General features: G+C 44.1%; 2 protein-coding genes across 2 annotated transcripts; one reads left to right on the top strand and one right to left on the bottom strand.

Moving 5' to 3' along the window:
- The first annotated feature begins 2178 nt into the window (after positions 1-2178).
- Positions 2179-5712, top strand: NOL7 (nucleolar protein 7). The gene is made up of 8 exons (XM_056132398.1): positions 2179-2480; positions 2558-2618; positions 3532-3593; positions 4246-4277; positions 4511-4592; positions 5133-5254; positions 5331-5408; positions 5540-5712. Exons 1-8 carry the CDS (start codon positions 2233-2235, stop codon positions 5614-5616), a joined length of 762 nt encoding a protein of 253 aa, XP_055988373.1. The 5' UTR covers positions 2179-2232; the 3' UTR covers positions 5617-5712.
- Positions 5713-6645: 933 nt separating this feature from the next.
- Positions 6646-94976, bottom strand: RANBP9 (RAN binding protein 9). The gene is made up of 14 exons (XM_056132422.1): positions 94182-94976; positions 77994-78105; positions 44907-44959; positions 43536-43703; positions 38587-38609; positions 29839-30023; positions 27553-27665; positions 26052-26160; positions 24340-24530; positions 23443-23587; positions 19237-19358; positions 17363-17514; positions 11951-12062; positions 6646-7514 (listed from the first exon to the last, which is right to left on the bottom strand). The coding sequence occupies exons 1-14, from the start codon at positions 94921-94923 to the stop codon at positions 7384-7386; spliced, it is 2358 nt and encodes a 785-aa protein (XP_055988397.1). The 5' UTR covers positions 94924-94976; the 3' UTR covers positions 6646-7383.
- Positions 94977-144179: the final 49203 nt, after the last annotated feature.

The following is a 144179-nucleotide window of genomic DNA, read 5'->3' on the forward strand; positions in this document are numbered from 1 at the left end:
CAGCGTACTATCTGAGTCTGATTTTATTTTGATTTTGTAATTTCTCTCTGACCAAGGTCCAGATAGCTCTGGCTGTTCTGGGCAGTTCCTCCCATCCGTACCTTTGGTTCCAGTAGCATTTTTAGGTTTTGTGTTTCATCATCTCGTTATTTCATTGTCCATAAATTAGCAGTGGATTGTAAGTCAGAGAAGATAGGAAGGAGAATCAGAAATACAAAATACGAGGTGAGACCGAGTGTAGCTTTGTGGAAGAGCAAGTGCAGGGCATGTGTAGAGCCCCAGGCCGGATCCCTGGAACCCAAGACATCAAAATGCGTGGGAGGGAGCACTACTCAGTGTGGTATTTACTGACCACAACTGAGACACAAGAAAATAATAATAACTGCACGATATAAAATGATGACTACAACTTGGGTCTTTCCCTGGAGACTGCAGCACGGTTTAGCCATCAATTGTGGTGCAGAATATGAGGAATAGAAGGTGTGAGTTCAACGTGTGGGTGTCTTCAGTTCCCCTGGCCAGTCAACAGCGATGGACAAATGAAGGAACCGGGCCACAGGCTGATTGGGTTTATTCAAGTCTTACAGTGTTAGTTATATAGAAATAATGAAGAGTGGGGGTACACATAGGTGGGGCTGAACATTGTCATAACAATAAACAGATGTAAAAGTCCCTCCTTCAGGGGAAGTTCTTCTAGGAGATTAACTCAAGGACAAAAATCTCATCTGCGGGGTCAGCACTCCAGGTTACTAGGAGATCCGCTCAAGGGTGGAATTCCATCTAAGGACTATTGCTTTCACCTTTTCTTAGCTAGTAATCCTTTTAAATGATCATATTAAATTTACTTCTAATATTTCTAGTCATTCTGTATGAACACAGTAAGAGAGATATTAAGCTTAAAGGGTAGCTTTTCCTATGGGCATCTCTCTATATAGTCTTTCTTAACCCTAGCAGGGTCCTTATTCAATTATTCCTTTTTGGGTCACGATAGAGTTTGTTCCATGACCGTGCTCTTAACTTATACTTCTTATGTGCTTAGCCCATCCCTTTTTGATGCCAGGGTAGCTTACAGCTTGCCCGGGTTCCATCCCAGTCCCTTGCTGGGACCCTCCTTTTGGGGGTGTTAGGAAGTAAGAGCAACTGAAGCTTAACTCAAGTAAATATGACGGATACCCAGGAGTAAACATTATTCCGAGTCAATTGACTCCCAAGTTACAAAAGCATAGCAGTAACTGTCTTTCTGTGTTTATACAAAAAAGGACATTGCTAAACCATGCAAAGGACATAAAAGATAGAGAAAAGCAATATAGGATTAGGAGTGCCTGATGGAATTGGGTGTGCCTCGGGAGCACTGTTGATGGGTGCAGCTCAATAAATCTAAGTTCCCTGCGGGAAGAGCAAGGCCAAACAAATGTTATCAAACAGAAGAGGAGCCTACAGCAAGGGAAGGTGAGGAAAGGGGGCGTAAGAAGGGCGAGTTGTGCTCAGCAGGAAGACACCTGCAGGAGTGGAGGCAGCAGCGGGAATGGCGAGTGGGGTGGGTTTGAGATCCACACAAATCTAAACAACACCCGGGGTGCATTTCATAAGAAAGAGGTGCTTCCTCATAGCTCCCACACACTCAGCATCTGCAAACTGCAGCGGCCCTCCCGTGCCATTTGCATGGCAGAGACAAAGGAGCAGCAGCAGTGGGAGATGTGCCTAGGGTGGGGACTCCACTGGGGAGATGGAGCTGGTCAGAATGCAGACTGTGGAGGTCCCCACCGGCAAGCTGGACCCTGGATACTAGTCGGGCTAGGATCTCCTCGGTGACAGCTAAACTGAAAGTCACCAAAGTTCAGTCTCCGGTGCGCATGTCCTCCACTCGACAAACACTGGCGAACTGGCGTCACTCCAGATGATTCTGTTGCATAAACGGACGGGATTCGCCAGCGAGAGGGAAACTCGCTCACTCCCCGCCCACTTTCCCCCTTCGGCCACGCCCATTTTCCTTCTGGCCACGCCCTTTCCTGAAACGCGCTGCCTCCCTCACCGGCCGTGGGCTCCCTCGGGGCCCGTCCCCCTTCCCCCCCCCCCCCCCCCCCCCGCCACCACCCCGCAGTTCATTGCGCCTCCAGGCCTGCAGGGGGCGATGAAGGCCCCGGCGCTTGCTCTCCGCGCGTCGCCGCCCTCCTTGGCGGGCGAGCCGCTTCCGAGTCAGAGGTCACGCGGGGCTGCCGCTGCGCGGGGGCCATGGTGCAGCTCCGGCCGCGCGCGTCCCGCGCCCGGGCGTCGGCGATGGTGGACGAGGACCAGCCCGCGTCGGAGGAGGAGGCGGAGCACGGCGTGCTGCTCGGGCAGTCGAGCAGCGGCGCGGCCGCCGAGCCGCCGGAGGGGGACGAGGACGACGCGGACGACGAGGCCCCCGAGGAGCTGACGTTCGCCAGCGCGCAGCTGGAGGCGCGGGCCGAGGAGCGGCGGGTGCGGGAGACGGTGCGCAGGTGCGGAGCCCGGGGGCCGGCCGGGGGGTCGCCCGCCCGCCCCCCGCGCCCACCTCTCACTGCGTCTTTCCTCCCAGGGACAAGACCCTCCTCAAGGAGAAGCGGAAGCGCCGGGAGGAGCTCTTCATCGAGCAGAAGGTGATGAGGGCGGGGGCGGGTTCTGGAAAAAAAAAATCCCCACTTAGGACGGGCCGATGGAACTGTGTCCACCTGCACCTCTCCAGTGGCCTGTCCACCCCGGACACACCTCCCGCTGCTGCTGCTCCTTGGCCTCCGCCATCCGAACGGCACGCCAGGACTGCTGCCGTGCCCCCTTTTGCAGATGCTCAGTGGGGGAGCCACGAGGAAGCACCCCTTTTTTAGGGAATGCACCCCCCCACACCGGTGGTGTTTAGAATTGTGCGTGCTGGTGGATCTCATCCCCGGCCATTCCCGCGGCTCCCTCCAGGGCCCCCGTACCCGCAGGGGTCCTCCTGCTGGTCCCTCCCATTTCACACCCCCTTTCTTCATTCATCTCCCCTGCTCCCTTTCTGTTGGGTAACTTTTGGTTTGCCCTTGCTCCTCCCCCAGGGAGCTAAAATTTACTGAGTTGCACCCATCACACCCAAATTGGCAGGACACCCCCCCCCCCGTTTTGGGGAGGGGGCCTGAAATTGCGCCCGTGCCAAGGGAAAGGTGCAGGGGTTCGCCCTGGACCAGACAGCCCCGCCGGGATGAGACGGGATGAGACGTTGGCGGGCCTGGCATGACCCTCCAGGCGACAAAGGCTGAGCTGCACGAGCTGTAGGGTGGCTCTGCTGCCCGACGCGCTGGCCTCTGGGCTGCAGGAATTGGTCCCCAGAGCAGCCGGGATGTAGGGCTGGCCTTAAAATCAGAACTGGGGTTGGGGGCGGTGTTTTGATCATCCCGTGATGCTCGGGTATCCTTCCTGGCCTACCCGGTGTAAGGCACGCACCTTACCTGTTGGGACTGTCGCTCCAGCCCCTAAAAGCAGAGATTTGACAGTAAGGTTGTCATGAATGTCTTTTTTTTTTTTTTGATGCCCTAACAGAAAAGGAAACTCCTTCCAGACGCCATCCTAGAGAAGTTAATCGCTGCCCCGCAGACCACCAGGTAAGTGATGCCTTGACTGGTACCGACTTGGATGCAAATCCACAGAGCCGAGAACATGGCACAACATGGCACTTGGTAAATGAGCAGCAGCAGCGGGAGGTGTGTCCGGGGTGGACAGGTGGCGTAGATTAGGTGGGGAAGGAGAAAGAAATGATCCGTTTGTCTGTCTTTGGCTCCTGTTCTGTGGATTCCCGGCTGCTTTCTGCGTTCCTTCAGTGAACTGCTGTGCAGCTGTTAACACCAGGGCAGATGGCTGGGAATTAAAGGGCTTTGAAAGGTGGCCTGCAGTGGACTGTAGCAGACACTAATCCACAGGTGCCTTCCACCGTTCCTGGTTCCTATTTCATGGAAACGTCTAGATTCTCCTGGCCTCTTAATTGCTTTTTTAGTTTAGCGTGGTATCTTTTATCTAGGCTCACAAAATTTCAGTGAAAGAGCTTTTCCAAGTACGTTATTGAGGTAACCAGAGTATGTTTAGTGGTACATTTCCTTTTTATCTTTCCAAACTAAGCTCAGGTATCAGAGCAAGCTTTGAGGATGTGGGGTATGGGGGCGTGGGAGATAGGACACCTGTTATTTGTAAAATGAGATGAAATTGTTGAGTGATTTACTGCCATTCCAGACCATTTTTTTTTCTATTGTTCTTTGTTAGCTTAAAGAAGTCACCAGGAAAGTTGAAAGAAGGTATGCGCTATTTTAATTTTTAAATTAAACTTCTCGTGTGTCAAGGACATTTGCAGATTTTTGCAGTTCTCTGAAAAAGCATGCGAGTAGGCATGCTAAGTTTAGCTTGAACGTTTTCCCTTTATTACAAATAAAGGTTGCGGTTGGTGCATAGGGGATATTTAAAGGGAGCCTCAGTAGATGTTTGGCTTTTTTTTTGGTGCATAAATGCTAATTAGAAATATTTTTTCTAGTTGATTTGCAGAAGAAAAGTGAAGAATGTGAGAAAGGAAGTGGATCCAAGAAAGCAAAAGTGCAGAAAGTACAGGCTGTTGGGTAAGAAGTTCTTTTCTTAATGAAATTAAAAGTGACTTTTTTGAGGTAAATTTACTGGTTACCTGGGAAAATAGCTAGTAGTAATTTCACACTGAATCATCCTTAAAACTTAATTCATCCTAGTAGTTATAAATAAAACATTAGTCGGTTTTTTATATTGCAGCCCTGTAATTTGTTTTATTCATTATCTGTGCATATACAAAATTAGAATCTTCTTTTCACTATTTTAGACAACTGACAAATATTTTATTTGGAAAATAAGCATGTTAGGGAGCCGGGGAAATAGTACAGGGAGGGGTCAGGGAGTGCAAGGCATGCGTAACCCAGGCTGAATCCCCAGCATCACCACACGTAGCCCTGGAGACCCCGAGCACTGGCTGAGCAGTGCTCTCTGGGGGCGCTAGCCCTGAACTGTGGGCCTGGTTGGCAAAGTATCACCCTGAGTATCGTGGAAGCCCCTAAGCCCAACTCCCCACCCCCCCAAAGAGAATAAGCATGTTGCTAACTTCACTCCTTCTGACCTTTTGTATTGTTCACCAGCCATAATAAAAGCTACGTGGCTGTAAGGCTCAAAGACCAAGAGCTGAGAGATTCAAGGCAACAGGCCGCCCAGGCCTTCATACAGAACTCACTGTATGGCCCAGGAACCAACAGGACCACCGGTAATTTCCTGCCAACTTTTTTTTATTTCACCGTTTCCTACATATAAGACCAACGATTAATAATTGTCTTTTCTAGTAAATAAGTTCCTGTCTCTTGAGAACAAGAGGTTACCTGTGAAAAAAGCTGCAGCGCATTTTCTGAATAACACTTGGGGTAAGGTCTCCTGCGTCTTAATCTCTTGGCTTCGATATTTTAAGTAGAGAATCTTTTAGCTTTGTTTAAAAAAACTGCTTTCTTGGGAATTTTGTATCTGATACTCATACTACACGAAACTTTTATTCTAGGAACCCAGAAAAAACAAAATGCCAAGAGGTTTAAAAGACGGTGGATGGTCAGAAGGATGAAAACTTCTAAGAAGTAAAGTTAAAAAGAGTACCGAGTACTTTGTATTTTAGGACTTATTCATTTAGAGGGTAATTTTTTTTGGTACAAATTTAATAAACCATTTACAAATCACCTCAAAGAGTTATTTTAACTGTATTTGAAGCTATTTTCATCTTTAATGATGCCTTGGGGAGTTCTGGAATAGCTTGCACCACTAACCACAGTCCTGTTACGTGGCAAGAATAAAAGAATCTAGGAAGCGTTTTCAGCTGCAGCCCTCAAAGATGGTTGTTAGAACTTGTAAGGAAGCGCACGGCCGGCAGAGATGCTGTTCTTTTAAAGAAGGTTCGTGCCTCAGTGCATTAACATTGTCAACTGCCTCACTACATGTCAAAGAACAGTTCCTTGACTACTGGGCTGCGCCCACCCCTGTTCAGGGCCACATGCAGTGCCAGGATTGAAACCACGGTCGCAGCTGCGTGCTAGGCAAGGCACCTTAGCCCCATTACTGTCTCTCCAGCCCCACAACTTCGTACTTTTAACCAGTTGGGAGGTTTGCTTTACTACACCATGCTGGACAAATCAGGAAAACAAGGATATTATATTTTTCCTATGTCACCCTATCAAGCACAGCGGTAGGGCGTTTGCCTTATACGCGGCCAACATGGCCGACCCGAGTTCGATTCCTCCGCCCCTCTCGGAGAGCCCGGCAAGCTACCGAGAGTATTCGATATGCCAGACACAGTAACAACAAAGTCTCCAATGGAGACGTTACTGGGCCCGCTCGAGCAAATCGACGATCAACGGGAGGGCCTTTACCTTTACCTTTACCACCCTATCAAGTTCAACTCTAAGGAGGCCAATAATACGAATGGCAGCCTTGAGCTAAATATATTTATGCAGTGAGGTTAACCTGATATATAAACTCAATTGACACTCTAGTTATCTGTAGAAGTAAATTTTTAATGGCTGGTTAATTATATCACTACATTTTTATTGCAATATAGTACTCATTTAAGCACTTAAAAATGGAAGGTGTACAAAGATTAAATTAAGACACGGTAAATTGACTAAATATTTGGTTTTATATAAATAAAGGTCATAACCACACTGTTGACATGTAATACTGTTATAATACAACAGTTAAACTTGTGAGTCTAGAACAGAAATCGTCTGTAGTGAAACAGGAAACAAGGTTGAAAAAGACCATGTTAAAACAGAACTACTGGGACTAACAGGTCGGGATTGTAAGTAGCAACAAACATATTCACTCAGCTCCTGAGTATTTCAAGTTTTACAGTACACATTAAAAATGATTTCTTCCATCAACACTATAAATTCAAACTGTCGGATGTTTATGCATTTTGCAAGTTACACTGATTGAATGCTTGTATGGGAGCGGGGGTCGGAACATCTCCCAATTAGAAGTTTTTACATCACCCACATGCTAACACAAACACAACTTGTTCCATTTCCTTCCCCTCTCCCCCCCAACAAAGAAGGCAGGATTTTTTGGTTTCTTTTAGGTAATTGTTTAAAGGATTTGTGATGATCAATTTGAACGTCTGAAGTTCAGTAATATTTTAACTCTTAGACAACTAAGAGGTTAAAGATGGAAAACAATTTCTCCTAACCCTAAGTTAGAAAATCATTTGCATCATGCTGTAAACTAGGAAGCAATGTAAAGCGACAAAAACCTGTCCCCAGTACATAATTAAAAAATCTAAGTTTCAAATCAGCAGAGCTGGTCTACTTCCATGTTGACTCTATGCCACAATATAAGTGTGAGCTCCATAATGCATAGCTAATGTAGGTAGTCTTCCACTGTGGCAAAGGCGCAAGATCCAATTCCTGATCGAGCCATCAGTCCCAGACATTGTGTGGCCTGTCCCATTGCGAGGGCAAGTGGAGGTTGCTTTGGCAGATTGTGGGTTTCTGAGGAAAAAGGGTTTAAAATGGAAAGAGCAATTAGCAAGGCACTTAGGAGAAAGGACAACAAAACTCAAACTCATTACTTAGAAAATTACTTAACACTTTCTAAGCAAATGGGTAACACTCTAGAAAATGTTATGACAGGATAATATGAGTACTAGGTATTCTTGCAGGATTTGAAAAATCTTAAAGAGACTCTGGCTAGAAAGGCAGTACAGTAGAGAAAAAAAACTTGCTTTGCATACGGCTGACTCGGTGGTCACTCCCCAACACCCCATAGGATCCCTCAAGTTCCACCAGGAGTGATCCTTGAACACCGCTGGGTGTGGCCCCAAATCAAAATCCCACCCATGGGCCGGAGCAATAGTACAGCGGCAGGGCTTTTGCCTTGCATGCAGCCGACCCGGGTTTGATCCCTGGCATCCCATATGGTGCCCAGCACTACCAGGAGTCATTCCTGAGTGCAGAGCCAGGACTAACCCCTGAGCATCGTTGGGTGTGACCCAAAACGCAAAAAAAAAATAAATAAAAATACACCAAAATCCCACCCAAACAAAATGTTAGATACACATAACCTCTATACAACAGGGAATATTTATATTCTTGTATTATAGTGGGAAGCAAGGAGTATCAGCATTTTTCTTCGGTGTGTTCAAGGCCAACTGATATCAATGAAGGAAAATTCCAGATTTTCATTAAAAGTTTCACTGATGAACACTACCAATCTGGAGAGAGGACCCAAATGAGGCTAATCGTGCCAAAGCACTTGGGAATATTTATTTGGGCTGATTGAGTTTAGTAGGTAAGGTAAAGGTAAAGGCCCTCCCGTTGTTCCTCGGTTTGCTCGAGCAGGCCCAGTAACGTCTCCCTCCATTGGAGACTTTGTTGTTACTGTGTTTGGCATATCGAATACATCATGGGGAGCTTGCCAGGCTCTGCTGTGCGGGCGAGATACTCTCAGTAGCTTGCTGGGCTCTCCGAGAGGGGCGGAGGAATCGAACTCGGGTCGGCCATGTTGGCTGCGTGCAAGGCAAACGCCCTACCTGCTGTGCTATCACTCCAGCCCTCTTCTGTTAATAATAATTATTATTATAAAACAAAAGAAATAAGGGAGAAGTGTTTTATTTATTTATTTTTAGTATATGATCACTTGCTCGAGCGGGCCCAGTCACGTCTCCATTGGAGACTTTGTTGTTACTGTGTTTGGCATATCGGATACGTCATGGGGAGCTTGCCAGGCTCTGCCGTGAGGGCGAGATACTCTCGGTAGCTTGCCGGGCTCTCCGAGAGGGGCGGAGGAATCGAACTTGGGTCGGCCATGTTGGCTGCGTGCAAGGCAAACGCCAGAATTGGAGGGTAATTTGTAACTGATAAATAACTTTCAGGACCATACATACCAGAAACCTGGCAGGCTTTTGTAGTAGTACAATACAAATGTTAAGTATCAACAAGAAAACAATGGTAAAGGAGATCAAGAGGAGTGGAGCTGGCAACTTCTCCTTGTGTGACAAATCCCTACTTTAACTTGCAAAGACACGTCTTGGTCAGCACAGTGACAAAGGGCAGCTGTGATACACCACTGGGTTCAGCAACCCACATGGCTAAAAAGTTGTGTGATTCCAAGCTTCCCTTTCGCTCGCAGGAGTCCCAGGAGGGAGGACTCAAAAATAAGAGGGTAGAAAGTTTAGGAACTGAAGAAGGTACAAGAGAACATAAAAAAGGGGCTAAAAATAGTTAAGATTGCAAGAAAAATAAGTGAGAGAATATGGCTTGAAAAGTGTCCTTTGGATTAAAATTAAGCAAAGGCTGTTCTTTGGCAAGAAACAATTCAGCTAAATTTTGGTGTTTCGGTACATTTAACTGACTTAAGCTTACTCTGCCTCATGTAGTTCTATCACGAGCATTTAAATTTTTATAAAAAAATCAACTTACCAGGCAATAACATTTGAACATTTGAAAAGGAAACTTTTTTTTTTGCTTTTTGGGTCACACCCAGCAATTCTGCACTCAGGAATTACCCCTGGCAGTGCTCAGGGGATCATATGGGATGCTGGGAATCAAACCCAGGTCGGCTGCGTGCAAGGCAAACGTCCTACCCACTATGCTACTGCTCCAGCCCCCCACAATTTTACAAATGTCTCATCAAGGTTCTTGCTCCCAGGCTTATGGTGCTTTGATTAAAAACTGGTTCTGAGCATCTTTATGTTTTTGTAGTAAACTCACAGGAATTACAAATATATAGTAACTGCTACTTATATATGACTAATTCGGCACGATTTCCAAATATGCGCAGTATACACTCATTGCAATTTAGGGATCTGATTTGTCAATTTTTAGTGTAATAAATACAAGCATACTCAGGGTTAGGGAAATGAGATCCATTTATTACTGGATTTGGCATATCAATTTGGTCTATTTGGCATAGACCACGGATAGCTTGCCAGGCTCTGCCGTGCGGGTTGGATATTTAAGATATTTAATTGGATAATTAAGCATTGAGAATGCTATTCGGGTATCTCAAAGAGGAATCGAAAGAACTATGCTTGGAATATCACGATTCACTCAAATGAGAGATAGAATCCGGAGTTCTGATCTTCGTCAACGCTCAAGAACCAGGGACGCTGTCTCATTTGCCAAGACATCAAAAATCAGATGGGCTGGACATGTAATGAGGTTTACAGACAACCGCTGGACTAGAGCAATTACTGATTGGATTCCACGGGACATCAAAAGATCACGTGGACGCCCACCTACAAGATGGTCAGACTTCTTCGTCAAGACCCTAAATGATCGGTTTGAGGCTCTGCATGTTCCTAAAACGAACATACCATTGGGCTACGCTAGCACGCAACCGGGATGAATGGAGACGTTACTGGCACCCGCTCAAATAAATCGATGAATAACGGGGATTAAGTGAAATACAAGCACTATAGCACTACATGTAAGAATATATGTATCTTGTATTTAATGAACCCAAGATTAAAATGCCAATTTTCAAGTCATTACTTAAATACAAAATTTAAGTAAATTAGTTTCATGATTACCTATGATGGAATTAAGTTAGATTCATGATTATGTATGATGGAATTTCCAAAATACAATTATAATAAATGACCTACCCTACAATTCCAACAATACCACCAAGTTCTATTTTTACCAACAGAAGTAACTAAATTTTTCAACACTTCAGCTTTAGGCCTCAAAATAAGATGGATTAACATTTTTAAAAGGACAAAGAAACTAAAGTTCAAATATGACTCAGTACATTGCTTTACACTGCAGCCACATGAACCCGGACCCACATTATGGGTCTCCCTGTCTAATGCTGTGTAACTTGGCCCCTCGCTGCACTGCCCTAATCTGCCTAAAATCATACAAAACATGTAAAGGAATCAAACCTTTCAGATAGGAATCCTGTTTATCCCAAAAAATACCTTCGAAAGTCGGATAAAAAAAAAATCACCTTTTCAAAAATTTGCCCATGAGTTTTAAGTAAACTCAACCCTATAGTGTGTGTGTGTGTGTGTGTGTGTGTGTGTGTGTGTAAATAAACACACTGAGCAAATAGTTATTTGTTCAGCAATTCAATTTCATAATCGCACTCTCGTGAAAGCTGCCCCTAGGAGCAGCGAGCAGTCAGGGCAACCAGCAAATTCCGGTTTCCATGCAGAGCAGGAGTATGCCCTGAGCACTGCTGAGTGTGGGCCAAAGAAAGAGAAACAAAAAATAAACTGCTTTATTCCTCCTCGTCCATTCTTGTTGTTCGGAGAAGGCATGTGCTGATAACAATGGTATGCCTAACTTTATGCAGACAGAATCTGACCCTAAGAGGCCAGAGAGCTAGGAGTGTGGCCAGGGCACTGGCCTTGCACACACTAACCCAGGTTTGATCCTTAGCATCACATGTGGTCCCCTGAGGCTGCCGGGAGCGATCCCTGAGCACTGCTAGGTGTGGCCCGAAAATCAAGAGAGAAAACACAAGACCTAAAGAATTGGTCAGGGGCCAGAGCCCAGGTCACCTGGGGGCTCCGTGGGGCAAGACGATGACAGGACTAGAGCAGCCATCAGGTCAGACCTGCTCCGGGCACAAGCACAGCAGCTCTCCAAACAGCCTCTGATGCACCCTAAGGTGCTGCTGCTCTAATTCCATTCAGGGGCAATGCAGAATTCCATTTGGTCTACATTTAAATAAGGAGGGAGCTTCCTGTGTATTAAACGTTAAAGTATCAAAAGGCAGAAACCAGGCCGGGCAGAGAGCTGAGGGCGAGCACATATGCTTTGGTGCCAAGTCAGGGACCCGATCCCTGCCTCTGGGAGGAGTCCCATCACCAGAGGGTGTGGGCCCCAACCAACCAACTAACCAAAAAAGAGACACGTCATCTTTAAGCTTTTACCAAATACCCAATCAAGTTACCAGTCGCATTTCTGGCCTTACTCACCTAATATTGCACTGTTCAGAGCTGAGCACACAGGTTCTCTCTGAATCGGGTCAAGCTGATTTCCAACTGGGCTGTTCCAAGGATCCGAATAAGCTAGTAAACTGAATGCATCCTGTCGAAACAGCAATTTTATTGTTTAACTAAAGTCTTCTATGATCATCGTGGTTACAAGTAGGGGAGTTAGATATGGCACTACACTAATATTTAAACCCTTTTATCCCCCACGACTTTGACTATATGTCACACAAACTAGCTTTTGTGTCAGTCAGTTTTCATTTTTCTTGTAACAGGCCCTCAAACCGACAACATATATAGAATAATCTCCCTACCCCCCAAAAAAAGGTTAAAAATTAAAAAAAAAATTCTTGTGGGATGGGAAGACCCATCACTAGATGCTTTCTTTTACAATTTAATATCACTATCTGAACTGACCCAGCCAGCATACTTGTTTTTGCTTCTTCTTCTTCTTTTTTTTTTTTTAAACAGACAGGGGAATTGTATAAACTCATTCGATGTCATCTCAAACTGCACAAAATGTTGAACAGGCTGCCTTTAGGAGTCTAAAAATGCCATCAGGGCTAGAGAGATAGTACAGCAGGTAAGGCACTTGCCTTGTTTCGTGACCAACCAAGGTTCAATCCCCAGCACCCCAGAGCCCCAAGCACTGCTAGGAGTGATTCGTGAGTGCAGAGCCAGAAGTAACCCCTGAGCATCACCGGCTGTGACCCCAAAACAAAACAAAAAGGTCATCAAGATACCCACGCACGTTCATAATGTAACATTCACAGTCCTCGCAAACTTCTAACATGTTGTTGGTATGTTGCACATACCACAATCAACCTGCCACCAGCAGCGAGGAAATGGCTTTGGCAAATCCTACCCTCTCAAAGGGCCTGTTCGTATGTAGGTATTATAAGGGAGCGGGGTAGGACTGACCTACATGAAATGCAGCTGACTCTCTCAGTAACTGATCTTTTCTAGTCTGCCAGAAGTCAGTTCTCTAACCTAGAGTTAAAGATCCAGAGATATAGGCTACCCTGCCACCTTGGCGGGCACCCACAGAGAGGTACTGAGGAAATGGCAATCGGCATCTTCTGTTAAGAATGCTACCAAAATGCTGATTACTAAGCTGTGGAACAGTGAAACTCCTCAACAGTATTTCTTAGGTCTAGCTGCTCATTATCCAGCTCCCTCGTGCTCTGAGAGTGGAAACGGGGCTTCCTGGCCACCACGACTGCTCCCCACCTTTCCCACCCAGAGGGGGCCTCTCCCTGGTGAGGGGGACAGCACCCGGGAGGCTGAGCTGTGCAGTCATTCTTAAGGGGAACACTGGGTGTTCGTCTGTCTGCCTCTGACATAAACAGTCCTGCCGCCTTGCGTGGCTATGCCAGACATCCAGACAGCCCCTCACTGTAGCACGGTCCTCCCGATGTTCATCGATTTGCTCGAGCGGGCACCAGTAACGTCCGTCTCCATTGTGAGATTTGTTGTTACTGTTTTTGGCATATCGAATACACCACGGGGAGCTTGCCAGGCTCTGCCATGTGGGCGGGATACTGTCAAATAGCCTGCCGGGTTCTCCAAGAGGGATGAAGGAATCAAACCCGGGTCGGTTGCGTACAAGGCAAATGCCGTACCCGCTGTGCTTTCGCTCCAGCCCAGACATCCCCTCAGTGGGACCAATTCTGCTTCCACTCTGTAGCGGAGAGCTCATGTTGAGGTGCTTGTACATCCTCCTGCAAGTGCGAGGGAGCGGATCTGAGCCGTAGTGTGCCCTGCGTCCCCACCTCTTCCCTGCCAGGACTCCCAGGTGTGGCACTGAGAACCCTACTCTCTCCCCTGCAAGACAAATGTGGATCCGTGCTCAAGTGCTTACTTGGTTCGAGGACTAGATGAGATGGTCTTTGCGGGCCGAGGCTACTCATCTGCACCTGACTCTCCACAGAGCTGACTGCAGTGCCTGGTCACAAAGGCGGGATCTGACCAGTAAGTGGCTGCTCACCAAGTGAAGCAGTTCAGGTAGCTCTCTGGGGAGCCAATGGCAGACAAGCCTTGAACTCCCACCAAAACGGGGGGTGGGGGTGGGGGGGGTAGGTAGAGGGGGGGAAACAGTAAAAGAAATAAAAGACAAAGACCAGGGGGGAAAAAGAAAGCCCCAGAGGATGAGCATGAGACCTGAAGTGAAGGAAAAGGGATACATTCTAAATGATGGCACCGTTTTTTCCTACGTCGCCCTCAAAAATTCTCTAGCATTATTCTTCAAGCACACTAAAGTAAGTTCAGTTTCTCATTTTACCTGTCTGGGCCAAGATGCACTTAGGGAACGGTAAGGTGAACTCAATGTTCAAGTCTCAAAGTAGCTGGTATCTGGTTAGAGGTCAGAGGGGCAAAAGTCACAGCCATTTACATTCTTTAGATGAAGAAGATGAGCTTCTCCTTCACATTACTCAACATATAACCAAGAACCATCCAGAGGCAGGCCTGGAATGTCACTTTCTGAGCTTCAAACAAATGGGAATCCATGCGCAGTAAGAAAGAGTAAAATCTTTAATTTTCAAAGGCATAGGAGCCAGGGATGTGCTTAAGGGGTAGAAAAGCCTTTTTTTTTTTTAAAAGGCACCACATGTGGCATATATAAATAATCCATCATGCTTACTTTGTATCAAGTTTAACAAGAAAACAGATGTTTGGGTGTCAAAATTATGAATTTTAAAAAAGCATTTTGCATTCACAAACACCTAAACAATAGTTCTCAGAGTACAGGGACATCCTGTCCAAGACCTTTCGAAGGTGGCTCTTGTGAACTTAACCCTATTTTCATGCCAAGAAAAAGATGCTCTAGGCTCTGGTCTCTCTCCCTGCTTCTCCCACTGACGTAGGTGAGTTTTCCAGAGACCACAGGACGTGGGGCAGCAACAGAGCAAATGAAAGGTAGGTTTCATAAAACAGCTCACCTCCTTTTTCAACCGAGCATTAAAGAAATTGTGAAAAGTAAAAATATCTGGGTATTTAAAAAAAATGCTTACTAAGCTGAACTTTCATTTTCAAAGCAAAACTATACAATCACTTCATGATTCCATTCTCTTACGCATCGAAAGGTACCGACATCTCTCACCCACTTCTAAAGGTATATCCCACTTCTCCTTTTGGATAAATACTTTTCTTTGGTTTTTGTTGTGAGGCTCTGCAGGGCTCAGTACTCACTCCCGACTCAGGGGACCATCCGGGGTGTTGGGGGCCAAATCTAGGTCAGTCCTATGCAAGTCCCATGCCCTACCTCTTGTACTCCCTCCAGCCTCTATTCTAGATATACACTGAATCAAAAGGGGCTTTGAGGAGCTGGAGAGTTGGTACGGTGGGCAGGGAGCTTTCCGTGTAATGCCCGCCCCAGACTGATCCCTTGTACCCCATATGGTTCCCCTGAGCATCGCCAGGAGTGCGCAAACCCAAGAGTAAGTCCTGAGCATCAGCTTTGTGCTTTTATGGCGGGTGCGGTTGTGGGGCCACACCCAGTGCTAACTGAGGCCTATTTCCATGGTGCTTGAACCCAAGCTTTTAGCCTTCTGAGCTATCTCCCTGGCCCCCAGAAGAGTATTATGAAGAAGTTATTTTCTGTAATTTTCAAAAAAGTCAACGATTATTTTTGAGTGAATTAATTTTGGTTGCATAAAAGGGGAGAAAAATCAATAAAAACCCTCAGGGAACTCGGTTGTTATTAGGGGAAAATGACAGCCATTTTCTGAATAAATGATATTCTGATTTAACTTTTAAACAGTTGCTAGGGTCCAAGGAGGAAGCCCAGCAATCGGGGTCCTGAGTCTGAATGCCACGTCCTCCTCCCCAAACACTGCCCCCAGCCGGAGCGATGTACCACAGTGAACCATAAACTGGGCTGGCCAGTGGCTCCTGGGCCTCCCTCCGGAGCAACGCCAAGTGTAATTATTGAATTTATTCATTTCTCTCCATCACTATTTAACAGTCTGGAGACTTGGGGTGACTGCTATAATCGAGCTGTGCTTCCAGGAAAACACGGCATCACAAGTCGGGTGGAGGCAGCACCTGAGGACAAACCCGCCTGGCCCCACAGAGCCACACGGAACACCCTGGCGAGGGGGCAGTGTGACAGCAGGTGCCGTGCCCGCGTGCCAGCTCCCTACACCACCAAGGATGCCGCTCGGTGCCCTCTCTTTTTGGGACAGGAAGGGACAGCAGGCTGCTGCTCCCCGCCCCCCCTCCCCCCGCACCCCCAGATGCCATTATCAGACTCAGGAGCACTAAATATACCTCTCTTTTAAACAACGTTCAGGGGAAGTGCGAAATCAACTTGGAGCTCATCCTATGCTGGTTGTTTTGTTTTATTTCTTTAATGTTAATGTTTCCTAGGTTCACAGGACTGGTGGGACTTGATTGAATATGCAAAATCACTTTCAAAGGGGCCTAACATCTCCACACTTGACTATAATGCTTTCCTTTAGGTGTTTGGTTTTTGTTTGCATGCCAGGGACCACTCGCACATGTGAGCAAATTGGCCACTGTGGCAACTCTAACTGGCCCGTCTGGCTTCAGCGGCGGCCCCTCTGGTGGCTAGCAGCTTACAGAATGGCGGAAAGCCACCCCCAAACATTGTATAACCTTAGATGTTCACTCCTCACCATCATATAAGTGACATGTGCATTACAGCCAGCTTACTGCGAATCTGAACAAGGTGTACCAAAGTAAAAAATAGCTCAAATTCATAGTTTATGGGCGGAAGTGTTTGCCTTACACGAAGTCTTCCAGGGTTTGATTCCCGGCACGCATATGGTTCCACCTGGAGTGAACTCTGAGAACAAAGCCAGGAGTAAGCCCTGGGCACAGCCAGGTATCGCCCAAAAACCAAGAGAAAAAAAAAGAATTTAAACACACTCATTTCTTCTAATAAATCTTCTGCCAAATTTGCAGCTCAGAAAATAAGACTAAGAAAGTAAGATAAGTAAAATAAGACTAAGACTCCCTGGATAGATAGCACAGTGGGCAGGACATTTGCCTTGTACGTGGCCTACCCAGGTTGGATCCCCAGCATCCTATATGGTCCCCTGAGCACCGCCAGGAGTCATTCCTGAGTGTAGAGGCAGGAGTAACCCCTGAGCATTGCTGGGTGTGACCCCCAAAAGCAAAAAAAGCAAAAAAAAAAAAAAAGTCAACTGATAATATCTTCTGGCTGATGAAGACTCGGAAGGCAAAGTCATCCAGCCCACAACCTGCTAAGTCATCCAGGAGCACAGAACTCCCCAGCCCACCAAGGATCTGCCTTCTCCCACGTGAGTCAGTGTCCAACTGCCCAACAAGGATGGCCAGCACTGCTCTGTATTTCAATCAACATTTTAGCTACAGTGACATTATTTCTAGTTCTTCAAGGGGAAGCAAACTTACTTTCAACATTTTTTTATTTGCTGTGTTTTTGCCACATTCTCTCCTCAGCTGTTCACTCATCGCTTGCAGTTCTCTTCCAAAGTGGATCATTCTTTCAATGGCAGCCTGACTTCCTCCACACAACTGGCGTCTTAACTGACTGGAATCCACTTCTGTAAGCAAAAACAAGTATCTTACTACCTGACTGAAGAGCGCACAGCGGGGAGACAGAGACACCTTTCTTAGACATTCTGTACCTCACATTTCATAAGCACTAGTACTTTATCTTAACAGATTTATTTTATTAAATATAGAATTTTACAAATTAAAGATACACTTATTAGGTCTCAAAAGTACCTCTTAGGTTGGAGTTATAAGTCAGGGGAAAATAAAAGTTAAGCTCAAATCTCTAATATTACACAAAGCAACATAAAAAAAAAAGAGAAAAAAACTGTCTCAAGACTACACTGACCCAGAACAGAGACAAAGTAATTCCTCGAAGTTAAATGATTACAATAAATCATAGAAATGCCATATTAAGTGAATCACAAGTTATTTAGCTTTCAGATAAAAGACTACTTCAAAAACAATTTTTAACAGTATATAGAGATTCTCATCACAGTGGGTTCCTGGAAACTGTGAGGCTAAGTAAAACATCCTAGAACAAAATCAGGTCCTCTCGTATTGTCATTCCATTCACTATCAGTAGGTATCCCTCCTTCCCCTCCACACTGTTATAAAGAGAACGTTGAACAAAATGTTCGTCAAGGATCTACTCTGTATCTCGATTAGCCATAAACACTGGTTTGTAATGTAACTATATGAATTAATATTTATTAGGTACTTTGTGCTAATAGTTTTTCAGATTAGCTCATTTATCTTGAGGATGACACAGTTGGCTATGATTATACCCATTTTACAGATGAAGAAACTGAGGCACAGAGTTTGTAAGTAACTTGTCCTTAAGTAAAAGCTAGTAAGTGGCAGTTGCAGAATTCAAATCCAGGTTATCTAGCTTTGGAACTTATACTCTTAGAGCAAAGCTTTAATTATACTGGAAATGTTTAGTGTGCTGATATCAGATAAAATAAAGAATAGGCTGCCTTACAATTCATACTCCTTGATTAAAAAAAGCGAAATCACACCAAACTGTAGCACATAATCCTTAATAACAAGATAATTTGTATGAGAAAAGTAACTGAATAGTTTCCAATATGTAATCTAACAAAGTTAATAATACCTTTGAACTTCAAATACTAAAAAAATTTAACATTGTGGAATTCTACAAATAAAAACTTATATGCTTCAATAATCTTAATTCCAATTGATGGGCAAGTTTGTGAATGGTTTGTTTTTTTTATAATACAGTTTACTACACAAACTGCCAATAAAGTAAAATCAGACATGTGGATGTCTTTTTCAGTCACATAACCTGCGAGGGTCGGAGAAGGGTCATACATAAAGAGGCTCTGAACTAAAAAGTCAAATATATTCACGTTAAATAGAGTCTGAACAGAATTTATAAAATCATCTCTTCTCATTTGAGCTTCAAAGGCTATGGTGTGGAATGCGAACTCTCCCTCTCCCTATCCTCAATTTTACACAGCCTCTGGGGCATGTCGCACTAAGAGTCCTGTTGCACTTTATCACAGTGCCGAAGTCGAGCCAAAAAACAAAAAAGAAAAAATCCAGCACCAAACAGTTCTAACACTTAACTCCAGAAGGTTCTCTCTAGCAACCAGCTCTTACAAGAAAGTTAAGAGAATGTCATGTCAAATCCAATGGCACAGACAACTTTAGATTTCTGCTCATCAGCTGTGAATCAGTACAAGTGAAAACATAACCTTGGAGCCATCATTTTTTAATTAAAAAATGTAAGAAATATCACTGCAGACCCATTTCGGTGTCACAATCTTCCATTTCGTGGTCATGTTTAGAGCTACCATTTAGGAAACCATTGGATGACGTTTCTCCAACTCCATTGGAGTAGTGATCTGTTTCCATGTCTACATCATTACTGAAAATGAAAAAACAAACCTAATTTTAGAAATATCACACTTGCAGCTCAGTTTAAAATAAATTACTACTCAACTAGGTAGCCTACTTATAAACTGACTTCATAAGGCAACAGAATCTGCAAGAAAGGTATTTAGTTAAATCTGGAATGTTGTATTCAAAGCCAAATATATAGCTAATTTCAAAGCAAAACTCCTGGAGATAAAAGGAGAAAAGCACATTCGGGGTTTATGAATTTGTATAAACTGAAAAATCATATATCAAGACATACTTCGTCCCGTGTCAGTTTCTGCCCCAAAACTGCTCATTCCCATCTCATCCTTCATTTTCAGTATGGAGGGGAATGACCTGACCCTCAAAACAAGCTAATGCTAGAAATACCACTGCAGACCCATTTCGGTGTCACAATCTTTCATTTCTGCCCTTATATTAAACTTGTTTCTATACTGTATTTTTTTTTAAATCTTGGCATTTGTCCTCATTTAAAAATATACACTTTTCAAAAGGCAAGTAACTTTTAAAGCTGCTCAGTCTCATCCTCTCCTACCTTGCCCCAACAATACCAAATATACAGACTTGCCATCGGCTAATAATTCTTATCAGCTAAAAATTCTAAAGCATTTTGTTGATTCTTAATTTTTCAACTGTTGTCTGGATGCTTAGGCTGTTTCCAGATTTTACTCATTCCATGTAGATGAAATGAACAACTGTTTGTCAATAAGCAAAGCTGTCAAATACGCCCTTCCCTTCAGATCCACAGACTCTACTTATTATTATTATTAGTAGTAATAGTAGTAGTAGTAGTATTTTGCTTTTTGGGGTCACACCTGGAGATGCCCAGGGGTTACCTCAGGCTATGCATTTGGGAATTACTCCTGGTAGTGCTTGGGGATAATATGGGATGCTGGGGACTAAACCCAGGTCAGCTGCGTGCGAGGCAAACGCCCTCCCCACTGGACTATTGCTCCAGCCCTATATTATTTAATTTTTAGTGTCTCCAAGGTTTGAGCTCAAACTCTGCAAGGAGGAGGACCAGGGAACAACTGCCTAGCAAAGGGACAGAAGTAGCCCCCCCCAACCAACACTGTGTTGTAGCACACTATGCCACTGCCCCACCCCCAATTAAAATACAGAAAGTAAATAAAGGTCTCCTCTGAGGAGCTAGGCAATGATTCAGTCCAGAAGCAAATACTTCATAAAAATACAGGACCTATTTAAGTAAAAATCCTTTCTCATTACAAAAGCATTTTTAAATAAACGTAAAAAAAAAACCACCCTAGTATCATTATTTCAACAATGAGAAAAGGTCAACTTTTAGAATTTAATTTATTTAAATTAAAAATGTCAATTTAAAAAATAAATGTAACTTCAGTAGAAGTGCGAAAAACCCCCCCAAAGCCCCACTAAGTACATATTAGCAAAGCACTCTCTGCATAACACTATCAAAAGTAACCACATCTTGGAGTGCGTGACTTGAAGTGTGTGTATGTGTGTAAGGGCATGTGGAAGTGCACTTCGGTGAATGAAACTGATCAAGTGACAAGACACAGAAACATAGAGAAAAGCTTGGGGAGGTGCGATGGGCCTGGGGTTCTGTGTCATTCACAAAAGCTTGCGAATAACCTTGATAAGCTTAGAGAATTGACCAAAAAAAAAATCGAAGTTTAAAAAGTAATGTTTCATTTTACGGAAACCACACATTCACAGCTTTCAGTGCTCCGGATACAATAAACTGCTTTGACAATTCAGTATATTTCAGAGGACTCTGCCCTTCAACACATACGAAGAGCCTCTGAGCCATATTCCGTGTTAAATGCTAAATATAGTAAAATAGCTTCTGCTCTCCAGTAGTGAGTACCATAAAAAGCTCAGTCGTTGTATTACAGAGAATCCACCTCTGAGGAAAGTGAAATCACAAGGAGTGACACACATTTGCTAAGACTGATCTCAGAAAACACCCTGGGAGAGGTAACATCTGGACTTGAATTTTACAACTTTGAACAGGAATCAGAAAGAAGAAGAAGGAGGAGGAGGAGGAGGAGGAGGAGGAGGAGGAGGAGGAGGAGGAGGAGGAGAAGGAGGAGGAGGAGGAGGAGGGGGAGGGGGAGGGGGAGGGGGGAGGAGGAGGAAGAGGAGGGGGAGGGGGAGGGGGGAGGAGGGGGAGGGGGAGGGGGGAGGAGGGGGGAGAGGAGGAGGGGGAGGAGGGGGAGGAGTGGGGAGGAGGAAGAGGATTAGAGGGAAGAACACTGCAGTGAGGGGCAACAGACCGAAGGACACCAGTTTGGAAGTGCAAACTCCTGGGAAGTAGTCTCAGCTCTGCAACTTACTAGCTACAAATTATTGTTCCTTTAAAAAAAATCTTTTACTTTTCCGATAGTCAGCTTTACATCTGTAAAATGGTTGTAACAGTTAATACCTACCGTGTTTGCCTACAATACCCTTGAAGGGAAAGCCATTACCATATACAAAATAACTGCTGCCACTGAACAATTTCAGGCTGTTTCAGGTTCCTTCCTTCTCCTCCAGCCTGCACTCTGAGCAGGATGCGGTGTCATCACCCCTGCCCTTCAGCTTGCTTCCCTGAACTCAGTCAGGTAGGAGAAAAGTCTTTAGCAATTTCCTGGCCTGAGAAGAGTATTTAAAGAGAAAACCCACAACTGCAGTCCTACCCTCGAGCAATGGCAGAACCCTTTTCAACAGTGAAGTACTCCTGTAATACACTGCATCAAGTTCGAAAAGCTTGTCTAAACTGTTGGAAACAGCAGCTTGTACAATCTGCTACCCTGCTTCTCTAGGGCATCATCACTACTTCGACCTCCACAGCAGGAGATACATCTACTGTCCATATCTCACAACACTTGTGCAGGCCTTTTAATCACCTGTACCGTGTAATGCCATTCAGAAAACTTGCTGACTTGTGAAAGATAACCTGAACATTCCGATTATCTCCAAATTTGTGAATATAGATTTGTATGTAAGACTCCTTGCTTCAGAATTTCATTTCCACTAGATTACATCTGACAAGATTAAGATTCTCTCTCCTCGAGTAAGAAACTGCTGCACCAACGATACCCTCAAAACGCAGTGTGACCTACCAAATCATGTTTTATGACCAATCCAACATCAAACAGATTTAAAATTTATCCACAACTATTTTTTTTTCTTTTTAGGTCACATTAGGTGATGCTCAGGGGTTCTTCCTGGCTCTGCACTCAGGAGTTCCTCCTGGTGGTGCTCTAGGGGACCAGAATAGAATGCTGGGGATTGAAACTGGGTTGGCAGCGTGCAAGGCAAACGCCCTACCTGCTGGACTACTTCTCGGTCCCTATTCACAACTTCTATGGAAAGAAAAGAGGCTATGATTTCACTGGTTATGAACCAAACTGAGATTTAGATGCTATAAAACTGGGACTAGTTGAATTCCTAAGAAATTCACTATCCTCCGCTGGTATCAATTCAAACGATTTGCATTTCATGAGTATTATTCCTGGGTACTTCAAGAATCACCATCCTCTGGTATAGCTATCTTTTCCCAGAGCTCACCAGAGATGATGCACTGTTTGACAAGGTCCTCGATACTACTTGCATGCTACATACATGTTCACCAAATGACAAACTATTTGTTAGGAGCAAGTTACTTAGAGATGGAGACTCACTCTAAACTTAAGTGTTTGGAACTGAAAAGGCAACTTTTGTACATTACACCTAAAAGTTACATCCTTTCCAAGAGAAACTGGGTGTATACATATTAACCAGCATTTAAATGCTCTTGTCACTTAGCTTGGAAACATAATAAATGATATTTGTCACTATCTGTAGAAATCTACTGCAGGAAGATAAGCAAGCTGAGTCTTGGTTTGGACCTCAAAACCCCGGTAAATAGGGCGCACAGAGGAAGAAGCAACAAGAAGCTGACATATGCCTCAGAAAATGGAAACGCTCGGAAGAACTTCACCCCCACCTATTCTTATTATCTAGGGGTATAGGAACAAAATGGTAAGTCACATTTTTCAAAATTACACAAATTGTGACAGACTTATAATTAGGTTGCTTACAGTAACGCAAAAGCTAGGGAAAGCACTTACCTGGTGAAGTTATTAATCTGCTGTGATCTTGACATATTTATACTGTTCAGTTCTGGTACATTCAAATTAGATGACTGGTGTTTACTGTGACAATATGATTGATGTGCTTTGTTTGATATTACACCATTACTACAACTTTCAAAACCTGTGTGTGGGGGGGAGGGAGAGGGAGAAGATGAATAAGAAGCGTGTGAAGTTATTATTAGGTCATCGATAAGGTACTCGCTCTGATTTTGTATTACACAACCTGGGGCCGAGAACACATACGGTCACAGCACCACCCGGCCAGCGGGCAGGAGGCCCCAGGCTAAACCTCCAGCAGCACAAGGCTCCCAAAGATGACCCAAGTGGCCCTGTGGCCCCAGCATCATGAGCGCGCAGGGACCCCCTCGCCTCGGCTACGGAATCCCACCCACTCCTATATGAATGAAATGGGGACCACTGGAGGGTCAACGGGCCACTTAAACTGTACACACGTGGATCCCTTCTTTGGAAGGACATAAAGATACGCATGAACCTTAATTATCACCCCTCGTAACATTTGATTTACTATGGCCTTTGCTCACTCCTCACGAGCTATCATCACCTCCCAGGGACCCAAGGCCCGCCCCCCACCCCGTCCTGCCACAGGGTCTGGCCATGCTGGCCTTTTCTTTTTAAGATTTGCCTTCTTCCTGGAATTGCAACAATGATTTCTGATTATTATTTTACATTTGGGGTATCCCGATTTAATTATGACTTTTGTCTGAAAATAAACACATGCTTGGAAACGAAAACATCTTGAGATCAAGTATACAGATGTGTCCAACAACTACCAAAAAAAAAAAAGTCTAGAATTTTAGAAATTTAGCTGTTGTTAAAGAAGGAAAGATAAGATAATGTAATACTGAATCTCACCGGAAAAATGTGCAGTATTTCCTTTGCCTGATGCTAAATTATGGATATTCATTCCATGGCTGGGGCTCATACTTGGACTACTAAAAGGTCGAGGACTAACAGGATAACTGTCTTGAGATTTTGGACTTCGGCCTCCCAAACATCGTACTTCACTATCTGTACCATTCACCATTTCTATAAACTGACGTACTCTAAAAAAGAACAGAAAAATGTAAGCTTTAAGTGGCTGTTACCTTACACAGTAATTGCAAATATCTGAAAATATTTTGACAACTTGTATTTATCAATAAATTTTATATTAAGCATGCTAAAGATATTAAATATGGGGCCAGAGAGAGAGTAGAGTGGATAGGGCGCTTGCCTTGCACACGGCCACAACCTGGGTTCAGTCTCCAGCATCCCATATGGTTCCCCCAGCACCACCAGGAATGATTCCTTCCTGACTACAGAGCCAGGAGTAACCCCTGAGCATTGCAGGCTATGACCTCCCCCCACTCCCACTCCCCTAAAAAACAACTTAAAAAAAAAAGAAAATTAAATGTGGCCTTGTATACTGTTCCTAGAATAAAATTCTAAATTTTCAGAAAAATCAGAGTACAATGCAGAAGACCTATCACCACGAAAATCTAACTGTAGCTGTAACAGAAATGGACTTCAATTGTTCAAGCTAAATTTTAATCCAAACAATATCTGCAATCGATTAAAAAAAATCAAACAGTACATAAGATCATGATGTGCGTGTGTGCTTGTGCACTCTGTGTGTGGTGTGTGTGTGTGTGTGTGTGTGTGTGTGTGTGTGTGTGTGTGTGTAATATGCAAAGGAAGAACGTTGCTCCCCATCCTTTCTCCATCCTCAATTCCACTTGCAACTTCATGACCCACCTGGGTCACATTTAAACTTTGACTCTAAAGTAAAAACAATTCCAATGTTCTGGTTTACTAAAAGTTTCTGGTGTTTATTACGAAACTGAAATCTTAAGCCAGGATGAAACAGAAATTTGAGTCAGGATTCAAACAGCCACATTCATTTCAACATTATTCTCAACAAATCAAAGTGGAAGCAACTCAAATGTCCACAGACAGATGATCAACAAAACGTGACTGAATACTAGTCAATCTTGGAAAGGAAGAAAAGGGTGGCATGGGCCATGAGAGGACGCTATGCTGAGTCAAGAAAGTTAAACAAAACGTACTTTATGACTTCATTAATAGGAGTGACCTAGAATCAAAAATGGAGGTTTTCAGGAGCAAGAAAATGGGAGGAATAGAAAGTGTTTAATGGGTACAGTTTCGGTTTTGGGTAATGAAAAACACCTACAGAAGAAGGGTTGGTATGGCTGCAGAACAAAGTGAATATACTTAATACTACAGAACTGCACATGTACAAATATACATGTAGCTCTCACATTATGTACGTTTTACAGAAATTTTAAGAAGTCTGAAAGACTTACTATGAGGTAATTTGCAGAGGAAAACGGATACTCATCTAAGATTTTCCCATTTTGAACATATAGTCAGACTGACTCAGGAGCAAACACATAACTTCTAATTATAGGATTCAATACAAGTGTTAATAGTTGTTACTTTTATGTATTTGAATAAGCCAAATAGTTGAAATAAGTCACGTCAAAAGTAAAACTAGTAAAACAGAAACTATTTTGGCTATATATAACATAAATCTATAATAAATGTACCTTATTATACAAACTCACTTTAATGTGAAAAGGAGATTAGGATTTCTTTCAAGTAAACTTGGATATAACTGTTGTGTTGTTTCAATGGCTTCTCCCATTCTTCCTGCTAGAACCAACTTTTGAATTCCTAAAAAAAAGCAAAGGATTAATTTTTAAAGAGCAGAACATAAAATTAGTGGATGCTCCAAAGTGTTAACAAAATATCTTTAATTATAATTATCCCTTCTAAAAATAGTTTTTTTGGGCAATTAAGCAAAGTTGCAAATTAAAAATATAAAAACTATTCCATAAAACATTATTTTTTAAAAAAATCACAAAATAACATATGCATAATTTAGAAAAGACATCTGTTAGGCAACAATGGAGTATTTAAAATGCTAACAATAAAAACAGGGATTTGTTTATGGCAGACTGTGATAACAATTTCACAGACACTTATCTCCAAACCTATCATGTTTGTAGAGGTAGCTATTAGATTACACTAAAATGTCAACCAAATCTTAATAAACTGGTTTAAAATAAGACTATAAATATCACAAATAATATTCAAACTATCTTGCCAAACATGATCATTTTTTGGTTCACTGTTAAGAGAATACTAGGCTTTAAAAGTATGATATAGATTCAAGAGACACCAAGTTTTCTGATCCTGATGTCAGATATTTATTAAATGAGGGTACCAAATAAGTGATCACTTTTTTCTCACTGGTGCTTATAATGTAGTGACTAACACAAAGCATAAAATCAGTTCCAACACAACAGCATATTACCGGACTGTGGCATATAAAAAAAAAAAATCATTCTCGGGGCTGAAGTGTTAGCACAGCGGGTAGGGCGTTTGCCTTGCACGCGGCTGACCCGGGTTCAATTTCCAGCATCCCATATGGTCCCCTGAACACTGCCAGGAGTAATTCCTGAGTGCAAAGCCAGGAGTAACCTCTGAGCATTGCCGGGTGTGACCCCCAAAAAATCATTCTCATCCATCATGGTTTGTATTTTTTTTCTCTCTTGATTCTCATCAAAGTTTTACCTTTCCTGATGGATGAGGTTAACTCTGGGACAATTATAATGCTGATTTGCTCTTGTCTGCACAGATTTTATGAACTAAATGCTCGCTATAAGCAATAAATATTTAAGATCAAAAACTATTTTAAACTCAGCTATAATTTAACAAAAATATTTAAATTTTGCATATTCTCTCCATTAATTCATTCATGAAACTACTATTTAAAAAAAAACAAACAACCACATTGTACTGCATCCTAATTTCCTGAAAGTTCAGGACATTTTTAAGAAAAAAAGAAAAAAAGCATTATTACGTGAGAAAATTTTTCTCAAAATTTTGTCATCTACATCCAGTACTAACACAGTCCTATGCTTATTTTTAAAAAGGTGATCTTAAATGTCATTAAAGATTTCAGAGATACGAACTTGAAATAAATGCTTTTTTTATTATTAAAAAAAATATTCCTAAAATCTATCATCTGAAAACAAGCATGAGCATGCACAAGATCCTTACTTTGTCTATTCTTAATGGAAGCTAATTCTTCTAGAACAGTCTGGTCTGTAGATCTGGCAAAGGCCTCTGCTGTGGCACAGTACCCGTGATGGACTAAGTAAGATGAAACCATTCTTAAAGGAAAAGGAGAGAGCACAACTTTTAGTCGTGGGAACACAAAGTTCATACTAGAATCGACATAAACAAAGTCTACGTGTACTAACCAGAAAACAACTTGTTCCCTTGAAATAATTAGGACTCAACTTTGATCTTTACATGTTGTATTTCCAAAGCGGTAATGGCAAATGCTATCCTGAGACTACTGTTTTATAAAGTGTACCATACAGATGAAAAATAAAACCTTACGGAAAACAATTAAAAGAGACCAGAAAGAATACTGAGAAGGAATGGAAATACACCTGTTGAAGTAGTTTCTTCTATAAATAACGACTAGTAGAGAAGCAAGGATAAAAAAATGTTTCGGGGCCGCAGAATAGCAGGTAGAGCGTTTGCCTTGCATGCGGCCGACCCCAGTTCGATCCCTGGCATCCCATACAGTCCCTCGAGCACCACCAGGAGTAATTCCTGACTGCAGAGCCAGGAGTACCCCCTGAGCATCGCCAGGTGTGATCCGAAAAGAAAAAAGAAAAAAAAGAAAAAAAAACCCCTTAATTTCTTCCTAGTATCCAAATACCTGTCAGTCCTTTGCTATTATTTTTTCTTATATGCAATCCTACTAACCACAAAACGTTTCATCTTTATTATGTGACTTGTCCCACTAAAGTACTGGTCTTCTGTAAAATCAAACAACTTAAAAATAACAGATTCAAGGGCCAGAGAGACAATACAGCAGATAGGGCGCTTGCCTTGCACCATAAATGACTCCTGAGCACAGAGCCAGGAGTGAATCCTGAGCCCTGCTGGGTATGGCCCCCAAACAAAAAATCAATTTAAAAAATTACAGATTCACCCTATGTATACAACCCCCACCCCCTTTTTTTCCAGTCATATGAGATGATATCACAAAGCTGTAAACACAATCCTGAGGTGAACCCAAAGAGAAAAATCTTCTGGAGTAAAGTTTATGAGGATGATTCATCAGTCTTTAAATAAAATCAATCAGCATTCTTTATTATTTAAAAAACAAGGATGTTTCTTTGAAAAGCCACCAAGTGGTCAATACACATATTCCCATCTACCCACAGAACATAGAATTACTGCTGGAACATTAGCCCAAATATTCAGTATTAAGGGCCTGTTAGGAGATGGTGGGAGGCTGCGGGGCAGAAAAGGGGTTGAGAAGGATTTTTAGACGGCATCCTGGCGGGAAATGCTGCCTTCCCTGCTATTAGCCACCCACGATGCTCACAAGAAACCATTTCAGAGCATTAAAGGAATGTGGCCCCTGAACATCAACCTAGTTTAGATCTCTGTAAAACCAGGTAACAACAACGGGAAGGGAAAAATATGTTTTCAGAATCATCCTATCACTGACTCATTATTGTTCCTAAAATATATGTGAGTTTTATTAAATTTGTAGTTCAGTAAACTTATATCACTGAAATCTATCTTATATTTAAATATAAATTACACAGAAATTGCCTACTATGTAAAATTATATTCTTATAAAGTTAGAAGTTTAAGCTATTTGCTATATTGATGTCTCTGTATTTTTGCTATTTTCTTGCATTACAGCTAGAGAGGGCCGGAGACAGCACCGGGGTCCAGGCGCTTACTTAACATGCTGCCATCCCTGCTGGTCTGATCCCTGGCACCACATATGGTCCCTTGAGCACTGCCAGGAGTGATTCTTGAGCACAGAACCCAGAGTAGTCCTGACCAATGCTGGATGGTACTGCGCTACCCCACTACCAAAAAGAGAAATTAACATAGGCTGCGCAATCTAGGATCAATGTATTTCTCCACTAGATATAAATGCCTGGCTATAAAACTAAAAGACAGTTCTATATGTGTGTCACCAATTACACATTACTTTTAACTGTTTAAATAAAGTACATTACATTTCTAGAGACTGAAATTTAACAGGCAATACATTAAAATTATTAGGATATAAATGAGATAAAAAGTCTGCAGCAAAGTTTTGACTAAAACTTTTATAAGAAAAGAACTTTTGTAGGGAGCAGGGAAGTCCGAGTGCTTGCCCTGTCTCCCACACGCTGCACTGGATTCAATCCCCCACACACCACACACATACACATACACACACACAGACACGTGTGCACGCGCGCACGCACAAATTTTTAAAATATAGTTTTGAATAAGGTCAATTCCCAGTTCTTCACTCACTTCTGTATCATGGTTTGCCATTCTCCTTCTCGATCTCCGATAGGGAAACGGTCTATCTGTGCCTGGATTTTGGTTCTCCACTCTCGCATGTAGTCCTCTATATCAAACACGAAAGGATGCTGCCCAAAATTGGCATCCACCACTTCTCCTGGTGTCTGAAGCCCCACAGTGGGATATAGATTGGGCTGTAAGAGAACACAATCACAACACATGGACCCTTGTATGCTCAAGACTGATTGATCCTTTTAGATGCCACCTGTAACAACCACAAGTTTGCTCCACGACTACGTTAAGATCTCAACCAAAAACTTGGGAGAGGAAGACACAGCGAATGACCCAAAATACAGTCGTGAAAACCAGCACTTCGTGTGAACATCATCACCATGAAGCATTTTGAGTTTCAATAAAATTCCTTACATTTTCCTCAGAGATCCTGGGACAGCAAAATTCTAACACAACTCCTGCTGTTAAGAAAATGTCATATAGGGGCTGGAGCGATAGCACAGCGGGTAGGGCGTTTGCCTTGCACGCGGCTGACCCGGGTTCGATTCCCAGCATCCCATATGGTCGCCCAAGCACTGCCAGGAGTAATTCCTGAGTGCATGAGCCAGGAAGAACCCCTGTGCATCGCTGGCTGTGACCCAAAAAGCAACAACAACAAAGTCATGTAATAGTTACAGTGATTCAGTATAAATTCTTAACTTGCTTTACCCTTGTGGGATTATTGCACCCGACATCTCTAGAAACTGCATGCACAAAGGAGGTTACTATGGACATACATTCCCAACTGGTCTATTTAAGTTTTAAAACTCTACTTCACATTTGCGGGTGCCTTTTTAAAGGGATGGTTTATAAACATTGGGGGGGGGGGGGGTAAGCCGCAGATATTATACCGGGTGGTTCTAAGGAACCGCCTGAGCTGCTGGAGACCAGGCCCACGTTGGTTTGCTTTAACCCAAGTGCCCTACTGGCTTTAGTGCCCTACTGGCTTTCTCTCTCCCTGGCTTTGGAGGCTGGGAAGGGAGCATAGTGATGCTCAGGGAGCACTTCCGGCGATGGTTGGGGACCACTCCCGCTGGTGCTCGGAAATCACTCTGGGGTGCTTGTGGTCACTCCGGGGAAGGGAGGGGGGGCTCGGGGGTCACTCCCAGGGAGGGGTGCTTGGGGGTCGCTCCCAGGGTAGCTCGGGGATCACTCCCGGGGGGGGGGTCGCTCCCAGGGGAACTCGAGAGTCGCTCCAGGGGAGGGGTGCTCGGGGATCACTCCCGGGGGGGGGGGGTGCTCGGGGACCACTCCCGGGGAGAAGTGCTCGGGGATCACTCCCGGGGAGAGGTGCTCGGGGGTCGCTCCCGGGGATGGGGGCTCGGGAATCACACCAGGGGAGGGGTGGTCGGGGATCGCTCCCAGGGTAGCTCGGGGATCACTCCCGGGGAGGGGTACTCGGGGGTCGCTCCCAGGGGAACTCGGGGGTCGCTCTGGGGAAGGGGTGCTCAGGGGTCGCTCCCGGGGGAGCTCGGGGGTCGCTCCCGGGTCGCTCCCAGTGCTGGGGGGGGGGGGGCCCTATGGGATGCCACCGCTCAGACCCCGGCCGGTCGCGTGCACGGCCAGCGCCCTCCCCGGGACCCGCGGGCCCGGTCCTGGGCAGACCTGTGGTGGTGGGCGTCGGGACCCTCCTGCCGGGCCTCGGTGGGGGGGGGGGGGGTCCCGCGCAGCTGGGTCCCGCCCTGGCTGTTAGCGCGGCCGCCCCGGGAAGGGTTCGATCCCCGGCACCACACAGGCCCCCAGGACGCACCCCGCGCCGCGCCCCGCTCTGCCTCCCCCCACCGACCCCCCACCGCCCCCCGCACAAACGGGACCCTCCGAATCGAAACCCGAACGAGAAGGGCCGCGGTCCAGCGCCGCCGGGCCGGGAGCTGCGCCGTACCATGGTCCCCGCACACCGCCGACGCCGCCAAATGGCCGCGGCCGGCCACGCCCACCGCAGCGCCCTCTGCCGGCCGCGGGGGGCGGCGCAGCCTCGCCCGCGCAGGCCTGGCCCGCCGGGGGCCTCGCCAAGCCCTCCCCACCCCCCCCCTCCCGCCTCCACCAGGGCTGGAAACATCTCCGTCTCCAGGACGGTCCAAGCAAGCGGCCACAGCTGGACGCTTCGATGGTCCCCCTGAGCCTCACCGAGCAGATGCCCGGGCACGGAGCCGGGAGCAAGCCCTGAGCACTGCCAGGCATTCCCCGCCCCCCCCCCACCCCCTAACCCAAAGAAAAGCCAAACAGACCCCCCCACCCAAAAAAAAAAGCTCTCCATGAAATATGTATGATTACGAGTGGGAAAATGGGACACTATTTGTGTTTTCATTTTTTATTTTTGCTTTTTTTGGGTCACACCCGGCGATGCACAGGGGTTACTCCTGGCTCTGCAACTCAGGAATTACCCCTGGAGGTGCTCGGGGGACCATATGGGATGCTGGGGAATCGAACCCGGGTTGTCCCCGTGCAAGGCAAACGCCGCCCTACCCGCTGTGCTATTGCTCCAACCCCTCTGGTGTGTTTTTAATACACCGAGGGAACATAAATTAATCTAAGTCAAACTACATGGATGCCGGCGGAAGCAACAGTACAGCAGGTAAGGGCCCTTACATGTGGCCCCTCCCAGGTTCCATACACCAGGAGTGATCCCTGAGCACAGAGCTAGGCTAGGAGTAAACCCTCCGCATCATCCGGTGTCGACCAAAAACAAACCACAACAAAACATCTGTGAGCAAGTTTCTGCTGATCATCTTGTTCTAGAAAAAAATTTTCCTAGAAATTACCAGCACTGGGATAACTAAAAAGTAGAACTTAAGGAGTAAGGGTAAATGAATCCGCTAACCCTCCTGGACAGGTGTTAGCTAAACCAGATCTATTTTTAATTTTTCTTCCTCTGACACCAAATCCTAGTTCATCTTCATCCACGGTTTATGTCTATACTTTAAGGGTGTTCACAAGTATTTTCAGTACCAAATCAGATAAAGATTATTTGTATGTATAAATAAAAGGCCCTCCCATTGATCATCGATTTGCTCGAGCGGGCCCAGTAACGTCTCCATTGGAGACTTTGTTGTTACTGTGTCTGGCATATCGAATACGTCACGGGGAGCTTGCCAGATTGTCACAGGAAAACCCGAGTGACTGTATTCAAAACCAACTCCTGAATCAACCAAAAATCATAAAGAAACAAGTGCCGTGACTAAATACCAAGAAATATTGTCATGTTTGAGTAAGGAAATACACAGTAATACCAAACACCCAAAGGTACTGTTTTCTACATTTATTGAAATTTATTGATTTCCCCATAATGTACAAATTTGGGGTGCGTCACTTCACAGCGCAGCGTGCCCACCCCCAAAGTGTCCAGCCACCCCATGACCAGAATGACCCTGACTGCTGCTCAGGCCCCACTTGTCATCTGCTAGCAAACACTGCATTTTCCAATCTCGGTTACTTTTGCTATAGTTTATTTGCTTTGATTATTCATATCTCATGGGAGGTAGTGATTCTTAGTAATCAACAATAGGAATATATTCCTAAAAGTTAAACATTTCTCACTTCACCGATGATAAAACTGAGGCCTACAAAGTCCGAGTCAGAGAAAATCACCCATTAAAAGATATAACTCACATCTTTATTTTTAGCACAGAATTCCCGTCACTTACACTCCTTACAGCATTAAGATATTAGAAAAGTCAGACTTTATTAAATATCAAGATAGTGATAAAGAAAAAGGCAATCCTGTTCATTAAGCAGTCTATAAGTCTGATATTTAGCCTTCTCCAAACTGAGATGTTTTTGAAATTGTCTTCTAACCTAAACTTTAGTTACAATTCAGAAAAATAAATCAACGTACATCATAAAAGTACTAAGATAAAGCTGTGCCCTGTGACGAAACATGTCATAAATGTTAAATAAGTAACAGAAAAAAGCTCACACATAAGCAAAAAAAAAAAAAAAAAAAAAGCAAATTTGAGGCTGAAAGTACAGCAATATAGGGCCTTGCCTTGCACCCGGCCAGCCCGGGTTTGATACATGGCAGTACGTTGTGGTCCCCAAGCACCATAAGGAGTAATTCTTTAGTGCACAACCTGAAGCATCACCAGATATGGTCACTCACTCACACACACACACACACACACACACACACACACACATGCAAATTAAAGCAAAACTTTTGTACATCAAATCTAGATTTCAAAGACTGAGATTATTAAATGTGTCTAAAGGCTGAGGAAAGAAGTCCTCTTATCCACTGTATACAGAAATGTAAACTAATGAAGACTTGTAAGAAATGAGCAATGGGGCCAGAGAGAATATAATCCAGCAGGTAAGGTGCTTTCCTTGCGTATAGCTGATCTGGGTTCAATCCCCGGCATCCCATATGGTCGCTCAAGAACTGCTAGGAGTAATTCCTGAGTGGAGAGCCAGGAGTAACCCCTGAGCACCGCCGGGAGTGGAACCCCCCCCACCAAAAAAAATAAATAAGTGACTTTTTAAAAAAATGGACAAAAGCTATTAAAACTGACAAAGCAATCAATATCACTTTTCAGAATTGAACCAGATCCAATATATACAGAAAACAAAAATGCTGAGGTATGTCCTACCACATGATTGATAATGACACATTAAAAAAGAATGTCCTAAATGATATTATACACCACACTAATCAAAGCACAGACTACAATAATTAATACAACTACAATTAAAAAAAGCAAAAAGGAAATTTTGTTTATAGATAGATGTAGACAGATGTTTAATATATATTTTCCAAGTTGATTAGCTGCTTCTTGAGATGTGTTCTTGTTTTTTGAGAACACAACTCTTGATTTTCCTCCCATTTAAGCGATGTCTTAAATTTTCTTTTTAGATTCTTCTTCTCTTCCTGCAAACATGATAAGCCTCAAAGTTGAGAAGATGAGTTCAGTCCTCGGTTCCATTTCTCTTTCTCTTTTGTGTTGAATTCACCAGTCTTCCAACTTGAAACACCAAAATGCCAGTAACTCCCACATTTTAATCTCCAGCCCTGATCACCATTGTGAACTGAAGGTCTGTAGAGCTAACTTCATGCTTGAGAAGGCTGTTAAACCTATCCAGGACTAAACTTCTTTCTCTTAGTGCCATGTCACCCACGAAACATGCCTTTCCTTACGAGAAAATGGCATCTTAATTCTTTCGATTCCTAAGATCCTTGATGTCAGATCCACTTTCTCACACGTTCATACTAAATCCATTAAAAAGTTCTTGTGGTGTTCAAGTTGATTTTTTTTTAAACTCTTGTTTTTTCTTCACTGAGCTTTTATAGTGCATCTGTAAAATTACTTTTGTATTTTATATAACATAAAATTCTAAGAACATATATGTATCTTATAAGGAGACACACTTCCTCTGCCCCTCTCGGAGAGCCTGGCAAGCTACCGAGAGTATCTCGCCCGCACGGCAGAGCCTGGCAAGCTACCTGTGATGTGACGTATTCGATATGCCAAACACAGTAACAACAAAGTCTCATGATGGAGATGTTACTGGGCCCGCTCGAGCAAATCGATGAACAACGGGAGAACAGTGACAGTGACAAGGAGACACACAAACTTCCCATCACTGATTATTACATAATGCTTTTTTAGTGAGCGATTTTGATGTGCCGGCTCAAAACTTCCTTGGCTTAGCAAAGTTGTTTTTTAAGAAAACATTTTTATTTTAACTTTGATTTCTTCTGTATACTTTCCAGGATTTTCTGTAGGAATGGTAACAATCTGTAGATTTTGAGTGATTATTCTCTGCCATAAAGCATCCCATTAGCTTTCTCAAAACATAATCTGAGAATGAAATGCATCCTACAACCATGCATCTCACATCTTGCCAGGCACCTGTCACAATGCAGAGTCTCTGTCTAAACAGGTAGAAAAATTCACGAAAGAATAAACTCACTCAAAATTTGGAGGGTTTGTTTTTTCTGTGGTATCCGCTGAATAACTGAAACCCCTGAGACAACCATGAAGCCAATAAACTACTTCTAAACGATTGAGAAAGGGGCATCAAACTTGGATTATTCGCCAAAACCTCTGTTGAGTACCTTCTGGTGATATTAAGATGACAGCGCTTGGCGCGGCAGTAAACTGGGCAGGCACTTGTTCTGTACGGGGCTGATATGGGTTTGACCCCCGCCCCCAGCACCATGTATGACCCCCCCAACATGGAGCCTTGCGGGAAGTCATCCCTGAGCACCCCTGGGTGTGGCCCCAGCAAAACCCAAAATCGTAAAAAAGTGGAAGTACCAAAATTCATGCCATAGGATCAGAAACTCCTAAGAAACTGTCAGAGAAACAATGAAGAATTCTTGGGAAAAGTTCTTGGGGCTTACAAATGGCCTAAATGGTGGGAGCACCTGCCTGGTGAGAGTCTCAATACCACAAGACCTTCCTGGACTGTGGGGGAATGGTTCCTAGGAAAAACCTGTTTCGATCATGTGTAAAACTATATATATGTATCAAGCCTTTAAAAACTGGCTTAAGTGGAGGGATGGTATTTGATCATTATATAACTGAAACCCAAGCACAAAAATGCATAAGTCTGCAACTGTACCTCATGATGTCTCACTATTAAAAAAAAATTTTTAATAAATAAATAAATAAATAAAAACTAGCTTAAAGAGACCAGAGTGATAATTCAAATGGCTGGAGCACATGCCTTGCATGTGCTAGGAACTGATTCATTCCCTGGCACCGCCGAGCCCACCCTACCCCCCACCAGGGCCCTGGTGCACCCAAAGTAGTGCTGGCGTAACCCTGTGGGTCCCTGGCACCAGCAGGCTCAGCCCCATGTTTCCCACCACCAGCAGATTCAGCAACACTTCAGTCAACATCAAGCCGTCAGGCCCTCAAGGTCAGACCGAGTCCCCCAGTGGTCGCTCTGGACCTGATTCTAAGCCTCCCCTCCAACCACCCCCCCGGCCCCTCCTTCAATGTTGTACGAAAGCCTGGACTCTGAAGATGCAGCTTAGGCAATACATGAACCAACAGATACTGCCCACCTCATTTTCAGATACGAAACAAGTGACAGTGACTTAAGAAATCCGCTGGCATAATCTACGAGAGATCCTGCAGCAAGTGTAAACACCAATTCTAAGTGACGGAGCCAGGGAGACAGCTCCAAGGGGTGAAGCATGTGTTTCATGAGTAGGAGCCTGGGATACGATCCCTACTTCCACAGGTTCCCGTGGACACTGCCAGGAAAGTCCCACCCTCAAATCTAAAGGATAACAGACGTGTGGGCTGGAGCGACAGCACAGCGGGTGGGGCATTTGCCTTGCACTTGGCGGACCCAGGTTCGATTCCTCCACCCCTCTCGGAGAGCCCGGCAAGCTACTGAGAGTATCTCGCCCACACGGCAGAGCCTGGCGAGCTCTCTGTGGTGTATTCGATAGGTCAAACACAGTAACAAGTGTCACAATGGAGATGTTACTGGGCCCGCTCGAGCAAATCGATGAACAACGGGAGGACAGTGACAGTGATCACAGACATGTGGGTTACTCCCCGTTACTGATGCATACGATGCTGATTACACGTGGCAGTTTTAGATTCATCAGGAAGGCATCCAGACTCAAATCAGTTCTCTCTGCCTTCTCCAGACAGGTGGGTCCCCGTCACCACACAACTAAACTCCTGCAGCAGCCTCATCACAGGTTCAACCCAGCCACAGCGATCCTTTAAAAACAAAATAGCGGGCTGGAGCGATAGCACAGCGGGTAGGGCATTTGCCTTGCATGCAGCCGACCCGGGTTCAATTCTCAGGATCCCATATGGTCTCCTGAGCACTGCCAGGAGTAATTCCTGAGTGCAAAGACAGGAGTAACCCCTGTGCATCGCTGGGTATGACCCAAAAAGCAAAAATAATAATAATAATAATAATAATAATAATAATGATACTATAATAATAATAAAAATGGAATAGCATAAATAGCATAAAAATGTAAACTCAGCAGAGAGTTCGCATCCTGACAATGGTCCGCACAGGCTAAGTGCAGTATCCCCCTCCCCCGCTTCGGAATCTGACTCATTTCCTACTATTCTCTGCTTTTCTTGGGTCTATCACACTTCCTGAAACTCTTCAAGTCAGATCTGGTCTTACCTTAGTACCCCTCCCCTATTTCCTCTGCCTGAAACACTTCAAAAAAAAAAAAAAAACCCAGTCAGTAAATAAGTCATTAGTTCAAAAGCCTGCTCAAAGATAAGCAATGCACAATCCCTGTTCTGCATCAGGCATCTCCATCCCGGCCCTACTTTTCTTTAGAGTATTGAAACCCCCTGGGTTTGATCCCCAGCCCTGCATTAAGTCCCCCTCACTCCCAGCACTACCAGGAGTGATCCCCAACCCCCCAAATTAATAAGAATAAAAGTACTTAAAACCTTTTAAAATGTTAGCATTAGCTTATTCTTAACGAACTGTTTATTCTCTAAGTGGCCCAAAGCAAATACTCCAAGGGGGCAGACTTTTATTTCCTCGGGTTGCATTCCGAGCACAGAACTTGTCACACAGTGGCCCACGATACGGAGCGACAAAAGTCACGATATGGAATTATACTGAAAATGTCCGATGACACCAAACGCAAAAGTTTCAAATAAATGAAACTGCAAGGTGTACTTTCAGTAGTTTTGAGTTACGGTTGAGCTACGACAAAATTCCCGTGAAAATAGCATGAAATTGTTTTTAAAAGAAATCACATCTTACCGGTAGATCCGTGAAAGCAATACCTGTGGGGGAAGAAAAAAAGAAAAGCATCAAAAGCTGTTCTTTTAAAGGCAAACTATGATAACAAGATAAATTTCTAACTAAGAGGAACAGGCATATAAGGGAAAAAATTAAAATGTAGGTATCAAACATGTCAAGGGCGATTTCCCTTCATTAAAACTAATCATGACCTGATAAATTTGTCCCCTCTCAAAATCATGAGGAGGCAAAGGGGAGATGTTTGCTGTTGGAATATTAGACGTGTGAAACCCTACAGCTGACAGTACTGCAAATCACTGTACCTACCTAAAGTTAAAATAAAAAAATTTTTTATATCATTAACTTTGTGGGCTGAGAGATAGTACAGCAGGTAGTGTGTTTGACTTGCACACAGCTGACCTGGGTTTGATTTCTCTGTCCCTCTCGGAGAGCCCAGCAAGCTACTGAGAGTATCCCACCCACAGGGCAGAGCCTGGCAAGCTCCCCATGGCATATTCTATCTGCCAAAAACAGTAACAATTCTCACAATGGAGACAGTTACTGGTGCCCATTCGAGCAAATTGATGAACAATGGGAGGTCAGTGCTATGGTACATTAGCTTTGTACGAAATATGTCAATTATATTTCTGGGGACACTCTAGAGTCTCTGGGACTTTTAAAAAGAATTTTATAGGTATTTAAGTTTTAGGAACCACATAAGAAAATTGGACTACAAAATAGCCATCTCTGACTCTTGACGAACACCCAACTTGCTTTTTCCAGTCGTGCCTTCCTTTACTTTTTAAATTTAGTTTTTAAATTATTTGGGTGGGAGGAGGAAAGACTATTACAAAGAAAGAAAGAAAGAAAGAAAGAAAGAAAGAAAGAAAGAAAGAAAGAAACCAGAAAAGCACTTGTTCTTTAAAAAAAATTTTAAATTTTAATTTCTCATTAAAGAACATTCTTAAAACAACTGGACTGTGGGGGAAACTCATGCTTCCTTAAAGAAATATATAGTGAAGAATCTCTCATGAACGTCCGGATGGTGATTTCAACATAGTCATGTTCTACCTGATCCGTGGCAGTTATCAGTGGAGTAACTATACTAGCATCCCAAAGTGACAACTTAACCTTGCTTCATTCAAATACGTGAACAAATCAGTTACCAGAAAATAAGATCCTAGATAAGCCAAATATTGCTGTAGGACCTCATTCTTGTTTAAAGACAGAGCTCAGTAACAGGAGAGAAACAGCACTGGGGAGCCTGTCAACCTCACTTCTTTTCACCCAAATACGTATTAAACACACAAACACAGTAGAGCTGCTGTCTCAGCAGAACTGACTGCCATCTAAATATGCGGGGGACTTTTCCTTGGATGATCTGTAAGAGGCAGCTGCATGCGAGAACGGGACAGCTTTAAGACGGTGCTATGCCATGAGAAAACCCAACTATGGGAAGGAGCCAGCGAGGAGCTACAGAGCCTGGTCCCCCGAGCACCACAAGGTGCACCACAGAGGCCCCAGGGGCAATGGACCTGGGGGACGACTGGCAACACAGGGCAGGAGCAAAATCCACATTCTCAGGCTTCCCCACATGGTATCCTGGAGCCAGTATGTGAGACAGAATGGCCAGGAGGGACCCCCTCCCTTCCAAAGCCTAATAAAAGGGGGGGGGGGGGGAAGAACCTGACTCAAAGTTGTTACTATGTATTCTTAAATAAACTCTAAAACTAGTGCTTTATATATAAGTCCTAACTCTCTTTTAGGACTTAAAAAGCTTGTAAATTTGTGTTGGCTTGTCAAGAAAAAAAGCAAAACCTGGGGTCTGGGGATGTGGCTCAAGAGTAGAGCATATGCCAGGCATGTCGAGGAGTTCAGAGTCAATCCCCAGCACACGTGCACACAGACAGACAAACAGGCAGGCAGGCAGGCAGACAGACAGACAGACAGACAGACAGACAGACACACACACACACACACACACACACACACGAGGGAAAGAAAAAGGAGGACAGCAGAGCAAATCTGGAGTCTCCTCCCACCATACCCAAATATTCCGAATATCGGGCTTCTCTAATAAACAGAAAAGTAACTGGGTCAAATACACAACTTAAGTGAAATAAAATTTTCAAATAAAAAGAGGAAAACGTGAAACTGAAGCTTTACAACTTTAGTGGGGGAAAAAATGTCTTAAATAAAAAAATGACACAAAAACCAAACTTTAGTCAAATCTTCCCACAGTTACCCTCTGACCATTTTTCATGAAACAGCAGCCTGGTCAATTCCTTTCCTTAAAGAAATCTACGCCTAACAACATTGGAGTCTGCGGCTTGTTCAAGCCCAGGTTCTCCTGAATATGCACTCTCCTCTTTCCTCTCACAACTAGGGTTCTGTCAATAGAAACTATCTTGTTTCACTAAAGATTACTTGAATTTGCATTGTTTTGGCAAAAATTCCTTTTTTAATCAGTAACTGCTGAAATCTTTTACCAAAAACTTGAAAGATACCCACGTTAACAAGATGGCATAACTAAATTTTACCAAGGATTTTTAAATATTCTCATCGCATGTTTTGTCAAGAGGCGTTTGAAAATGTAACCTACAGACTTCAGAGCATGCTTTACATGCTAGAGGCCTGGGTTTGATCTCTGTCTGGAACTGCACGCTCGTAGGAGCAAGGCCCAGTTGTAGCCCAAAAACTAAATGGTATTTAACGTGTTCGTTAAATTTGCTATCTTTGGGCTTGTTAGCCCAAATTCAAGGAGTGGAGATGTGGTTCAACAGTAAAGCACATGATTTGCCTGTCTGACCTAGGTTCAATCCCAACAACCCTCCTCCCCTCCACCCCCTGAACACACACACACACACACACACACACACTCTAAATAAAAATATAAATACTAGTTTTTAAACTTCAAATTAACTTAGACACTGAAATATTTCTTGTTTAGTAATAAAATATCTATTTATGAAAAATCTGAATGGGGCCGGGGGGTGGGGTGGAATGGGGATGGTTTCAAAATTCCTACACAAAGAAAACCTGAATTACACCTCCAACTTCTCAATTTAAGTGATGAGTAAGGAACTATTTTGAAAACCTTCATGAGACAGAAACTAAAGCTGCATGTCATCTTCAGGGTAGAAGGTGTCCATCTTGGGAAACACCAGGAAATAATAACTGAATGTTTTATGTCCTTGATGCTAGAATCTAGGCCAGTGGTATGCACATTTCTCCTGTAAATGTTTTCTGCTCTCTAGACCATACGGTTTCTGGTGGAGCTATTGCATGAGGCAAGACATCACTGAATAGGTGCGTCTGCGATACAGACAGTTCGTGGGCCTCACCAGGTGGCCCCACTTCCACAGGAATCATCTCTCCTCACTGCATCTTTACCTCCAAGCAAGTCTGGCACATGACAAAATGAGAAAACTGAAGTAGAAAAAAAAATCAAGTAATATGTTTTGCTATAAATTCACTATATATGAACACATATGTAGTGAAGATTACAACAATTTCCTTCATTTAGAAAAATTACATGTAAAAGTTTAATAGGAAAAATACGTGTGTATCACACAAGATCTTCCCAAATAAAATCTCTTCTCAGAATTAAACATTTTTAAAATAAGATTCATTCTGGTTTCAATTTTTTTCTCTTTGGCATGTCTGAATCAAAGGTCACATCTATAGGAATTTTTTTTTGGTTTCTAATTTAAGATTTTAAATAATCTTAACAGGTCAACTAAAACGATTTCAGTTTAAATGAGAAGAGCAACAACAGACAAATTCAAGGGACTATATTCTTTTGGAAACGAGATGGGTTTAAAAATCAAATGACAGCTAAGTCTGTAATTTCAGTAACATTCTTACTCTAATCAGATTTTAAGGATGCTTTGCACTTGAGACAAGCTTCATGTCAAGTAACACAGGACTTCAAAATCAACAATAATCAGAAGGAAAAGTCTTAATCTGAATACAAACGTGACAAAAATTTTATTGGGGACATGTGTGGAGACACTAAAAAACTAACAATAGGGCCCAAAATTTAGAATGGTTTAAGAATTTTCTGTGAAATGACAGCAAGAAGAGCATTTATGCAGTTTGCTTTCTGAAATTATTATTACAGATTAAGTAATGTGTTTGCACTGGTGCTGACATTTGTGATTTGGTGCTCAGTTACCTCACCTCACCTATGCAGTCTGATTCTTGAAGCTTTAAAAGCAAACAAGTATCTGTCTCTTACGCTTACTTAAGCTCTACTTTTACTTCACCAGATATAAATGACTACCATGGACGTTCAAACAGTAAACATATTTTCATTTTAAAGTTCTAAGAAAGGGGAATACAGAGATCATACAAAATTGAATACTTGAAGTGCTACCAGTGCATAAAAATGTTCATTTTCTGTAAGTTTTACAAAGAACAGATCTCTTCACGTTCCCTTTGATCTATGTCTTGGCCACCTATCTTTTATTCTTCGAAAAAGGTTACCATCATTTGATTATTTTAATCCAGCTCCCTTTCACACAGCCTACTCATCGTCACCCCTCTTTGTTCTTTCATGTGAACGCCCTTCTTTGGTAGTAGTAAACTTTTCCTCCTGTTGTTGCAACCCTGACCCTATACTAAAAACTGACAACCCCTTTTTTCTTGGCACTTAGTCAATGAGCTGGATCTTAACTGTGAAGGGTTTTATTTTTTAAAAAAATAAAAGAAGATGAAAGCTCTTAGTATGTCTATGTCTAAATAAGTATCAGCATGGGAATAATTTCTGTTATTCCTATACCTGTGATACAAAGTAGCCTTCACAGAATACAATTTTCACCATTTCCTCAACTTTCACCTGGAAAGAACAAGAAACCATTTCCAGAGGCATCTATCTATAAAGAATCACAAAAAAAATATGACTACCACGCTGTAACGGTAATAATGACAAAACTTGGTTAGTTTCATGCAGCACATTATCTTAGTACCTAAACTATGTCCATTCTTGGTGTAGAAGCAGGTATTGTTGATTAGGTTAACACAACAGCCAATGACATCACCAGTTGTAAAAGTTGGTCCATATGGTTGTCCCGTTCCAGAAGAACAAAATGAATGTCCATCATCCCCATGGTAACCATATGAATGTTTATCCCAGCCTAAAGAGAAAGTTCCAGTATATTTACAAAGAAAAGTAAGGTTCTCCGTACTAGTACATCAATGACAATAAAATCCAGAACGGCGTGACAAAGAGTGCAAAAGCAAAACTTCCAAATTCATATTCACAATTCTCAACAATTACACAACAGTTTTTTCTCTATTAAAACACTGTAACATTAAGCAAAATAAAATCACTATATGAAACACTAAAAATATGTATTGAACAGAGGGCTCCTAAGAGAAGAAAAACAGAAGGGCCTATTTTTCATGAATAATTCATCTGCTAATACATCAAGGGAATTTTGGCTCTTAGCTTGGTCTAAAAACATACTCCCACTTTTTCAATTTAATATGAAGTGGATTATGCTCTAATTCAATCACAGAAAGTTTTAAAGGCTGTGATCTAAATACAAAGTCGAACACTTGATTTTTCCGTAACAGCAGACTTGCACAATTACTTGTTCTATTTATGAACATGTGCGTTTTCTATTGTTTCTAAGAAAAAAAAATTTGAATAAAAACCTCCTTTAAGTCCTTCTACATGCATAATTTTAACTAAAATGGTACACAGAAAGTCTGACCAAGTTAACACAACTGATTTCAAGTAGGTGCCCTGGCTCAGCATGGTTTTTCTGCTGATACTTTTCTGCTACTTTTACATCTCATATAGAAAAATTTTATATTGGCAATTTTGCCTTCTATTTCTATTCTCTCTCCTCCACCTTCAATAAGTATTTAACATTAAGAAACTAAATATCAGAGGACAAAATACAAGAATCACGTCTTTCTGATTAACTGATGGTTTGGGGAAACAGTTCTGTTATCTCAATTAACACCTTCCTTAGTTCATTTTTAGTACCAGCCTACATTCCCAAAATATTAAACAACTGAAAATGGGTTGAAAGAGCTGTGTGGGTAGCAAACAGAATCGGCCATCTATTTCTAAGTATTTAATGTACCTGACATAACTATGTACTCAAAGTTAAAAAACGCCAAAAAAAGAAACCAAACAAAAGCAACAAAGAATTCAGGGTCCATACTCTATTTTGCCAAGCAGCATCATTCTAAGTTATTAAAATAAATTAGCATCCACTTTGAATTTATGCGTGATTAAAAAAAACAGAAAATTAATCCATTTAACAATTTATAGTTATTACCTGAAATTTTTAATCAAAAAGAATATACTTCAATTACAAGTGTACCTGGTAGTCTATTCATGTTCACACCTTGGGCAGAGAGACCAATTCCCATGTAACTGTTAGGAAAAAAAGAAATAAATAAGCTGTCATATAGTAATACATGATAAATCAAACATTTTCAGAACCCAGTCTATGTTAAAAGGCTTAGAGTAGCGATAAGTTATTTTCATAACTTTTAATTAAATAGTTAAGAGGCAAATTAAGCACAGATAAAACCCAGATCCACAGTAAATTCCTAACCATTCATAAACACACACCCCAAGTATTAGTAATAATTATATACACTACTGGCTACTGTAAAAAATATTTCCAACTTATCCACACCTCTTAAGTGTGGATAAGTTGTAAATATTGTTTAGGACTGTTAAATATTGTTTAGGATTAAGACTTCTCATGAAAAGTATAGAGGATTATGCAGAATCAAAAGGAAATGTAAAATATGAAACAAATGAGTTTCCAGAGGAACAACAGTAAAAGCCCAGCATTCTCTCTCTCTCTCTCTCTCAGACACACACACACACACACACACACACACACACACACACACATACACATTCTCTCTGGGATATTTAAGAGAAAATATAAAAATTCTGGAAAATTTTTTGGATAATTTTTAATGCATTATTCATAACAAGCCATACAAAATAAATTATTTAGGACCTGCTTTTGGGGCGGGCTTGGGTGGTGATGGGAAAATTCGGAATAATGGTAGTGGGAAGGTGTTATGGTTGTGGGATTGGTGTTGGAATATTGAATGTAATAAATTATCATGAACAACTTTATAAAAATAAAATTGGGAAGAGAAAAGAAAAGAAAATATAAAAATTCTTCTTAAGCATTCCGAAATAACAGACTTAAACATGTGTTCCATCTGGAATTTTACACAGTGATTTTCTATCAGCATTTGTATTAATGGTTAAAAATAACCCAAACATGAATTTCTATTACTTTATGAAAAAGAAAAAAAATAATCACCAAAGAAACTCCAGAGAAATAGGAATTAAGTATATGCGTCATTTTAAAAAACCGATAAAATAAATTAGTAGTAAAACTTCATTAAAAAGTTAAATATAGAAGGAAAAGTAAGAACAATCTACTTTCAAGAATAAATGCCAAAAAAAAAATTAAATGAAAAAGCAAACAGAAAAGTTAGTTTGGTGGTAAACTATGTATGACTGAGCTCCATTTAAGATGACCCTTGAGGGAGAGGAAGGTGGGGGCCAGTAGCCGAGTGGGCAGGTGCTGGGCATGAGCCTGGTCCTGGGTTCAGTGCCCCGCATGGCCATGTGGCCCGCCTCTCCAGCAAGGTCGCCTGAAGCGGTCCCTACAGCAGCAAAGAAAATAGTAGGACACACTTTCTCCTGTTTGTTTTGCGGGGGGACCACACTCGCTATGCTGAGGGTTGGAGGGTGCCTTAGGAAGACACGGGGAGTATCAGGGATTGAACCTTCACTCAGGCACGCGACGTACCAGCTGTACTATCTCTGCTCTGACATCCTTTTTCCAACTCCCATACAGCAAGGAAAATAATTAACACACTGACATCAAAGTCAGAAACGACTGTTCGCTTTATTTTAGACGTTTTAGATAATTCATTAAAATAAGTAAACCAAATCACTGGAATAAACATCAGGGGATAGAAAATTAACTTTCTTGGGGCTGGAGCGATAGTATAGCAGGCACACTGCCGACCCGGGTTCAATTCCCAGCATCCCATATGGTCCCTGAACACTGCCAGGAGTAATTCCTGAGTGCAGAGCCAGGAGGAACCCCTGAGCATCTCTGGGTGACCCAAAAATAAACAAAAAAATAAAGGCCCTCCCGTTGATCATCGATTTGCTCGAGCGGGCCCAGTAACGTCTCCACTGGAGACTTTGTTGTTACTGTGTCTGGCATATCGAATACGTCACGGGGAGCTTGCCAGGCCCTGCCATGCGGGCGAGATACTCTCGGAGCTTGCCGGGCTCTCCGAGAGGGGCGGAGGAATCAAACTTGGGTCGGCCATGTTGGCTGCGTGCAAGGCAAACGCCCTACCGCTGTGCTATCACTCCAGCCCAAAAGCCAAAAAAAAAAAAAAAAAAAAAAAAAAGAAAGAAAGAAAGAAAATTAACTTTCTTTGTAGCTGATATGACTTACAGGCATAGAAAAACTACAGAATTTACAAGTATTTCTAAATTAATTAGGTATTTTGCCAAAGTGACTGGAAGAAAGCATTTTGATTTCTCTTCCAGTAACAGCAACTAAGAAACGGAAGTGTGTGAGTGGCCAGGACACGATCACTCAGAGTGCATAGCACGAGAGTGAAGACCCCTGGTAAAGCTGAAGACCCATCTATCAACGACCATCAACAAAATGAGATTCTGGGAAACGTGACAGCAGAAAAAGGGCACTCTTTCTAAAATTATTATGCAACAAGACAGATTTCCAAGTGATTATTAAAAATGGAACAAACTGATGTTTTGTTTTTGCCTGGGGGTTGCATCCAAGCGGGGCTCAGGGCCTGCCCCTGGCTCTGCGCTCAGAGATCACTCCCAACAGATCCAGGGGGCCCCCGTGAAGTGCCAGGGATTGAACCCGGGCCAGCTGCACGCAAGGCAAGAGCCTGACCCATGCTGTATCCTCTTCTCTGGCCTCAGAAACAAAATGATTTCTTTTTTCAGTTTTCTCCTTTTTGGGTCACACCCGGCGAGGCACAGGGGTTACTCCTGGCTCTGCACTCAGGAATTACTCTTGGTGGTGCTCAGGGGACCATGTGGGATGCTGGGAATCGAACCTGGGTCAGTTGCATGCGAGGCAAAAACGCCCTACCTGCTATGCTATCGCTCCAGCCCCTCAAGACGATTTAATTCACATTTGAAGTGAAGAGATTTTGATCAAAACAAAAATTTCAGAAGACATATGGCTTAGTGTCTTTCCTTCCCGACAGTAAACCTACAAATGCACAAGAGCTATCTCGTGGGGAGGACCACAGTGGAGAGCCACAGCCCTGACAGAAGACAAGAAAACAACACTGACAGCAGATGTGTATTCTGATTGGGCTCCCACTGCTCCAAATGCCAAATATGTGCAGAGTGAAAAAGAAAACGGGCCTGCTTGGGTGTGTGAGTCCAAGGGGTGGTAGTACATGCTTTGCATGCGGGAGCCCCTGTCCAATTCCTGTCACCACCTGGTCCCCCAGCACTGTGCTGGAAACCTCCAAAGATGGAGCTTGGAGCAGGCCCCAGTACCACTGGAGTGAGCCCTCCAAACCAAATATACAGAACAAAAAGAAAGGGGGAAGGGGGGGAAGAGGGGAGGATGGGGGGGGCAGGAAGTGTTGCTTAGTAGCAGGGCTTACAGATGAAGCCCTAAAACAAAACACCCCCCCCCCGCAACTTCTCATTCCTCACCCACACCTTCCCAGTCCTGTTATATACAAATAAAGAAAATTCTTACCAAGAAGAAACAGACAATGACTAAGGCACAAAATTATCTCAAACCAGTAACACAGACCTTTGCTCTTAAGTCCGTGTTCTTTCTTGAAAGCCTCCCTTCCCCCCCATCACGACCTGAGAAGTCTACGTTCTGCGTTCTCTCTAGAACACGTCTCCCTCTCTTTCTCTCCCCTCAAGTTTAAGTAAATTCTGTTCAATAAAAACCGCTCTTGCTTCACTTAAAAAAAAAAAAAAGGTGATACCAACTTGAGAACTAGACGCTAATTATAGGCTATACAGATCCGCACAGTCAGGGAGCAGTGTAGATGTTTCCCCTGTGACTATCTTAAACTAAGAAACTTCTGCACCTCAAAAGAAACAATGACCAAAACACAAAGACAGTCTACAGAATGGGAAAGGATATTCGTCCAATACACATCCGACAAGGGGTTGATATCAAGGATATACAAAGTGCTGGTTGAAATCCACAAGAAGAAAACATCCAACCCCATAATGGGGCAACGAAATGAACAGAAACTTTCTCAAAGAAGAAATCCGAATGGCAAAAAGGCACATGAGAAAATGCTCTACATCATTAATCATCGGGGAGATGCAGATCAAAACAACAATGAGATATCATCTCACACCATAGAGACTGGCCCACATCCAAAAGAACAAAAGTGCTGGTGTGGATGTGGCGAGAAAGGGACCCTCCTCCACTACTGGTAGGAATGCCGACTGCTTCAACCCTTTTGGAAAAAAGTATGGATGATTCTCAAAAAATTAGAAATTGAGCTCCCATTTGACCCAGCAATACCATTCCTGGGAATATATCCCAGAGAGGCAAAAAAGTATAGTCGAAGTGACATCTGCACTTGTATGTTCACTGCAGCACTGTTTACAACAGCCAGAATCTGGAAAAAACCTGAGTGCCTGAGAACAGATGAATGGTTAAAGAAACTTTGGTACATCTACACAATGGAGTACTATGCAACTGTTAGAAAAGATGAAGTCGCGAAATTTACATACAAGTGGTACTACATGGAAAGTATCATGCTAAGCGAAATGAGTCAGAAAGAAAGGGACAGACATAGAAAGATTGCATTCATCTGGCAAACATAAAGTAACAAAATAGGAGATTAACACCTAAGAATAGCCGAGATAAGTACCAGGAAGTTCACTCCATAGCTTGGAGGCCAGCCGCACATGCTAGGGGAAAAACAGCTCAGACAGAGAAGGGAGCATCAAGTAAAGGGTGTTGGGAGGATCCTCCCAGGATGGGAGAAGCATGCTGAAAGTAGACTATAGACCGAACATGATTGCCACTCAACGCCTCTTTTGCAAGCCACAGCACCCCAAAGGAGAGAGAGAACAAAAGGGAGCGCCCTGGCACAGAGGCAGAGTGGGATGGGAGGATGGGAGGAGGGAGGGATACTGGGATCAGTGACGGTGGAAAATGGGCACTGGTGGCGGGATGGGTAATTGATCATTGTATAATGAAACCCAAGCACAAAAACTTGTGAGTCTACAACTGAACCTCACGGTGTTTCACTAATTAAAAAAAAAAAAAGTTTGCCCTGTAAGGCCTGAACATGTACCCCAGGAGGAACCTTAACCAACTTTTAAAGCCAAAGGCTGGAACGGGTTTTCCCTTCCAAAAGGAGGCTAAGAATATACTGTTACCACCAAGCGGCCTAGGGAGGGGAGGGGAGGGGAGGGGAGAATCGCGAGCTTTAGGCCGGCCTGCCCCAGTCAGGGGAACCAGCGAGGCACTGCACTTACAACACCCCCATCATCGCTTTGAAGAAAGAACCTGGAAAACCCAACTACAGACAAAAACTACTAGCTATCGTTGGGCCAACAGGTGTCAGGACAAACGTACAAACTACAAGACGAAACAAGTACAGAAAAACAGACGAACAAGATGAAGAAAGCGTTTAAACTTCTAATTAAAATGAGACTGTTCCAATAAGACTGTTCCATGCAGATAATGATCTTCAATGAAATACGCAACAGAAACACAAATTCATTCTCTGTAACATGACTCAAAAGACCGCATTATAAAAACATTTACATACATTTGGGTTATGTGAAAGAACTGATGATTCACCATTAACACACACACACACACACACACACACACACACACACACCCCTCCCAGTGGAGCACCAATATTCACTTGGTGATGATTGAGCTAATCATTATCCACTACAGGAAAATATACTGCTGCATTGGAAGTCTGCACTCCACGCTGAGGGAGATAAAAATAAACCTGGACATGGGCACCTTTTAAAATATAAACAACAGACACAATCTTAAAAGCTTCCGTAGCGAAAAGGCATCTCACCTCCAAAGGGATAACTGGACTGACAGCCAACTTTCCCTATAACAGCTGACGGCAGTAAACAATGGCACAGCACATCTGAAGGGCTGAAAGGACATTCCAGCTCAAAGGGTTTCTCAAAGTGGGTCACGCTACTCCCTCCTTGTGAGGATACTGGAATCCAGGGTGGGGGTAGTAGCTTTGTTTATAATCGAGGGATGCTTTATTCACTTTAAAAAAAAAAAAGGCAATTTCCTAATGGTGGTGGGAAGGTGGTGGGATTGGTGCTGGAAAATTGTAATAAATTATTGTGGACGGCTTTACAGAAATTAAATTAAAAAAAAAAAAACCATGAAAGGTAATTTCCAAGGGGACCGGAGTTGGTGTAGTTTTTTTTCCCTGAAAAGAGGGTAACAGTCCAAATAAGTGGGGGAACTTCTGATCGAGGACTCAGTTCCCTGGTAAAGCAGGTATCATTCAGAAGAAGAACAAAACAAGAATTTAAGATGGTCAACTCACAAGCTAACATTTACTCCCCACAATACACCCTCATAAAAGGACTATCTGCGTGCTGTGGGGAGGGATCAGGCGGGCAGTGCGAGGCACCCTCCCGGTCTCCTGCATCTGGGGCTGCGGTGCTTGGGAGGCCTCACAGTTCAGTGGTGGTTGTCTCTCGCACACAGGCTCGCTGAGGGGTTGCACTTCTCTCATTGTCGTGTTCCAGCACATTCTGGGGAGTCACTGGCATGCTCACACTCACCCTGCTCCGTGAGGGGGCAGCTTCAGGGACCCGAGCAGAATCCAGGGGCAGGCTGAGCGTCTGGCGGGACCAAGGCTGATGAGGCCCGTGGCCTCACCCTGGTGGGTGTACCTGCTAGGGCGCCAGGTACAAGGTTTAATGGAGGAATTTGCCCTCTGTCTGACAGGCTTTTGTCTACAGACTTTGTAACTCTGATTTCATTTCCACCCTCCCTTTGCTACTACCACATATCTGCCTGCTGTGGACAGCTTTACAGAAATTAAATTAAAAAAAAAAAGTAATTTCCAAGGGGACCTGAGTTGGTAGAGTTTTTTTCCAGGGGTAGGTACTCCTTGGTCCCAGTGCTCACACACCTGATCATCATCCCAAGGGATTCTAAGAGCATCTGTGTAGACTGCACCTAGCCATGCGAGGCGGTACCACACACGGAAGTTCTGGTTTCGGGACCCAGCAGGCACCAAGCCCCTGCCGCAGGAGCAATCAATCCCCGCAGCGTTTCACCATCAGGGAACTCGTGACCTATCTTTAAATGTGAGAGGGAGTTTAAAGTCTATTCCTTCTTTCCACGTACACATCAGAATGTTCTCTGTCCAAGGGGCCTTTCTGAAACTTTTTAATTGCTTGACTCCTTCATGAACTATTAATTACTGCAGAAGGCATAACTTTTTCTTTCTTAGATAATTTTAATCAAGAAACAGGAAAAAGGAGAAACAGAAGCAAAGAAAACATGCTCCAAGAGAAAGTGCAGGCTTCTCCAGCAGGGAGAGACCCATTCACGGAATTTCACACTTCAAGTTGGACACAAGCAATCCCCAAACCGTGAGCCGAGAACTGAGGGGTGAGGGCACCCAGAAAGGGCCTGCACTTTTGGGTCTTTCCTAATCCATTCCACGGGCTCCCCTCCTAACAGTTTGAGGGCCACGCCTGTGCGCGAGCCTCACTCCTGGGGCCCCAGGGACCATGTGATGCTGGGGATCAAACCCCGCATGGAAAGCAAGCACCTTACCAGCTGCGTTACCTCTCAAGCTCAGTGGGCTTACTTCTCGATCATTATGCCAGTACGTTACTATCTTGTTTTACTCGACTAAGAAAAGATAAAATCCCTCCCCCCCCCTTCCTTCTTTCTGCTGTTGCAGTGAGCAATAGATCACACACCTTGTTGCAGCACCAGGGGTCACAAGCGCCATTACCACTGGGTCTTCTTCCCTAGGTAGAGAAGGAGGTGCTGGGGACAGAACTCTCACATCTGCCAAACAAGTTCTCCACTATTCAGCCATATCCTCGGGTCCTTGATTAACTCAGCTATTTGGAAAATCTTGAGATCGGATTATGTAAGCACAATTGCATAAGTTCAGTTTCAAAACTGCTTTGGATATTTCTGATTTTGGTGCTCCTGAGGATGGAACACTGAAGGTTTCACAGATGAAAGACAAGCCACACCCCCAGCCTCGAATGCTCACTTTATTTGTCTCCCATTGCTCTTTCATTTTCACTTGTCTTCTTGCTAAAACCTATCTTCATGTTTTTATTTCTCCATTTTTTTTAATAGGACCCACTACCTGTGGGGTTTGTCTGGCCGCCACGCCAGGCGCTGACAGCCATGAGGGTTGCACCCAGCAGTACTTGGGGTCCCAACGCGGAGGGTGGTGTGTGAGCACAATGACCAAATGCGTGTGCCATTCCTACTCATCACAACAGCAGCAAAGGGGGAAGAAAATCAATGAACTTCACCAAAATGAAAAACTGCCACTCAAACCACTGCAGATAACCCAATTATTATTCGAATGAATAAAAGATCTAAATAGACTCTTTACCAAATAACATACTGCAAATAAGCAAGAAGCGCATAATCTACTACACAAATTAGCCATTAGGGAGCTGCAGACTAAAACCACACTGAGATGCCACCCGTCAGCCAGCTGAATGATTAACACTTAAGGGGCTGACAACACCAGGGTAGCCAAGAACGTCCACAACGACAACTTTCAGGTACTGCTGGTACAAACTACAACTTCCTTAAAATGGTGGCTGGCATTTTCTCTTAAGACTGAACATGTATGGGTTCCAAAACCCAGCAATTTCACTCACAGGAGAAATAAATGTATCTGCCTAAATAAAAACCTGTGAAACACCTTCTAGTTTCATTCTTCATAAGGGGAGAAAATGTGAATCAACCTAACCACATATTAAGTGAACGAATACACAATCTGTGGTATGTCCTACTTAGTAATAAGAAGGAAAAGGGATTCCTGAAACACACAACATGCACTATCTCAAAAGCATCTACATGGGATATCAAACCAAACTTATGCCATCCTGGAAGAGGTAAAATTAATCTGTGCTAGAGATAAAAGGACAGCAGTAGTCACCTCGAAACAGGACCAGAATGGAACTATGGAGGGACATTTTTGAGGTTGATGGCATTAATCTATATCCGAGCTTAAACTGTGACCCCATACAGTAAACTGACGGGGGTGGGGGGGGGGAAACATGTCATTTTAGAATAACTGATTATTATTTGAAACACACTGTAGCACTGTCCTCCTGTTATTCACCGATTTGTTCGAACAGGCACCAGTAACGTCTCCATTGTGAGACTTGTTACTGTGTTTGGCATATCAAATACGTCACGGGTAGCTTGCCAGGCTTTGCTGTGCAGGCGAGATACTCTCGGTAGCTTGCCGGGCTCTCCGAGAGGGGCGGAGGAATCGAACTCAGGTCGGCCATGTTGGCTGTGTGCAAGGCAAACGCCCTACCCGCTGTGCTATCACTCCAGCCCATTTGAAATGAATTTGACTATTAATTATCATTTGCATACTTTGAATAATTTGTATTTGTATATTGTACATTTTGTGTAAGTTATAAGGTTAAATGATTACATAATAAAATTATTGCAATTTACTTTCAGTAAACGATTTGCTTACCTACTTTATATACTTATATATACATCACATAAAAATTTCTCAGGCATCAAGGGATTGCAAGAGAAAAAAGTTTAAGCAGCCCTGCTCTATTATGATTAGCCTGTATTTTAATATACACATCTGCGAAACTCACATTTCATGTAATGCCTAGTATCAAAAACCCAAACAACAAAATCATCGTACTTCACACTGTTAAATTTTGTTGTTTTTTGCTTTTTTTGGGTGACAGCCGGTGATGCACAGGGCTTACTCCTGGCTCATGCACTCAAAAATTACTCCTAGTGGTGCTCAGGGGACCATATGAGATGCTGGGAATCGAACCCAGGTTGACCGCGTGCAAGGCAAATGCCTTACCCACTGTGCTATCTCTCCAGCCCCCACACTGTTAAGTTTTAAATAAAAAAAGAGCAGTGAGCAAACAGTAAATTCAAATTAATACACATGATTATGAGCGAAGTTTACTGATTCTAAACTGTACCAAATGATGAGCACCAAACGAAGATGAATCAATATACTTAGATATGGAAAAAAGAACGGAGTCAGTCAACCCTGCCAGACCATGACAGCGGAGTTCCTTAAAACCATGATACACAAAAACATGCAAAATTTTCAGCACGTATAAGAAAAGACAGACTCCAATGACATGGTAAAAAATAATAAAGACCTTCACCAGGGACATGTTAAAAAAACATGCAAATCCAAGCAATCCAAATTAGATACGAAGTTTTACACATACGAGAAGCAAATATAGTAATTATGGTCCTTTACACTTGGAAGAACCTGCATGTTACTTGGGGAAGTGGGTGACATTGCTGTGAAGTGGTAGAAGGAGAGATCATTGAGAAGGAACATGTATAACACGAATGTAGATGTGGGTGGGTGTGGCTCAGAACAGAGTGAGCAAAGATAGCTGACAGATATACAAGGTGTTACATGACATAAAAATAAACTCAATGGGACTGCAGAGATAGCTGAAGGGGTCACAGCACATGCTTTGCATGCTAGAGCCCAGGGTTTGATCTCTGGCACCTTTTGGTCCCCTGAGCACTGAGCCAGGAATAGCCAAGCACCACTGGGTGTAGCCAAAAACCAAAAATAAAAAATGCAAATTTGACAGCAGTGAGAAAGTTATGCAATCTAGGCGACAGCATTTAACAAAACACAGTATTAGGTGACCAAAGAGAGAAATATACATGAAGTTTGCAGAACACTATACAAACAAATAATTTCTAATTCTATTAGTCATGTTGAATAAATGGTTGAGCCAAATATCAAGTCTAAAAGAACTAGTTTACAGTTTAATTCTTACTACAAATGAGATTAAGTCTATTATCTTATTTCTCTTGGCTGGAGTGATAGCACAGCGGGTAGGGCATTTGCCTTGCACGCGGCTGACCCGGGTTCGATTTCTCCGTCTCTCTCAGAGAGCCTGGCAAGCTAGCGAGAGTATCCTGCCCACATGGCAAAGCCTAGCAAGCTCCCCGTGGCATATTTGATATGCCAAAAACAGTAACAATGAAGACGTTACTGGTGCCCGCTTGAGCAAACTGATGAACAATGGGAGGACAGTGATAGTGTATCTTATTTGTCTCACTGCTCTATTATGTTGTGTGTGTGTGTGTTCTTTTGTATTTTACTATTCCGTGACCTTTATTCGCTTCCTATAAGGAGTACCAAAAGCTAAAAAAAAAATCTCTAGCATATTCTTGGTTATCATTTATTACAGTAACAGTAGTAGTAACTGCTCTTCATGCTCCTGGAGCGAGCATATGCCATTGGGCTATAACAGCACTCGACAGGGATGAATGGAGACATTACTGGCATCCACTCCAGCAAACCTATGAGCAACTGGATAACAAGTGAAGTGATAATTTCTTCCATGCTAAGAGCTCTTCTAAAAACCTATTTACTTTCTCCCACATTTGCTGCTTTGTCACATTCTCCTTCATATGTCACAAACTTCACAAGAATTTTACCATTAAAGTAGTTAAAGCTATTTTAACCCAATTCAATGAAGAGCAAATTTTTCAGCAGACCATGTGGCAGTTTGGGGCTGAAGAGCTACAGTGGGGAAGGCACTTGCCTTGCAAGCAGGCAACTCAGTTCAATTCCAGGCACCACATCTGGTCCCCCAAGCCCCACCAGGAATAATCCCTGAGCACAGTGCCAGGAGGAAGCCCCGAACACTGCCGGGAGTGGCCCAAAACCAAACCAACAAAAAAGAAAGCGTGCATAGTTTGTACAATGTGAAATATCCAATTTTAAGGGACCAGGAGAGAGCACACCTAGAATGTACCCCCACCAAAGTTCAATTCCCTCCACAATGTGGTCCCCCAAGTATTGCCAGGTATAGCCCTGGGGAATCCCAGCACCACCAGGGTGACCTGGGCAACCCCTATCACTTCAGGACAAAAGCAGAATCATATTCTTCTGACCGTGGATGGCTTGTGAATGGCAAAGCTGCCCAGCTGACCAAAAATGACTGACGAGTTCCCTGGGACTCCTGAGCACTGTTTGGGAAGACCAAAATATCGACAAGACATTGCTGGGGGGTGGGGGGGAAATCAAAGATCTAAGTAATTGGAGGGATAGGACATGTTCATGAGTAAGTCAGTTCAATACTGTATCCGTTTTTCCCAACCTGATTTACGTATACAATCTAATCCCATCCAAATAAGCATGTTATTTTAAGGCCATCACAGATTCTAACGTTCGTATGACAAAGTGAAAGACCCTGAACAGTTACAATATGAAAAGCAGATGAAGTTTGAGAACTGTAAGCACCTGACTTATAGACAAAGGATAAAGTCGTAGTAGCTCACGACAGCAAGATACCGGCAAACAGTAGACAATCTCTATCAACCGGACTCATGGAGAATAGTCAACCCAAGATTGTCTTCCCCTTACTTCTGTCCTGTGCTCCTGACTCCAAAAACCAGTGCTTCCCCTGAAGCCGTACGTATCAAAGTGGACTCCCTGTTTGGAGCTGGCACATACAGTAAGTTCCTTCTAAGCATCATTCGTATTTCATCCCTTACCAGATCGTATCCAACGTGCTTAGTCTAAGAACTGGCACTACTAAAGTCACTGTCCTCCCGTCGTTCATCGATTTGCTCGAGCGGGCACCAGTAACATCTCCATTGTGAGACTTGTTGTTACTGTTTTTGGCATATCGAATACGACATAGGGAACTTGCCAGGCTCTGCCATGCGGGCGGGATACTCTTGGTAGCTTGCCGGGCTCTCCGAGAGGGGCGGATAAATCGAACCCTGGTGGGCCACGTGCAAAGCAAACGCCCTACCTGCTATGCGTATCGCTCCGGCCCCACTACTAAAGTGTACAAGAAATTCAAGAATATACATACTCAGGGATGGGACTGTGACTCAGGCATGGGGAGAGGACATGGCTGACATGTGTGAAACCCTGTTTCAATGCCCAGCATCACTAACAGCTCTGGGTGTGACCATTTCTGGCTTCATAGGAGTAGCAAAAATAAAGGGAAAAAATTGGCAAACATCACACCAAAAAATAATACATGTTCAAAATATGACAAAGTACTAATTAGTTATCTGAATAAAGGTGAAGTTAGAGATTTATGAATAGAAAATGTAATCCCCTGTTCTCAGTCTATAGCACACTTTCCTATGATTAAAATTTTTTTTAAAATGTGTTCAATTCTAATTCTCTGGTAAGTAAAGCAGTTACCTCTTCACATACTGAAAAAACCTCTTGCACTCCTCCCAAAGCAGGATCACAGAAAACAAACATTAACAGACTCTACTTCTTGCCTCTGGAAAGTCCAAATATTATACATCAACCCCTTAGCTAAGTCTTTCTCCCATAGATACACAATAACTTAAATTAAGGTCTGGCTATGTTTACTAAGAGGGCCTTCAAGTGCCTATTCATTTATTCTGCCTTTAAGGTAATAAGTAAGTCAATAAAACTCTTAAGGTCAACAAACGCCGAGTATTACTTTGAGACTTCCTCTAATAACTTGTCAAAGAATCTCATCTGTACTTAATTACAACAATAACCAGAACAAATACAACTGTGTTTCCTTTTAAAAGCAACCTCTTGTTGAGTTATCATGTTATACGTATAAAACACAGGCTACTTTTCATAGATACTAAATTATATATGACTCTAATATAAAGAGTCAGTTGGGCTAATAGGTCTTTATATATGTACACAAGCCCATATTTAAAATCCTGTTTTTTACCTTGTCCCTATAAAATTCATGAACAAGGAAAAACAGCAGAGATCCAAATCATGCTAATAAGAAACTGCTCCACATTTCAACATGGCACATGGGCAAGTGTCAGGCGTTACTCCAGCAATAACAGGCCCAAGGTGCATGCCTGCACCTGGCAATGCCAGGGGCCACCCCAGCAGTGCCCGAAGGATGATGTGGTGCTGGGACCTCTCTCTCCCAGCCCATGTTTCAACTTCATAAACTTACATACATACATACATCATACCAAATGAAATGTGCTATAAGATTATAGAAATCAGATTATATTGTATTCGCTATTTGTTTTTTTTTCTGTAATGACAAGTATAACTTAAAACTTATACTGCTTTTAAGGCTTTTCATAGAAAGTCTCCAAAATTTTATATAAATGTGGGAAAAGTGCCTTTATTCGCATCATATGAAAATTAGAAGTAAAAAATTAGAAGTAAAAAAGTTCACATATGTAAACTAAATGTAACACAAGAGTGAACGCAAAAAAGGATGGAATAGATTGAGGGTGGGGGTGAGGAGGGACTTTTTTTTTTTTTTTACAGGGAAGAAGGGCCCAGGCAGTAGCTTAGTGGCAGAACGCATGGCTTGAAGACATGAGGCTTGAGCTTGATCCCCAGCACTGCAGAAAGGAGAGGAAAGAGGGGAGTCAAAGGAGTCATTACAGACTGCAGGATGACAGATAAGGAAGATCCAACATAGACCCAGTAGTAATCTTCAAAAAAAAAAAAAAAAGTAATGAAACAAGGCAAAAACCGAAAATAATCATCAAAGAAAAATTCTGAAATGAAGAACTTGAGCCTATTAAAGTCACATATAACAGTTAACACCAAGAAATAAGAACAGTTTCTCTAAAGAAAGAAAAACCTAAGCCAGGGAGAAAGTAGCAGGGGTTAAACCACTCGCCTGGCATGCAGCTGACCCCATTCTGATCCCTGGCTACATCTATGGTCTTTCAAACCCGGCTAGAGTCACTTCTGAGCAGAGTGGCCAAGAACACCCCAAAAATAGAAAGTCGGAGCCAGAACAATAGCACAGCAGGTCGAGGGTTTGCCCTGCACATGACCGACCTGGATTAGATTCCCAGCATCCTATATGGTCCCCCGAGCACCGCCAGGAGTCATTCCTGGGTGCAGAGCCAGGAGTAGCCCCTGATCATTGCCAAGCATGTGGCTAACCAGCATCCCATCTGGTCCCCCTAGCACCAACAGGAGTGATCCCTGAAGGCACATCCAGGAGTCTTGCCTTGAGCACCACTGGGTGTGTACCACAAAAATAAATAAATAATAGTCACAAAAAAAGATCTTCTAGGTATCCAAGCAAACATCAAGTCTCTTTCTTTAAAAAAAAAATAATAATAATGTGTGCTGTTGCCTCCTTATTTTATTTTTATTTTTTTGCTCTTTGTGTCACACCTGGCGATGCACAGGGGTTACTCCTGGCTCTGCACTCAGGAATGACTCCTGGCGGTGCTCAGGGGACCATAGGGGATGCTGGGAATCAAACACGGGTCGGCCGCATGCAAGGCAAAAGCCCTACCTGCTGTGCTACTGCTCCAGCCCCACGTCTCTTTCTTTCTAAAAGCAATTCCTGCAGCTTCGGTAACATGCACAACGGGTTTAACAGGCATGGTTCTGGTAAATGCCCCCCACTGAAGTCTCTCTAGTCTGCCCTGGGCCCCCAACTTTGGTAATCTGTTTTGTAATCTGAAAGCAAGATCGGGTTTCTATAAGAAAGAAAAAAGATGGCAGAAGATTTTGCAAAGACGTGATATCCAAATCCAAAAAAAAAATCTAAGAAAATACAAATTAAGAATTTTGTATCTAATCAAATTTACAAATATGATTATAATATTTTAATTAAGTACCAGAAAGGACTTAAGCAAAACTGTTCCCATGAGTTTTTTCTGGGCATTTTAGTAGAGAGTCCAGTTAAAATAAACAACCCTAAGAGAAGATTTGGGTTACTGCCTTAGAGGTATTACAAATACTGAACTTAGAACGAACACTAAATGATGATAATAGAACTATGTATGCTATAATGCAAAACATATTTTTCTTCAACATCTAAATATATCTGATGTAATTTCACAGAAAGGACAAAATTTCAAAATGAAGTCAAAGACCTACTATATCTAGTAAAAGTGTCACAAAAAGCTTTCATCTATATGACATTTCAAAAGGAAAAAATGGAAAAAAAGATCAGTGGTTGGCAGAAGTTAGGAGCAGAAGATGGTCTTGGTTATAAAGGGGATAAGAGAAAATGTGGAAGATGAGGAAACTGTTCTGTGTCTTGATTTTGGATTTGGTACCAAAACTCAGAGAACTGAGCACACACACACACAAACACAGGGTCCATTTACTTCAAGTAAATCAGTGGCAAATTTTTTAATGTCAAAAATGAACACTAGACTAACGAGGAACTAGAAGAACCCATTACTGCTCACAACAGAGATTTTTAATAAAAGGATAAAGTGTTAATGAAAAGTAACTATCAACATAAAGAGACTAATCTGCCTCCAGAGACAATACAGCACATTTATTTAAAAAAAAAAAAAAGAGTAACTCAAAAGTGACAAAAATGTCTGGTTTCCTTTCACTCTTCATCTCCAGGTAACTGTTTCTTTCCCCTCTCTAGAAGCAACTAGGGTCACTAGTTTCTTGGGATGTCCCTTCAAAATTTTCTAAGGCATAAACCAGAAATTAAGAAAGAAGATTACTTGTTTGTGTATTTGAAAGGGGGGCATGGGACAGAAGGATGAAGTGAGTCTTCTATGAAGGGCTTCTTTTCATAGTGGAACAATGTAAATGTTTTATGTAACAAAATGGGAAAAAAATGTACTAAGCTGGAAAGATGGCTTAGTCACTCACTTAAAGATGTGCCTAGGGTCACGTGGCTCTGGTCGGTTCAAGCCCTAATTCCAACTGCCCATGAGCAGACACCTGGGGGACAATCCCCCTAGGATTCGCTGTGTGATCTCCAGTGAGAAGGGGCTGGGGGAAGGCTCAAATAAAAAGCTTCTTGGGTTAGTGTGAGGCCAAGTCACCAATGCCTAAAGTCCAGGAAGGGGAGGTCAAAAAGGAAAAAGGAAGAGGAAACAAAAAAAAGGTACACGAATAAAAATAAGCAAATTAGTGGCAGACCTAGGAAGAATCAACTCAAGCAACTTTAAAATAATGTTGTTTTCAAAGCCTATCCATGGGAAATATTCTGATAACCCGTAACAAACTGAGGAAAATGTAGAGCAGTGGAGTCATTCATTACAATATTAATAGTTATGCAGTATTTAATGTTCTTGTAATAATACTGGCATTTGAATTTAGAAATTATGGCAATTTAGGATAAGGCAAACAAAAAATTATGCCACAGCAATAGACAAAAGATTATCAGAGCAACTGAAAAAAGATACAAGAGGAGCTGGAGTGATAGCACAGTGGGTAGGGCAGTTGCCTTGCATGCGGCCGACCCGGATTCGATTTCCAGCATCCCATATGAACCGCCAGGGCTAAATCCTGAATGTAGAACCAGGAGTAACCCCTGTGCACTGTCAGGTGTGACCCAAAAAGCAAAAAAATAAATAAACAAATAAAAGAAGTTGAGAGGATGGCTCCAAGTGCAGGAATGCAAGCTGAAGACCCCAGTCCAAGGCTGGCACATCCCGGTATGGGGCCCCAAAATTTAAAAAAAAAAAAAAAACCTCTAAAAATAATAAAAATAAAAAGATACACGTGTAAAACAAGAGAATGTAAATGAAAGTGATTCGGAAACTGAAAATTATTTTTGAATGCACTAAATTAAAATTGATAAACAGGTTTGCAATAAATATGGCAAGATCTTAAACTTTATAATCTCTGTAGTGGGTAAAAGGTAAAGGTAAAGGCCTTCCCGTTGATCATCGATTTGCTCGAGCGGGCCCAGTAACGTCTCCATTGGAGACTTTGTTGTTACTGTGTCTGGCATATCGAATACTCTCGGTAGCTTGCCAGGCTCTCCGAGGGGGGCGGAGGAATCAAACTCGGGTCGGCCATGTTGGCCGCTTGTAAGGCGAACGCCCTACCGCTGTGCTATCGCTCCAGCCCCTGTAGTGGGTAGATGGTGTTAATAATATTAACTCTTACCAAGTTTTAAAAACCATAGAAACAATAGGATGAGGTTCAACTCTTAATCATCTTGTTTTTCCTTCCACAAACAATAATTACTCTGAAATCATTTTTCAACGTTTCAATTACTACCTCTGAAAAACCTACCCACACTGCCAGATCATGCACAAAAAGTGAAATGGTCTAGAACCAACAGATTTCTCACCCCATTTGGAAGGTCTGTTTCTGTAAGTGATTTCTGCAACAGCAACTACAAACTAATGCAGAGATAAACACAAAGGAGATTGCAAAATGCATTATCAGGTGCTAAACCCCCAAACTATAATTTCAAATAATCATTCACTTGTTAAAGCTACTGCTGCTTAAAGTTATAGTGAAAGATTAAGGGTACCTGAAGATATTGAAGAGGGAAATTCTCTCTAAATTTCACATAAGCTCAGGGTTAACACAAGGTGGTGGGGATGGAGCCATACCCCATACTGTATCTATCTTCAGCCTCTCAAAAACACCTAAGTTTGAGGGGCTGGAGCAATAGCACAGCGGGTAGGGCGTTTGCCTTGCACGTGGCCGACCTGGGTTCGATTCCCAGCATCCCATATGGTCCCCTAAGCACCGCCAGGGGTAATTCCTGAGTGCAGAACCAGGAGTAACCCCTGTGCATTGATGGGTGTGACCCAAAAAGAAAACAAAAACAAACAAACAAAGAAAAAACCTAAGTTTGGCAGGGAGATGGTTCCGAGGGCAAAAGTGCATGCTCTGCACGTCAGAGCTCTGGGTTCAAATCTGCCTGCACATGGTCCCCTGAGCACCACCAGGAAAGACCCCCTAAGTACTGAGTAGCCCCTGAGCCCCACCACAGGACAAAACCAAATATCTCAAATCAATTTTCCTTTCTTAGAACCCACAAATAGCCTTAACGGTAATCGCCCCTCCAAGGCTGGAGTGATAGCACAAATGGTAGGGCATTTGCCTGGCACGGGCCGACCCAGGATAGTGCTACAGTGCTACCTGATTTTCTAACTTGCATTAGTCAACCACTTCAAATCTCTTCCTAAGCATCAGAGAACACAGAGAAGAACACATGAAAACTCGTCCCAACAAATTTTGGGCTTTACAATTCTTAACTTCTCAATACTTTTACTTATCTAATCAACTTTCCTAGCAAGGGGAGATACATCAAAGTTTGGGGGCAACTGAAATCCCAGCTCTGGGTACGGAATGTCTCCTTAGTGTTTGGGGGGGAAGGGGTGCCTACTTTCAGCTGCTCCAACCATTTCTCACTGAAGCCCCCTCAGCAGTAGGGCATTTGCCTTGCGCACGGCTGGCCCGGCGGAGCCGGGTTCGATTCCTCCACCCCTCTCAGAGAGCCCAGCAAGCTACCGAGAGTATCTCACCCACACGGCAAAGCCTGGCAAGCTCCCCGTGACGTATTCGATATGCCAAACACAGTAACAACAAGTCTCACAATGGAGACGTTACTGGGCCCACTTGAGCAAATCGATGAACAACGGGAGAACAGTGCTACAGTGCTATCTAATCAATGACTAGTTACTAAGTAACTAAGTATGGGATAAGGTAGAACCAGGAAAAAGACCAAATCTGTGTTCTCCTGGAGCTACGTTCAAATGGAAAGTAAGCTTTGATCAGCAGAGTGTGGTGAGATGCCCTGAGAGAGGAGGAAGCAGGAGTCTAAGCCTGAGGAGTAAGAGTTGGCAGGACAGATTGCAGAAGGAGAGACATTTATGTTATATCAATTCCATACTTTTTTCTTTGAGGGGGTGGGGGTGGGCAGAGATTTTGATCTACACCCAGCAGTGCTCAGGGCTTGCACCTAGCTCTGTATTCAAGAATTACGTCTGGTGAGCTCAGGGAACCACATGAGATGCCACGGATTGAACTGATTGAACCCAGGTCAAACCACATGCAAGGCAAGCCTCCTACCCACTGTACCATCACTCCAGGCCCCTCGATTTCATATTCTAACCCCCCCACCACACACACACACAGTTCTCATTGACATATAAGTCCTAACTTCAGCAAGGAAACTCACCTTCCCTATCTTTCACTGGATTCTCTCGCCTCAGTTTACATACACAACTGTTTCTCCCACCCAAAGTTCAACTAATCTCTCTAGAGTCATTGGATCACTGAATCATGAGTCTTTAATAGCTGCTTTCTTTTGCTCCAATAATTCTACTTCAAGAAATCTTTCCTCCAAGTAAAGGGTGTTTGAAGGAACCACTCGGGATGGGAGATGGATACCGAAAGTAGACTATAGACCAAACACGATGGCCACTCAATACCTCTATTGCAAACCACAACACCCAAAAGGAGAGAGAGAACAAAAGGGAATGTCCTGCCACAGAGAAGGGATGGGATATGGGGGCGGTGGGAGAGATACTGGGATCATTGGTGGTGGAGAATAGGCATTGATGGAGGGATGGGTACTCGATCATTGTGTGACTGAAGCATAAGCACAGAAGTTAAGTCTGTAAAAAAAAAAGAAAAAAGAAGGAAATCTTCCCCGGTCCAGAGAGATGGTTCAAAGGACTAGACCACACACACTGCATGCAGGAGCCTTAAGTTGGATCACCAGTTCCCCAGAGAGTGGCCCTCAGAATAAAAAGAAAGTTTTCCTGGGGCCAGAAGAGGTAATACAAGGTCAAAGCACCTGTCCTGCATTTGGCAAACTTGTTTCGATCCCTGGCAGGTGTACACTGCCCACCCCCAAAAAATTACAAAATTCATGCATAAAAACTATTTAAAATTGCGAGAGGCAGGAGAGATAGAACAGGGAGTAAGATCCTTGCCTTGCACTCAGCCAACCCCAGTTCAATCCCCAGCATCACATATGGTCCTCCGAGCACCACGAGGAGTGATCCCTGAGAACAAAGCCCAGAGTAAGCCCTGAGTGCTGCCAGGTGTAACCCAAACACCAAAAATAAATAAATTAACTAGAAACAACCAAATAAGAAAATATGTATTGATGTGCCTTAATATAGGCAGAACAAACTATGCTACAGTCAAACCAAAAGAAAAAAGTGATTGAATTCACCCATAAAGAGGAAGGAGAGAGAGAGAGAGAGAGAGAGAGAGAGAGAGAGAGAGAGAGAGAGAGAGAGAAACCGAGCAGGTAAGTGCTTGCTTTGCATGCAACTGAACCAGGTTTGATCCCTGGTACCCCGTTATGTTCCCCCAAGCACCTCCAGAAGGGATCCGTGAGCCCAGAGCCAGGAGTAAGCCCGGAATACCACAGGTGTAGTAAACAAACAAACAAAAATATCATCAATAAAAAAACCATTTCTTTATATCTCACTGGGAAATTCTTCACGCAACTTAAGAATATACAACCATAAACACACACACAAACACACAGAGGCCTGAAGGAACAGCCCAGAACACCTACCCTGCAAGCATAAGGTCATGAGTTCGACCCTCGGTGCTGCTCTGTGCACCAGGCACAATTCTGGCAGCTCTGTGTTTTAAGCCTTGCTCAGCTGCCTATGATTCCCCGGCAACACAAGCAGTTTCCAGATACGTTAGAGCCGAATATGTGCTAGTGACCCAACTGATGGGTGCAAACCTGGCAAGTACCACGATGAGACGCTGTACTTCTACCATGGCCAGGGACTTTGCAGCAATCCTAGCATGCATGTGTATGAGCATGCAACTGCAAGAGGCAAGTGTGTATCCAACCCTGGGTCATCACAGTAGCAAGTGGAAGAGGGGAATGAAACAAAGAAGAAAAAATATATATGGGCTAGAATGAGAGCTCGGCAGGTAAGATGACCCGGGTTCAAACCCTGGCACCACACAGGGTCCCCCAAACCCTGCCAGGAGTCTATAACAGAATATAAAACACTATGAGAGCATAGTTATGTTTAAGGGTCCTGGAGAGATAGGACACGGTCAACCTGGGTTCAACCCCTGGTGTTCAATAGGGTCCCTGAGCACTGCCCAGGCTCACTTCCAGGCACAAAGCCAGAAGTAAGCCCTGATCACTGCCAGGTGTGGCCTCCAATGCAAAAAAATAAAATAAAATAATAATCATAATCATAATAATCATTGTGTTTAAAATACTAAAACAGGGCTGGAGCAACAGCACAGAGGGTAGGGCGTTTGCCTTGCATGCGGCCAACCCTTCTCCGATTCCCAGCATCCCATAGGTTCCCCAGCAACACTAGGAGTAGTTCCTGAGTGCAGAGCCAGGAGTAACCCCTGAGCATCGCCAGATGTGACCCAAAAAGCAAACCAACTAAATAAATAAAAATAAAATACTGAAACATTCAAGTGCACAGTAAGAAAGAAAACATGAATCACTGGTAGCAAAAATACAGATTATAAGTTATTTTCTCCCTCACATTTTTCTATACTCTTCAAATGGCTCCATCCAGGGCAAAGAATCTTTTTTTTTCCTGAACAGATCAAGGGATCATGACTAACCACAGCAGCAGAGCTACAGAACCACCTGGGCGCCTGGCCTTGGTCAACAGCCTGGACACGCTCGCTTCTGCCCCAATAAATAAAAAGGCTGGAACAAGGCGTGGAACAAGGTGGGTGGCAGGGGGGAGTGGGAGATTAGCCAAGAGCGGGCCAGCAGTCCTTGTATGGCAAACCAAGGGGCAAGGCGGGTTTCCCTTTAGACTTCTGTGGCTGCTTCTCTCCCCCCCTCCCCCCCCAGAGTGTCCCTTGCGTAGAAGTAGAGTCTTCCCTGCCATATTTCCATCCTGGGCCCTCTTCTTTACTTAGACGCCTATGGGGTGATCCTATCCTGGCCTTCAACAACTTCACATCGTGAATTTTAGAATTATTCTAAAAATTGACTAAAACTCTAAAATCCACCTTCAGCTTTCCTCTAAAATCTCTAAACCTATATAAGCCTAAATTCAGCTCTAAGTCCCACCTTTATTCTCTGCCTTTCTACTAAGCACCCGGAAGTCCCACAGCAGTTCCAACAACGGCTCCATCATCTGCCCCCTTCAAAGCTCCACTTCCCTCTGGTGTGTTCTCTGCGGTTTAGTCAGCGCGAGCTATCGGAAACAACTATCCAAAAATTCGGATCATACTCAAGTCACTCTCACCGCCATCCCTCCTTAACAGATGAAGGCTGCAACTCAAAATCACAATAGCTCCATGGGTCCTCTAGATGTCAATCTAAGGCCTCCCTCCATTTTTCATCTTATCATCGGAATTGTAAATCTCTTCATTACCATTCCCTTGCTTAAAAAAAACAAAAAACTAAAAAGAAACAATCGCACCCCCCAGCACCTTCCCATCACAAGAGCCTCCAAGGTCCTTTCTAGACACGCTCCTCCCACAGAACTTTGTGCTGCTCCTTCTCTGGCACCAGCATCAAGTTCGTGTGCCACTCAAACAACGGCTTTACGTGAATTATTTATTCCGATCCTACGAGGCCGGCCCCATTCTTTTCATCCGCTCAATCCCCAGGCAGCTGGGTGTATTTCTGGGCACGAGTAGTAGCTTGTGAAACAGCTGTTTGTTTTTGAAAGCTCCACACACACACTGGGCCTGCTTCCCTCCCTGCCCAGCGGAGCGGGCTGCCTACTGCTGTTTTCTGTATCATACACTTCCTATTTTCCCATTCATCTAGGACTATATATTTTGCACAAACCTGTTCATTCTCCTCGGACCCGAAAACATTTTTGCAGGGAAGAAACCCTATGTCGGTCTCTCAGTGTTGTAAATTTTAGATTCCTAGCAGCGGAATCTAGAGGTACTTAAAGGTACTCAAGAAATTAAACTACCTCCTCTTTTCTTTCCTTAAAAACAAAAGCCTACTGCCTGACTGCAAAGGTTCTCCACTATTTTCAGAGAACTATGGTCAAGACTTTGCTGTATCAGGCATTGGGAGGGGTGGGAGGGGGGGAATATTGGGGTTCTTGGTAGTGGAAAATGAGTACTGGTAAAGGGAAAGGTGTCTGATCATTGAATGACCGAGACTTAGACCTGAAAGCTTTGTAACTTTTCCCACAGTGATTCAATAAATAAATACAAGTAGAAAAATAAATGAATTAAAAAAAAGACTTTCCTGTAGGATTCCACACTTCCTTGTGCAAACTCTTCATTAAAATCTCTCAAGTCTCCAACGACACTGAGCCACACAACTCAGCCAAATACATAATAGAGTTTTATTTTTCCCAGGAGACTGGTGCAGTCATTTATCAGTCCGTAATATTTTTCTTCGATAAAGCATCTACAATTCTTACTCATTTTATAGGGCCTGAAAAATACGACCTCCTTTATAAATCAGTTTCCTTAATCAAAATCTGGAGTTCTCCCATATATTTTGTCATTCTTAGAGTACTCAGCTTATTGTATCTTCGTCTAGAGTTATTTGGATGTATCTGCTTCCCTGCCCTGTCCTACTGTTTCCTCCATATACTGAATTTGATATTCCTGAGGGCAAGACCTATATCCAGCTCACTCAATGTTGCGGAAGTGCTTCTACTAAGTGTCTGTTCCCCTACAAGAAATTAATCAGCAAGACATAAATGAATAAAATAATTTCGGGGAGGGGGGCGGGGGGAAAATAGTACAGCAAGTAAGGTTCGATCCCCAGCATCCCATATGGTCCCCTGAGCCCCACCAGGAGGGATTCCTGGGTGCAGAGCCAGGAGTAATCACCCTGCATTAAAGAGTGTGGCCCCAAAACAAAACAAAACAAAGCAGAAAAAAAACGATGCCTGACACATTATACATTTCAATATGCGAGATTCAATATATTGCTGATGTGGTCACATTCTCCATCTCCCATTTGCTATTTACAGAAGTCAAAACAGTGTCTTTGGAAAGAAAAGCAACAAAGGCCTTTTTTTTTTTTTTAATTGAATCACCTTGAGATATAGTTACAAAGCAGTTCAAGATTGGGTTTCAGTCATACAAGGTTCCAACACCCGTCCCTTCACCAGTGTAGATTTCCCACCACCAATGTCCCGGGTTTCCCTCCTGCCCCCACTCCCCAGCCTGCCCTCGGCAGGTACTTTTCTTCTGTCTCTCTCTCTCACTCGTTCTCTTTCCTTATGGGCATTACGGCTTGCATTCAGGTAGCACTGCAGCACTGTCCCCCCATTGTTCATCGATTGAGAGGTTATGATGGTTGTTCCTCTTCCTACTTCCAGTGCGCAGTTCTTATCCAGAAAGGTCATTTCCAACTCATTGTCAAATGGGCCCCTCTCTATCCTAACCGCCCTCTCCCCCATCACTCGAGGCAGGCTTCCAACCATGGACCAGTCCTCTTGGCCCTTGTTTTTACTGTTCTCGGGTAATACCCAAGTCTCCTGCTGTTTTTGGTGGGAATGCTGACTGGTTCCACCTTTTCTGAAAACAGCGTGAACGAAGGGCTTTTAAAGGTAGCTGTGGGGAGGGGGTACAGCTTGCACACAGCTGGGCCCAGGCGCGATGCCTGGTGTAATCATGAGTGATCCCCAAGTCAGGATTAAGTCCTGATGAGCATCACCAGATGCGGCCCAAATACCCAGTTAAATTTAATGCATTAAAAATAAAGTTGGATGGTTTGAAGGAAGGCCTTTACTTATTTCACAGCCCGCCCCAAGAAACAATCCAGAAACTCATGAAGTATAGAAGGAATATTCTGAAGATCATACTTGATTACAAGCTGACAATTTTAGAAACAGAACAGATTTGGCCATACTTCCTTAATCACTGTCAGAATGGCATCAATATCTTGTTTGAAGAGCTAAAAATACAACCCATGGTAAATTATAATTCTAAAAATTTTCCAATAAAAACGTTTCACAAAGAATTAACTGTGTCCACCCTTATTAGCAAGCATAATTCAAAACTTGAATGAAACTTACAAACTAAGAGTACATTACATACAAACTGCTTTTAGAAATTCATCTTGACAGTCAAGCATCATTAACAGGAACACAAAGTAAATAAATACCCTTTAAATATGCCTCCTCAAAAACAAACCAAAAAATAAAATGTAGATTAAGTTTTTGCTGTGAAATGCTTTGGATTTTTACCACAAGTTTTAGAGAAAAATTTTCCTGAATAATTTTATACCAAAAATATGTTCGATTTAAGTAAAAATCCAAGGCAAGAAACAAAACATTCATTTTTCATCCAACAAGAGGAATTTCCTCAAGCTTTCTTTAGGCCACAAATAACCGTAACAATAACACCACAAATATATTCCTTACATCCAAAGGCAAACATAGAAATAATACGTACAAACTAAGAATATGCAGACCCAGTTCTAGCCATTTCATCAGAAAGTTTGTTGCACTGATAATTCTCTTCAAGACACACAGAGATCTTAAATGGAACAAACTGAGGGCCCAGAGACAAGCTCTAAGATGTTTGTCAATAAAGTAACTCAAAGAGGTTAGGTACATTAATTGGAGCAACAAAAGGAGCCAGGGAAACTGAATACCCACATGCCAAAAAATGAAATCAGACCCCTGTCTCACACCATACACAATGGCTAATTTAAAATGGATTGACATCAAGACTATTTCTACAAGATACACTGAAGAAAAAAAAAAGGTAGACCTTGACATCAGAGGGGCCTTCAGTGATACAGCCACACTGGCAAAGGAAACGAAACTGGAAATAAACCAGTGGGACTAAATCAGACTAAAAAGCCTCTGTACTATATAGGAAATGAGGCCTAAAATAAAAAGACACTGGGTTGACTGAAAGAAAATATTCGCACATCAATATAACAAAGGAACATCTAAGATCCATAAAGCACTTTCAAAGCTCAACAACAAAAGCATTTAAAAATGGGGTAGAATAATGCCCAAAAGTAAAGAGAGAGTATAGGGAAAACTGTCATGGAGGCAAGGAGGGGGTTAGAAGGGGGGGGTATACTGGGACATTCTTAGTGGAGAATGTGCACTGGTGGAGGGATGGGTGTTTGATCACTGTATGACTGAAACTCAAACACGAAAGCCTGTAATTGTATCTCATGGTGATTCAACAACAACAACAACAAAAAGAGGGTAAAGCCAGTGAGAGACCTAGTAGAGGAGCTGAGATGCCCGCCTTGCACACGGCTCACAAGTATGGTCACTAGCACTACATATGGTCCCTTGCACACAGCCAGGACTCCGTCCAGAGCATCACATGGTGTGGCCCCAAAACAGAAGAAAATGGAAAGGAGACAGATACTTCCACAAAGACTACCTGTAAAGAAGGCCAATGGTCTGGCTGAGAACTCAGGGGTGACCACCAAGTCCCCGCCCTGCAATCACATCCCAACAGCTGGCACCATGCCCACAGCCAGACTCCACAACCTCACAACTGAGCTCCACAGAGATACCAAACTGCCGACAATTGCAGGTACACTGGGTTTTTCTGGCTGAAGACTCTGAGCCTTGTCCTCACCACTCCTCCCCCCACACACTCACACCCCCATTCCACCACCATGCAAGATCATCTATCAAGCCTTGCTTCAGATTGAGTCTCAATAGCAGCAAAAAATTTCTCAGAAACACGGGTGGCAGATGAGATGTCTGGGGTGGCCTCAGGAGGGGGGCAGACCATGTCTCTGCCCTGCCAAAGCTGCGGCATCCACACTCACACCCCAACTGCTGCAGTTCACCACCCAGTTAAATATTCTAGATTTTCTGCAGCACTCAGCCACATGCGAAGCCACATGACATCTCCAAACTACAGTACTAACCTCTGAGTAGGAGCACACCAGAAGCCAACTGAGCTCGATTAACAAAATCACTAGAATAGGAGGCTCAACTAGCAATGACAACTTAGTAAACCCTCAGACAAGGGCTGAATGTCCCCATTGTGAGACAGAATAATTTCCACAAATTTTCTTTTACTGAAGTTTTTTTTTTTTTTTTTAGTAATTTCACTAGCCATTGAGTGGTAACAAGCAATTATTTGGGGCCTGCTGTGGGGGCAGACTTTAGGGGTAAGGACAATGGCGGAGGGAAGGTGACAGTGGTGGTGGGACGGGGGTTGGAATATTGAATGCCTGTCACAAATGCATCATGAACAACTTTTCTGACAATTTTTTAGACAACTCCGTAGAACAGCTTTGTAGTCTGGTTTGTGTGTGGAGGGGGAGAGAAACCAATGAGCATACGAAGAGAATGCACATCATCACTGATTAGCAGAGAAATACAAATAAAAATGACAATGAGATACTGCCTCAACCACTGTGAACAGGCTCAATCAAAAAGTCCAGGAACAGTAAGTATGGTGGGGGCTGCAGCGGAAAAAGAATCAGGAATCCTCACTCACTGTTGGAGTGTTACTTGGTTCAGTGGCGGCCGATGTGGGCACAGCGGATTCTACTCAGGAGAAAAGATGATCTGCTGCAATTTGCTACAATCTGGATAGAACTGGAGGGTGTCATACTAAAGTGAAGAAAAGGACTCAAAGGAGGGGCCGGACCAATAGCTCAGCGGGTAGGGCATTTGCCTTGCACATGGCTGATCCGGGTTCGATTCCCAGCATCCCATATGGTCTCCCTAGCACCACCACCAGGAATAATTCCTGAGTGCAAAGCCAATAGTAACCCTTGTGCATCCCCGACCCAAAAAGCAAAAAAAAAAAAGACTCAAAAAAAAAGACAGACTCATTCATATACGGAATATAAAGAAGAAAAGCAAGGATTAAGGCAATGCCCAATGGAAACAAACCTGAGATACAGACACAGGCCCTATAACCCGAGGTGCTAACAAGCCGGGAGGGGCAGGAAACAGCTGGGATAAGGGGAGGAACCCTGGCCGCCCTCTGGGAGTGAGGGCAGCTTAGCAGAACAGCAAGAGTAAAATTCAAATACTGGCACTTTTGGAAAAATGTCGTAAAAAATATCCAGCGGCCAACAATAAGTAATAAACTGCAAAGGGGGAAAAAAAATCCTGAGATCTTGGATCTAATGATTTACAACTCCGAAGCACTTTGTTTAAAAGGACGGGCTGAGTAGAAGGCAAAGGGCGCTTGCCTTGCGGATGCCTGACCCCACACTCTGCACACTCTGGAGGGACCCCAGAGCCCTGCCAGGAGTGACCCCTGGGCACCGCTGGGTTTGGCCACCCCAAACCCTAAATAACAAAGTAAATAAAAGGAAATTAATTTTATAGTAAAATAAACTCAGACGAACACGCATCACTGAACATGAAAGGTGACAACCCGGGTTCTTTCTGGTCCATTCTTTACAAAGATAATAGAATTTTAAAATTTTAAAAATGAATTTTCCTGTCACAACACAGTTTAAATACATTTCCAGAAAGCCAAAATTAATTGGTCAAAATTAATTATGTGACTTCCTGTAAGTGAACGGTTCTTTCTTTCCAAAAGAACCGAGCTTAAACTTTGTATAAAAAGCTTACAGAAGGTAAGTAAAATCTGACCAAAGAAATAACAGTTGCAGTCAGGTTGTCAGCACTGCAATGGAGATGTGCAACCCCAACACTATCACACTTGTGTGACCCGGTCATTGCAACAGCGGAAAAACAAAAAAGATGTTGGCGGTGTGACAAATCCGTTTTCTCCAAGAATACATAGGAGGTAGGCGCTTTTCTCATCTAATTATTTACTCACCCACATGAATGCTATCTATAAACTAAGTACTGCAGTTCAAGTGAAATCTAAAAAGTCCATTCTTTGTCCTTGAGTGTGTAGTCATATACCACCAATAAGCAAAGAATTAAGACAGTCTAGATAGTACAACAACTGGCTGTACAAAGCAGCATAGAAAAAGGCACTTCGTCATTTTGTTAGGAGACAAATATCACCAACGAACTTACCTTTAAACAAGAACCTAAACAATAATTTAGATTCATACAGAGAGCGGGAATTCAAAACGCTTGCCCTGTACACACACAGCTGGCCCCAGATGTATTCTGGGAACCACATATGGTCCCCAGAACACAGCCAGGAGTAATCACTCAGCAGAGCCAGAAGTAATTGCCACAAGTTGGGTGTGGCCCAAAAGCAAAAAAAAAGAGAGAGAGAGAGAGAATAATTCGTTTAAGCTGTGCAAATGAGCAAGAGAAAGTGAATATAAAAAGTAAAGATTCCACGGATAAGACTTCTTTAACTGTAGACAAATTAGTGAGTACTATCAAAGAATTACAAATAGTGTCCTATAAATGATGATGAATGGATAAAAATTGGGGATTCTTCAACATCATTTAGTCACTAGGAAAATGTAAATTAAAACCACAGCAAAGAGATGAACCAGGCCAGAGAAAAGAGTTCAACTGCCTAAGCGCATGTTTTGCAAGTGACAGACCCAAGATCAATCCCCAACAATGTCATCAGGGTCCCCTGAGCACCCTCAGAAGCAAATCCCTCAAAGCACAAAACCAGGAGGAGCTCCTGAAAAATACAGGGGATGCCTCCCCCAGCCCCCATCCCTACCACACCCTGCCAAAGGAAAAAAATAGTGGTAGAGGGGCTCGGGCCACTTTGGTGAGGATGAAAATACAGTAACAGTATATCAAAGCCACAAGTGGCAACACTGTTGTAACACTATTACCTCAACTATAAAAAATTTAAAAATACACAAAACCACAACAAGTCACTGGATACTCATGACAATGGCTAAAAATTTACAACAACAATTAAAAAAAATACCCTGATGATACCAAGTGCTATTAAAAAGGAATAGTTATAGACCACTGAGGTGAAAGCAAACAGCTACTTTGCAGAAACAGTCTGGCAGCGTATTATACAATTACAAATGCACTTACCATACATACACACAATGCAGCAATCCCACTCCTAAATGTTTACATGAATAAAATAAAAGTTCGTGTTTACACAAAAGCCCAATACATAAATGTCTATGGTGGCTATATTCCTAATTATCAAAAATTGGAAACAAGCTGAATGTCACTCAACTGAATAGCCAGCGAATAAGCAAAATGTAGCTCATTCATCCATACAATTATAGACCTACCAATATACAGAACAACAAGAATGAATCTTAAATGAAATATATTGAGTGGAAGATGCCAGACTTAAATGGCTACATTCTATATAATTCTATTTACAGACCATTCTAGAAATAACAAAATTACAGAGACAGAAAATCAATCAGCCAGCAGTTCCCAAGGGCTAGAGACAGGGGAGGGCCGTGGACAAAGAGGGAGAAAGCAACTGGGGATGGGGGTGGGGGGGGCGGGGGGGTGGGGATGGGTGAGGGGAGGGAACCGATGGACCCTTCCTTTAGCTATTGTAGGACAGCAGACATCTGTCAAAACCCACAGACCCGCACACTAAACCAACAAATTTCACTATTTATAACATGTACTTATGGTTTTAATTTTAAAGGAAAGCAACAAATTAAAAGAAAGAAGGATGGGTTCTGGCAACAGAGATAGGACTGAAAAATTATAGAGGACTAAGTCCCATTAAGAAGAATCCTGCAAAGAGGTTTCAGATTTTATCCTCAAAGCAACAATCTAGTGCTATGCTATGAAGAACATAATACCACAGAAGACTGGAGTAAAACAGGAAGCAAATGGGAGACCCGTAAGTCAACCACTGCAATACTTCAGGGGTTAAATTACCAAGTCCCGACTAAGGAAGAGGTAATAGAAAGTAGATGCAGTGAACGTAGAAAGTTTTAAAAGGTAGAAAATTCTCAAGTTTCTATAAACAGTAAAACCACTAACCAAACTGGTTTGAAAAATATTCTGAACTAAATTTAAATGGCTGTGCAACATTTAAATACAGGCAACTGGTTACATATACTGATTTGCAGCTAGAAGGATTAATCTCAGATGTCATTTCAGATTTCAGAATCTGTGACTATGCTGCCATGAAAAATAGGTTAAGATCATGCAAAGTACAGGTACAGCATGAAAGGTAAAGTGAACCGTAAGAATTGCCAGTAACACGTGCATTTGGGGGCAGATAAGACAGTTTGAAATACAAATAAGCTGCCTTACTGAGTATACAGCAGCAGACTGAGGGATGGTTAAACTCAGGTGCACAGGAGCTAGGAGATGCAGCAGGGATGAAGGCTCTCGCCTCTCATCAACCAATCCAGTTCAACCCTGAACACCACAAAATTTCCCCCAATCACTGCCAAGAGGGTGTGGCCCAAACCCCAACACTCTCACCCCCCAAAATATTATGTAACCATTCCAATCTGAGGTCTCTCAAGCACTTTTTCATTGGTTTTCCTAATCTGTCTTTGGCTTGGCTCTACTAGGAAAACTTCCGGGACGTTGCAGTTATTCCTTATGTTCCCAAGTTTCATTTTCTACTTTTCATATTGTTAACATAGAGAAGGGAGAGCAAAGGAAGAAAAGTCAACCTATACATATTTTAATTAAACACAGGCACTCTACAGGTCAACTTACATAGTCCAACAACCTTTCCTTGCTGGATGGACAAGTGACCATTAAATTGCTTTAAAAGTTCTCTGGTATCAAATGAATTAAAAATATCAGCAGACCGATCTAATGATTCTAGTTCTCAACCACAGATATGCATTAAAAATGACCTGAAAAATGCCCTGCCACAGAGGCGGGGCGGGGGGGGAGGGGGGAGGGTTACTGGGATCATTGGTGGAGATTGGGCACTGGTGGAGGGATGAATATATAACTGAAACCCAAGCACGAAAGTTTGTAAGTCTACATCTGTACCTCATGGTGTTTCACTATTAAAAAAAAAAGAGAGAGAGACCTGAAATATCAGCTTTCCCAAAAGCTATCTTTTCCAACTCCAACTTTTGAAAATACTGGTTTAGGGAATCTCTGAGGTAAGAAAAGCACCAACTACTATCATCACAGACACACACACACACACACACACTCACACACACACACACACACACACACACCCATCTCAAGCTTAAAGGCAATAAAGTAAATGTAAAGGTTTACTTGGGAGTAAATTGAGTACAGGGAGTACTCAATTTATGACATTCTAAAAATACATCCTGATCCGTGGGAATCACTAATCCATCCAACCAAGAACATGCAAACACATTTTGTCTTTGGTTAACTAGTTTAAAGATGATTTAACTTCAGCAGAATCTAGAAAAAGGCAACGTAAAAAACTAGCACGGAAAATGAGTCACTGTCACTCTGCTATCCAGAGTGACAATGAAATTAAGCATAATTTACCCAGAAAAAACAGAAATTAACCAGAAAAACCTGGCTTAATTACAACTCAAGCATTAGCTTCAAACAGTATTTAAGCAATTCAAGATCCAACTTGCTGTAACAGAATATTCAGATTCTATGTTTTCAATTAACAAAATTTGTAAGATTCTATTTACATCATAAACATTATCAAAATAAGTAAAAATATTCAATAACAGCAAAGTGTTTTCCACCAACATTCACACTTACCCGTCTCTTCCCTTACTGACAATTTTTACTTCAAAGTAATAAATCCCACAGGCTGCTGGTATCGGATGTGTGGCTCGAACTGATGCTGCATCTTTTGGGGTTTTCCCATGACCTGCATAAATACAGGAAAATCAAATGAGATATTCAAATAAAAATCTTAAATAATTGAGGAACAAGCGGTTTTTAGAACGAACATACTTTCTGCTCTCATCTTTACAACTAAGTAAAGACATGTTTATTATAACCAAAATGCCAAGCATCGGTCACAAAACCTTCTCATAGGACTAGTTTTATAAAATTTCAGACTCTGAACCCATGAAAACTAGCAGTCCTTTGTGAAACTATTTGAAGTAGACAGCACAGTGCCTACCTAGGGCGTTTGCCTTGCACGCAGCCAGCCTGGCCGAGCTGGGTTCAATTCCTCCACCCCTCTCGGAGAGCCCGGCAAGCTACCGAGAGTATCTTGCCCGCACGCAAAGCCTGGCAAGCTACCCACGACGTATTCAATATGCCAAACACAGTAACAATAAGTCTCACAATGCCAAACACAGTAACAACAAGTCTCACAATGGAGACGTTACTGGGCCCGCTTGAGCAAATCGATGAACAACAGGAGGACAGTGCAATGCTACAGTGCTACTTTTTAAAATATATATAAATAAAGGTAGACTGTATCTTTAAGAGAAAAGAAAAAAAGGAGCATTTGGAGAAGATGAAATATCTTAACCTTTTAGGTCTAAATCGACAAATGAGTAAGTCCTAAACAACATTCTTTAACTGGAAGCATTGGTATCACTCGTATATTTTAGATGAAATCTTAGAAAATTACAGTCACTCCTATATTCTTAGAGGAAAAAAAAAAAGCTTCCTTAAAGAATTCACAGCTTTGTTCTCTGACATACCCATTAAAAAAGCAAAGGTTCACTTATAATAACATTTGTTCGGTCCATTACTGCCTACTGAGAAACATGGATCTAATCTCCAGTTTTGTAGTTCTTTTTAAAAAAGGGAACAAAACACCAAGCTACTGCTGACATCTTTGAAATGCGTTGCATAATGACATTTTAAGTTTTCTAAATTAACTATTCCTCAATTTTAAGCCCAGGGTTTCCCTCACCTCTCTGCTTCCCACACAGGTACAAATTACCTTACAAGGGGGGTGGCGGGAGAGAAACTGGGGCCACTGGTGCTGGGAAACGTACACTGGTGGAGGGACCGGTGTTGGAACACTGGATGACTGAAACCTGATCATGAATTGCTTTGTGATGGGTCTACTTCATGGCGATTCAATTAAAAAAAAAAAAGCGAGCATGTGAACCAAAGAGAGAGGGCTGGGAGACTGCAAGATAGGTCAAAGGCTGGAGTTTGATCTCTTGAGCACAGCTGTGGACGAAACAATTCTCTCCCCCCCCCCAATTTTTTAATTTAAAAAAGGGGGGAGTGACTCCCCAAGAAAGAAGAAAGTCCAAAGTTGAAGCAGTTTATCAAAAATAGTTGTAGAGCGAAGCAAGAATCCATAATCTCAGAACAGCAGCAACAAAAAAGTATGAAAAACAAGTTTCACTCTTCCTTCCGTAAACTGTAGAATGCAGTCCTTTGCATAACTGAATGGGGAGCGCTAGGAAAAATTGGGGCAATAGAGGTTTCTGAACACCCGACAAAATTAATTCAAAATCAAACGTATAATATATACCTGAGGCATTTCTGGCCGCCTTCACCTGAGTTGCACTTCTCAGTGGAAATGGGGTCATGCAAGAGTGGAGAATAAGCCACTGATCTAACTCATTATTCACAAGTTCTAGTGAAACAGGCTTCACCTAGTACCAACTTGTCCATCTCTCACTCATACACCTGCAGGGATGGCAGAATTTTCCTTCTCAGATTAACCACGATCGTAAATCTCAAAACTTTCTTTTAAAAGTTGCAACCAGGGCTGGAGCAATGGCACAAGCGGGTAGGGCCTTTGCCTTGCACTCAGCCGACCCAGGTTCGATTCCCAGTATGGTCCCCTGAGCACTGCCAGGGGTAATTCCTGAGTGCAGAGTCAGAAGTAACCCCTGTACATCCTCGGTGTAACCCAAAAAGCAAAAAAAAAAAAAAAAAAAAAAAAAAAAAAGGTTGCAACCAACAAACATTAAAAGTAAAAAACTGCATTTTGGCTATACAGTAACTAGCACAGACCATGTGAAGGCATATCTTCATTTACCTATCAAATTATTAACGCAGAGCCATCATTAAATAGCTTCCTGGGGCTGGAGCTATAGTACAGTGCTTGCCTTGTCCACGGCCGACCCGGGTTCCTGGAATACCTGAGCACCACCAAGAGTAATTCCTGCGTGCAGAACCAGATTTAACCCCTGAGCTTCACAGGATGTGGCCCAAAAACCAAAAATACATAGATGAATAATTAAAACACACACACACACATTTCACTTGCAATGCAAATCAGCACATAAAGTGAATGAACTCAGCACTTCTTCCTATTACCATGAAAAGGTCCCCACAAGACATCTCAACTGTTACAGTCAGAAATAAATTCTTAGCTGGGAGATGATTTGGGGTGATAAATGTGGCTATAAAGATAACATGGTTTCAGTAAGGCCCTCTTTTCAAAAAGAGTATGTTTAAATAATTGAGTGGCTTGGGGAAAGCCATGTAAATGAAATGCACTACCAAAATCTGCATAGTCAAAATAAATCTAAAAAGAAGATCCTGATTAACCCTGGAACCCTAAGTCAATTAGCTTTCATTAATGTTTTTGGCTTTTTGGGGAAAGAAACCTAAATGAGTCATCTCAACACATACTTGATAATAATAAACATCAACATGCACTCAATGCCTTGATAACTGTGCTATTCATTTAGTATGCCTTTATTTAGTTTTAGGGTTCCACTCGGCAATGCTCAGGTGTTACTCCTGACTCTGCACTCAGGAATTACTCCTGGCAGTGCCCCTTGGGATGAACACGGGTTGGCCAAATGCAACGCAAGCCCCCTACTCTTGCTCTAGCCCTCATTTAGCATTTAAAACAATTCACAAAATAGTAACTATTTCAGAGCAAAGGAAAGGAACTGTGAACTAGGAAAACAGCACAGGGCCAAGCTGCTGGGTGAAAGCTCCAAACCAAGACTCATGTGGGGATTTAAACACCTGTGAAGTCCAAGCTAGGGCCACGAATGAGTCGCTGGGTGTGTTAGGCCTGGAGTTCAATACCAACAAGAGGGAAAAGCCTGAGTCTGGGCAAGCTCCAGCCCACAGCAATGAGCATTCTGGGCCACTTCACATTTATTCCCTCCTACTGCCTGCTACTGCTATAGGAAGAACAAGAAATTATCTGAGAACAAGAAATTATCTGAGGACAAGCAATCTCTCAAAATATCAGATGCCTTTGTATAGATTTTCTTGTTATCTGTGAGATAATCATGCAATCTTAATTTTATTATTTCTTCTTTTTTTTTTTTTTTGTTTTGGGTCATACCCAGTGATGCTCAGCAGTTACCCGGGCTTTGTGCTCAGGAATTACTCCTGGCAGTGCTTGGGGGACCATATGGGATGCCTGGAATTGAACCCAGGTGGGCTACGTGCAAGACAAAGGCCTTACCTGCTGTGCTATCACTCTGGCCCTTTATTTTAAAAGTAGGATAAATTCCTATACATCATACTTTGACCAAAGATTAGTTTCTTTTTTTTTTTTTTGATTTTATTTATTTTTTATTTTTTAATTTTTGGGGTCACACCCGGCGATGCTCAGGGGTTCCTCCTGGCTCATGCACTCAGGAATTACTCCTGGCAGTGCTCGGGGGACCATATGGGATGCTGGGAATCGAACCAGGGTTGGCTGCGTGCAAGGCAAACGCCCTACCCGCTGTGCTACCGCTCCAGCTCCCCAAAGATTAGTTTCTTTATGGGCTGAAGCAATAGCACAACAGGTAGGACGTTTGCCTTGCATGCAGACAACCTGGCTGACCCAGAGTTCGATTCCTCCGCCCCCTCTTGGAGAGCCCAGCAAGCTACCAAGAGTATCTCACCCGCACGGCAAAGCCTGGCAAGCTACCCGGGACATGTTCAATATGCCAAACACAGTAACAAGTCTCACAATGGAGACGTTACTGGGCCCATTTGAGTAAATCGATGAAAAACAGGAGGACAGTGCAGTGCAGTTTCTTCATGTGTTCTAGTATCCATGTACAAATTAAAATCCCCTATATTTTTCCTTTATGAAACAATGACTATAAAGAACTACACAATCCTAAGTGTTTGAATTCTGTTCCAATATATCATGTATATCACAAAGGCACTGTAAAAAGATTCTGCTTATGTTCAGAGGATTTGCTTTACTTTATCAGGGAGAAGGTTTCAAGGTGAGATTTAAAAGCCTCATTCTTTAGGAGAACTTCTTGAATGGCAGAGTGAGGGGGTCTATCTCTCACAATGCTCAGTTCACAGAAAGTACCGTCACTTCACTATATTCTTGGACACCCTAGAAGCGTCTCCCCTTCACAAAGACTTAATTCTTCAAACCATGAAGTCTTCAATATTAAATGCTTTTGTCTAAATGGATGCTGAGAAAATACACTGATTACTCCACAACTCTAGGGCTAAACAAGGTTTGGCTCTTTGAGTCCATCAGTAGTTGCCGGCATCTGACTGCAACAGGGTTGAGATAAAGTCGGCTTCGCCTCCGCCTCCGCCCCCGCCCCCCCCCTCCCCCTGCAGCCAAGAGCCTTTCGGGAAATACAAACCAGCCTTCCTTGTGCTACTTTTCTTCAGTAAGACACTAAAATTTCTTCTCTCGTCCTCACAGCTCTGGCCACACGCACAGGCCCCAAGTCTTCTTCCCAGCGCCACCCTGCACACTGCTAAGCCCCGGGACAAGCAGGTTCTCCAGAAAACCTCATTTCATTCATCATCATTTCACCTGCTGACAAGGAAAGCAAACCACACATCCTCCCTAGCCTGCACCGTGTTCTCAGGGTACTCGGTCACCCCTCACACGCCAAAGACGTGGCAGAGGACGGTCAATGCTGAGTCTGAGTGACAGCGCGGGTGTCAAGTGCCCTGGGATGGAAACGCATCCAGTTCAGGCTGGTTCTGACTGTCCCCTCCACTGCCAAGGCCAGGCGCTGGACCCGGATCCTGAACTGCTTGCTGAAGTGGAGTAGGTACCATAGAAAGAATCATGACTTTAATACTGTGTGCACAGCCTGGTTCAAATAGCTTGGTGATGTTTCTGTGGCTAAGAATAAATACTACCTAGGGAGCCAACTCTTGTTTTCATTAACTGGCCAATGGTGAGGCTGAATTTTTATACATTGTTTCACGTAAAGTAGCAGTTTCTAAGAAGCTAGATTCCCCTTTGGCGGGAAGCTCTCTACTATCAGTGACTGTTTCCTACTCATCCTTAGCTCTCAGCACCAGCCTACTTTCTCAATCCTCTGACTCTAATCTCTCTGTATGTTCTGATAATGAACACACTTGATACATATCTGTAATTATCTGCTTTTGCATTTTCTCTCATGGACTGGATTCCCACTGACTCCCAACCTTCCCTCTTTCCTGGGAGCTTATACTGAGGGATTCTGACATCGCCTGAAAATTTTCCACCTCACAAATATGGAACGCTAATAAAGTCTGTTCTGCTACATATTTTTAATACAAACCAGCGCATATATACCTGATTAACATAAGAATGGTGCCAGCATAATAAAAAAGTCACAGGATCTTTATACTTTTCTAGTATGTCAGTTATGTTAAGGAGGAAAACTTAGCAATATATATACAAAAGGCCGTGAGGTCAAAAAAAAAAAAAAGATGGAACTCTACAAATATGTTCATTCCTGCAGTGCCCAATTTTTAGTGTTTTTTTTTTTAGTGTTTTTAGGAACTGCTACACACGCCACTTAATTAAGCAATCTGGGTTTTAAAACGTAAGCGCAGCACAGATCAAAAGGGATGAAGATACTTCCTACTGGCTTACAAACTCATGCATATTTATTTTATCCTTCGGGTTATCATTATTTTGTTGCTTCATTGCCCCCAGTTTATCCATAGAGAGCGTTTGCCATTGACATTATCTCCATTATATGCCTGTGTTTGTCTGGCACTATGAGATGTGGATGTTTATGTTATGCAGAACCTGACCTAGCTTAGAATTAGCCATTTCTCCAGAGGAGCCCTGGCTCTAACCTGCAAAAGGACTAAAATCCAAGATCTAGGTATTAGTTACTGGGATAACACTGCTTTTAGACTATCTCATTGACAAGAGTAAGGAAATAATACGTGCATATTAAGCCCCTATATATGCGCATCAGTATTTCTAAGTATAATAACCATCTGTACTAAGCTGAACAAGTTCGTAGGATAGCTCCAACTCGAATCCATCGCCACAGGGATTAGTCTCTCCTGTCTCCTTTGCCTATCTGTAAAATCAATAATAAGAAACTTGGATCACGTGGCCCACCATCCACTTAATGACCTATTAAATTCTAGCTTACACATACAACAATGTCAGCACTGGGATAAAACTTTAGCATCTAAGGTTCAATGCTAAAGCCATTTCTTCTACCTTGAATTTTACAGACTTCACTAATTTCCAGAGTCACAGAGGCCAGCATCATTCCCTCCTCTGAAGCTGTTTGGTATGTTTGTAATAGTTAAAATCGTTCTGCGAGTCTGTTACCATCGGCTTTGCCCTTTCCTCGCATTCGCTCCTTCCTTATGCCTTAATGCTGCTCTTAAACTGGTAAGCAATCAAGCATCCACAGTTTACCAGACTTTCTTGGTCCTAAAAAGTTCTCTGTGCATTCCTATTTCACCCTCTTTCTTTTTCTGCCAACAACCAATCAAGTGCTTTTTCGTATCTCTATAGTATTTTGCCTTTTTCCAGGGTGCCATTTAATTGAAAGCATACCATAAGTAATCTTTTCAGACTGAGTTCTTTCAGTGAGCCACAAACATGCATATTTATTGTATTATATGCATATTTACAGGTATTTATATACTTATAGGTCTTAGGATCGATGTGTATTTGAAGGGACACAGAACTCACTTATTTCTTGGTATTCACTAATGGATTTACGCCCCCATGCTGGATTGATCAGTTTATGTACCTAAGGAGCGATAGCACAGTGGTAAGGTATTTGCCTTGCGCACAGCCAGCCCGGCCGAGCCGGGTTCGATTCCTCTGCCCCTCTTGGGAGTCTGGCAAGCCACCGAGAGTATCTCACCCGCACAGCAAAGCCCGGCAAGCTCCCCATGACATATTCGATATGCCAAACACAGTAACAACAAGTCTCAAGATGGAGACATTACTGGGCCCGCTCGAGCAAATCGATGAACAACGGGAGGACAGTGCAGTGCAGGACAGTCTCTGGTGATTATAAGAAAAGTTTCTATCAACATTCACATGCAGCCTTTTGTGCGGGCATGGACTTCAAGTCAGCTGTGTAAATACTTAGGAGCTATGTTTAGCTTTGCTCAAAACTGCCAAGCCATCTTCCAAAGTAGCTGTATCGTTTTGCACTGCCACCAGCAGTGTCAGAGAATGCTCACACACGGTTGCTCGCTATCCCCACCAGCAACTGGCGCGATCGGCTTCTCTTTGGATTTAGATTATTCTAAAGATATGTGAAAGAGGTCAAAAGGCTCTATCCTGAGTGGGATTTATTAATTTTGAACAAACAGCTGTCACGCACTTACAGCTCTATGGAAAACCTAACCCCAGGACTTAAGACTATGGAGAAGGTGTAGTTTGTGGCTGTGACACCAGTGGAAGATATCTGAGCTTCCAGTTCATTAGGGCTGTTATTTCTGCAGTGTTCTGATCAGCGCTCCATAGCTTTTAAGCAGCCTATAGCAGCTCTATTTTCCCCCATATTCTGTTATCTTTTATGTTCAATTTTGCAGAAAAGACGGTTTCCAAGCAACTCCTGTTTTTTGTTTGTTTGTTTGTCTGTTTTCTGATTGTTTTAGGAATTTACTTCATGGGAGAATTCAGTAAATGTCCATGTGGTTTAAAGGGTCACCAGGAGAATACTAGGGATCACTTAGAAATGCACACCACAGGAGAATGCTCTCACCTCCCAAACACAGGGAACGCGTGACACTGACTAAATCCATGCACTAGGGTCACCCAGAGGAAACCAGAAGTCCAACACATCTCTGAGGCAGTCTCATGCAGACTCCATGATTACCAGGAAAAGTCGCTCAGGCAGGTAAGAATTGGGCTTTTTCTTGGGTTCTGCAGGCTCCTTCCAGTGATTCCCAGAGGCCCAAGACCTGAGAAACTGCAAAATCATGCCAGTGGGGTTCCATCTCCCTTCTTTTGTTCATGTGTCTCCTTCTTCCTAACAACCCATTTTTGACATTACACAGACCTGGAAGCACCTCTTCTATCCTCTCCCCTTTCTGAAACTTCACTCCTGTACTTCCTCTTCAACATCAAAAGAATGCTAGCCACCTCAATTGATTCTGACAAGTTTTCCCTTTTTTTTTTCCTTTCAGATTGGCTCACACATTAGGTAAGCATTTAAAAGCACTTCAAAAAAAAAAAAAAACCTGGTTTCCCTCATAAGCCTTTCTTCCGTCACACCCAAACAGCTAAAGCACAGTCAACCCACCTTACTTCCTGTTCTAGGCAGCTGGTCTCTGCTGAATCTCCTCCAACCATTCTTGCAACTAGCCACCAGGATGAACTGATGACGTCAGCAGAGGTCTCCCACTGCTATCAACAATCATGTCACATTTCATGATTCACTCAGAGGTCTAGGTGCACGCCTAAACTCCTTCTTGCAAGCAAACTACGGGGACTGCAATTCCACCTTTATGCTCTACCGCACCACACACGGTCATGTTCTGCTCTCCACACTCCCATTACAAACTGGTCTGTGTCCATACCTGTCTTCACCCCTCCCATTATTCACAGGAATAGCATGTACGCCCCTCCCTTCAACTCTACACCATCTCTGTTCCTCAACCACATTCCTGTCTCCTCTGAACACTCGGCCTCAAGTGGCATTTTCATCCTTCCCCTCTTGACTCTTCTTTGTTCAACAGTCTGTATCCCAAAAATGCATGTCCTAAGATTCTGTGCCTCTAAGCTGGAACTGTCAATAATGCCCTGGAGTTGGCGATGAGTATAATGAACTTCTTTGTGACTTGAAAGTAATAAAAAACTGGTATTTTTACTCCTTTTTTAAAAAAATATTCAATTTGTAGACGTTTATCAGGATGACATACCTTGGAGTACCTTCACACTCTCACCTAATTTGTATCGTTTTACCCACCCGTAAAATTAAAGAGAGACTTACTTATAAATAATACAAAGATCTCTTACCACAGTACCTTACAAATGACTTTTTAAGGGTAATTCTGACAATGTGATTTTCATCTCATACATTAACATTAGAAGCTGATCTCCGGGGAAAATGTAACCCCATCATCAGCCTTTAAAATAAACAATCCCAGGCTGGAGCGATAGCACAGTGGGTAGGGCTTTTGCCTTGCATGCAGCCAAACCCGGGTCGATTCCCAGCATCCCATATGGTCCCCCGAGCACTGCCAGAAGTGATTCCTGAGAGCAAAGCCAGGAGTAACCCCTGAGCATCACCGGGTGTGACCCAAAAAGAAAAAATAATAATAAAATAAACAATCCCTTCCTCAACCTCCTTCCTTCATCCTCTTTGAGGGAATCTTTACCTCTTTTTTTTTAATACTCCCCATAGGTCATTGATATTCACTATTCTTTATGTTTTTGTGTCTTCTATTTATTCAGCTTTTTGCTCCCATTACTCAGTTAAAACTGATTTCCCTAAGGCCACAAAGATCTAATTTCCAAACCCAGTGGAAATCGTTGTGTGCCTACCTCACCAGGACTAGCTGTTGCATCTGAAAGTCTACTTCCTCATTTTTCATCTCCTCTCCTCAGCTTCTGTAACACCATCGTCTCCTTTATTCAGTTACCTACTGGGACTCTCTCCAGTCTTTTAATGTGGGTACAAATTAACAATGGTTCCATTTTTTTCTGAATTTCAACAAACCCAACAGGAGACTCCCAAGTCCTAGAGCTTGCCCCCAAGTCAGGTAACTGAAGTGACATGGCACTTCCTAGGAGACGTTATATACTCTCCCCGTTGAAAAAAGTAGGGCCCAGAAAAAGACATCAAGTCTACCACAGCTAGCCTCCAACACCCTACAGCTGCTCACACAGGTCAGCAGACATCCTAGGAAGCCGACCAATTCACACCACAGCAGACAAAGCAAACTTAGCGATTCCCACCTAAGCACCGTGGCAATTAGCGAGGCCTATCTGGTAAATCTTTTAAGAATTTGAAACAGAAAGAGGCAAGTGAGAGGAGTGAAGAAAGAGAAGGGAGAGAAGAGGGAAAACTAGTGCCAAGACACTGAGGTTTGTTGTTGTTATTCTACTGGTAAAACAGCAGAACAAAATGAAAAGTCATGAAATCCAGATGCAGGGAGTCATCAGTTTCTTTACTCTTAAGGATTTCTTTGGCTTTCCCTGGTTTTCATGAAGAATGGTCATATGGCTATGATTGCCATGTTTACTTAACTCTAAATATGTACATAAAAAAAACCACACCCCAGTAATGATTATCTGATATATGATTCATTGCAAAAAAAAAAATCCAAGAGTCAGAGAAATTGAAGCATTGTCCTTGATTTCTCTCTCCGTTCGTCAGTGCTACTTTAAAACATGTCACAAGTGTCTGTTCTTCGCAACCCAAAGCACTGACCTTATTTCTCAAGCTCTCTGCCGCAAGAGCCTTCTAAATGAGTTTGCTATTTCCAAGTCTGTACCCATTAAATCCATTCTCCATTTCGTTGTGTAATTTGACAAAAATGAAAATATGAGCAAATCACTTCCTATTTAAAATCCTCTGGTCATTCATCTCCTGCAGAATAAGATCAAGTTAAATAATTGATAAGGCCTCTCAAAAATCTCTTTGCCACATCTCAATTTCAACGACCCAAAATGGCTTGCAGAGTCACACACATCCTCTCCTCTACACGTTTCCCTTCAGCTTCTTCCCATGTGATTCCAAACTCTCCTCTTCCTTGAACTTGGACATTTTCTAAGACTGATCCCTGTTTTCATTCCCTCCAAAATTTTGTCCCTAACCCACCAACTTCCGCTCTTCCACTGGTAGGTTGGACTCTCCTCTCATCTTCCACAGTGCTTGAAACACTTCCTTGAGGGTACTCACTTGTTCATGTCCTTGAGCTCTGTTCACTCAAAGGCACTATTTACTCACCCCTGCGTGGCCAGACAGAACCTGGCAGATACACACGAAAGCTTGTTGACCAAAAGGAAAAAACAAAGCAAAACATCTACAAAGTATTGTAGTCAAGTCGAATCTCTTTACAGCAGCAATTGCTCAATAAATTATCATCACTATGTTACCATCACTACAGGGTAAGTGTTTCCTGTAATTGTGATGACACTCACTTCTTTCAATTTCCTGGCATTTTTCTTTCTTTTCTTTCTTTCTTTTTTTTTTTCTTTTCTTTTTGGGTCACACCTGGCAATGCACAGAGGTTACTCCTGGCTCTGCACTCAGGAATTACCCCTATCGGTGCTCAGAGGACGATATAAGATGCTGGGAATCGAACCCAGGTCGACTGCGTGCAAGGCAAACGCCCTACCCGTTGTACTACTGCTCCAGCCCCTCCTGGCATTTTCAAGCTGAAATCTGCCCCAAATTTTGGATTCCTGGGAAAAGTTCAATTTAGTATTTAAATTTTTTAATTTTTAACTTTCGTATCAACATCCAATAAGAGACCATTTGTCTTGGTAGGTAGGCAAATATCTCCAAAGAGGTGCAGGATATTAGACAAGCAATTATATTTAGGAAGCATTTGAGGCCTACTGACTGGTGATACCAAGAGTAAGGGTGTTCTGCACAGAAAAAGTATCACCTAACCTACTTAACTAAACCAACCTATTAAGTTGGACACAGTAACACTTTATAAAAATGCAATTTTTTGCATCCTATTTTTTACAATTTTGTTATCTTCTGTTTCTTTGTTTCTGTTTCTTTGTTTCTGTTTCTTTGGGGCTAGAGGGATAGCACAGCGGTAGGGTGTTTGCCTTGCACACAGCCAACATGGCCGACCCGAGTTCGATTCCTCCGCCCCTCTCAGAGAGCCCGGCAAGCGACCGAGAGTATCTCGCCCGCACGGCAGAGCCTGGCAAGCCACCCGTGACGTATTCGATATGCCAAACACAGTAACAACAAAGTCTCCAAAGGAGACATTACTGGGCCCGCTCGAGCAAATCGACGAACAACGGGAGGGCCTTTACCTTTACCTGTTTCTTTGAAGCTGCCCTACAGCCAGAGCCATCTGTCCTTTTCTGCAGCATTGGCAAACTCCAGGTAACATTCAACACACCACACCACCCCCTGCCGGAAAGGTAACTCATACTTTTCAGGTCAACAACTCTTAGGTCAGGGATGTAGCTCAGAGGTGGGAGTTTTTGCCTGGTATGTGTGACGCCTTGCGTTTGATTCTCTGCACTGACCAATAATTAAAAAAAAAAAAATATTCTAGCACGCTTCATTCCCATTAAAAAAGTATTCTAGCACACTTCATTCTGGACTCAACCATACCACAGTTTTGGGTGTCTAATTTCTCATCCTTTTACTTTATAGATTTCTGTCTCGACTTCCTGAATAAACCATCTTATTAGAATTTTATTTCAAATAAAAATAAAGCCAACAATTGAAATTGTTGAAATAAAGCCAACAATTTTTTAAAAGTTTAAATGACAACACTGGATTTTATAGATCTGGAATAATTTTCATATTAAAAAAAAAGGCAATACAGGTAGTGGCAATAGCACTAAATTTAGATTTCCATGAAAATGTGTTTCCAATCCTGGCTTACTTGTGACTGGGAAAAAAATCTAAGCTCCAGGTGCTACCACTTTTCACAATCTAAACAAAGAATTTTACCATCAATTCTCCGTCCGGCTTGCCCTCCAACTGTACACGTATACGCCAAGGAGGGGAGAAAAGTACAACAAAACACTGTAAAGAAACCAAACTGATACTTTCACAAATAAGCAATCTGTAATGGGAACGCTTAGGCTAACCCAATCCACTGTGACAGCCATTAGAAAAGCTCTGAATTGCAGTAGCAATAGAGGTTGAAAATTGCCAGGTTTACTTATTCAAGGCTGACGAAAGATTTAAAAATAAAAGGAGCACATCCCTGAAGGTTTCAATAGTTGGTGTAAGGCTGCTAAACACAAGGTCTCCTTACAATCTGAACTCACAGTAGACAAATCGCACTAATTCCTCTGCAGTCCAATCATCTTTGCTGCATGGCCGGAGGGCCTAATAGGAATCCCTTCGGATCTCGAAAAAAGTGTTGTCTCCAAAAACAATATTACCAACTTAGAAGAACATGTTAAAAGCAGAATTATGCTCCAAGCAAAAGCAATCAAGAATCTCTATCTCAAATGTAAGGCAAATCCTCATTACTTTGGAAAATATCACTGATGTTCTTAAATAAAGTAACATGTAGAAGCACTTCACAGATACTCCTTATTTTCTTTTGCTTCCTATGGGGGGAGGGGAGCGGTGGGCATACCTCCTGGTGGACTTACTCCCTGGCTCTGCCCCAGGATCACTCCTGGTGAGCTCTGGACCATAGGGAGTGCTGGGGATCGAACCCACGGCAACCTACCTCCCCATTCTGTAGAAAATTTGTTTTTAATGTGAAGTGTTTGAATTTGTTCAGACAAAGCTGATGCAGCCAGCAGGTAGGGCGTTTGCCTCACACGCAGCTGACCCAGGTTCGATTCCCAGCATCCCATATGGTCCCCTGAGCACCCCCTGGGGTTATTCCTGAGGGCAGAGCCAGGAGTAACCCCTGTGCATTGCCAGGTGTGACTCAAAAAGAAAAAAAAAAAAAAGCTGATGCAGCACAAAGATAGGCCAAAAGATAAGTCTTTCTTCCTTCGTGATATTACTTCAATGCTGTATTACCAATTACTTATGATACATTCCCTTTGGTGCCTTTGCTCCCTAAAAGTTGCCCAGTACATCTGCTGTGGTCCACTCAGAAGACACAGAAAAACAGCAGGAATACACACACACACACACACACAAAATAAGAAGAGGAAGAGGCAATAAAAGGTGAGAAAGAGACTGTAACAAGGGGAAAATGAGAGACAAAGGGAAAGAGAAAACAAGAAGAAAGGATGACAACAAAATCTGTTCTTGTAGAAGCAATGGTTCGTATTTTTAAGTGCTGTATCCAGAAAGTCAATCTTAGTATTACACAACAGAAGGCAAGAGAGGCCAAAAGGAAAAATAACTAAGAGCTGTATCATAAATATTCCAAGCGCCAACCAATTTCATTGAAGCACGCTCTTTTCTCTGACCCATATCATTAAATTTAGGTACAAGGGAAGTCAGTAAAACTGCTCCAGGCACGTCCCAGTTTTAAATAAACTATAAGATGTTGAGTATTTCGAAAATTCAGGGCTGGCAATTTCCTCACCAACCATCGACCTCAACTCCCTCATCACGAGCAGAATCTGAGGTCCTCTCCTGTCTTGTCACATCCCCAAGATCACAGTGACTGCAGGAATCCAAAGGTAGGATTCTTTGTTCAATCATCTTCCGCATCTTTTGCCCCTGACCTTACGCGGTAATAATTAACCATCAAATAAATGTAAAAGAAAGTTTTGTCGAGTACAGCAAAAGCATTCTGGTAGTCAGATCAGATCAGAAGCAATTACTTCATAGCATAGCACAGTACACACGAATTTCCTCATAAATTTATAGCCTTTACAGTGCATCAATAAAATGTCCTAACTTAAGGGGAAAACAAAAGTCCGATATTCCGAAAATCTTAACCATTTAATTAAGGAATGTAATTGTTGAAAGTTGAAAGCACCTCCCTAGATCTATGGGCTAAAAATAAGGAATATTCAACAAGGGCTATTTTTGTGCACGATTCCTTGCAGCCAAATCATTTGGTAGGTTCCTATTGCCCTTCTCTTTTCCGATTAAACAGTAACTTATTTATCAAGATTCTTCTCAAATTTCAGGCTTGGGTACTTTAAAAAAAATTAACCACAACGTTGTTTATAACCTCTCTAATACAGTGTCACCAAAATCTGAGCGCGACCCCACGGCTTTGAATGCAAGAGCTCCTGCTTCAGGTCTGGGGCCTAAAAAAAAAAACGGTGCATTTGTCTCCAGGAAGACGGGTACATTCGATTCCTAAACCCTCTCCCCTCCTTTGCCCCCCCCCACACCCACACCCGACAACCCCCAACACAACACAGACGGCTCCTACCCCTAGACAAGAAAACTTCCCAGCATGTTCCTTCGAGCTAAGGCGCAAAAGAAAAAAAATATATATATATATGCCCATCGCAGTTTGTCATTTGCACACAGATGTGTTCCAAGCTTTGTTTGAAACACAGGAGAGGTGCAGGAGAAGGGAGATACGGTCCAAGGTTGGCTCTTTTTCTTTTTTTCTTCTTCCCTCCCACTCCCATCCCCAAGCTGCAGGTGTAAATATAAGCCCATAATGTTTAGGACGCTACATATACCTGTGTGTATACATAGCATATATAGATACACGTATATACGTGTATCTATATGAATCCTTGTTTTCCACCAGGCGTCACCTAATGCCAACACACAAACAGAGGCACGTCCAACCCCCCCGAGCGCCCTCCTGCTCCCTCCCGCTTCGCGCCCGGGCAGCAACACCCCGGCGGCAAACTTGAGGCCGCGGGGTCCCAGCTCTCCTCCCCGGGGCCCCGAGCCCCTCTCCCCGGGGCGCGGCAGCCGCCGCCTCCGACCCCCGGAGCACCGCGGCGGCAGAGAACGCCCGGCGGGGGGAGCCCACCCGCAGCACCTGGAGAACAATGTAGCCCCCCTCGGCGGCCGCCGCGGGGTCGGGACTGGGGGGGGGGGATGGAAATCTGCGGGATCCCCCCTCCCTGCTCCAGCACCCGGCCCCCGGACACCCCCCTGGACTCCGCCACCCCGGGCGCCCGCTGCTGCTGCTGCTGCTGCTGCTGCTGTCGCCGCCGATGCCCTCGCGGGCAACCCCGCGCGCCGCGGCGCCCCGCACGCCCCCCACCCCACCCCCCGCCCCCCCCCCCGGCCCGGCCGGCCGCCCACCACTCCCCGCCCCCCGCACCTTTGTAGTGCACCCGCAGATTGTTCTGCGAGAGGCCGATGTAGCTGAACTTGTCCTTCGGGCTCCAGGAGCGCGGCAGCGGCGTCTCCTGCTCGTCCACGGCCGGGTAGAGGCGCTTGAGGCGGCGCTGCAGTTCCTTCTCCTGCTCGTTGAGGGCCGAGTCGCCGTGCGGGAAGGGGACCGCGCCGCCGCTGCTCGCCGTCGCCGCCGCCGGCAGGCCCGGGGCCGGGGCGCCCCCGCTGGGGCCGGGCCCCGCCGCCAGGCCCGGGGGCGCGGGGGGCGCGCTGGCGGGGGGAACGGCGGCGGCGGGGGAGGCGGCGGTAGGCGGCGGCGGCGGGGGAGGCGGCGGCGGCGCGGCGGCGGCGGCGGCGGCCGGGGGCGGCGGCGGCGGCGGCGGGTGGAGCAGCAGCGCGGCCGCCGCGGCCCCCAAGCCGCCGCCCGAGGAGGAGCCGCCGCCGCCGCCGCCGCCGGCGCCGCTGCTGCCGGGGGAACCGGCCGGAGAGGAGCCGGCGCTGGCGGCCGCGGGCGCGGGCAGGACCACTCCGGGGCCGGGGGCCACGGCCGCCGGCGGGGGCGGCAGCTGCTGCTGTTGCTGCTGCTGCTGCGGCTGTGGCTGCTGCTGCTGTGGCTGCTGTGGCTGCTGCTGCTGCTGCTGCTGTTGTTGCTGCTGCTGCTGCTGCTGTTGCTGCTGCTGCTGCTGCTGCTGCTGTGGCGGCGGCGGCGGCGGCGGCTGCCCGGACATCCCGGCCGCGACTCAGCCTGCGGCCACCACCACCACTACCTCCTCCTCCTCCTCCTCCTCTTTTTCCTCCTCCTCCTCCTCCTCCTCTTCTCTCCTTCCTCCTCCGCTTGCGGCCGCCGGCACCGAGGCGCCCAGTCCGCCCGCCCCGGAAGCAGGCGGCGGGCCGCGCGCCCGGGGTGAGAGAGCGCGACGGTTGGGGGGGCGGGGGGAGGTGGTCTCGGCGGCCGCCGAGTGCGCGTCGGGCCCGGGGAGGACCCCCCGACGCGAGGCAGCGCGGGGAGCGGCGGGCGGCCGAGGCGGGCGCGCGGCTCGGGAAGGCAAGGAAGAGGCGCGGGGCCGGCCGCCGCGGCCGCTGCTCTCGCGGCTGTTTCCCGGCGGGCGGGCGGGCGGGCGCGAGACGCTGCGCGCGGGCGGCGCTGGGCCAGGGGGCGGGGACGGAGGCGCGCGAGCGGCGCGAGGGGCGGGGGCGCGCGGCGGCGGCGGCGGCGGCGGCGGCGGCGGGGTGGGGGACGCGCGCGCGCGCAGCGGCGGCGGCGGCGGCTCCCGAGGGTCCCGCACCGACGAGCGCCTCTGGCGGCGTTTCCCCGCGCGGGGCCTCTCCGGGCGTCCGGGCCTCCGCCTCCTCCCTCCCGGCCTCCCTCCCTCCCTCCCTCCCGGGCCGGCCGCCGCTCCCCGCGCCCCGGAGAATCTCCTCCTACTTTTACTTCTTTTTGTTGTCGACGCCCCACCTCCACCCCGGAGGGCTCCCGCTGGAGCGTCGGGCCGGCTTCGCGCCCAGGCGAAAGTAATCGAGCCCCGCTGGGGCCGCCGCCAGCCCGGCCCGTGGGCGCCCACCCGGAGCGCGGGGTGGGGGTGGGGGGGCGGGGGCAACGGCTGGCCCGGTCGGGGTACGCGGAACGGGGTGGGTGGTCCTCCTCCCCCCCAAAAAAATAAATAATAAAACCCACTCCAACACCCCCCCCACCTCGGGGGGTCTGGCGAGTGCCCACGGGTGGCTCCGCGGGCTGGCCCCAGGGGGTCGTGCCAGCGCGCAGGTACCTGCAGAGGTGTCCGCACTTGGGACCACTTGGCGCTGTCAGACGGGGCAACGGAAGCCCCGTTTCTAGAGTCACCCTCACCACCACCCCCCTCCACCCAGTCTTAAAAATAATGTCCGGCTTGGTGAACTTGGGGAGGACTGGAGTGAACTTGCAGCGGTGGACGGTGTCACATTTGCGCTGGCACCTCTTTGGAGCTGGGGGACGTGAGCTGCACGGATGCCAGGCTACCGTGCGTGGCTTGGGGAAGGGCTGCTGCCGACCTCAGAACCCTTCCTAGGCACGTTCGCCCGCACAACAGGCCTCTTTGTTAGGCAACAGAGAATTGTGCCCGTTTTTGTTATTTTGCTTTTTTTTTTTTTTTGGACCGAGAAGATAATTTCACTGAGGTCAGCAGAGTCAAAAATAGGACTTCCTCCTCTGCCAGTCCCCGTGGACGGGTGGGCCTCGACGTGTCCGCTGTCTTCGAACCCTCTCACCCGGTGCAGCGAGCACTGTAATCCAATGCAGGTGATCCTTAACCTTAGCCTGCGGCAAAATGACACTTTACACGAGCAAAATAAATGATACGAATTCTCAGGAATCTATTCTTCGCTTCCAGAGTTAGGATGGTAATAGTTTGGCCAAATAGGCAAGGAGTGTTTTTGCTGAATAGCGAATTATTTATTTTGTCTTGAAAAGGGTAGGTAAATAGTGATTTAATTGAAGGCCCTCAGTGTCTGGCCAAAACTAATAAACTCATTTGGGCTAATTTTTCCCTCAATTATCCAAACAACTAGATACCCCTTTGTTCTTTAATAAAAATTAAAAAAAAAACGACAATTCTAACTACTGTCTGATGTGGTTTTTCATGATACTGCATTTTACATTACGTGATGTCATTGCCTTTAAATTGTTCTGAAACTTTCCTCCTTACAGTTACATTGAGTTAAATGCAAGTCAAGTCCTACTTAAATGTTGGCTAGCCATGGTGGAATAAAATGGGCTCCAAGCCTCATCAAACTTCCTGGAAATAATCATCAAAGTTTTATTTATGAAGCTGTACTTCTTCCTGTCAGCACCCTTAGAAGCCATTTAGAGCTTTTCATGATTTAGGAGTGGTGGAGAGAATAGAATTATCTGAGATTTCATCAGAATCTTTGTTTTAGAGGAGGGAGCTGTGTGCCCTCCAAATCACCCCTCATAAATGGGCAGCTGTGTTTGTGGGGAAGATCCTGTGAAACGGCTACTTTCTTCAAGTGGCGGAGAACCTAGTCCTTCTAGAAAACAGCGGAGTTAGTGATGGAAATGACATCAAGGTCATTTGGTGGTCCTTGGACTAGGCCCTTCAAAAAAGTCAAAGTCACGTGGCACATCTAAAATGTGTTAGCCTTGAAGGTATTTGACAAGAAGTATTGACATGAAATACGGGACATACTGAACGCCTAGGGTGAAGGGACTAGTGTGAGGAAACACCTGTTCCACCCTCTATGGAAACGGGAGTGGACCACCCCTAACCCCATCCCCTACACCTCTCCCTTCCACCTTCCAATGTTTTTGGTTTTTGGGTTTGGGTTTTGGTTTTTTTTTTGGGGGGGGGGACCACTCCCGGCCATGCTCAGGGATTACTCCTGACTCTGCACTCAGGAATATGCCCCCTGGCAGTGCTCAGGGAACCATATGGGATGCTGGGGATCAAATCTAGGTCGTTCCCCATTTGCAAGGGGACGATAACTGATGTACTATTACTCCAACTTCCTGCAATGTCTAAAAAAGATGCTCAACAATAAGGAAAAAGGCTCCTTTTGCTGCAGTGGCTCTTGAGCCAAATTTCAGACCCTATTCTGCTAAGCCTCCTGCATAGGCCTGAAGTAAGTTCAGTTTAGCCTCCCAAAAGTGTGGTTTGGGGGCCAGAGAGATAGTGCAGCAGGAAGGATGCTCACTTTGCACATATCTGACCCAAGTTCAATCCCTGGCACCACACATATGGTCCCCCGAACTCACCAGGAGTCATTCCAGATCACAAACCAGGAATAAGCCCTAGGCATCACAGGGTGCAGCCCCAAAAACAAAAATGAAAATGTGTTTTTTGAAAAAAGTGATTGTGATGCTTTCAATGACAATACAACACACAATAATTGCACATCACCCAAATCATTACCAAAATGGCCTGAAGGAAAACTCAGAAAAGGTTTCTCTAATAGATAATTAGAATGCCTAATTGAAAGTAAATTTTTATGAGGAAGGTATTGTACATTGAGGTATTTAAAAAATCTAGCTGTGGAGTTGTCCATTCTCCTTTTGTTGCTAATGGTTTCATTCTTGTGTATCATTGTCTTATTTGCAGTAACAAAGAATAGGCACTACTTCTGACTTTCTTAAGCAGAAGAAACTTGAGAGAAAGTATCACACTGTCAGAATCAGCCAGAAGGCTGCAAACAGCCAGGCCCCCAAAGCAGGTATACTGGGTGGGCTGAAAATATGCTTTGTATACAGGAAGTCTGGGTTAGATCCTCAGCCTCACATAGTCCCCTAAGCACTGCTAGAGGTAGCCTTGAAGACACAGCATAAAGTCTCCAGCACAAGTATTGAACCAGACACATTGAGTCATCCGGCCCTGTTGCCAGAAATGGTCCCTGGGCTTTGGTTGGGAACTCCTCTCTCTCTCTCCCTGCCACCAAAAAAAAAAAAATCATGGACCAAATGAGGCCAGGCCACCTCAGTAAATTGGCCAAGGACCCAACACCACCCACAGCATCTGCTGATACCTCCTCCACCATCTGGATTCTCAGCTCTACCCACAGTGTTCTCATCACTCACTTTCAAAGTTGGCCAATCCCAAGTTGCATGTCTATGTTAGGGGCTACCAGTGAACAGAGATGCTGAGCTTATCCTCTGGGTAGGTACCAGTGAACAGAGATACTGAGATTACCCTCTGGGTGGGTAGTACCAGTCGACAGAGATGCCAGCTTACCCTCTGCGTAGGTACCAGTGAACAGATAGGCCAGCTTGCCCTCGGGGTGGGAATACTCTGACCAGGGAGGGCCTGATCCTGTACATCCTCATATATACATGGAGTACTACATATGTCATCATCTTCTAAGCATGACATGACTTGAAAGAAAGAAAATACTAATCCTACCAGGAAAACAGTCATTGGTGCCAAAAGCTGAGGATTTTCCACCACCAAGAAAGAGGATTCCACACTAGGAGAGGCAGTTTTAGTAAATCACCCTGATAGTGCCCTAGATACCGGAAAATGTGAAGCCCATCTGCCTGGACCAGTTACATATTGCTTCTAGATGTCAGAAAATGTGATGCCCCATGCTGTGTTAGTTATATCTTGCAGTGCTACAAATTATCCCCATACTTACTGGCTTATAAGACAAGTTACTGTTACATGCTTTCTGTGACTCTGCAGTCTGGCCGGGTCCTCTGCTTTTGCTCACTCTGAGTGTCAGCTGGGGCTACAGTCTTCACAGCTCAGGACTTAGAAAGGCTCTGCTCAGGCCCAGTCAAGAATTCTTAGCAAGATTCCATTCTGAGGGCACCATTGGATGTAGGACCTCAGCTCCTTGCTCAGTTCCTTGTCTGGAAAGGCCCCCAATCCTAGCCAACTGGGTCTCTCCAATACATCAGGGGCTTTATCAAAATGGACACATCAAGGAGGTTCAATTCCCCAAACTATGGCCCCTGAGCACTGCACAAAGTTACTCCCACCTCTTCTCATCCCCAAATTTAACACAAAGGATGCAAGCCAAGAAAGCATTAGAATAGAAGGCACAGTCTTTTGAAACTAAACACGGGAATGAAATCCTATCACTGTGACCCTGATGCATTTAAGTAAACCCACATTCAAAATATGACCCAAGTACACAAAGACCAGAAGGCTAGAATTGTGTGGCCATCTTTAAGAGTTGCGTGTCGCTGCAATTTTCAGTGTGAGGCATTGCACATGCCACTCCCAGAAAATATATCTTTCAAACCAGGGAGTGGCAAACATTTTCTGAATGGAACGGGTAGTAACTGTTTCAGGCTTTGTGGACCATATGGGACCTGCTGAAATAACTCAATTTTGTTAATGTGGGTGCAAAGCAGCCATAGGCAATATAGCCAGAGAGCATTCACCCACATCAACACAGTCTGAGAAATGCATCACCTGGCAATTTTGTCATCACGTAAGTGCGACATTTGCAGTACATTTGTACACATATGGACACAATGAGCAACTCAAGATTGGGGTTAGAGAGATTATATGGCAGATAGGGTGCTAGCTAGCCTTGCAAAAGGCAGACCTGGATTCAAACTCTAGCATTCCTGCCGATTCCCTCACCCCCACCCCACCTTCGCGCGCGCGCGCACACACACACACACACACACACACACACACACACAAACACCCCTTGCGGCAGCATTGCCAGAAGTGATTCGTGAGTACTGAGCCAGGAGGAATCCCTGAGTGTCTCTGGGTATGACCTAAAAGACAACAACAACAAGCAAGAATAAATAACATACGAATGCAGCTACTTCTATATTCCCAAAGGAAACAACCCTGAAAGACAGGGTGAGTAGAGCTGTACTTGAAGGGGAGAGGAAAGGAGGAGATTATGGACACTGTGGAGGGGTCCAGGTGCTCTGGTGATGGGCCCAGTACAGCAGCACTGCACGGATAAAACAGTCATACTGGTCTACTACTTAAAAACAAAATATTTTTTTAAAAAAGGGAAAAAAGAATAGCCATCTAAAACCAAAGCTGCTGTCATAAAACAATGTTATATTACACAGTGATTCAAATGTGGGGACCACTATCCTATACAAGGTCCATCGCCAAAATGTCATTATGCAGCAGTTTATAAGCCATGTAACTGTGTTTCAATGAAACTTTATATCTACAAAATTAGGTAGCAAGCTGCATTCGGCCTACAGATTGTGCTTTGTGATCCTGTTTGTCAACATCTCTTATAAACTAGTCTCAACTCGAGCTGGAATGATAGCACAGTGGGTAGGGCGTTTGCCTTGCACACTGTTAACCTGGGTCCAATTCCCAGCATCCCATATGGTCCCCCGAGCACCGCCAGGAGTAATTCCTGAGTGCATGAGCCAGGAGTAACCCCTGTGCATCGCCGGGTATGACCCAAAAAGAAAAAAAAAATAGTCTCAACTCTTCTTCTACAAAGAAGTAATCATTGATGTCAAGAGAGGGGTGCGGCAGGGTGATACCATTTCACCAAAACTCTTCAGTGCCACCCTCGAGAACATCATGCGATGACTGGAATGGGAAGGAATGGGAGTGAAGATAGATGGTCGGCAACTACACCACCTCCGCTTTGCTGATGACATTGTTTTAATAACAACAAACATTAGCCAAGAGGCACAAATGCTGGCTGACTTCGACCGTGAGTGTGGAAAGGTCGGACTACTGCTGAATCTCACGAAGACAATGTTTATGAGAAACAGCCTCGTTCCTGACGCCCTATTCGCTCTCAACAGAACGACCATCTCCGAATGCAACAGCTATGTCGAGAAGTCAACATGATAAATGACCTGGCACCCGAGCTGCGCAGGAGGAAGAGAGCGACTTGGAACGCCTTCAAGAGCGTCGAAGAAATAGCTAAGAGGATGAAGAACCTCCAGCTCCGGGCATATCTCTTTGATTCCACTGTTCTTCCTGCATTAACATACTCCTCAGATACCTGGGCCCTACGCAAACAGGATGAGAACAGTATTCGGGTCTCCCAAAGAGGAATTGAAAGAGCTATGCTTGGAATATCACGTTTCACTCAAATGAGAGAAAGAATTTGGAAGTTCTGACCTCCATCGACGATCAAGAATCAGGGACGCTGTCTCGTTTGCCAAGGCGTCAAAAATCAGATGGGCTGGACACGTAATGAGATTTAGAGACGACCACTGGACTAGAGCTGTTACCGACTGGATTCCACGGGATGTCAAAAGACCACGTGGCCACCCACCTACCAGATGGTCAGACTTCTTCATCAAGACCCTGAACGATCGGTTTGAGGCTCTTCATGTTCCCAGAGCGAACAGATGCCATTGGGCTACACTAGCATGCCACAGGGACAAATGGAGACATTTCTGGCACCCACTCGAGCAAATCGACAATTAACGGGAAGTCAAGTGATCAAGTCTCAACTCTTAAACTACAAGTATAAGTCATGAATCAGTGAAATTTCAGAAGTGAGCAAGTTCTCTTTATTACCAACAAAGGGCACTGCACCCTAGAATTCTGCGTGCTTTACACAAACAGTCAGGCTATTTCTGCAGCCAATTGTGGCAGGTTGACTGGAGGGCAAATGACTGAACAATGCTAAGAGACCACAGCAGGAAAGAGTCCAGATTGGGCATCATTCAGCACTTAAGAAGCACCTATTACATATAAAACCCTGATCTGGGGCTGGGACGATAGCACAGGGGATAGGGCGTTTGCCTTGCACGTGACTGACCCAGTTTCAGTTCCTAGAATCCCATATGGTACCCTGGGTACCACCAGGAGTAATTTCTGAGTGCAGAGCCAGGAGAAACCCCTGTGCATCACCAGGTGTGACCCACCCCCCCCAAAAAAAAAAAACACCTGCTCTGGTTTCAGGGCAATGAGTAAGGAAAAGAAGAAAAAGTAATTACAAACAGGGAAGTATGGAATCTGGCTTTGTTTTGTTTTGAGTGAATTGGATGGAGTTTAAGAGGCAAAATTAGGATGCAAAGGATACACGATTAAAATCGGTTTGCTTTGCATACCTGATTGGGGTTTTTCCTAGTTTGGCCCAGCTTCTGTATTCTAAACAAGCATCCTTCCAGGAATGTCAAGGTGCTGTTTGCTGGAGGGCTGATCCCTCACGCCCAATTACTTACACAACCAATTTTTTCAAGGTACAAACAGTGCTGTAATCGAGACAAAGAGCATCTGAACAACTTTGTACAAAGATTGTATCTTAGAGATAGTTAATACAATTTTTTTAATTGACTGGTTCTCAAAGAAGGTGCAAGCCTGAACTTGCAATCTCAGTAAATATGAAAAGTTAGCATGTTAGCTGGTCAATTTTTATCACAATTCAGTCTTCTATCATAGTCACATACCATTTTATGATTGGTAATTAATTTTAAGTACTTTGGTTTGCTTTCCTTGAGTGCTGGAAAAATATGCAAAGAAAAATACACCACACACCGAACTCTACGTAGGTTTTCGAAAACTGTAATACTTCAAACATGTCAGCACGTCTGTATGTTTAAAAAAATGCAGCAGAAATAAATTATTTCAAAGATGTCAAGTATTTTTTTCAATTTCAGCAGCAATTAGTTTCTCCTAAAGATATTTAACTCAAAAATTAGTATCATGTGGACCCAGAGACAGCTCAGTGGCTGGTCTTCGGTAGTGGAACTCCTGCCTTCCAAGAATAGGGTCTCTGGCTGGATAGTACAGTGGGTAAGGCACTTGCCTTCCATGTGGCTGACTTGGATTCAATCCCCTGCACCATGTCCCCCAAGTCCCATCAGGAGTAAACTCTGAATACTTCCGGATGTGATCCAAACACCTCCCCCCACCAAACACACACACACACACACACAAAGCCAAATAAGTAGATCGTACATTGTAGAAGTCAGAGATACAGAAACACATTTCCTTCACCAAAATTGCAATGCTCTTCTTTCACTGTTTATGGGGCCACACCTGAGCTTGCAGAGCTAGCTCTCTGGACCTGCAGTACTTTTAATTTGCATTGTACAATTCTGACTGTGTCAGGCAAATTACACAGCCCCTTTAGACAAAGCAAGTCTCACGACTTTATAATTCGTCTCTGTTGCTCTCTCTCTCTCTCTCTCTCTCTGTCTCTCTGTCTCTCTTTCCTCCCTCCCTCTCTTTCCCTGTCTCTCTCACTCTCCTTTCTCCAAACTGCCTCTGGATTCTTGCCACACTTCAGTAAAAGAGAGAGTTATTAGCATTTTGGTTTGATGCAAAATAATTTTATGCTTGGGAAAGGAACTGCACTGGATCTTCCTCTGGGCAGAAGCATAAATGGCATAAAATTGCCTGAAGGACACTATTAGAGAGTCATCTTGACCGCCACAGCTCAGGTCATTGCTTTTGAACCATCATACACCTAATGTCACGTGTCTTATGCTTTAACAACCAATCTGACCTCAAAAGGATAACTGCAGGATAGGTCAGGCATCTTAACGTGGTGTTTCCTAGAATCAAAGCCTGAGGTGGGGTTTTTCTGATGCAAGTGATTATTTTTTTTAGTTGTAAATCACTAGGATTATTATTGTTTCGCTTTCCAGGATATTTACAAGCATTCATTTTCTTTTTTCTTTTTTTTTTTATTTTTTAAGAGCATTACAGAGCCATTCATGATTGAATTTCAGTCATACAGTATTCCAACACCTATCCCTTCAGTGATGCAAGTGATTTTTTGCAGCTTGCACTCAAGTGGAATCATCAGGGAATGAGGGAAGCAAGATGGCTCAGGGGAGGATCCAAGCATAGAGGCAGGGGGAGGGGGAGGTTCTGTGAAGCCTGGCTTTGGGCTGGCCCCATAGGGCACTCTGCAGTGGATACAGCACTTCAGAACTGCCCGCCTTGTGGCAAGCATGTAGGACTTCGCCTGTAATAATCACTCCACAGGTGTAGACCATCTCGCTGGAAGACTGGGGTGTGGGGCTGGAGCTTAACATCCGGGCATCTGCAGGCAAAGAGGCTCCGTTCAATCAACTGCAACTGAGCAAGGTGCAGCGTGAGTACCTGGCAACCAATATGCAAATGAGAGTGTACCAGCAGGTAGCTAGAACTGGTCGTGATAACTGGCTTTTAGGAGTGCAGGGAACTTGCTTACCTTCACCTTTGGAACAGTACAGTTGATCATCACCATGATTATATCTGCTATAAGTGAACCCACTAAAAGATTATTTTTTTTTTAATTTAAGAGCCTTAGAATGTCTCGAGTCTTGCCAATCATAATAAGAGAAACTGCCAGCGATCATTTTTTTCAAATTTTAGTAAAAATAATTCAGGTAGAAGGTCTTGTTTAAAGAAACCCGTGTTTAATAATTTCCCCAAAAGTGGGGAGAGACTTCAACAGGCAATTTCCCCAAAGAAGATATACAGGCACATGAAAAAATCACCCATCATCACAATTATCAGGGAAAAGAAAATTGAAATGATAGTGAGAAATTACTTTACTTCTTGGCTCTAAGCTTGGAGAGGATGGGGGGGGGAACTATGTGGTGTCAGGGATTGAACTGGGGTTGGCTGCATCCTAGGCAAGTTCCTTTTCTCCTACTCTCTCTCTCTCTCTCTCTCTCTCTTTCTCTCTTTCTCCCCCCTCAGGCATCATCTTAAGCAGGATGTACTCGTCAAAATAAGTCTAGGAAGGGCCAGAGTGATGGTATAGCATGTAGGGTGCTTGTCTTGCACATAGCCAATCTGAGTTCAAGTCTTGTCATCCCATATGATCCCCCAAGCACTCACTCCCAGGAATATTTCCTGTGTGCAGAACCAGGAGTAACCCCTGAGCATTGCTGGGTATGGCCCCCCAAACCAAAACCAACACACAGAAAAAGAAGAAATACCTTCAGGAGCCAGACAGATAATGTGAAAGAGTGAACTGGGTCCAGTATAAGACAACAGAAAGTAGTAAGGACAGTGCTAGACTGGGGAGCGAACAAGGAATTCAAGTCATTGTATTTGAAACTACCTGGGCCAAACAAAACACTTCTGTGAGTTAGAGCTGATGAATGGGTAAGGGTAAGTGGCCTCCAGGCTGGTCTGAACTCAGAACCAGGAGTGCAGGCCAATTCAGCTGACCTGGCTGTGATCTGCTCGGTCACATCTGTCTGCTTCTCTGAGGAGGCTCGCACTGGTATTATTTGCCTCTGCCCACCAGGGATGTTTGGAGACACCAGATCCTTCAGCCATGCCACTCTGCCTGTAGAACCAGACCTTGAGATCTTGCGATAGTTCCTGACTTGCCAGGGAAATCTGAGTCATAGGTGCCCCATTTACTTAACACAACTATGAGAAACATCTCAAAAAGAGCAATTTCCTAGTACAGGGCCCTAGAGCGAGTCGGCACCCTCTTGAAATGCTGCCTGATGCCAAGAACAAGCTAGTTTCATAATGTTTGTCTCTGGGTCTTTATAACCCATCCCCCGGTCTTCATTCAAAGAATAAGCATTTTTCACAGCTTGATCGGGATGCCAAGTTTCTGTGTACTGATTGGAAGTGCTGTTGAGGATGAGGAGGAATAGGAACTCTCAAACGCTACTGGAAGGAATGTAGACCAAGCAGCTACAGAGGGAAATATCTCAAAAGGTGGGACATAGTTACCAAATGAACCAGAAGTTCTACTCCTAAAGTCTTTGTCCAAGAGGAATGAAGTCATGAGTCCAGCTGAAAACATGTATTCGAGGACTGGAGAAATTTACAGGGGTAAGGCACAGGCCTGCATGCAGCATGACTACTGTGATCCCTGGCACTATCCATGGAGCCCTGAGAACTGCCAGGGGTCACTCCTGAGCACAGAACCAAGGTTGGCCCCTGAACACGCCAGGTGAGCCCCTCCCCCCCTAAATATTCATAGTATGATTTGTTCTGGTCCAAAGGTGACCAGCCTATCACTGGTTGAATCGATAAATAAAACAGAGGGTCTGTCTACACCATGGAATATTATTCAACGATGCAGAGGAGAACAATTCTGAATGCTACCAGAAAAAGGAACCTTGAGAACAGGCTGAGTGAAGGAAGCCAGGCACAAAAATCACCTAGTTTATAATTCTGCTGGTGTGAAATGCCCTGACTAAGACAACCCATGGAGTAGAAGTAAATGAGTGGTGGTCAGGAGTGGAGCGGAGGGGACAATGGGCATGGGAGTGATTGCTGACGGTAGGGGGCTAGCAGCGGGGGTGGGGGGGGTAGGTTAGTGGGGGTGTAAGTGATATCTTTCTTTTTTTCAGTTTTTTTTAAATTTAATAATTTTTTTTATTAGTGAAACACCATGAGGTACATTTATAGACTTATAAATTTTTGTGCTTGGGTTTCAGTTATACAATGATCAAGTACCCATCCCTCCACCAGTGCCCATCCTCCCCCACCACGGGTCCTAGCATCCCTCCCACCCCCCCATCCCCCCCCCCATCCCACCCTGCTGCTGTGGCAGGGCATTAGCCCTTGTTCTCTCTCTCTTCTTTTGGGTACTGTGTTTTGCCAGAGAGGCATTGAGTGGCAATCATGTTTGGTCTATAGACTACTTTTAGCATGTCTCTCCCACCCTGGGAGGGTCTTCACAACACCCTTTATTTGGTGCTCTCTTCTCTATCTGAGCTTCCTTTTCACCTAGCACATGTGGCTGGCCTTCAAGTCATGGAGCAAAATTCCTGGTACTAATCTGAGCCATTCCTGGGTGTTAGTCTCCCGTTTTGTTGCTTTATGTTCCCCAGATGAATGCAATCTTTCTGTGTCTATCCCGCTCTTTCTGACTCATTTCACTTAACATGATACTTTCCATGTAGTACCTAAGTGGTATCTTTCTTGAACTGAGTTAAAATGCCCTAAATTTGATTGTGGCCATGGATCAGGGAAGCACAATATTTGGATATGCAAAAAAAATTTAAAAATCCATCAAATTGTGCACTTTAACTGCAAATCGGCATGTGAATTTTATCCCAATAAAGCAGTTATTTTTTTTAAAGATTTAAGTACGAGGGCTCTATTTAAAAGTAAGAACCCTTGGTTGTATAATTAGATGTAGTTTAACTATATATTTTTAATTCTATTTCCTCATCTTGGCACATCAGTGGGAACTGTATCATTTTTTCTTCCTTTATTCGGGAAAATGGTAAGAAATCTGTGTGCAATTAATTTATAATGAGGCAAGTTCTTCACAGCAAGGTCCAGTTTGGGCATGGCCAATGTGTTTCAATTCTTTTGAGAGTATCCTGCATTCAGGAATCAGAGATGAAACCTATGAAATGTGCAATATAGCTCATGCCTTTTTTTCATGAATCAATATCTCAACTTTTAGAGATGATGTAAATCATAGTTACCAATGAATGGCTGCACAGGTTTCAACAAAACACAAGCTAATTTACCAAGCTCCAGAAAAAGAGAAATTTAGCAATTCAAGAGTGTCCTTTCTTCATCTGAGAAAGAGACCAAGGGAGGGAGGAGGAATTTGAATGAAATAAAGAAGATGTAGGCGCTGGAGAGATAGCTGAGGCGTTTGGGAACACATGCTTTGTAGGTACCAGGACCCCAGTTTGAAGGCCAGCATCAAATCCTCCCCAGAGCATTTGTGGACACACTGTGACCTGGCCACAACCCCCAGAGTGACACAGATGGTTCTGGACAGTGCAAAACCCAAGCAGGGCACAAGTACCCAAGCACTGAGCCTTAAGTGCAGGCTATCACCTTTTTTGCTACTGTGATACCAGTAGCAAAAACAGTGTGTGTGTGCCCCACAGTTAAGGTGTGAGATCCCCCCTCCCCAGGCACCACTAAAACAACAAACCAACAAACCAACAAAAAAACAACAAAACAACTGAACTCATGATGGGTGTCACTGTCACTGTCACTGTCACTGTCCTTCTGTCGCTCATTGATTTGCTCGAGCCGGCCCAGTAACGTCTCCATTGTGAGACTTGTTGTTATTGTGTTTGGCATATCGAATACCTCATGGGGAGCTTGCCAGGCTTTGCCATGCAGGCGAGATACTCTCAGTAGCTTGCCAGGCTCTCCGAGAGGGGCAGAGGAATTGAACCCGGGTTGGTCGGGTCGGACGCATGCAAGGCAAACGCCCTACCACTGTGCTATCAAGAGGGACAATATAAAATCCCCTGAGAAAGTGAGTCCAGGATGAGGCCAAGAATTTGCCTGTCTAAGCATTTCTACGGGCTGATAGGCTATGGAGCAAACTTGAGGAATCACGGGATGGGAATTCCTCTTTCTTTAAAGTTATTGTTGAATGATAGTAATCTCGTATACATGGGCTTAATGGCTCCAGAGTGAGATACAACAATCTTCATACACTTTCCTCTAAGGAAAGCTTTCTGGATCTTTTTTAGCGGATTACTCTTAATAAGCAATACAAAATAGATTTTGTAGGATCAGCCTTTGGAGCAGGCTTGGGTGGTGGTGGGAAAATTTGAAATAATGTTGGTGGTAAGGTATAACGGTGGTGAGCTTGATGTTAGAATATTGAACATAATAAATTATTGTGAACAACATTATTTTTTTAAAAAGTCCCTCAAATCACATGCTCAAAAAATAATAAAAAACAAAAGTTATTGTTGTATTTGAAAACTTCCAAAAAGTTACGAGAAGTATAGTACAATGGCCTTTTTTGTTTTTTTTTTTATTTTCCTGAGCCATCTGAAGATGAGATGCCAACATAATTCCCCCGCCCTGTTAAAGTTGGAGACTGGTGTGGCAGGTCTAAAAGGTGCAAATGTAATTCGAGTGTGGCCACCGTTAGGATCACTGACATGCTGTTGTCCATTCCCTGTGTCCTACCCCAGCCTTGTCCATTGCTCCAGTGGTTTTGTTCACAGCCAAAGGAGACTGCTCAAAATGACACCTTACATGAATTTCCGTGTCACCCCAGCCACAGATAGTTCCTCTGTCTCATTGACTTTTGTGACCCTCACCCTTCCAGAGATCAAGTTTGTGTGTAGTGTAGGGGGCTATGCTCAGAGACCACCAAAGCTAAACCCAGCAGTGTTCTGGGGTCCACGCAGTGCCAAGGACTGAACTCACTTGGAGTGACTGTCCCAGTGTCTGGCTGTTATTTTTCAGTGTGCCGTCCCCCCAGTGAATTTATATATTTTATTCAGGAGCAGATTCAGTTTACCATCTGGGCAGGAATGCCATGTACATGTCTATGTTCTTCTCAGTCCATCCTTCCCTGATGCCACATGATTTCAGTGCTCCTGTTAATGATGATGTTCGTTTGGATTATTATTTGGGGGACCATCCCTGGAAGTGCTTGGATGACCATTTGGGACTCAGACTCAAACTGAGGCCTCCCTCTTGCAAAGCATGCACGCTAGTCCTTTGAACCATCTTCCTGACCTTTGGCATATTTAATAAAACTTTTATCTACTAGGGTTCTCTATAAAGGTATGCTTTCCCTTTCTGTAATTAATAACTTTTTTTAAAATGGATCATCGTGAGATACACAGTTACAAAGCTGTTCATGATCTGGTTTCAGTCATACAATATCCCAACACCCATCCCTCCACCAGCGTACATTTCCCACCACCAATGTCCTCACTTTCCCTTCCGTCACCACCACCCCTTAATAACTGTTTTGATAAATATTCTGAGGAAGAGTATTATGAAATCACCAAATTATCTGAATCCATATAAAGCTTTCATTTTATATCATGATAATGGTTTCCATTACTACGGAGACGTGTGGCTTCCTAGTTTTCGTCATAGGTTCATAGTCCATCATAATTGTCACTGAGTTTTGACACTCAACTTATCTACAATTTGGTTAGCAGGAACACTTTCAAGCTGGCTTCTCTTTCTGTTTGACATTCCTGTCTTTCTTTTTTATCCCACTTCCTTCTTTTCCCTCTGTTGATGTTGTTGTTTTGGTGATGGGAATCTCACACACTTAATTGTAATGCTCACTGAGGGTCTTATATCAAGTTGTCCTGCTTGCATGGAATCACACCCGTTTATTGTAGTGTTTGCATCCATTTGGCTGTGGTCCAGTGGAAATCACCTTGCAGCCAAGGTGAACTCAGCAGAACTGCCAGGAGCAGATAGAAGAACTGTCGGCTTTATACTTTGCAGCAGCTCCGAGAAGTGAACTCACAACCTCATAACTACAAGGCTGGGACTTTAGTCACTGAGTTCTCCCGTGGTCCCATCCCCCTCTTTCTTCGAGTCCTGCCTTACTTTCTGGTCCTAGAAAACATTCTCATACTATCGCCCCTCTTGGAGAGCCCGGCAAGCTATCAAGAGTACCTTGGCCGCAAGGCAAAGCCTGGCAAGCTACCTGTGACGTATTTGATATACCAAACACAGTAACAAGTCCCACGATGTTACTGGGCCCGCTTGAGCAAATCAATGAACAACGGGAGGACAGTGACAGTGAAAGTGACTATCCATTCTAAAGCCCTGGGATCATTCATTTCTAATTCAAAAGAGCCTGGTTGAAAATGGCATTTGTGTCCAAATCTGGATATTAGGTGTGTTCTTGCTATGGTTGTTGTTGCTCTTAGGCCTTTGCAATAGAGCTGAGATGTACTGTTTGTTGATGATTGTATAATGACATGCACAGCTTACCTGTTATTGCATTCTGAATTGCCACAAATGAAGCCCCTTCATGCAAGACACTTTTGTTAGAGTTTTTGAGGTTTGGGGTGAAGAGCTTGTCTGTCTCCTCTGCTTCAGGAATTCACCAACTGCCATGTGGGGCTGTGTTCCTATTACCTCCCTGCTCCGCTGGGGATGGACCCGCTTTCAAACTCATTGAGTTGTCAGAACTCCATTCTTTGTGAACTTGTTGGCCTGAGAGCCTCAGTTTCTCCCTGATGATTGGCTGAAGGTTGTCCTTGGCCATGTGGACCTCTCCCCAGGACACCTCATGGCACAGCAACTTGATTCCTCACAGCCAACAAGGGAGAAAGTCTCCCAGCAAGACGGACATGACTATAATTCCATGCAACAGAATCACAAATACGTCATTTCGTGATCTGTGCTATCTTCAATAAGTTAAACACAGATGACCTTGCCACACTCAAGAGGGACATGGATTACACAATGCAGGAATGGCAGAAGGTGTCATTATTGGGGACCATCTAAGAGTTTTCTTCACCAGATGGCAGAAGTTAGAGGAGACCTAGGCTCCCAACATGAATTGGGGGCATGCTTAGAGTTTGTCTGCTACAATATATACAGACAGATATATATATATATATATATATATATATATATATATGGACATGAATGTTTCTATTTCTGTTTATCTTCATCCTCACCAGGGTTTATCTCATCAAAGTCCCGGTTCATCAAGAAGACCTGGAATACCTGAACAGACCTATCACAATCAAGGAAATTGAAATGGTAATAAAAAGTCTCCCCAAGCACAAAAGTCCTGGCCCAGATGGATTCACTAGTGAATTCTTCCAAATCTTTAAAGAGTACTTACTCCCAATCCTCTTTAAGCTTTTCCACGAAATTGAAATATCAAAAACACTTCCAAACAGTTTCTACGAAGCAAATATCACAGTGATACCAAAGGTAGACAGAGATACCACAAAGAAAGAGAATTACAGGCCAATATCCCTGATGAACACAGATGCAAAGATCCTCAACAAACTACTAGCAAATAGAATCCAACTACTCATCAAAAAGATCATACACCATGACCAAGTAGGATTCATCCCAGGGATGCAAGGATGGTTTAACATTCGGAAATCAATCAACATAATCCATCATGTCAACAAAAGAAAAGATAGAAAGCATATGATCATATCAATAGATGCAGAGAAAGCATTTGACAAGATCCAGCACCTCTTTATCATGAAAACCCTAGCCAAAATGGGGATAGAGGGGACTTTCCTCAACATAGTTAAAGCCATCTACCACAAGCCTACAGCAAGCATCATCCTCAATGGGGAAAAACTGAGAGCCTTCCCTCTAAGATCAGGGACGAGACAAGGATGCCCACTATCTCCACTGCTGTTCAATATAGTACTGGAAGTACTTGCAATAGCGATTAGGCAAGAAAAAGATATTAAGGGCATTCAGGTAGGAAAGGAAGAAATCAAGCTCTCACTATTCGCAGATGATATGATACTCTACTTAGAGAACCCAATAACCTCCACCAAAAAACTCCTAGAAACAATAGACTTGTATAGTAAAGTTGCAGGCTATAAAATCAATACCCAAAAGTCCATGGCTTTCCTATACGCAAACAGTGAAAGAGAAGAAAGCGACATGAAAAAAACAATCCCATTCACAATTGTGCTCCAGAAAATCAAGTACCTAGGAATCAGCTTAACTAAGGAAGTAATGGGCCTGTACAAAGAAAACTACAAAACGCTACTTCAGGAAATAAAAGAGGACATGAGGAAATGGAAAGATATCTCCTGCTCATGGGTTGGGAGACTTAACATTGTCAAAATGGCAACATTACCGAAAGCATTGTATAAATTCAATGCAATCCCTATAAGGATACCCATGACATTCTTCAAAGAAATGGAGCAAACACTCCTGAAATTTATATGGAACAATAAGCCCACACGAATAGCAAAAGCAATTCTTGGGAAAAAGAAAATGGGAGGAATCAACCTCCCTAACTTCAAGCTCTACTACAAAGTAGTAATAATTAAAACAGCATGGTACTGGAACAAAGGCAGAACTGCAGACCAATGGATCAGGGTTGAATACACTGACATCTCCTCTCAATCATATGATCATCTAATCTTTGATAAAGGTGCAAAAAAAGTGAAGTGGAGTAAGGAAAGCCTCTTTAACAAATTGTGCTGGCATCACTGGACTGCTACATGCAAAAAAATGGGCTCAGAACTCTGCCTAACACCGTGTACAAAAGTAAGATCAAAATGGATTAAAGACCTCAACATCAGACCAGAAACCATAAGGTACATTGAAAACAAAGTTGGCAAAACCCTCCATGACATTGAAGCTAATGGTATCTTCAAAGATGCCACGCCACTGGCCGAGCAAGTGAAAACAGAGATAGATAAATGGGACTATCTTAAACTAAGAAGCTTCTGCACCTTAAAAGAAACAGTGACCAAAATACAAAGACAGTCTACAGAATGGGAAAGTACATTCGCCAAATACACATTTGACAAGGGGTTGATATCAAGGATATACAAAGTACTGGTTAAACTCCACAAGAAGGAAACATCCAACCCCATCCAAAAATGGGGCAATAAAATGAACAGAAACTTTCTCAAAGAAGAAATCTGAATGGCAAAAAAGCACATGAGAAAATGCTCTACATCATTAATCATCAGGGAGATGCAGATCAAAACCACAATGAGATACCATCTCACACCTCAGAGACTGGCCCACATTCAAAAGAACAAAAGCAACCCATGCTGGCGCGGATGTGGTGAGAAAGGGACACTCCTTCACTGTTGGTGGGAATGTCGACTGGTTCAGACCTTCTGGAAAACAGTATGGACGATTCTCAAAAAATTAGAAATTGAGCTCCCATTTGACCCAGCAATACCACTCCTGGGAATATATCCCAGAGAGGCAAAAATGTATAGTCGAAGTGACATCTGCACTTGTTTGTTCATTGCAGCACTCTTTACAATAGCCAGAAACTGGAAGAAATCTGAATGCCCAAGAACAGATGACTGGTTAAAGAAACTTTGGTACATCTACACAATGGAGTACTATGTAGCTGTTAGAAAAGATGAAGTCATGAAATTTACATACAAGTGGTACGACATGGAAAGTATCATGCTAAGCGAAATGAGTCAGAAAGAGAGGGATAGACATAGAAACATTGCATTCATCTGGGGGATATAAAGTAACAAAATATGAGATTAATACCCAAGAATAGCTGAGATCAGCACCAGGAGGATTACTCCATAGCTTAGAGGCCAGTCGGGCATTCTAGAGGAAAGGGCAGCTCAGATAGAGAAGGGAGCACCAAATAAAGGGTGTTTGGAGGATCCTCCCAGGAGGGGAGATGCATGTCGAAAGTAGACTACGGACTGAACATGTTTGCCACTCAATGCCTCTTTTGCAGACCACAACACCCAAAAGGAGAGAGAGAACAAAAGGGAATGCCCTGCCACAGAGGCAGGGTGGGATGGGGGTGGGTGGGAGGGATATTATCCATGGTGGTGGAAAGTGGGCACTGACGGTGGGATGGGTATTTGATCATTGTATACTCGAAACCCAAGCACAAAAAATTGTAAATCTACAACTGTACTTCATGGTGTTTCACTAATAAAAAGAAAAAAAATGAAAAAAAAAATCCCGGTTCATACAATAGCACCAAGGTCAAACCAACACCACACCATCTGTTTTCATGTCTCCCTTTCCATTGTGACTCCCCTCTGAGAGAAGCCTTCATATGTTTACTTAATCAATTCCATATCCTGCCAATGATATCCCTCCCCTCCCAGCCATAACTTCCTGTCTGCTAGGACTCTGATACCCGTCTAGCATTGAAGCTGCCTCTGCAGTCACACACAGAGTTTGGGAGCATCTGGAGCTATGGCCCCCAGAGAGCCCACCCCCGCCCCTCCATCCTCAAGGGTATTCCGTGCTAGGCTGTCCCCTTGCATGGAAGTCCTCTATATCTTGCTTAGGTTCTAATACATTGTGCTAACCCTCTCTATCCACCCCACTTTACTCACTCTATCTAGTACTTTAGCTCAGAAACATTTGGGCACAAAAAGAAGTAAGGGACAGCAAGGGAAAGGACACATCTCTTTGTAAAGAATTCAACATTTTGCTCATTTAATATAATTCTCCTCCTTTTTCTCCTCTCCCCAAAGATGGAAGCGCAGGTCAAAACAGTCCCTAAACAGATGGTATACAATACAAGTGGCTGTTCTCTGCAGCCTCTTCGCTGGAATCGGAGGAACTCCAAAGTGCCAAGCAGCAGAAGAAAATAAGAAAGTCAAAGGCACTCAATTCCTCTTTTGCAAACCACAGCACCCAAAAGGAGAGAGAGAACAAAAGGGAGTGCCCTGCCACAGGGGTGGGGTTGGCGGGATACTGGGATCCGTGGTGGTGGAAAATGGGCACTGGTGGAGGGATGGGTACTTGATCATTGTATAACTGATACCCAAGCACAAAAACTTGTAATGTCCACAACTGTAACTCCTGGTGTTTCACTAATAAAAGGTAAAGGCCCTCCCGTTGATCGTCGATTTGCTCGAGCGGGCCCAGTAACGTCTCCATTGGAGACTTTGTTGTTACTGTGTCTGGCATATCGAATACTCTCGGTAGCTTGCCGGGCTCTCCGAGAGGGGCGGAGGAATCGAACTCGGGTTGGCCATGTTGGCCGCGTGTAAGGCGAACGCCCTACCCGCTGTGCTATCGCTCCAGTTTCACTAATAAAAATTTTAAAAATTTAAAAAAAGAAAGGAAAAGCAGACAAGCACCGGCCGTTCTTCCATCCCACCTCCAGGCCTCACTTGGCTCATTTGTCTTCCAGTCTGAAATGCCTACTTTTCTGTCTTGTTAGCTCAATTCCTCGTTTCACTCCAGGGCAGACCAGAAGGCATTTCTTTCCCCTCAGAGCTCACAAACCAGAGCCTGCCACCCCCTCCGCCTTTAAAAATTTCCACCCACTCTCACACCTCTGCTACCACATTCTCTGAGCTGGATTCTGAACTACCTTGTGTTGATCTCTCACACCCCAGTGTGTACACACTCTTTCCTTGGCGTTAGATAGTAAGTTCCAGAATGGTGCATTCCTTTGTGTCCTTCGCATGCTTGAGAAATGACAGTGGCCAGCCACTTCCGGTAAGACCTCATCTAGAGGTAAGAGGGAAGGATGGGAAGTTTTTTGGAAAGGGACCCACTCCTAATTCCACCTCACGTTTTTCTTATCTAGTTTGGTCTTTTGGCTAAAGGCATAATGGGAAAACGTTTACTAAGAGGGTACATGTGCAGCACAGTGATGGGCTCTAGAGCAGATAAGACCTGACCTGCGAAGTGGTCCTGAAGCGAGGCCTTTCGGAAGGGAGTGTCTGGGCAAAGTTGGCAAGAACAGGGTGTCAGCACCAGGTGTTCGGCCTTGAGCCTCACTCTACCTCCTAGTCACATGTGCCGAAGACACAGAAACTGTCAGATAGGCTTAGCAAGTCATTCTAACTGCAGCATCTAGCCTTGATTAGGATTGGACCCGGGCAAAGCAGAGTAGGAAGGGTGATAGGCCAATATTGCTAAACTGTATGTGATTGGACCTTCCTGTAAGCCGAGACCCCCTATAAAATATGTGCATCTTTGGCAATAAAATGAAGAGCCATCGGCTGCTCCCGGAGGGTGTTTCTCCATGCGCCCATCATCCTTCACCCTACGTCTGCCCAGACCCTGTGCGCAATGTGTCCGGGCACCTTGGGGAAAAACTGTTCCCTAACAGGTACAGAGAAACAATTTAGCACATGCCACGACCACAGTCTTTGCCAAAAGCAGGGACTTGGGGCTGGAGTGACAGCATAGTGGGTAGGGCGTTTGCCTTGCATGCGCCCGACCCGGGTTCGACTCTCAGCATCCCATATGATCCCCTAAGCACCGCCAGGAGTAATTCCTGAGTGCATGAGCCAGGAGTAACCCCTATGCATTGTGGGATGTGATCCAAAAGAAAAAAAAAAGCAGGGACTTTCAGAGCTGTTTGCCTCATAATTCATCCCCCAACCCCAATGCATGGTTCAAAGACAGGCATCTAAACCCTGGAGGCATGGTTTTATTCATTTTCCTCTTTTCCTGTCTTTGGATATGAGGCAAGAGCCCTAACCTAGAGTCATCTCACTGCACGTGGATGATATTTACAAACTGGAAAAAAATGGGAACCAAGACCAAGATCCTCTTCTGGTGTGGCATGAGCTAAGCCAGACCGCAGTGAGGGCTGCAACGAGACCAGAAAAGCAGCACTTCCTAGCGTGACCTGTGCCCCCTGGCTTTTAGCAGGGCTCAGCCATGCTATTTAAGGGACTGGCTGCCTGGGGAGACTTCTAAGCTTTTCAGTGGCTGCTGCACGTGATTTGAATCTCAGGTTTATTTATAATAGCGAACCAGCAGTTTGTCTTCTAATAAAATCCCTAGTAACTAGGTAGGAGGTGGACGATTAGTCATCTTCGCAGAAATGTTAACGAATTTCACGCAGGAAAAAGGCAGCAAGACCTAGGAAATCTTGACCCTAGGAAATCTCTGACTAGCATAGATTCAGAGCCTCTGGGTGGATATCGTCATTGGTGTTCTTAAGTGAATGATAAGAACGCGGCTTGGTTCTGTCCGGCTTCCTCAGATCTGAGTGATGTGATCAAGCCGTCCTAAACCTTTCTGGTCTAAGCCCAGCTGGGGCAAACGGACCTGCAGCATCACATCCCAAAATCCCGCTTTCCGGGTTGCTGAGCGAGCTTCTGCCTCCTGCGCGGTTCCGCTCTGCTGCTCCTTTAAGGGGTGGGAGCAGGGAAGCATGCACGCGGCCGCCAAAACAACATGTGAGCCTGGTGCAGGGAGCACGTGAAGGGGGTGATGCAAAACGTAAACAGCTCTCTTCCTTCCTGGCAACAACAAGGGACAAAAGACACCTCCGCGGGGCCGCAGAGAGAAAGGAAATCTTTAGATGTGCCGGTTCTAAGCCATGTGTAGAGGATGGCTTTGGCAGCGTTGAAAGTCTTGTTTTGTTCTCATAAATAGAACATTTGAGTCTGGTTCTGGAAAAGAATGGGACACACACACACACACACACACACACACACACACACACACACACATACACACACTCAGCCATGCTCACATGACACTTGCCCTATTGGCCTGGGATATCTGGAGAAGCCAAGCGTTTGGACTCTTGCTCTGTTTGCCCAGGATTACCGCAGACAGCAGGGACAGGCAGCAGCGTTTGAAGGGGAACTTCTAGGAAGGAACAGGTTATTGAGGTGCTCTAAGCCCATTGCTGAAGTACCGCTGTATGTCAACATTCAGCGTGCTCTGGTGATGAGAGAGGCACCTCCTAAAACAACAGCTGGACAATGGCAGGTGGTTGGTATACATCTCTCAAATGCTCAGGTCATGGGGAAATACCCTGTTCAGGAAACCGAGTGCAAAATGAGAAGCTTGGGGCAGAAGCAACCGTACAGAGGGTGGGGCACTTTCCCTGCAAGTGACCAATCTGGTTTGATCTTCGAAACCACTTACTCTAGCCCACTGATGTACCAAAAGTAGCACACGTTTGTTTGGCTTTAACATACATGCTTGTAATCTCTTATACAAGGGGCTAAATAGCTCCAGGATGAAATACAACAATCTTCACACACTTTAATGGTGGTGGGAAGGTGCTTGGTGGTGGGAGTGGTGTTTGAATATTAAATGTAATAAATTATCGTGAACAACTTTATAAAAGGAAAAGCAAAAAAAAAAAACCCACATATGATCACCTGAGACTAGCCCAAGAATGATCCTTGAGTACAGAACCAGGGGTAACCCCTGAGCTTAACTGGGTGTGGTTCCCCTCTGGGAGAGGGAGGGAGAGAGAGAGAGAGAGAGAGAGAGAGAGAGAGAGAGAGAGAGAGAGAAAGAGAGAATTTTTTTTTGCTTTTTTTTTGGAGTCACACCTGGCGATGCACAGGAATTACTCCTGGATTTGCACTCAGGAATTACTCCTGGCAGTGCTCAGGGGATCATATGGGATGCTGAGAGTTGAACCCGGGTCAGGCGCATGCAAGGCAAACACTCTGCCCCCTGAACTATCACTACAGCCCCTATAATGAATTCTTGTGTTTAGCAAGGATTCCAGTTATTTTGCCCACATATCACATCTTTATTTTGCCTGTATATCACATCTTTAGATGTCAGGCTTGCAAGGGGTTGGGAGGAGGCTTAGTGGGACAGCACTTGCCTTGTGTGTGTGAGGCCCTGGGTTCAACCCCTAGCATGGTAAAAGCAAAAATCAACTGTCAGGTTTGCACGATTTAATTGTCACTTGTGTTAAATAGATTGTGATTGGAAAATGCTGGATATGATTCCTTATTTTTTCAGATTAGGAGGTAATGGAAAGTTCATGGACTTAGACACCAGACCTAAGCAGAACCCACTGTGATCTTCCAGGAAGTCAGAGGTCACGCCATGGAGGCCCGGCCTCAGTGGCTTCAGTGTCAATGGAATGGGGTGATGTTTTCAATCTCATGTGATGCCGCGGTTCCTAGAGCAAAGCTTGTCCAGAGGAAGTGGTGTTCATGGGTTTCATGAATTTCAGAGTACAGGTGTGTAGACATTGTGGGGAGGGAGACCCAGCAGCCCTCACCCCCAGACATCTGGTGGTTTATTGTGTTGGGCAAGTATGATTTTGTGTTGATTCTGAAGAAAGATAAAACAACTTGTTAAAAATCCATCGGAGGTACAAGAATCAAAACAAAAGCAAAACCAACCTTCAGAAGACCTTCCGATTCCAGGTAAAGGGGAATTTACAGAGAAGGAAGTAGAGTAGAGATTATCAAGGTCATCGGGGATTGGAAGTTAATGAAGTTACTGTCTATTGGGGGTGGCTTTGGGGATGTTTGAAAGTAATGATGACCAACTCCCTGACATTGTGGGCGTACTTCCTGCCTGGCTGCTGACACAGCCATTTAAAGTGGCAAAGTTCATGTCACTGTCATTTACCACAATTAAAAAAATATATAGAAATAAAAAATATTGGCACAAAGCACACCAAGATATAACCGATTGTAGGATATCATGTAGCTGTTAGGAACAATGGAATAGATTTTATTTGCCACAAAAGGTTGCCCAAGATACATCACTGAAAAAAATGCAAGTTGGAACCAGCTGGGTAATGTTGCACTAGTTTATCTTTGTCATCCTGCTCTAATTGTATTCTATTAATGAATCTATCTCGTTTTTGCAATGCCTTGATGCTACTAACACTTTCTTACTCTACAATAAGGAAGCTAAGGTGTAGAGATGATACCCTTTACCCAAGGACACAGACCTAATGGCAGAGCTATAATGCTGAGTTTGTTCAGCTGTCTGAATCTCAAAGCATTCTGAACTTCACCATTAGCTTCTCGAGTGCATTTGAGAACGATGGGTTTTCTGGAAACATCCTGGTCCACGTCTACACTCAAGGTTGGTGAAACTGAGGCTTCCTCCAATATGCACCTCCAAAGGCCAGTAGTTAAGGAATTCTATAGAATATTAACATGCACAGAAAAACTTCACTTGGAATTCTGTGCGAGTCTTTCTTTTTTTTGGTTTTTGAGTCATACCAGCTGTGCTCAGGGATCACTCCTGGTGGTACTCGGATATCCAGAGGTAGGACCTGGGTGGGTTATGTGCAAGGAAAATGCCTTACCTGCTGTACTATCTCTCCAGTCCATCTGGGAAATTTTATTTTATTTAATTATTTTTTTTAAAGCTGAGTAGTATGCTCAAAATACCAGACAGGGACCATCTCTATAAAGCTGAACAAACGTATATACCCATTTTCACTTCGTTTATAAATGAATTAAGTTTACCTCCTGGCTTAGCATTGGTTGAAGACTTATTCTGTCAACAGTTTAGACATATTTTTTCTCAGAGAAAAGACAAATATCATATGATTTCACTCAGATATGAAATATAAAAACAAAGTAAGACTCACAAATGAATTTCAAAACAGAACAGCTCGCTGCAGGGATGTCTCTGGATCTTGTGTCAGGCTGATTTCACTGAGCCACCTCAGATGGGAGCAAGCATTGTTTCTCCACCTGCTCCAAATGAATCCCAGTGGCCGCAAACCTTCAGAACCCAATCGCTGCCACCCTCACGGCCGATCTTTACAGGCTTGTCCTGAACCCCTCCTCCCCCCATGCTAGAGAATGAATCCACGGAAAAACCCAGGTATGGGGGACCAGTGACTGAAAACTCCAGGTCTCAAAGAGCTGGGAATGTGTCTTCCCTTCCCATTGGGCGTCCTGGTTGTCACAACCAGGAACTGCCTTTGGGTGCCATTTAAGCACATTAACAGCCTTAATCCAGAGACTCACAAATGAATCTCAAAACAGAGCAGCTCACTGCAGGGATGTCTCCAGACCCCAATTATTTCACGATCTCGATCATCCTGTTGTTCATCGATTGCCTCGAGCAGACACGAGTAATGTCTCCTTCTTCCTAGCCCAGAGATTTTAAAAGAGCCATATTCAATGCTCTTTCAGGACTAGGATAATGAGTATTTGGCATATTGAGTACAACACAAGAAGTTTGCCAGACTCTGCTGTGCGGGCAGGATACTTTCTGTAGCCTGCCAGGTTCTCCAAAGTAAAAACAAGATAATAAGATGCTTCCAGGAGCTGGGTTTTATAGTCTCTGGGTCTTGGCTGTTGATGGGACCACCTGACGCCGGCGGCAGCTGGTGGGTGTGATCCCTACCTACTGGAAGATGGGGGATCTGGGTGGAGAAGGCCCAGTCCCGATCCGAGCAGGCTTGGAGATCTCAGCCCCGGGACCCGCATGCCTGGGTTCCTCTGCCGGCTCCTTCATGCATGAGGCTTGTCCGGACATGTGGAGAGTGGTCTCAGCTTGGCTGTGGCTGGTTCTGGAAGTATTCAGCTGCCGGGGCTCTGCTCGGGGTGGGGAGGGAAACTCAACTCGCCCCGCTCCAAGGGACCCTGGTTAGGACAGCCAGGCGCAAGGGCAGGAGACTCTGCCAATTTTTAAAAATTATTTAAAATTTTAAAATTTCATGAGTCAGAAAGAGAGGGATAGACATAGAAAGATTGCATTCATCTGGGGGATATAAAATAACAAAATATGAGATTAATACCCAAGAATAGCTGAGATCAACACCAGGAGGGTTACTCCATAGCTTAGAGGCCAGCCGGGTATTCTAGGGGAAAGGACAGTTCAGATAGAAAAGGGAACACCAAATGGAGGGTGTTTGGAGGATCCTCCCAGGAGGGGAGATGCAGGTTGAAAGTAGACTGGACTGAACATGTTTGCCACTCCATGCCTCTTTTGCTGATCACAACACCCAAAGGGAGAGAGAGAACAAAAGGGAATGCCCTGCCACAGTGGCAGGGGGGGATGGGGGGATGGGGGGAATGGGGGGGAGGGATATTATCCTGGTGGTGGAAAATGGGCACTGGTGGAGGGATGGGTATTTGATCGTGGTATGACCGAGATCCAAGCACAAAAATTTGTAAATCTACAACTGTACCTCATGGTGTTTCACTAATAATAAAAAAATAATAAAAAAAAATTTAAAATTTCAGAAGCACGTGGCTGCTTTTGTGGCCGTGAGATATCTCATACTTTTTTTTTACTCTTTTTTTGAATCATTGTGAGATACTTCTTGCAGACATCTCATGCTATTCATAACAAGCAGTACAAAATAAATTATCTAGCATCTGCCTTTGGGGCAGGCTTGAGTGGCAGTGGGAAAATTCAAAATAGTGGTGGTGGGAAGGGTGTGATGGTGGTGGGACTGGTGTTGAAATATTGAATGTAATCAATTATTGGGAACAACTTTATGAAAATAAAATTTAAAATTAAAAACATAGCAAACAAAAAAGCTAAAAAACAAAACAAAACAAACCAAAAAAACAAAAAACAAACCCTAAAAACCCCAAACAAAAAGCATCAATTCTGGCAACAGAACAGTGATTGGCAGAGGGACAGATGAATGAGTTGACAAATGAGTAGTCACTTTATGCCTAAGTTTCTCCATTTATAAAATGGGCACATGAACAGTTACAAACAAGGTCCCCACATGTAGCTGACGTGTTTTTCTGGATCCTGGCCTGCTTGGCTATAAGCTGCTTCACTGTTCCAGGGATCCTGAGGGAATTCAACACAGATCAGTGAAATCCTGCCCTGGGCAGAAGTGCTGGGTTGAGAGAAGAGCAAACAGACTGTGCTATAAGCAAAGGGCATCAATTTGAGAACACAGTCATGACTCTGGTTCCAGATCAAGGGGCCAGAACCCAGATGGGTTCCATCAGAGTCAGAAGCTTTAAAGATTTAATTCTAGGGGCTGGAGCAATAGCACAGCGGGTAGGGCGTTTGCCTTGCACGCGGCCGACCCGGGTTCGATTCCCGGCATCCCATATGGTCCTCTGAGCACCGCCAGGGGTGATTTCTGAGTGCAGAACCAGAGTAATCCCTGTGCGTCCTCAGGTGTGACCCAAAAAGAAAAAAAAAAGATTTAATTATAGGAGCCTTTAAATTAATTTTTTAAAATCAAAGAACCATGATTTGCAAAGTTATTGATAAGTTGAGTTTTAGGCATGTAATGTTCTAGCACCAATCCCACCACCAGTGTCCCCTTCCCTCCATCAGTGTCCCCAAGTTCCTTCCCACTCCACAGCCCGAAACCTTGGCTGGTATACCTGGAACCCCTGGCCCCTATCCCTTATTACTTTTCTTTCTTTCTTTCTTTCTTTCTTTCTTTCTTTCTTTCTTTCTTTCTTTCTTTCTTTCTTCTCTCTCTCTCTCTCTCTTTCTTTCTTTCTTTCTTTCTTTCTTCCTTCTTTTTGGGTCACACCCGGTGTTGCACAGGAGTTAGTCCTGGCTCATGCACTCAGGAATTACTCCTGATGGTGCTCAAGGTGGTTCTCAGGGGATCATATGGGATGCTGGGAATCGAACCCGGGTGGGCCACGTGCAAGGCAAATGCTCTACCCCCTGTGTTATCACTCCAGCCCCTCATTACTTTTCTTTCTTGCTTTCTTCCTTCCCCCTCTAAGTCTTTCCTTCTCTGTCCTTCTCCCTATACTCTGGGGTCCAGAATGATCCAGGCATGCCACCCCTCCCCCTTTCCTCATCCGTTTATTCTCTACACCACAGATAAGCAAGAATATCCTGTTTGTTCTTGTTCTTGCTCACTACACTCAATACGATGAATCTTCCAGTTCCATCCAGATTGCGGATTATGAAGTTTTAGGGGCAGCTTTTAGAAAACCAGGAAGGGAGGTCGTCCGAGGTTAGATTGTTTGCAGTGAAACTTCTGAATCCATTCTTGGTCCCACCGAGTTGTCTTTGGCAGGCACCCACACAGCACGTCAGTGCGGGGCTGCTGACCGGGAGGATGTGTTCTCATTTGTTTGTAGTCTTCGTGTGGGAAGTTCAGCTCTTCAGTTCACCTCAGAGTCTCCACTTAGCAGCTTCAAGACTACAGGGAGTCTGTTTGCCTCAAAACACATTCCAGGGGCTGGAGGCATAGCACAGCAGGTAGGGCGTTTGCCTTGCATGTGGCCAACCCGGGTTCAATTCCCAGCATCCCATATGGTCCCCCGAGAATTGCCAGGAGTAATTCTTGAGAGCATGAGCCAGGAGTAACCTCTGTGCATCGCTGGGTGTGACCCAAAAAGCAAAATAGACAAACAAACAAAAACATGTTTCACAGCTGCTGAAGAATTGTTCACAGATCACAGATCAGGTTCTAGATACAAGGTGGTGTGACCCTCAAGGAAATATTGTGATGAAGGACAAGGGAAAGGGTGACATGGTTTCTTCCATCAGAATCAGTTGGATAGAATAAGCAGAGCTCCCAATAGAAAAAGATCAGAAGATACACTGTCATTCAGGATGGACTTAAGTTTCGGTCTTCATATGCAGAGATGGCGAGATGGAGGTCTTTAGAGGTGCTGGTGAGACTGGTTGCGCCTTCAATCCCAGCTCTGTCACTGTGACTGTGTGAACTTCTCCTCAAACCTTCTTCCCCCCTTTTTTGGCCACACCCAGCGGTGCTCAGGGGTTATGTCTGGCTCTGCACTCAGAAATTACTCCTGGCAGTTCTCAGGGGACCATATGGGATGCTGGGGATCGAACCCAGGTTGACTGCATGCACGGCAAACGCCCTACCCACTATACTATGGCTCTGGCCCCTGCACTTTTTAACCTCTCTGTTCCTTCCCAGTGGATGAAAAGGACATCACAGAGCTGTCAGGAGAGGGATAGGAAAGGCTGTAGCCAGTCTCTTCTTGGCTCTGGGACTCTCCCCGTGTGTATGGGGCATGACTGTTTTGCCCCATCCATGACTATCATGTCTTTCCCATCTCCTCCATATATCTGTTGTGTTTCAGCACATAGTCATCACACTGTTGTTTTTTTCCTTTTTTTTTTTTTTGCTTTTTGGGTCACACCCAGCCATGCACAGGGGTTACTCCTGGCTCTGCACTCAGAAATTACCCCTGGAAGTACTCGGGGGACCATATGGGATGCTGGGAATCGAACCTGGGTTGGCCGTGTGCAAGGCAAACGCCCTACCCGCTGTGCAATAGCTCCAGCCCCTCTTTTTAAATTTTTTTTAACTAGACATTAAGGCACCATGATTTACTGGTGATTCATAGTTGAGTTTCATGTGTTCAATGTCCCAGTACCAATCCCACCACCAGTGTCAACTTCCCTCCACCAGTGACCCCAAGTTCCCTCCCACCTCTCAGTCTATCTCCTTGACAGGCACTTTTTAAAGTTTGGTTGTTGTAGTTTGAATTCCATGCTTGCAGTATTGCTAACTCTCTGTATAGACATGTACCTCACGTCTTTATCACCAATGTGCTGGAGGCCCCTGGCCTTTGCTCCTATAACCTCCCATCCGTCTCTTCTTTCTCTGCCCCCTTGGTTTCTTTCTGTTCCTATCCTTCTGATTTCTATGATGTAGGGCCAGGTGTGGTGTGGGTAGCCCCACTTTGATCCCATGCATTCCCTCCTCCTGCAATTCTTCTGTATACCACAGCTAAGTGAGCTTATCCAGTATTTGTCCTTTTCCTTCTGACTTACCTGTATCCTCCAGTTCCATCCAAGTTGCAGCAAATTACCTGATTTCATCATTCCATGCAGCTGCATAGTATTCCATGGTGTCTACATACTATACTTTCATTACCCACTCATCTGCTGTTGGGCACCTAAGTTGATTCTGTATCTCAGTGCTACAATGAATAGTGGTGTGTATACATTCTCTTGAACGAATGATTTTGGGTGTAGATACTATTTTTAAGTGAGACTGGCATATTGAAAAAACAAAGCTCTACATCATGGTCATATCCCACTTCTCCTGCAAAAAAAAAATGCATCACACCTGGCAATGTACAGGGGTTACTCCTGGCTCATGCAGTCAGGAATTATTCCTTGCAGTGCTCAGGAGACCATATGGGATGCTGGAAATCGAACCCAGGTTGGCCGCGTGCAAGGCAAATACCCTACCCACTGTGCTATCACCCCAGTCCCTTTTCTTGCAAATTTTTTTTAAAAAATGGCATAAAACCTGCAACCATTATGCAGTGAGATGTGGTGTTTCTTCCCATGGGTCCCTCATTCCCTCCAGCATGAGTCTGAGGTTTCTCTCCGCCTGGATCTTGCCTCTTTTAGCATTTATTCTAAACCGTTGAGAGGAACCCACTGCAAGATTCACCTTGTTGGCCCACGGCCCAGGAGAGCAGGTAGCAGAAGGGCCGGATGGTGAAGTGTGCTTAGATTACCCACTGCAGTGAACACCTGCTCCTGCCCCTTTGCAGACTGAAATGATCCTGGGCTTGTCCTTATAGTGTTCTCATCATGTAAATGTCTTCAAATGGGAAACCTGTGATGGACACTTTTGGTTTTATAGTTGCCTATTTCTTGAGCATAAGCTTTAAAGCAGAAACATTAATCATTGCCTCACATAGTTGGTAATGATCACTCTGGTTAAGAACTCTGTGCTGAAAATAGGTAAAGAAACAAACAGGATAACCACAGTACCCAAAAGGAAGAGAGAGAGAGAGAGAGAGAGAGAGAGAGAGAGAGAGAGAGAGAGAGAGAAGTGCCTGCCTGCCATAGAGACAGGCTGGGGGAAGGATGGCAGGAGGGACACTGGTGGTGGAAAATGTACACTGGTGGAGGGATGGGTGTTGGAACCTTGTATGAGTGAAACCCGACCATTAACAGCTTTGTAACTCTGTATGTCATGATGACTCAATAAAAAAAAAGAAAAGCAAATAAAAAGAAAAAGAGAAACTATAGAAATAAATATTTGATGCCAGTCGCAAAAAAAAAAAATCATTGCCTCACTTGACACTTTTTTTTTGGGGGGGCGTGGAGAAATGTTTTGGGTGATATCAAGCGGTGCTCAGGGCTTACTCCTGACTGCACTCAGGAATCAATTCCCGGTGGGTTTGGGGACTATATGGAATCCTGGGGATCAAACCTGGGTCAGCTGTGTTCAAGGCAAAAGCCCTACCCATGGTACTACCACTCTGGCCCCTCACTTAATACTTTTTATAGTGCAATTAGTAAAATATTGTTAGATATTTAAAAAAAAATAAGTTAGCCCCTCCCTCTAGGCACCAGATAATGTGTTAAACATTGCACTGAATGGGATACCCAGCAAATTCAGGTAGAACTTGGTCCTCAAGGGGTTAAAGGGCTGAAAGGACTTCCTACAAAGAGTGGAGACTGAACAGAAAGAAACTCAGGATTCTTCAGGCACCAGTGGGCAGACGCTTAAGCCCTGCTAGCTTTCCACAGGCATATAAAAGGTTTTAAAACCCTGAAAGAAAAAATGTATCATGTCCAAACTATGAAAACAAAATGACCATGGAAAACACATATTTCACTGGATGTTGCAAAATGTAACCTTATGCCAACCATATCAAATTAATTACTTTTAAAAAAATTATTACATCTGAAAACAATTTGTAAGCTAGTTACATTTTCTTTTTCTTATTTCACTTTCCTTGAATTCCTGGGTATGCAGACAATGCTTGCAGACATAAGCAATGGTCAATTAAAATAATTACCCGAGTTGACATCCAAAGCAGGTCGACAAAGCAATCTCTTTCAAAATTATTCGCATCGTAAAATTATGTTGTACGTGGGAGGCTGGAACATTTTTCAAGTCTTAACGAGTTTCCAGGTGGGGCCCCATAAAGTAGTCGTGAGGCTCATCTGGATCTTAGAAACGTCTTGGGTGTTGCCATGTGGGCTCAGGAGACCAGGAACTGCAGGGTTGGGGTACAGCAGAAGTTTCTGAGGTGGCCCAAGAAGGACCCCTAAATGGGGAGCAATTCTGTCCAAGAGTCACTGCCACTAGCTGCCACCATCTGAACAGCTGAAGCAACAGAGATGCCTGGTCTATGGTTTTTGGGGGCCGAAAGTCTGGAATCCAGGTGTGGTCAGGGCTGATTCCCTTGCATAGACACTGGGCTGTGGGCCTCTCCCTCAACTTGCTGTCAATTCACGAGGACACCTAGTCCAATTGTATGAGGGACCCACCCTGCTCTAGTATGACATCACCCTAATTGAACTAATGACACCTACATCAGCCTGTTTCCATGTAAGATCTGAGAGAGGTGGGTGTTGGGACTCCAACATTTTAACTGTGAGGGACAGAGTTCAGCCCTAACAGAGGATGAGGGAGTAAGGGAGGAGGTCTGAGGTCCATTCCCTGAGCAGAGCCCGAGAAGCAGATGTGGCTGAGGGTTGGCGAGGGCATCTCCTGAGCAGTGTGTGACGCCAACAGGAAGCTCCCCTAGAGACCAGCATGATGGTTCCAGCGTCTCATGGAAATGCCAGCACCTTGTAAACACGTTAGTTATAATAGTTTTTTTTTTCCTTTTTGGGTCACACCTGGCAATGCACTCTTTGTTCTGCACTCAGGAATTACTCCTGGCGATGCTTGGGGCACCATATGGGATGCTGGGAACCAAACCCAGGTTGGCCGCATGCAAGGCAAATGCCCTACCCGCTGTCCTAGCACTCCAGCCCCGAAAATACAGTTTAAAAAAAATTAAAAATTATTTATAAGGTGGGCTGGAGCGATAGCACAGCGGGTAGGGCATTTGTCTTGCATGCAGCCAACATGGCCGACCCAAGTTCAATTCCTCCGCCCCTCTCGGAGAGCCGGGCAAGCTACCGAGAGTATCTTGCCTGCACAGCAAAGCCTGGCAAGCTCCCCGTGATGTATTGAATATGCCAAACACAGTAACAAGTCTCACAATGTTACTGGGTTCGCTTGAGCAAATCGATGAACAACAGGAGGATAGTGATAGTGATTTATAAGGTAACCTTCTAAGTTATGGTTCTGGAATATCAGATCATGAGACCTTGAGTCCCTGGTTAAAAATCAGAGCTCTAAAATACTAGTTTCATTTTGTCATCATCTATGTACTCATTGATTTATCTCACAGTGGTCTCAGAGAGACAGGTACCAGGCGGGCTACCAGGTGGGTGGTGTAGACCTGAGTTGGAGCACAGAGATGCAGGTGCTGAATTCTTGGCTGTGTGTGTGGCAGGCCTGGTTCCACCCCTGCGAATTGTCTTCTTGGCCCCTGTTTTAATTTTTTGTTGTGATTGTGGGGGACCACTCCTGGCGATGCTGAGGCTTGATGGTGGCAGGTATTGAACCCAGGGACAGGCAAAGCATCCCCAGACCCAAGTTCTAGAATATTCACTGATGGCATCTCAGCATCACAGCCTGTATTTGAAAGCTTCTTGAAGGGAGGGCAGGCTGTTAGTCAGGCATCAGGAGACACAGCGACCATCTGTGTCTGCGTCTGTCTCCTCGACTCCCCTAGAGGGACCTCCAAATCAAGGCCCCGTCTCATTCCCATGTCCTGCTTCATCCTTATATCCCACCCAGGAAGTATTAAAGAGAGCTTCCACTGACTCTTGGAGGCCTGTTGTAGGTTAGAGAACTTGTAGTGCCCAGGAGGGGGCAATGTGAGTAGTATCAAGCCCAAGTGGGGGTACTTACAAGTAAATGTCCCCCACCCCCACGGCTGCCTGCCCCTTGGAGAAGACTAGGGTACTTTTCATTTTCATTTCATTTCATCATCCTGTTATTCGTCGATTGCCTCGAGCAGGCCCCAGTAACTTCTCTTTCATCCTAGCCCTGAGATTATATTCAAGGCTCTTTAGGAGAATGAGACCCATCATTGTTACTGGTATTTGGCATATTTGGTACGCCACGGGGAGTTTGCCAGACTCTGCCCTGTGGGCAGGCTACATTCGATAGCCTGCAAGTTTGTCCAAAGTAGGAATGAGATAATAAGATGTCATAAAAAGATGTTCTGATAAGATGTTGCGTGACCTGGATTTTATAGTCTCTGAGTCTTGGCCGTTGATGGGTTTACACGGTGCCAGGGGGCCAGGTGGTGGGTGTGACCCCCGCCTACTGGGATTTGGAGGATCTGGGTGGAAGATGCTCGACTCCAGTTCGAGTAGGCTTGGAGATCTCGGCCCCGGAACCCGCGTGGCTTTGTCCCTCTGCCAGTACCTTCATGTGTGTGGAGAGTGGTCTCAGCATGGTGGTGGCTGGTCCTGGAGGTCTTCGGCTGCCGGAGCCCTGGTCGGGACGGGGAGGAAAGGGGTACTTTATTTCATGTATTTTCAAATTTGCCAGTCCTTTGCAAGGCACCATTCAGACCAAGGGGTGAATAGCCTAAGGCCAAAAATCTTCCAGAGAACAACCCAGAGCTTTTCCAGTCTAGAAATGGGACTGGGCAATCCATCCCTTTTCTAAGGGGAAGAGCAAAGGTGCATCAGGAATTGTGATGCATGGACCAGAGAGATAGTACAATGGGTAGGATTCTGGCCTTGCATGCAGCTAATCTGGGTTCAATTCCCAGAACTCCATATAGTCCCTCAGGCCCCATCAGGAGTAAGCCTTAAGTGTAGGGCCAAGATTAATACTCAAGCACTATTGGGTATAGTCCCCAATTGCTTGATGCGGGCCCAGTAACGTCTCCATTGTGAGACTTCTTGTTACTGTGTTTGGCATACTGAATACTCTCGGTAGCTTGCCAGGCTCTCCGAGAGGGATGGAAGAATCAAACCTGGCTTGGCCGGGCTGGCTTCGCGCAAGGCAAGTGCCCTACCGCTGTGCTATCACTCCAGCCCAACCTATAAAAGATAAGCCTGAGACAGAAGGAAAATGGACCATCAGACTACATACAAAAAAGACATAATCTTCCATACAAGACATTACCAACAAAGGACAGCTAACAGCTAGAAATAAAATATTTAAATTCGGAGCAAGAGTCCAGTAGGGAGGGCGTTTTCCTTGCATGCAGCTGACCCGGGTTCTATCTCAGCATCCCATATGCTCCTCTGAACATCTTCAGGAGTAATTCCTGAGTGCAGAGCCAGGAGTAACCCCTGAGCATCTCCGTGTGTGAACCCCCAAAAAAGGAAATAAATAAACAAATAAATAAATTCTTTACATGAGACCTGATTTTTAACAGGCATAAGAAGGTAGAAAATCACTGCATCAGACTGAGATGCAATCTTCTTAATGCTCCCCAAGTACATGGAGAAAAACTAATACAAAGGGAAGTTAAAGGAGATAAACAACAAGGAGTATATTGCCAACACACGCAGCAAAGCAATAATCAGAGGGTTTGCTGCCGAGCCAAGAAGAGCAGATGAAAACAGAAGCCAGTAACCTTTTTGCTTACTGGATTGGCAAAAATGGACAGATCCAGTGTTGGTAAAGGGGGCAGTCAGAGGGCATTCGAGGGGACGCGTAACTTAGTTTATTTCTGGAGGGCAATTGGCAGCTTTTGCCAATTTAAAAGGTAAACATGCTTGTACCCAGAAAGCCCAATTCTAGGGATTGATTCCAATCATAACAAGAGCTAACCTTAACTCACACTTGCTGCCTGCCAGAGTGCATGCGAGGTGCTTTGAGAGACTTGGTGGAGGGGTATGGGCCTAACTTTCTCCTTTTCCTGGAGAGAAGCTGAGGCTTTGGAAAATTCGATTTTTACAGCAAGTCATTGGGGAAAGCCAGGATTGAAATCCAGGTGTCTGGGAGGGAGGAACAAAGGGTCTTTTTGATAGGAACCCTGGAAGTGGGTTTGGTGAGTCCTAGTACCTCGAAATTCTATCATGATGTAAATTGATGACATATCAATTGAGAGAGGGAGAGAGAGAGCAAGAGAGAGAATCCAGAAGCCTGACCCCAGAACCCCTACATATATCCCCTCTCTTTAATATTCTCACATATGAGGGTGACATTATCTCCCTCCCTTGCCCCCTCAACAGTGTTGTAATATAGAGACTAAGAGGGGGCTGGAGTGATAGCACAGCAGGTAGGGCGTTTGCCTTACATGTGGCCGACCCATGTTCAATCCCCAGCATCCTATATGGTCCCCCAGCACCGCCAGGAGTAATTCCTGGGTGCAGAACCAGGAGTAACCCCTGAGCATCACTAGGTGTGACACAAAAAGCAATATATATATATATATATGTGTATATATATATACACGTATATATATATATATATATATATATAGAGAGAGAGAGAGAGAGAGAGAGAGATACTAAGTGTAAAATCCTAAAATTTGAACTGTGGGTTGAGAACCAAGTTCCTGTCATGAAGAAACTGTTGTTTCGTGGTACCAAGGATTCATTAAACCCGTGGCCTCTCATATATGAGGCATGCGCTCTACCACAGGGACCACTGCAGAGATCAGGCACCCCAGAACTTTGAGCTTATCTCCAGCCCCCATATATACAGTCAGTGTCAGTATATGACCCAGAAACAAAAACAGGCAAACACATGATATGTATATGTGGAAAATAGTACACCCCAGGTTGTTGACGGTGGTTCTCATTTAGGTGTAAAAGATGAGAGACCACCTCATAAGTCTTTTGGTCTAGTATTAGAGATTCTAACTCACAGTTAACTTCAATTAAATAAAAGGGGGACTTGGGGTCTGAGCGATAGTACAGTGAGTTAAGTGTTTGCCTTGCACATGGCCACCCAGGTTTGGTCCCCGGCATCCCATATAGTTCCTTGAGCACTGCCAGGAGTGATTTCTGAGTGCCGAACCCGGAGTAACTCCGGAGCATCGCCAGGTATGACCCCAAAAAGCAAACAAAGAAAAACAAGACAAAGCAAAAACGAACCCCCCCCCCCTAGAAAGTGGGGGAGGGAACTTGAACTTCTCCCCCGAGCAGGTCAAAGGGCTGGTATGACACGAAATCCTAGCCACACCAGGACTGTGACAATTCAGCGACTCCATGCCTCCCAGGAGTCGTCTTCTTTCCATCTTCCTTCTCTGCCTTCTCTTGGGTCACTTGAACTCTTAGGCAAGATTCTGTCCTGGTAGCTAGTGTGTTGCAGGCCTCACATTTGCACGCCACGGTCTGCAGAACTACATACGTGCTGTTGCTGTCCCAGAGTCTCAGCAAATACTGGTTCAATTCTGATTGGCACAGCCCTGCATGGACACCTGTGGCCAGCAGAAGACCAAGAGCTGATTGGCTGGGAACTGGACACTCACAACCAATCCTCTGGGCGGAGGCCTGTTGGGGGAGGAGGCAGTATGCTAATTCAGAAGTGCTTCCTCTAGCACGAAACTGACCCTGCTTCAATCCCTGGCACGACTTACGTTCCTCAAGCATTGCCAGAAGTGATTCCTGAGCACAGAACCAGGAGTGAGTCCTGAGCACTGCTAGGGGAGGTCCACTCCTTCCTCACCTCCAAGTAAAAGGTCACTGAGGGTGTCCCCAGGAGTTGGGAGTGGATCAGTTTCTTGCAAATCACGTGGCTCCCTCGGGGTGGAGAGAGATGAATGTTAGGGAAGCAACATTGCAATATATCTCCGCATCATTTGCTTACCAAGACTCTAGATATCAAATCTCTAGTAGCTGGTAATTTAACAATATGAAAGCGTGGGCTGGCATGGTATCTCAAGTGGAAGGCTCCGAGTTCATCCTTGTCACTGTATGTCAGTTATATCCCTGCCAGCACGGCCAGGTATGACTGTGGTGGCTTCTGACCATAGCTAGGCGTGGCCCCTATTGAAAAAGTGAGATATGAAAGTGTAACCTTTGGGGGCTGGAGTGCTAGCACAGCGGGTAGGGCATTTGCCTTGCACGCGGCCAACCCGGATTCAATTCCCAGCATCCCATATGGTCCCCCAAGCACCAGCAGGAGTGATTCCTGAGTGCAAAGCCAGGAGTAACCCCTGTGCATCGCCGGGTGTGACCCAAAAAGCAAAAAAAAAAAAAAAGTGTAACCTTTGGGGCACCCGAGCGCTAGCTGATTTTTATCTTATAGCTGAGTAGTACCTATTTGTGTATACGTATGATAACTTCTATATCCAGTCATAGGCTGAGCACCCATTTTGCACACAGGAGGCCTGGTTTGATCCCCAGCATTGTAGGGTCCCCAGAGCACCACCAGATGTATCTCCAAAACAAAAATTAAAAACTAAATAGGAAATCAGAGTATAAGTTTTCAGGCAGGGCTGATGGTGTGTGCTTTCGAGCTATGCTCAGTTGGCTCTAGGGCCATTCCCAGAGATACTTGGTCCAGCCGAGTGGGCCCAGTGGTTCAGTGCTCAGGCTTGGAGATGAGGTTTTGGGGAACTCCAGAAGTACCATAGCAGTGCTCAGGGGCCATCAGAGCTACCACCAGGGACCACTGCAGAGATCAGGCACCCCAGAACTTTGAGCTTATCTCCAGCCTCCATATGCAACTTTTTTTTTTTGGTTTTGCTTTTTGGGTCACACCTGGCATTGCACAGGGGTTACTCCTGGCTCATGCACTCAGGAATTACTCTTGGTGTTGCTCGAGGGACCATATGGGATGCTGGGAATTGAATCTGGGTTGACCACGTGCAAGGCAAATGCGCTACCTGCTGTGCTATTGCTCCAGCCCTCAAGTGTGACTTTTTTAAAAAAGGTAAACACATTGCAAGAGTTTGATTTATCAATGCCCATTTCTTGTTCAAGTTTAAGCTGTCGATTTGTAAGTCTACAACTGTACCTCATGGTGTTTCACTAATAAAAATTTAAAAAAAAATTTAAGCTGTCGAGATGAATTTTCCAAATCAGGGGGGTTATTTAAGAGAAGTGACAGGACTGAGAAATAGGAGGCCCCGCTTCACATTCTCATGGGATCTTTCAAAAATCACTAAAGAATTCTAAGGTCAGTTTTCTCATCATGGTGTTGGGTGAGACCTTCTTACCTTCTCTCTCAGCTGTTCATTTCTTTCTAAGATTCTCTTGTCATCTGCCTTTGTGTCTACCTATTTATTGCTAACATCAATCACGTACCTGTTTATTTAAATCATTTTAGCCTTTTGGTAAAAATACTGTATGCATCAGAAAAAAATTTATAATGTTGAAAGGTACACATAGCTATATGGGGGGGTCTCCCATCCCCCCAACTCACTGCAGCTCTTCTAAGACATCATCATCACTCTCCCACTATGAAATATTGCAGTTGTATATTTGTATCTTATGCCTTTTGTCTGCAAGCATTAACATGTCACACGTGTGTTCACCATCCAGCCTTTTACTTTCAGGAACCACTCCTGGTGGTGAGAAAATGTGGTACAGGGGATCGAATGCAGGGGTCCCACATGCAAAACCAGTGCTCCATCTCTTTTGAGCCAGCATCCTGGCTTCCTCATCCCTCCTTTTGTCATGTAACTATTTATAAAAGGACTTTCCAGGTATCTGCATTTTATACTTGATAGATATTACCACACTTCTACCAAAGAGGATAACATGCGTTAAACAATGATTTTAGATACTGTGATTTGTATTACTGTTTGTTCTGTTTGTTTGTTTTGGCCGAATCACCGTGAGATACCAGTTACAAAGTTGTTCATAATTGGGTCATCATAATGATTATGATAAGGTTTCATGCAAAGAATGTTCCAGCACCACCCCCCCAGTCTCCACAAGTGTGTCCACCTCCCTCCGCTATTGTCCCAGTGGCCTCTCCTCCTCCCCACCCCTCTCCCCCTTCAAGGGTGAGCTTCCTGCTGAAGATCAGTTCTCAGTTTCTCTTTACTTTGGGCATTTGTTATCATATTATGATTTTTTTAATGTATATATCCACATTATCATGTAACTATTTATAAAAGGACTCTCCACACGTCTGGATGGACCTCATGCATGAAAGAACTGGCAGAGGAACCCAGGCACGCGGGTCCCGGGGCTGAGGTCTTCAAGCCTAGTCGGATTGGGACTGGGCTTTCTCCACCCAGACCCCCCTCATCTTCCAGTAGGTAGGCGTCACACCCACCAGCTGCCACCAGCTCCAGGTTGGTCCCATCAACGGCCAAGATGCAGAAACTATAAAACCCAGCTCCCAGAAGCATGCAGCCGCATTTGCAGCCGTGCAACATCTTATTTTCTCCTTTGGAGAACCTGGCAGACACCAAAAGTATCCTGCCCACACGGCAGAGTCTGGCAAACTTCCGTGTCGTACTCAACATGCCAAATACCAGTAACCATGATGGGTCTCATTCTCCTAATCCTGAAAGAGCATTGAAATGGCTCTTTTAAAATCTCAGGGCTAGGAAGAAGGAGACATTACTGGTGCCTGCTCGAGGAAATCGACAAACAACAGGATGACCATGATCGTGATATATCCACATATGAGAGAGATCATTTTGTATCTTGTCCCCCTCCTTCTGCCTAACTTCTCTCAGCATGATACTCTCCAGATCTGTCCACGTAGCAGCAAATCACATGAATTTTGTCTTATAGCTGAGCCGTATTTAATTGTGTATATGTACCGCAGTTTCTTTATCCAGTCATCTGTTCTTGAACATGTAGGTTGTTTCCAGATCTAGGCTATTGTAAATAGTGCTGCAATGAATTTAGGAGCACAACTGTCTTTATCGAATAGAATTTTGGGGCCCTTATGGTTAGATGTTAAGAAGTGGAGTTGGAAGGTCGGTTCCTTTTTTTTTGTTTGTTTTTGTTTTGTTTTGCCATACCAAGCAATGCTCAGGGATTACTCCTGGCTCTGCACTCAGGAATCACTCCTGGTGGTGCTTAAGGGACCATATGGCACACCAAAACTTGAACCTGGTCAGCCACATGCAAGACAAGTGCCTTACCCGCTGGACTCCAGCCCCAGTTTCTTGTTTTTTGAAAAGTGTCCATACTGTTTTCTAAAAAGGTTGAACCAATTAACATTACCACCATAAATCAATGAGGAATTCTTTTCTCCCACATTCATTTCAGCACTGGTTGTTTTTTTGTGGTGTGTGTGTGTGTGAGTGTGTGTGTGTGTGTGTGTGATGTATGCCAATCTCACCAATATGAGATGATATTTAATTGTTGTTTTTATTTGCATTTCCCTGATGATTAATGATACAGAACATTTATTCAGATTCCTGTGTGTCTTCTTGGAGAAAATTTCTGTTCATCTCTTCCCCACCATCAACATATCTTGTGTCATCAAACTCACTGTTGTTATGCTGCAAACATACTGCAAAGCACATCTCACTGTAGTCTGATTTTCTTTTTTTGTGTGTATTAGTTTGGGAATACTGATGTATTTAAATGCTATTCATGTTTATACTTTTGTGAGTCATCTTTCTTTTGCATGACTACACTTTTTCTTGGAATTCAGAAAACAGAACATTGGGGCAAGAGTGATAGTACAACCGGTAGGGCCTTGCATGCGGCCAAACTGGGTTTGATCCCCAGCATCCCATATGGTCTCTGGAATACCGCCAGAAGTAATTCCTGAGTGCAGAGCAAGGAGTAGCCCCTGAGCATTGCCGGGTGTGACCCAAAAAGGAAAGAAAGAAGAAAGAAAGAAAGAAAGAAAGAAAGAAAGAAAGAAAGAAAGAAAGAGAAAATATTTTTAATCCCCTTTCATCTTTCATGGAAAGATGGAACTTACCAATGGTACCAAAAGTTATTGGGGACTTTGGGTTTACAGGTCATGGCCACTGGCAGGGGTGAAACAGTTGGGAGGAGCTCATAGAGGGAAGGGATGACCATGTAGAACAGGAGCACTTAGAGTGGGATCCACATTCAAAAGGGTCCCAAAGAACAACAATCACAGAAAAACTGTGGAGGATTTTGCGATGGTTGGAGACCAGATGGCCCAGGAGGTCTGAAAGATTTACTCTCTGATCTTTTCCAGGAAATGCTGGCCCATTCCTCAAAGAGACAGGGAGAAAAAGAACAGGCAGAGATTGAGATAGAAAGGTGTCTCAGAAGCGGGGAGGCACTAAATGCTCAGAGGGAATCGCTACAATCCACAAGAATTCAGGTAAGATGAAGATGTATTGAACAATGCTTTGAAATTGGTGGTTAGGAAGCAGGTCATAGAGACCTTGGGTAGAGAAGGTTCTAGACAATGTCAGTACCCAGAATTTGAAATCTCCAGAAAGAAAATAACAGAAACACAGGGAGGGCAGGGAATGGGACTGGGCTAGGAAGCTGAGTCTAAAATACAAGTTCTTAAAAAAAAAAAAAAAGTACAAAAATCTGGCCTGGCTTCTTTCAATCTTTTTATTTGGCAAGTGACTCTTGTTTCCTTCTTTCAAGCACACCTCAGGTCTCCCTGACCCGAGCTCAGAATGGTTTTTCCCTTTGCCAAGCTCTGTTCTAGAAGGAAGTAAAGCTTGAATAGACATAAAAGCAGAGTGTGAGCCCAGGGCTGGAGCTGGGGGAGCAAGCAAGGCCCCGCCCACACTGCGGGGGGGGGGGGGGGTGACGGAGAAGGGGAAGGGGTGGGCAGCTCAGGCAGGAAGAGCAAAAGGACAGGACCAGCCACAGAGAACAGCACCAGCGAGGCACAAGGCCTCCTGCTAGGCCCCAGACCACGCATCCAGGAATAGCCCCTGATCACTGGCCCCCAATAACAGTAGCACTGCACTGTAGTACTGTCCTCCCTTTGTTCATCTGTTTGCTAGAGCGGGCACCAGCAACGTCTCTATTGTGAGACTTGTTACTATTTTTGGCATATCGAATACGCCATGAGAGTTTGCCAGGCGTTGCTGTGAGTGCGGGATACTCTTGGTAGCTTGCCAGGCTCTCCAAGAGGGGTAGAGGAATTGAACCAGGGTTATTCAGGTCGGTCGTGTACAAGGCAAACGCCTACCCACTATGCTATCGCTCCAACCCCAATGAAATAAAAATATTTTTGACAGTCCAATTGCATTTAACATCTTGCTGTACCTAATCTTAGAGAATCTTCATTTATCTTTCAAATAAGTATATAATTTCTTTATAGGTTTTGCATTTTTTAGGTATATATATATTTTTTGCTGCAGGTTGACTTTAGGTTGACCTTGCGACCACTCACTACTTTCGGACTAGCCTGGCAAGCTCTCCGTGACGTATTCGATATGCCAGACACAGTAACAACAAAGTCTCTGATGGAGACGTTACTGGGCCTGCTCGAGCAAATCGACGATCAACGGGAGGGCCTTTTTACCTTTATATATATATATTTTGGGGGGGGGTCACACATGGTGATGCACAGTGATTACTCCTGGCTCTGCACTCAGGAATTACTCTTGTCGGTACTCAGGGGACCATATGGGATGCTGGGAATCGAACCCGGGTCAGCAGTGAGCAAGGCAAATGCCCTACCCACTGTGCTATGACTCCAGCCCTGAGGTATATTTTTAGTGACAAAGTGTACCTAATACAGAATTTACCAGTCTAAGCAATTTTTAAAAATCTACTGATTCATTTTTTTAAGAACCATGATTTACAAAGTTACTCATAGGTGAGTTTTAGACAGAATGTTCTAGTACTAATCCTACCAGCAGTGTCAACTTCTCTCCACCAGGGTCCCCAGGTTCTCTCCCACCCCCTTCCAGTCCTCCCCCAGCCTGCCACCTTGACTGTATGTTTTAAAATTTAGTTGTTAAAGTTTGGATCTTTGTTTTCAATGTTGTCCATTCTAAGCATTTTTAACTGGTCAGAGATGTTAAGTCTGTTCACATTATTTTAAGAATCACATCAAGGAGGCTGGAGCAATAGCACAGCAGGTAGGGCATTTGCCTTGCACAAAGCAGACCTGGGTTCGCTTCCCAGCATCCCATATAGTCCCTTGAGCATTGCCAGGTGTGACCCAAAAATCAAAAAATAAAAATGAATGGGGTAGATAGCTGGAGCGATAGCACAGCGGTAAGGCATTTGCCTTAGAAGCGGCCAACATGGCCGACCCGAGTTCGATTCCTCCACCCTCTCGGAGAGCCCGGCAAGCTACCGAGAGTATCTCGCTCACACGGCAGAGCCTGGCAAGCTCCCCGTGATGTATTCGATATGCCAAACACAGTAACAACAAGTCTCATGATGGAGACGTTACTGGGCCCGCTCGAGCAAATCGATGAACGGGAGGACCATGTGATCTCAGATAATCAAGGTGATCTAATTGGTCATTTTAATCTTGCTTATACGGAGGTGTATCCATTAAGGTAGCAGAAACAACTAAGGGTAGGGGACAGGTAAATACACATAAATATTTATATATAAAGCAGGCCACTGCATAGATGGGCATTTAGGCTTGGCAGAGACAGAGACAGGACAATGAGACAGCAAGGAAAGGGGAAAGTGGCCAGGCCTCAACAGCTGGTCCCGGTTCCATGCCTGGTCACCAGGATGATCCTTGAGCCCAGAGCTTGGAGTAAACCCTGAGTATCACCAGATGAGGTTCAACCATATAAATATAATAGAGAGAAAGAGAGTTAGGAGAGAGGAAAGAGAGAGAGAGAGAGAGAGAGAGAGAGAGAGAGAGAGAGAGACAGAGAGAGAGAAAATGAACTCCAAAAAGTTTAATTTCAAAAGATACATGAGTACCTGTGTTTTTTTTTTTTTTTTGCATCTTTATTTACAACAATCAAGATCTGGGAACAACACAAAAGCCCAGCAACAAATGAGTGGATAAAGAAATTGTGGTCTTTATTCATCTTGGAATACTACTCAGCCTAAGGAAAAGATGAAATCTTACCGTTTGCTATAGCTTGAATGCAATCAAAAGGGAGAATGTTAACTGAAATGAGTCATAAGGAGGACAAACATTGGTTGCAAAGGGGATGGACAGTGTCCAATAAAAACAAACCCTTGAACTCTGACAACAGAACTGAAATGATCAAGTAGGGGGAGTTAAGGCGGGGAGGGATGGGGCGAATTAGAAGGAACAAAAGAACAGTGGGGCAGGGTCTGGGGTGCTTTGGTGGGTGGTGGAACTAAAACTTTGTATGCCAAAAGCATAAACATTTATCACATTGTAAACATGCTCCCTTGGTGAAAAAATAAAACCAGACTGAACATCATTGTGGTTTCACTCTACCTTCTAAACACTGAATTGGACTGGAGAGACAGTACAGGAAGTAAACTTGCTTTGCACGTGATTCCCTTGGTTGTGACTCTGGTTCAAATTTCTGGCATCACATATGGTCCCTTGAGCACCACTGGGAGAAACCCCCAAGCACCACTGGGTGAGGCTTGCCTTTAAAAAACTTAGATTAAATTAGAACAAAATGAGGGGCCCGGAGGAATGGCACAGCAGATTAGAGCACAGGTCCCAGCATTCACATGCACCCAGGTATCAACCTGGCAACTCTGTTCTCTGTAAGCGCCATAAACAATTTCCAGTCATACCACAGGCAGGTTTGTAAATCCAAAAGTCCCATTAAAAACTGGGGAGAGGACAGCAATACCACTCCTGAGAAAATATCCCAGAGAAGCAAAAAAGTATAGTCGAAGTGACATCTGCACTTGTTTGTTCATTGCAGCACTCTTTACAATGGCCAGAATCTGGAAAAAAACCTGAGTGCCTGAGGACAGATGACTGGTTAAAGAAACTTTGGTACATCTACACAATGGAGTACTATGTAGCTGTTAGAAAAGACGAAATCACGAAATTTACACACAAGTGGTACTACATGGAAAGCATCATGCTAAGCGAAATGAGTTAGAAAGAGAGGGACAGGCATAGGAAGATTGCATTCATCTGGGGAACATAAAGTAACAAAATAGGAGACTAACACCCAAGAATGGCCGAGATTAGCACCAGGAATTTTACTCCATGACTTGGAGTCCAACCACACATACTAGGGGAAAAGGGAGCTCAGATAAAGAGGGGAACACCAAATAAAGGTGTTGGAGGATCCTCCCAGGATGGGAGAAGCATGCTGAAAGTAGACTATAGACCAAACATGATTGCCACTCAATGCCTCTTTTTGCAAACCACAACATCCAAAAGGAGAGAGAGAACAGAAGGGAATGCCCTGTCACAGAGGCAGGGTGGGATGGGGGGGATGGGGGGGTGGGGGGAATACTGGGATCCGTGGTGGTGGGAAATGGGCACTGATGGAGGGATGGGTATTTGATCATTGTATAATTGAAACCCAAGCACAAAATTTGTAAGTCTACAACTGTACCTCATGGTGTCTCACTAATAAAAATTTTTAAAAAACTGGGGAGAGGAAACAAACAGACACTTTTCTGAGGAAGATGAATGGGCACACATTATTAGAGAAATCTAATCAAGATAACAATGAAATATCATCTTACACCAGTGAGGATGGCACCTATCAAAAATACTGGGACCAATCTCTGTGGGTGGGGATGTGATGAGAAAGGAACCCTCATCCACTGTTGATGGGAATGTTGTCTGATCCATCTCCTATGGAAAACAGTATGGAGGGTACTCAGTAAACTCAGAATTGAGCTCCCACATAACTCAGTGATTCCACTTTTGGGTATCTGTTGCCAGAACAAAAAATATTTTCTTTCAAATAAACGTATGCACACCATTATTCACTGAAGCACTCAGTACAATAGCTGACATTTGGAATCGACCTAGGTGTCCAATGCAGATAAGTGGATCATAAAGATGTGGCATATGTACATAATGGAATACTACATATTTGCAAGGAATGATGAAAGTATGCAATTTGCAGCAACATGGATTGAGCTGGAAGACATCAAGTAAGCCAGAAGAAGGAAAAACACAGGATGATACCACTTATATGTGGCATTTAGAGTAATTGGATGAGGGACTGCAATCTTTTTAAAGTGGGCATGCACAGATCAACCTTGGCCCCAGAGTGTAGGGAGGAGAAGAAAAGAAAGAGTGAAGGAGAGGGGGAGAAGAGACAGATGAGAAGCAACTTGGGCCAGGTCAGGGGATTATGGTGTTAAGGAATGATAGAGCCAAATATCCAAACCATGGAGTTAAAGGTAAAGGTAAAGGCCCTCCTGTTGTTCGTCGATTTGCTCGAGCAGGCCCAGTAACGTCTCCATTGGAGACTTCGTTGTTGCTGTGTCTGGCATATCGAATACATCACGGGGAGCTTGCCAGGCTCTGCCGTGCGGGTGAGATACTCTTGGGAGCTTGCTGGGCTCTCCTAGAGGGGCAGAGGAGTTAACGACATTGAAATCAAGAGGCCCAAACTTCAACAACAGAACTTAGAAAGATGCCTGTCAAGAGGACAGGCTGGGAGGGATGAGGGGAGATGGGAGGAAACCTGCATACACTGGTGGAGTGAAGTTGACATTGGTGGTGGGATCACTGCTGCAATATAGTATACCTAAAACACAACCGTGAATAACTCTGCAAATCATGGTGCTTTAATAAAATTTGAAAAATTCACAAATAAAGGGAGTGTGACCCCAGGGAGCATCAATGGAAAGGTGTGGGAGTAGTGCCCTGGTGAGCAGAAGTGTGAGCACAGTACCCAAGGGAGTCCAGCCCTGGGTGAGCAGTGAATCCAAGCGTGCAAGCACCACAGCTGCTGTGTGAGTCCTGGTGAGCTGACCACAGCCAGGCCTGGTCATCACAACAACGATACCCACAATAACAAGGATGGGAA

Source organism: Sorex fumeus, unplaced genomic scaffold (assembly GCF_029834395.1).
Source record: "Sorex fumeus unplaced genomic scaffold, SorFum_2.1 ptg000094l, whole genome shotgun sequence".
In the NCBI taxonomy this organism is placed as follows: domain Eukaryota; kingdom Metazoa; phylum Chordata; class Mammalia; order Eulipotyphla; family Soricidae; genus Sorex; species Sorex fumeus.

What these genes read in the sequence shown, in the direction of transcription:
- NOL7 (XM_056132398.1), top strand. Translation starts at nt 2,233, where the DNA reads ATGGTGCAGCTCCGGCCGCGCGCGTCCCGCGCCCGGGCGTCGGCGATG. An exon ending in GCTGCCCCGCAGACCACCAG is followed by an intron (nt 3,594 to 4,245) that starts GTAAGTGATGCC and finishes GTTCTTTGTTAG; the next exon opens with CTTAAAGAAGTCACCAGGAA. An exon ending in CAGAAAGTACAGGCTGTTGG is followed by an intron (nt 4,593 to 5,132) that starts GTAAGAAGTTCT and finishes ATTGTTCACCAG; the next exon opens with CCATAATAAAAGCTACGTGG.
- RANBP9 (XM_056132422.1), bottom strand. Translation starts at nt 94,923, where the DNA reads ATGTCCGGGCAGCCGCCGCCGCCGCCGCCGCCACAGCAGCAGCAGCAG. An exon ending in GAACATGAATAGACTACCAG is followed by an intron (nt 43,704 to 44,906) that starts GTACACTTGTAA and finishes CTTTCTCTTTAG; the next exon opens with GCTGGGATAAACATTCATAT. An exon ending in CAAATAAAAAAATGTTGAAA is followed by an intron (nt 12,063 to 17,362) that starts GTAAGTTTGCTT and finishes CTGTTTCGACAG; the next exon opens with GATGCATTCAGTTTACTAGC.